This window comes from Kryptolebias marmoratus, linkage group LG4, assembly GCF_001649575.2.
Source record: "Kryptolebias marmoratus isolate JLee-2015 linkage group LG4, ASM164957v2, whole genome shotgun sequence".
NCBI classification, from domain to species: domain Eukaryota; kingdom Metazoa; phylum Chordata; class Actinopteri; order Cyprinodontiformes; family Rivulidae; genus Kryptolebias; species Kryptolebias marmoratus.
In genome coordinates, this window is record NC_051433.1 from 8,565,418 (window position 1) to 8,705,306 (window position 139,889).

The 139,889-nt window shown below is 38.1% G+C and overlaps 4 protein-coding genes across 7 annotated transcripts in view; 3 read left to right on the plus strand and 1 right to left on the minus strand.

Annotated features, from left to right (window-relative positions):
* The window catches only part of LOC108231702 (rho GTPase-activating protein 40), a 23,270-nt gene extending 15,252 nt beyond the window's left edge, over positions 1-8,018 (minus strand). The window contains exons 1-2 of one of the 3 annotated variants that reach the window (XM_017408946.3): positions 7,922-8,018; positions 4,864-5,001 (exon numbers count right to left, since the gene is read on the minus strand). In XM_017408946.3, coding sequence (XP_017264435.1) covers positions 4,864-4,970 — 107 coding nt within the window. In that variant the 5' untranslated portion in view covers positions 4,971-5,001; positions 7,922-8,018. Of the gene's footprint in view, positions 272-2,354; positions 2,541-4,863; positions 5,002-7,921 lie in introns of those variants that run through there. The other 2 variants (XM_017408947.3, XM_017408945.3) reach the window with 2 other exon arrangements.
* Positions 8,019-17,051: 9,033 nt separating this feature from the next.
* On the plus strand, positions 17,052-102,569 carry ppp1r16b (protein phosphatase 1, regulatory subunit 16B). Of its 2 annotated transcripts, none has more exons than XM_017408878.3 (12): positions 17,052-17,191; positions 43,699-44,115; positions 69,986-70,056; positions 78,921-79,066; positions 81,145-81,248; positions 86,839-86,963; positions 92,864-92,989; positions 93,080-93,155; positions 93,406-93,535; positions 93,725-93,872; positions 94,210-95,708; positions 102,557-102,569. In XM_017408878.3, exons 2-11 carry the CDS (start codon positions 43,848-43,850, stop codon positions 94,687-94,689), a joined length of 1,674 nt encoding a protein of 557 aa, XP_017264367.1. In that variant the 5' UTR covers positions 17,052-17,191; positions 43,699-43,847; the 3' UTR covers positions 94,690-95,708; positions 102,557-102,569. The 2 variants fall into 2 exon arrangements, with proteins under 2 accessions (XP_017264367.1, XP_037831299.1); XM_037975371.1 differs by having other exon boundaries at positions 93,725-93,863.
* fam210b (family with sequence similarity 210 member B) lies at positions 102,045-110,742 on the plus strand. The gene is made up of 3 exons (XM_017408555.3): positions 102,045-102,661; positions 107,051-107,250; positions 109,501-110,742. Exons 1-3 carry the CDS (start codon positions 102,230-102,232, stop codon positions 109,715-109,717), a joined length of 849 nt encoding a protein of 282 aa, XP_017264044.1. The 5' UTR covers positions 102,045-102,229; the 3' UTR covers positions 109,718-110,742.
* A 14,673-nt stretch (positions 110,743-125,415) lies between these two features.
* On the plus strand, positions 125,416-133,091 carry LOC108231576 (cytochrome c oxidase subunit NDUFA4). Its single transcript, XM_017408664.3, has 4 exons — positions 125,416-125,633; positions 128,995-129,080; positions 131,354-131,417; positions 132,357-133,091. The coding sequence occupies exons 1-4, from the start codon at positions 125,592-125,594 to the stop codon at positions 132,411-132,413; spliced, it is 249 nt and encodes an 82-aa protein (XP_017264153.1). The 5' UTR covers positions 125,416-125,591; the 3' UTR covers positions 132,414-133,091.
* Positions 133,092-139,889: the final 6,798 nt, after the last annotated feature.

Genomic DNA, 139,889 nt, shown 5'->3' on the forward strand with positions numbered 1-139,889 from the left:
AACTAGCTTTATCCAGTATCGGTGGCTCGACACCATGTGAGCGCGATCTAAATCTGTCACTTGTTCAAGTTCGTCTGAGCAGGCGTAGGAAGTGGAATGAACCTTTAGCGTGGCATCAGGCTGGTTGGGATGTTGAGTTGAGCTATGCCTGGAATCCAGGAGGGAGTGACATGTCTCTCACTATGAAAACATTCTCACCTGTCCCCTCCCTCAAACTTTGAGGTGACGCACCCTTCCCTACGTACATACCAGCCATCTAGTTCTTCTCTGGTCTAAACAAGACTCTGTTACCTGCCACTCAAAAATCTTCCATTCAAAATACTGTCTGAAGCACAACAAAAACAGTCTTTGTTTTAGGCTAAAAGAGGTGGACTTCGATGCACAGGTGAAAACTGACTAGCCTGATTTATATTATATAAATTTAGTAAAACTTCAGTTGCATGTAAGAGTGAGATAGATAACTTTTCACAAGCTCATTCATTAAGGGTACTTTGTTGGAACAATTTGTTAGGATACTGGATGTGTTGAACCGATCAAAGAGATCAAAAAATAAAGTCCTATTTTTTTAAACTTCTTTTTCTTTCAGCTGTTCCCTTTTCAGGTGTCGAGACAGAAAGTCATCCTCCTCCATCTAATTCTGTCTTCTGCCTCCTCTGTCCTCACTCCAACTACCTCCATATCTCTCCTCTTTGTCTTTTTTTCCTGGCAGCTGCACCTCTAACAGCCTTCTACCAATATACCCACTGTCCCTCCTCTGCACGTGTCCAAACATTCTTAGTCTAACCTCTCTAACTTTATTTCCCAGTCCTACAACCTGTGCTGTCGAACCCTGTTGCACATAATTAATTACATTTAAATAGCACATACTTATTAAATGGCATTTAAGGATGTGGTGTGTTGAATCAACTAATGCCTTAAATGTAGAAAAAAAAAAGCTCCTTGTTGCAACATTCATGACCTCATAGCATGAGCTCCTGGTCCAACCTCATACCTGAGTCTGGTTAAAATCTTGACAAATGACTCCCAGGTGGCTGGATGTGGAGGGGATGTATGAGAAAAGGTAGAAAGCATGAAAAGATCAATTTACAAAAAAAAAAGTGAAAGTTTTTCAAGTTTCACAAGTGTGACGGGTCTGTCAGCATCATCTGTGAGTGAGCCTGAAACCCCCAACCACCTCAAAATAACCACCCACTTTCACCTTTTTGTCCTTCTCCCCTCATTCTCTCATGTCACACTCATGACAGCAGATGATGTAAACTCACAAGACAAGACACGATTATAGGTGAATGTTAAAGAGTGAGGAAAATATTCTGGGGTTTTCAACACATTACATTATGTCTATAGTTTAGCACTATAGTTTAACATACATAAACACACTGTGTCAAATGTCTCATGATGCTATTATTTTGCCATGCATTTAAATTAAAAATCAGAACATTTCTATTGAAACTTGCTCTTCATAGTACACAGAAGAGCTCTGCCGTTTGTAAGACAACCCTACTTGGAATCTTCTTCTTTAAAAGGATCTAAAACACATGTGGCTGACCGAACAACTGAGATCATAACATCAAACTAAAGCTTCCTGGAGATAAATTACAAGTAAATAAAATATCCTTAAATTCCTTCTCTTGCCTTCTGTGTTTTGCCTTGCAAAAAAAAGGGAAACTAATTGTTCTCTTAGGTGTAACTTGCTAACTTGCCTGCAAAATAAACATAGGACCCGTCCACAAGACAAAGCACATAGTTCATGCTAATTTTAAAAAAGGACAGCTGAAAATGTCAGGCTGTTTGGGATTGTACCTTGTTGAATGGACCTTGGCGAAACACAAAGAATCAACAGGAAGCCATGTGCTCAGAGAAGAATAGACACATTTGAAGCTGTCTGCGTTCAAACTTGAAACTGTGTGAAACAACACCAGGCAGCCCCAACAAACACCTACATTCAGGGACTACAGTAATCAATCTGAAAAAGCAGCTTGCTGAACAGGATTTAATCTTTACGGCTGAATCGTGAAGAAAGCCTCTTAGTTTTCTGAGAATGCAACAATTAGCTCGAATGATACTGAAAACATGTTTCTTCTCAACCCGTCACCACAAGCACAATGAAATACAGAAAATCAAAGACGGAGAAAGTTATATTTTTAGATCACAGTAAATCTATGAAGCACCCAAACTTAAAAAAATTGTTCCAAACTCTAATATTATAATATTTACTTGGTTCACTAACCCCATTAGAAATATATACCTATTGGCAGTCAACCAAAGCTGCATCGGACAGAGTTAGGGCGACAGTGCTTGCTAATTTACATGAGTCTTAAACCTCACTGGAGCCTCTAGCAAAAGCCTAATCCTACCTGGCTTTGACCCGCCTGATGACTTTGCCCGAGAGCAGCAGCAGAGCTGCCGAGCCACTTTTCCCCCATGGCATCCTGCAGTTGTCCCCCCAGATTGCAGAAAACTGTAGGAAACAGCAGCCCTGCCTCTGGCAAGCTGTTTCCTTGTAATCTCCTCAACATGCGAGCACATTAGAACGGGGACAGTCTGCCTGCGCTGGCTGGGACGTCACCACGTCGCATCCTGGAGAAGGAAAGGTCTACAAAATGTGATGGAGAGGGAAAGGGAGAGAAGCTGAGTGGCTGAGCTGGTGGCAGGGGCTGGAACCGGCACAGGAAAAATATTACATGAATGATTGGTATTGCCACAGCTGAAGAAGAGGATTGAAAGGATGGAGCAGAAAACCCAACAACTGCAGGCCTGTTTGGGATGCTGACTCAGTGACTTGACTTCTTATGTTGCAACTTTATCCTTCCCTGGGACAAGGAGACGTGTGAAGCATCTTTTTATAGCAGCAGTATGCTTACTCGTGCATTTATTCAATAAAACACAAACATAGAAACAGTTTTTCAAAACTTGACCTCTGATCCTTAGTGTGTTGCTTTTCATCAGTAACTCATAGCTTTAATGTAACTTATTTAAAGATGAATAAAAAAAAACTATCAAAAGCAAAAACAAAGTATTTTGTTCAGTGGTATTCTGACAAAGATTTCAAAGGCAGGCATGAGACACGAGGTCCTTTAACTAAACTTTGAAACAAACCTTTTAAAAAGAAGGGCAGAAAAAAACCTGATGTTCAACAGAGAACATTCACAAACAGTAAATAACACAATCTGTGCCTTTTGTTACAATTTAAGAACCAAACCAAGACTGAACATTTTGTTTATACATTCTGATCTGAACAACTTTTATCTTTTTAACCTACAAAACAAAGCAAATAAACCTCAACCACAAAGACGTAGATCATATCTGATTTCATAAAGATCTGAGTCTTGATTTGACTAATTTAATTTCAGGCATGTTTTCTCTTGCATTTTCCTCAAAATAAGCAATTACTAAGAAAACAGAAAAACTAAATGTACTGATCAACAAAGTCTAGGGTAAATAAGTAACTTAATTTATTGATGTTTTTAAAATATCTCATTCCTAAAGGAATTGTTTTTTGACAGAAACACACATTCTTGCCTTATTTTATCCTAAGAAATGTTCTCTCTAAGATGAAAACCTCTTCTGTCAGTTCTACGTGTTGTTTAGGTCTATCTAATCAGTTCCTGGATGCATTTTTTGAATGAAACCATCCTTCTTTTAAAATGTTCCTAAAACAAATCCAGCAGTTTGTTAAATCAATATTTTATCTATGTTTGGCAGTAAACATGATATTTTCTTTGTTGGCCAGAGTGTAAGATATCATCCTGTCATTTCTGCACTTTAACACTTCTTACAATCATTTCACCACCAACCAGACAAACACAAACACTTGGAGCTTTGCCTTTCTCATCAGCTTTTTCCACCTAACCTAATTTATCATATAGTTAAACTCAAGGTTTAGTCCTAACGCCACGTTTTTCTTTTTCTGCTTGGTTTTTCAGACTTTGCATGCTGCCACAGAGTAAGATCTGTTCTGGCATTCAAGTTGTACTGGTCATCTTACCCACCAAGTAGCCTTCTGAATGGAGAGTTTTCAGATGCAGACTCCAAACTGAGTAGTCTTCTACTATCTATGCAAATATTTAAACCCTTTGGCTCTTGTTGGCTATTATCACAGTGCCAGATCCATTTAGCTAAGCTGAGGAAGTAGGTTCAATGAAACTTCCTTAACTCCTTCCCTGAACCATTAGGTCTATTTCATTTTCTCCTCTCCTTTAACTCATCTCTAGATATATTTTTTTCCGTTTAATTGATTTTTCTCTGACCGTCATTCCTGGCAAGGCGAGCCCTTTCTGTCTCGCCCTGACAAGCCTCCTTAGCTCACAAATACGCTCAAAGAAAAAGGAGAGTGCAGAATGTGAGGGCACTTCCTCATGTGACCTTGCAGATGGCACGTGATGGCCAGCTCAACCCGATCCCCGCTCATCCACCTTTTGGCAATCAGGGCACTGAGCCTTTGTGGACAGGAGGGGAAGGGAGGCGAGAACAGATAAGCGGAGGGATGTGCACGAGAGATAAAGACGAGGGAGGAGAGTTCAAACGATACAAGAGTGAGTTAAAATGTAGCTAATGTAGAAAAGAAGCCCACGCTTCTAACACCTCCAGATGGTCTAAGTAACAAGTCAGCGGTGACCAAATGTCCACAGAAAATCAGCAGATTGCATACATGCTCATTCACACAGACGGAAAAGCACAATGAAACAAAGAAGGCTAAAAAAAGATGCACAAGGTAATGAAGTGTATGCAGCTGACGCAAGTTTGTTTTTAATCTAATGAGCACAAAAAGGCAAATGTGGTGGATTGCTGAATTACGAGCACAAGACACCTGAGGCAATGAAAAAAATGTTCAGCAGGAGAAACCTTTAATATATATATACATACACAACTGCAAAAGTCAGCTGCTGGATTTCTTTTCCGTGTATCTGCCCACTGTAGCGTGCATGTGGCTTTGCATCATTATCTACGGCAGTAAAGTTTGGCACATTCATTCATCACATCAGGACGGTGGTTGAACTCGTTCTGGAAGAATGGAAGTGCATGTAAGGAAAGCTGCAATTATTTGACCAAGTAAACAAGTTAACTCGCAGCTTTATGACTGATTTTAATGCTTGAACCAAAAACAAAATCAGCACATTACGACATGCAAAAAGTTTCTTTTTGTCTGAGAAAAAAAACAAAAAACAAAACACAACAACATAAGATACAGTAATAAGTTAACCTCTAAATGTTTGCAGCTCAGCTGAGATGCCATGTCGATCAGACTATGATTAGGCTCAACGATAAACAGGTTTGTTCAGTTTAAAAGGATAATTACCACCTTTGGTCTGATGGCATCTTGGATCTTTTAATCGGACCATATGACTCATGAATTCTTTCCTTTTCATGCAGCACATTGTCGTAAAACTACGTTACGGACCTTCAGTCTGACTTAATTATCAAATAACTTTCTAATTTGACAATAAAAAGTAGGCAACAAAACAGAGCGAGGACATGTGCTCCTGAAACCTGACACCATTTCAGGATCTGCTGTGTGTAACCATATCTTTCTTAATGATCAGCACTAAATAAGTTCCTTGAACACATTGTGACAACTTATGTCGTAACTTTTTCCTTCACACTCACAGTTATTTTCCAACATGACCTACTGGAATAAACTAAATGACATAATGAACAAAATATGGACTTAATAGCATTTCTCTTTTTAGCCTTGTTTTAGTGTTCAACTGTTTTTCTTCATGTGTTTTATGTTACAAAAGCCTTATTTCTGTTTTATAATATCTAGCTTTCCTTTTAGATTTTACTTCCTGTTTTATTTTGTAGGGTGCTCTCCTTTGTAACGTTTGTTGGCTTTATTTTGTGATTTAACACGTGATAGTAATTTGCAAATTGCCACATCTGCATTGTGTTTGTTTACTCCCTTACTAATAATGAAAAAGCTTTCTTTACACAATTCATGTTTGTTGTTTGATTCTACATGCCACCTCTAACCACTGCAGCACATTTTGTTCTGTTTTGCAACACAATAATAGTTTTCCCTTTTATCCTTGTGTCAGTGACTCTGCATTTTTATCCTCATCTCTCAACACACTCGCCTAATGTACAGATGCAGGGAAATGTGTTATGCATTTTGGCTAATTCCTGTCTGCTTTTTTTGTGTTTTTCTGTCATTAATGGAGCCCTCCTGGGTCTTCATTAATAAAGATCATTATGATTCAAAATGCGATGGATGGTGCAATCAAAGTGACGTACCTTGACCTTAGAGTCTAGCTTGAATGATTATGGATGGTCTCCTTGGTTCTTTTTCTATCCTCCACACTATCCGTCTGATCAACCTGCGTTCACATCCTGGGAGGTTGGCTACAGCCTCGTGAACCTTATACTTTACTTTAACAATATTGGCAGCTGTGATCGGAGGAACGTGAAGTTGCTTGGAGTCAGTCTTGTAGCCTTTTACCTTTAACATGAATACCTATAATCTTCTTTCTGAGCTCACCTTTGATTTCTCTGCTCTACCAAACTACCCGGTGGCATGTTTGTTCCCTCATTTCACCATTGTTTCTGTTCACTTTATCACAAGGCACGCAGATATACATTACAACCACTTTTTAGGAGAAACAAAGCACGTTTCAATGAGCTGGAAGGGTACGAACCCATTTATCCACATCTGAATATTAACTTTGGTCGTATTACAGGCATTTCTGAATCCATGTGCCTTTTGGAAACAGACTGCTCTTTGCGTCAGTCAAAACATACAAGTGTCTCCAGATAAAGCCCTTTAAAGTATCACAGGAATTGACCGGCTTAAGCTACTCGCAGTGACAGCTGGAGAACCTTCTCCTCTCGTGCCATATGGACTTAAAGTGGATTACTACAATCACAGTGCTTTGGACTGACTCTTGTTGTTTAGATTTCAAAGAACACACCCTTTAGTCTAAGCCTTCAGCTATTATACTAGTTTACAATGAGGCACTTCATTGTCTGTATAATTTACCTGGACATTTTAGTCTGCCTGTGACTGTTTAGGTGCACCAGGCAGAGACCAGACAAATTCCACAGCAGTCCCTGCAAGCTTTACAAAACTAGTAGTAGTCTCTTTATAGCTACAGACGCCAAATTATAGTAAATAACACAGATATGCAAACAATTGTCAACACTGACACAAACAAGGTAATTCCCACAAATGGTGCTGTTGCTTTAGATGCTATTGTTAAAAATAAAACACGCAATTTTCTGCAACATTGGCAAAGATGCTTAGGAAAATTAGGGATAAATAATCTTTAAATTTACTTATTGTTATTTTAAACTTGCTATTGTTATTTAAACTTGCTATTGTTATTTAAAACTTATTTAAAACTAGATGATTGTGGAGACCACAGTAGGCTACAGCACACTGTTTCAATCAATTAAATACATTCATTAGTCAACATATTTTAGTAACCAGGTTAAAGATTAGTTTATAAAAGGGGCATTGCTTCAGGCCATACTTTTATTTTTTGTGTTTTATGAATTATCGCCCGCACAGTAAGCAGAGTTAAAAGCATCAGCTAAAGACAATTTAATTTGAATTTATTAGAAAAAAATCACGTTTCCTGACGCTTTCAGGTTAATGGGCAGCGGATCCCGCTCGCCCGAGCGAAGCTGCACGTGCAGGGCACAAGAACACGCCCATAGCAACGGGTCCTGACACCCATAGCAACCAGAAACGCTGGAGAGCAGCAGCACAAAGGCGAACGCAAAGATTAGGTATCGTACTAAGCACATAATTTTAAAATAAAACAAAAATATTTAACGCATTAAAAAAACAAAAAGAACACACATATACTTACATTTAAGAAAAAGGAAAATAAAAGCCTTAGGGTTCAAGTGTAAGTACAACAACTGAGTGACAGTTAATAAAAGACAAAAAAAAGAAAAAAAAAAGAAAAAAAGAGTGGCTTACCTGGAAAAACAGCATCGACGCCAGCGGTGTGTGACGGCTCGACTGAGCGCGAAGTGAAGTTTCTTCCATGTGTTTAAAAACAACAACAACCAGATGGAGAGCAGAGATGAGAAAGCCCAGTATGCTGCTGCTGCTGCTGCTGCTCTCCGCCGCCAACGTCTACGTTTATCCTTCTCACCTTGCGGCTTGACGTCATCACGTCGAACATCACGTATAGACTGCTTCTATATTAATTTATCCGGCCTGGTCATTTGTTGCTGTGGCTAAAATGATTGTTTAAGCCCAAAATAATACTTTTATTGATTACCCTCCTCAAATCAGAAATCAAAGGATAAAATTCTAAGACATTTGCATTTCTATCTTTAACAAACAAATGTTCATGTTCTAACAAGAGAGGTGAGTGTGATGGGAAGATGGATGGAGCTCTTTGAGGAGCTAATTAATGAAAAGCATGAAAAGGAAAGAAGAGTTTGAAATGTAGTTTATAGAAATAAAAGAAGCATTGTTCTGTTGAATTTATGTCAACCTGCATTGCAAATTTCCACAGACAAAATGTGTTTCCAGGTGGTTTCATTCCAACAATCTAAACATGTAGTCTTACCTTAGGGTGACAGCACCCTTTTTAATCTTTTCTTTTAATTCTTACAATTTGGTCCTTAGATTATGTGTTTGAGGTAAAATATGAGGAAGAACAAAATAAAAATGAATGGCAAGTGTTTTGATTATTACATGAAAAAGTTATACTGCATAATAAATCACATTAACACTTTTTTTTACATAGGCTAACACATATGACACATGACTGAAACTTACATTTAAACATTTTCTCTTGTTTATAATTTGATCCACATTACTTGATGTAGTGTTTAATTTAAATTCCTACTGATTATAAAACACAAAATCTGTTCAGGGGTTGGTTGTGTGTGTTACCTATGCAGTAGATGCAGGAGAATCAGAGAAAGAGATTCTTTTATATTAACCTCAAGGTTTTACATACATCTTCTGAAAATGTTATGTTTGTAGAGCATGCACAATACAGCCTAAGCAAATGCAGAAATGATAGTATTGTCCCTCCGTCTGATAGACCGGATCATTTTACTGTAAAATGAATCCATTTGCATGACCTTTGATGATAAAACAACTTGTAGGCAGGGAACAATCTGACCTAAATACATCAGGTTTGCATTAGTTCCTGCGTGCATGAGAATCTCATTAATAAAATAAAAGGAAAGCGGTGAGGACAAATGCAAACCATGTCTCAGTAAGGTACATCAAAGCATCGGCTTAGAGAAACCTTTTGCATTTTGGTTGTGTCACAGAAACAGTGGTTCTAACAAAATAATTTTAGAATTAGAGTTTTAGAATTATCTGAGAACGTTAACCACTGGGTGTCTTTATGCAACATCAATTTTCACTCAAAATTCGAAGCCCTCAAAAGAGAGAGAGAGAGACAGAGAGAGGCAAAGAAGCCCCTGTAACTTTGGGTCAATTTGACCCGAAGGCCACGGGAGGGTTAAATCTGTGTGTGTGTTTCAAAAACAAAATCGTGCGGGAAAAAGTCTCAGTCGAGATCTGCTGTCTGATAATTTCACGGTCATCAAACGCTGTTCCGTCCTCTGATGAAGGCCACGAGATGCAGCTCAGTTAATTTTATGTTCCAGCAACCAAAGCCTCTGCTAAAAATGTTGCTGTTTGCAAGGTCAGTAATGAAGAAACACACCAGAACAATGTAGCAGCGACTTCTCCGAACCAAGAGAAGCTATATCTGACTCACATCTGGCTTCCACTTCCCTAAAATGTTGTGACAAAAAGTTCTACTATTGTTTGTTTTCAGAATATCATCTGTCACAAATAGGTTCTGAACCATCTTTATTATACTCCATCCCAGAAAAATCTGTGGTAAAACTTATTTGTCACTTTTTCAATTATGCAAATCTACGGCTCCAGGGTTGTAGCTCTGTGTTGTCTGGCACATAACTTTCATCACTTGTCAGATGACCCAGAAACACATTTCTGAACATCCGTCTTTGTGTGTTGGAATGATGTTTTGAACAGGTAGACATGGTCCTCGGGGCAGATAAATGTTAGGTTTTTGCTCAGATCACTGAAAAACTAATGCTGCCCCCCACATGTCTGTTAGCAAACTGCCTAACAAAAGATGTCTGAGCTCCACTGGGCAGCTGAAACTCGTTCACTTCTGCTGCCTGACAGGTGTTGCGTTTCTAAGGAATAAATCACTCACCGCATAGACGCATTTATACATTAGCAGTAACAATTTGTACCGCTTACATCTCATTCCTTACATACTGCAACACTCAGAGTGACTCATTCGCTCCGCCTGCTGCGCCGTGTGTCTGCAGCTGCAAAGAGATTCCTCCTGGACAGATAAATTCCTTCTGACATCCTGTTTTTATTGTCACTGGCAGCTCAGCTTTCTTATAGTCAGCCTGGTGTGTGTGTGTGTGTGTGTGTGTGTGAGAGAGAGAGACAGAGCAGTCAAGATCACAGAGGGCCAGTAAGGCATCCCACTCTCTTCCTGCCATTGTTTCCTTTCAGGGACCCACAGAGCTGCTCCTCCTGGTCATCGGCTCACTCCCCCCTCCTCCTGCTGCTGCTGCTGGTCGTTACCATGGAGATGGAGAATCTGCCAGATGAAAGCATTTCCTACTGGAAGGCGCACTTGGAGGCAATAATAGACAACACAATCTATTATTGTAGCAGCTTTAAAAGCAGCAAAGAGGCAATGAATATGAGCAGAGAGATGTTTTTTTTTTAAATTCGCAGTGTTTTTGTTGATTGCTTTGAATAGATTCTCACATCGCCGTTACTCAGTGATAAGTTGTAGGTTTAGAGTTGCAGCCAAATGGTGTGTATTCGTGTGCACACTGTAATGTTTCAAATTGTGTCACTGCATAACATAGGTGGCATGGGGCTGGAACTCTAGCTGAAACTGGAAACTCAACATGTGCACAAGATCAGGTTAGCTTTTTTTAAAGCAACTATTCCACATACATGTTGGTACTTGCTTAAAGTCAAGACATGCAAATAAGGGCTTAATTGATTGCAAAGGAGTTTTGTTGGCTTAATATGTCTACTAAGGGCAGATTTTTTAAATTTCATAAGTGCCCCGCCTTTATAACAAACCTAGGAAAAGGGCCAGGAACCTGAAGTCTTGCTCACTTCGTGACACTTGATAATGGCATGTGAAACCTCCACTTTTTATGTGACGTATAAAGAACTTTTTTGGTCATACAAAACAATACAATTTGAACTTTTGCTTGTTGCCGTGATTTAACCCTTGCAGGACTTTTTATCAAACTAACAAAATCCCAAGAAGAAGCCTTGTGTTTGTGTCACACTTTTAAATTGCACATAGCAACTTCTTAAAATCTTTACTGAAACAATTTTTCACGGTGCATGTTTGTATTCTGATGAAATTTATCACAGCTTTTTATTTACTGCAAGCTTTTCTGCTGGTAGTTACAAGCAAAAGGGCAATTACATAAATTTGCACACAATAGACATCATTCAGCCGTAAATCGTTGCTATATTTAGCTAACTCTTTTTTCATTCACCGTATTATCCTGCTGTGGGATTAACCTTGATTTGAACTGAGCAACAAAGAGGCATTGGTGGGATGTGTGAGCTCAGCAGCACAGCTTATACTCACACCTGATAGGGTTGAGAAGGATTTAAGACAAAATAAAGCAATTATATAATTTAGAACAGATTTTACTTCAAAAGATTTTCAAAAGCTTTAAAGATCTAAAACAAAACAGACAAAATGAATCAGCTTCCCTTTAGGGGATAAATAATGTATTTTTTCTATTCTATAAACTCAAATGTAAAAATAAAATAAATGAAAAGTTGTTTTAAAACTGTATTTTTGTAGATATGTAAATTGTCAGTAAAGTTAATCTTATCATATATGAATCATTATGAACCACTAATTATTAAGGCCTGTCTGAAAACCCTATATTTTATTTGTGTCTATTTGTGAAAAGGCGACAATAATCACATTAAGTCTGCCTGGACCATTCAGACCTTCCGCTTCCCTGGTTTCTATCTACATGTTTGTATTTATTTGTTTATATTTACTGTAACTGACCTCAGTGGTGCAGTAACTGTAAAATATTAGTTTTATTAGCTGTTTTTATGTTAATGTGTTTGTATAAAGCCAGCATGCTGCAGTCTGATGCAGGGACATCTGATTTCAAGTCCACTCTCACATTCAGCAGCTAATAAAACCTGTGGTTTAATTGTCAGGGTAAGCAAAGACTGGACGAGACGACTTTGCCTCCTAGTGTCTTATTCAGATACTACAGATGAGTTTTCAATATTCTAAACTTTTTAATGTAATAAAATTTTAGAGTACATAATTGACTTGTAGAGATGCTCCTAAAAATCATGGGAAAACTCTTGTCTCATATTTTAGCAGAAATGTCTATTTTGTCATTTCTGTGGCAAAATCAGTCATTTTCATTTAATGCATGCAACGTCCTCGTTCTACCACTAGAGGGCACAATTGTTGTACTAAATTCAGAGGAAAGAATTGAAAATAACAGCGAATAAGAGTTGTTGAAATAAAAAATACTCAAAGTTTCAAACTGATTTATTTTACACAACCAGTGAAGCTGGTAACATCTATGTTTGGCTTTCTAATTTGAAGAAATTGCTCAGCAAAGATGTTCTAGTGCACTAAATAGAGCTTCTGGTTGATCCAGGAAAAAGTCAAAAAAGTTGGTTGGGCAGGAAGTAAAACAAACAAAAGTGTTTTTTTTTTTTTTTTTTAGCACACACTATTTTATCTTTAGTGTATTGTCAAGTGAGCTGTGCTCACAAGCGTTCCTCCATCAGAACCAAAGGAGGGTTTTCAAAGCTTTACAGAAGTGCACCGTCAGTCCCTGAACTCCAGCCAAAAGCCCTGATGAAACTCCCACAAATGATTCACTGCAGAGTCTTCCTCAGTTAGGGAGCAACTCGCTGCTCTGCTTTTATTGTTGGAAATGGTTTAAACGTTTGTGTCATCGTTTTGAACTCAGGAAACGTATATAAATAGCTGCAGTTTGGTTGCTTTTCCTGCGTCTGAATTACTGGTTGACATCTACAGCACATTTTAAGCATCAACAGTTGCACCATATGCTCTGAACGATGACAAGAGTCCCAAAACACGTGGAGCATATATATTTTTTTATTGTTACTGAAAAAGAACCACAGCCAAATCAGGTTTAGTGTCAAATTTTTGTAAAGAACTCTGAGACCTTTTCCCAGATGAAATGTACAATATTGCATCTCTCTCTCCAGAGGCGCAGTCGTGTTCCTCTCAGCAACGTGTGGAATAATAATCACTGATTGCTCAACAAGCTGTTTAAGTGGCAAAATTTAAATGAGAAAAACTCAAAATACAGCTTGCAGAGAGTAACTAATTCCCAAAAGTACTCACTTTAAGAGCTTCATGTATTTAAATATCAGGCTTTTGTACTTTATGATATAAAAAATCTACCTGCCTGATTTATCCCTCTATGAACCGCTTGAGTTTCTGCTGGACACGCTTAAACATGAAGAGATGTTTATTGGTCTCATAAATTCACTATGAATCTGATGATGACAACAAAGAGAGATGGTGTCAGAGTATATTACATACAAGGTAATAAATTCTTAGCAGACTTAGAGATAAAGAAAAAGTCATCAGACATGCCATTTAGAGGTTACTTGCTGCAGTCATTTTTCCTTCTAACATAAAAATGATAAATTGCATTCAGTAAAATCAGTGTAATGCCAGAGCTAAACAAGTTTGGTCAAATCTGGATCTGTCTCGTTGAAGTACAGAGAAACCTTCTGTAACTTTGACAACCAGGTGAGCATGAATTTAAGGAGGTAAGAAAACTGGTTATTACAGAGTCTGAATCTGAGTTGAAATCCAAAATGTAAACTGCAAACCATGTATGCCTTTTTGGATGTTTTATATTTTAGGAATTTGCAAATGTGATTTCAAAAGCAACAAACGCTGTTTCTGTTTCTGTTAGTGTTTAGGTCAGCTCGGTGAGGTAAAAAAACATAACGTTTCATATTTCTTATGTGCAACAGTAAGGATTTTATTTTAAACAGTCTTTGAATGTTTCTGATAACAAACAGTGGCCATAAATCAAACTGATCAAATCACGCAGTCCACTCGATCTAAAGAGGCTGTGTCGTATCAGTATGACTACAATGAACGAATTAAATGATTTTTCAAGATTTAAACCCACAGTGAATGACACAAGCTAAAAGAGCAAATCACTGGAGATGCAGTGGAAAGTCACCCAACAGAGGAATACTGATGGGGGAAACAAAGTAAGTTACACTTAACAACTGCTTTCTGTGATGTAAAAGAGAATTTAAACATGGATGTGATGAAATAAAACCCAATTCAGGCGGAAAACACAACTGTTCTAAATGTGAAGAAACAGATTATTTTAGTCTGCTTATAAATGAAATGTTGTCAGTGGAAAGCAGATTTTACACTCTGTGCTCTGCAAGACGCTAATATACAAGTTGTGACCCAAATACAAAGAACCGTAAATCAAACGATTACTGTATAACTGGGAAACGATTGTTCGTAAAACAGTGTTGGCACCTTTGTGTCTTAATGGTTTGCTGGAACTTATTTTTTCCTCTTCACAAACAGAGCAACAGGTCTGAAACAAAGGCCTAAAGGACGGTGTGAACAGAAACACAGGCTCTGATCTAATTTAGTTCCTGAGAACATCGCACAAAGAAAGACAATCTTTCCTGAAATGATCCTTCAAGAAGACTTTCTCTGGATGGTTTCTGTCTGTGCTCTTGTTTCAGTGATTATACAACAGTGCCTCGTTTTTTGACTGAATCCATGAAAATAACTTAAAACCTCGTTTTCCAAATTTGTGATTACAAATTTCCTTTCAGATCAGATCAGATCCAATTTTACAAGCAAGCAGGATGATTAGATCACGATTAGCTTTCTTTTATTAAAAAAAAAAACTGATGTCACTTTCATGTTTGTCCACTGAACATGGAGCTGGAGGCAGAAATGGATAAATGAAGAGTTAAATAATGACTGAAACCTGTCTGCGGGGAGCTGGTGTCAAAAGATTCACATTTTTGTCTAAAATTTGACTAATTGCTGTTTCACTTGCTCTTTCTCTTTGTTCAAACCAACAAAGTAGTTTTAATTTTAGAAAATCTATAATCTCCTCATTAAAACTGTGTTACACAATTACTCCCCTGCAGTAAGGAAAGATGAGAGGATTGGACACTAAAAAACGAATTTGGTGTCACATCCATGTGATCAGTGTTTTTCATTTTAAACAGGAGCTTTATATCTTCACATTTAATTCACAAAGATGTTAGTCTTACCATATCGTTCTGGTTTTGGTAAAAATAAATAAAAAAATAAAATAAAAAAGCATTTTCTAATATTATCTGAAATGACTGAATTTTTTCAAAACAATGGTTTCAGTGGGTTTTTTTTTTCATGCCAACATGAACAAAAGAACCAATTCTTTCTGCTCCTGGGAAGAAGTGGGACAAGTGCAAATCCATGAAATATTTAGGAAGTAAAGTCTTTAACCTGTCCACCCTGTCCTGCTGCAGGAGCCAGGAGGATTGAGGTTAGGAGGACAAAGGAGGATAAGTGTGAACAATTACTTTGCTCCATTGATTCTTGCTGCTGACCCAGATTCTTAGTTCGCAGAGAGAGAAGCTTTTATTTCCTTGTTGTTGTTGTTTTTTATTGTCAATTTGTCTACTGTTTTTTAGAGAAATTCTGATGATCATTTTATCTCTTAGTGTGAATACTTTGAAAAGCTTTCCAGACTTGTGCCTGTGTCATATTTGGAGATCACTTTGCACATGAACCTGTGGCTGTTGTTTGAGTCCCTAGAAGGCTACATGAGGAACAGTGTTTGTCTTCATGGGGAGTCGATAAATTAATAATAGTCAAGACAGAGAAACAAAGAAACTGCAGCTCAGCTAACCCCAGAGACGCTGTAAAAATTTCAGTTTCTGTACATAAAGGTGTCCAGATCTTACCCAAGCAATCGTGGGACAAAAAGTGCCTGTGGGATAATGTGGGACAAGTTTCCAAAACTGAAAAAATCACTAAGAAAATCTTAGACTTTCTAACTTACAAAACAATCCTTCTCTACTGATTATAGGTTTTTAACATTAAACCCTTTAGAAACTTTTGCTTAGAATTATTTTATTTGTATATTGTATGCTTTGCCATCTTACAAAGCCCCTGTGCACTTATGTGCAAACACACAATTAAATCAAAGTTGTTACTCCTCTGCTGAAAAACTATGTCACTTTAAAGGTAATTTGCTCTTAAAAGCCAAAAGGAAATAATATGGCTGACCTTTCCATGACTGATTGTGTGATGAATGACCAGATGAAGAAATGAGACAAGGTTTGAAGACAAGATGGTAAAGAAAGTAAAAAAAAGATATAAAAATAAAAAAGAAAGATCTGAGCAACGAGATGAAGAACTTGGAGACTGAGAATGCCGACATAACGCCCTGAGAAGAAATGATGAGCATAAATGTGTTCCTCTTTCTGTCAAAATATGATGTATATTTCCTAATGTGGGACAGCTCAGGATTCAATCTGGGACACTCATTATGAATCACTACTGAAAGGCCTAAAGATATATAAATTTGTGATAAAACAAAACAGTGCTCTTTAACAATCAGTGATAAAATAGTGTTTTTGAATCTCCCAGTAAGGTTTTCTTTTCCAGATTTTGACTTTCTTACTTCACTGCTGTTTGTTCAAACACTCTTAAAAAAAGCATTTAGATATAATTTATTATGTCATGCTTAAAATAAAAGTCAGGTAACACCACTATTAAAGCTCCACATCCTTCTGGTTCCAAAGATACAACATGGCTGCTCCCGCCTACAAAGTCAAACCTAAACCACTGAAAAATCGACATCTATCATGGCTTTAATTAGAGATTAAGATAATTTCCTCAGCCAATCCATTTATGGTGGACACTATGTTTCTGTGCGGGGGGCCCCTGACGGCCCACGGCCCCTCTGTGTACGGCCCTGCCTCCCCCTGTGGTCTCAGTCTCCTCCCCTCCCCTGCTAAGCCCCGCCCCCAAGGAATGACTTGGAGCGACGAGAGACGGAGACCCTGCAGACACACACACATACACACACACATGCTGTGTCTCCACTAACGGGACAAGTTGGAAGCTCTCGGATATCCTCGCCGTGTCTCCTCGGCGTGAACATCCCGACCCGGGCTGAGGTGAGTGCAGAGACACGGGGGTGGAGGTGGAGGTGGAGGTGGAGGGTGGGGGCACCGAGCTCTGGACCCGGTTGGAACTGAGGAGGAAGAAGGTTTTCTTCTTCTTCTTCCTCCTCCTCCTTCCCCTTCCCTCCCCTCTCTCGGAGGAGGAAACGCGGCTGCAGGGGGAGAAGAAGGGAGGCTTGCCCGGCTTGTTGGAGCAGTTTCAGGGAGCCGACTTTGGCACCGAGCGGTCCACCAACCTGTAGTGGAGCCGCTTCCGCTGCTGGCGCCGGGGGTCGTTTAGCCCTGAGCTTAGCAGCAGAGCAGCAGAGCAGCAGAGCAGCCTCCACAGCTCCTCATGTCGCCAGTGTAATGAGACACATGGCTTCACCTCCAGTCGCTGCTACAGGTCTGCTCTCGTGGATTTGCTGGGACAAAATGTTTGCAGCTCCAGAGAAAAACTTACTTTTTTTTGTTTTAAGTTGTTGGTCATAACAGAGCTGGATGTTTGCAAACTTTTACGCCTTCAAGGAAGTACATCCTCTAAACGTTTTTTGTCAGCAAGTGTAGCATCTCTGGTAGTTTTCTGTTTATGTTGCTTTTATTGATTTAGTTTCATTGTTTGGTACACGGTGTGGCACAAATATGAAGTTGCTTTGCTCAGACACAAAATAACTCAGAGCTAAAGTGTGAAGCTGAAAGTGTTGACGTATTTGATTGATTTAAAGTGTTTTGTTAACAGTGAAAATGCTCAGAGATGTAAAAAAACCACACTAGAGATGTACCTGAGTGTGTCCTGAGTTTTTAGTGCTGCTACATAGTTACAGTGAAACATTACATTGCAAGTATTGAACAATACGTTTCCTAAAAAGATAAAGATACAGGAGGGAAGTTACCAAAAATAATGAATAGTTATAGACCGATCAGACTGACGTCATCAGTAGGTGTTGACCTTATTTGTCCGCCATGTTGGAGGACAAACAGCACATTAATGAGAGGAATGACTTGGATTATTGTCGACTTTTGTCTAAGATATTTATTTAGTTCCTGAGTTTGATATATTGATATTGACAGAAATTGAAATTATTGACCAACTTTGACAGAAGACGTGCATGTGAGGAAATGGCCAAACGTTCCAAATCAACCGGCCTCGATTTCCTATCCAGACAGTGAAATGATTTGGTTTTCAACCAGAATCCGTTAACAAATAAGGACCTCGAGGCATTCAAAGTCTTTGAATTTTTACATGCGGGTGTAGTGAGTAATGCTTACAGCCAGGGTAAGGGTTGTGTGAATAGATAAACTACTGATAAAGTGATCTTTTTAAAATCTTTTTTCACAATATGCTACACAGCATTCTAGTTCTCAATATAAACAATGAGTGTAGATAAGTTGTTGTTGTCACGTATGTAGGGAGCAAGTTTACGGTTCAAAATATTTCCTGTTATCAGAAGAATCCATACAGCTGAGGCTGTTATATCATAAAGAAAATGCACAGGTGAATGTACCACCAACAAAATATATTGTGCAAATTCTACTACTGTTATAGGATAATGGTTGATTGGTCCGCCTGACCAAGATTCATCAGCTACTGGTACTGTTATCACTGGGACAACTCATGGCTTTAATCTCTGTGGTTAGTCCCGATTGCAGAGATTCTAAACTATGATTTCTTATCTGTCAGCCCTTTCAAGCAGCTGAAAATTGCACAAAAGTGTGTTTATCTGCTTGAGTTTGCCTTCCAACATGGTGACTATACTGTGCGTAAACAAACTGACACCATTATGGAGTGGTCTATAGTTTGGGTACAAGCACCGTCCTGCAACAACACAACCATCCATCTTCAGAATAAATGGTTTGCATGACAGTTTTTAGAAAAAAAACATGGTTAATACATTGGTTTCCCAAAATCACAGGTATACTCATCAGCCAACATATAGTTTCAGTTTGAGGTGTGACGGTAAACTTTTCAAAACTTCTTTGAAAAGTCCCATCTTTGTCATGCAGCATGGCTGTAACCCTAAACACACACTGAGGCGGTACAAAAATATCTGAAAGCAGAAGACGGGCTGTTAGTCACGTCATAGACACGTAAAGTCACCCCTTTTATAAGTTGTTAGGAATGAGCTTGAAAGAACGGTTCAGACGAGGCAGCCATCAAAAGCACATTTTCTAAGGTAGTAATTTGCACACACTTTTTTAACCAATGTGTTTCCCATTCACTCGTTCACACACCAACTCGTACAGGGCTTTTTACACTCTGGAGACATCTTTATACTGAATGAAGAGAAAATGCAGCAATCCATTTTGTACGTAATCATATTTTTTCCTGGCTGTAAATCTGAACCGTGCGCTGTTTGACCCAAGGCAATTAGCCCCAGTTAGTCCTACAGAAACTCATTTTTAGCGTCACTCAAAAGAGAGCATTATGAATAGATAATGTCTGATTTAGAACCCATCCATTATTCACATTTTCAAATCAGACCTTGAACATTGACAATCATAGGAAACTAAGGCCTCTAAACATATAAGTAACTCTTAAAGCATTACCTTCCAGAATATAGTATGTATGATGGATGCGCCTGCAGGTTTTTTTTCCATAATAATCTTAATCTTGATGCCTGCTGGCGCTAGTTTGTTTTGCTGTGAGTAAAAAAAGACCTACACCCTCTAAATTATTGGGATTTCTCTTTTTTTTTTTTTTTTTTAAATATGGTTTAAAAGTAAAATGTGCCCACAGTAATGCTGCGTTGTTTGTCTTTGCAATTAAGCCCATGATGTTGATGACAGTGTTTACAGATTGACATCCAGCCGGTCGAATATTAAAAGCTTAGCAGCTCGAGGTGAGAGGTCGATGGCGCTAATTCTGCTTTCAACCATGAAACCATTGCAGAAAATAAGCACGTTCTTATGAACGGTAATGCAAATCATCAGATAGCTGGGTTCAGTTTTGGAATAAGTTATATCAGGTCTTGTGATCGATCACAGCGTCTCTAAAATGTCATTGTTCTCATTCCCAGCTTAAAAAACAGAACAGGAAAAAGGGAACATTTTCAGAAGCTGCTTCATGTGTTCAAGCTTGACTCTAAAAACTGCTCCTTTTTGATAACATGCAAATGTATCAATAAAAAAAGGACAGACTCAGATTGTTTTGCTACCCTCGGTGCTATGGTAATATCAGAAGTCTTGTATTCAAATACTCAAAGTTCACCCTCCAGCATGCTTAAAGTGTCCTCACCTGTGTTGGTCTCACGTTGTAGCAGATGTGCACTTTGTTAAGACAGGTGGCTGCGATGCCTTATTAAATGTTGATTTGTGGAGTGGTTCTGAGTGTTTTGCGTGCCGTTTTTCCTTTTTAAGCATCTGCACTGACTGTCAGCTCATGTTGGAGGGAGGAAAAGCTACGCGTGCGCTTCTGCACACAAACATCTGAAAATAATGCTCTGCCAGATCCCATCACAACACAGGAATATTTATGATTACACGAAAGCATGTAGTGCTGTTATGCGGCTTGTTGTTTTATGCTCAAGGCTTTGGTTTTGTGCTGTGTATAGTTTGTGCTCAGTTGACATGTGTTAATATATGAAAATCTGAATTCAAAGACGCCAAAATGATTCATCAAACAGTCTAAACCCCAAGACGCTGTGCATGTAGTTAGCAGTACAAACTCACTGAAATGGGACATACAGTATGTATGGTGTAGGACACAGGATGTGTTTACAGCTCATATATGTTAGAATGTGCTCCAGAATGATAAAATGCATCCTATGGTACCATTAGCCATTATGTTAGGATCAGATGGGTGATATTAACCAAAGAAAAATAAATTGATTAACCAGGAAAACTGAAACTGACACAGTGCTCATGGTGACTTCCTTCCTTTAAAGTCCCTTTTTAATATAATTTAAATTACATACTTGTTGACATTATATACAACCAGAATCTCCATATTCCTTTTTAGTACTCGACTTATCAGACAGAAACACTCCTCTAGATTGCAACCATTAGTTGCTCTGGTATTTTTAAGCAATAAATCATTATGCTTCATAAACTGTCTTGTAATGGCCAAATTAGATTCCTGTGAGTGTCTGAGTGAGTCGTCTCTGATCTCTGAGGAGTCCCACTGCTCTCCTTCTCTACTCCCTCTTCACCAATAAGCTGCTTCCATAATATATTCTCTGTAGTTTTGTAGCCTAACTGATGTTTAATTATTCCAACAGTGATTTGGCTTTACCTCATACAATATTGAAACAGAAGTTACCCTGGAGACGGTGGAAGACACGGGCTTCGCTTTATGATTTGTTTACATCTGGAAATTGAACCTACCGTTAAAGCAAGAACACCACAAACACGGAGTGGATTTATTTTTTTCACTAATCCATGCTACGGTGCAAATGGGGAAAGAAAATCTATTTTTTGACTTCCTGCTGCTTAGGATGTCCTCATGAGCTGTCCCTGAAACCAACATGTTTGCTTACTATCAAAAAAAAGATTATACAGGCTCAGTGATCTGATTACAGCTACTGACCAGGCGCTATCTGCTAATCCGTGGTGTTAGCACGGGGACAGGCAAATCTCAGGGCAGCTATCAAGCCTCCTAATGGATCTTTAAAGTCCACATATTAGGATTTTTTTTTATGTCTACTTGTTGAGCTTGTTCATAACCTTAAAGCCTAAAATGTGCTTTTGGTTTGATAGTGACTTCATTTGTTCTGTGACTGAATCAGAATCATAGAAAGAATATGGTTAATATGATTTTAAAAACAATATATTTTTCTAAGTTTTACTTATTTATTGAGAAAACTTAAAGATTTTCATTTTAAGTCATCAGTTAGTTTATAAAATTTGATATGATTGTGAAAAATGTTTAATACAATTCTTCACATCCATCAGCGTTACAATTATGTCTTGTTTTTTTTTTTTTTTGGACCAACAGTCCAAAACCTAAAGATTGATAATTTGCAGTTCTACCACATGGCGACAAAGATAAATATTACAAAAAAAAACATAATTAAAAGATTTTCAGTCTTGCTATAAAGACGTGTTTCATGTTTATTGATTAATCCCTGTGTGTAGCTCTAGTATGACCTCAATAAGATTAATCCATCTGTCTTGCAACACACTCCGTTGTATAGTAGCAGTACCACTCAGCACAAATTATCATAATGACAAGACCGCCTCTGAACTGGTGGGTTTTAGTGGAGTAAATAAATAACTTGTAGACATGTTGGTGGATCTATCTTGCTGATTAATCTGTGATATAGGAACCCCTGATGTGACCACTCACTGATCTAAATTCACAGATACCAGCTTGTTTTTGTACCAAAGAGCTTTAGCCTTCTAAGCTAAGGCCCTGCGGTTTGAGTCAGTCAGTTTTGCATTTAAAGATTTTCCCTGCAAAGCTCTTTATGTATATGGTCACTACACGGCGTAATTGTTTTCACAGAAAATTAAACTCTGCAGCTGTGGAGAATTACGCCTCTCAATTATTGATGTGTGGGCATATTTGTACATTGTTTCCCAGAGGATGTATGTATCTGTGTCGCAATATAGGGTAAAATCACCATAATAGGAAGTAGTATACATGTATTAGTGTTGACGGATGCTAAACAGGTGCTCGTTACATGGCCAAAGTACATGTCAGTAAAAATTACGCAAACTTTCAATTTGAATAAGACACACAAGATGTGAAAATTGTGGAAAAACACAACCTTGCAAACAGACTAATATAGATAAAAGCCGTAAAACATTAATTTGCCAATAGGAGTGCCATCTTTGGAGGTCAGCGTAGTATTTAGGCTGAAGAACGGTAATGTTACCAGAATTACTGTAATCAGGAAGACTATGTTCGTGTTTTATCACTCCTCCACAGACAGACGGTAGGAGAGCTGTTAGTCTCCCTACAGCAAAATCTGCCATACAACAAGTCCCTAAAAGGGCCATAAATGTGTCCCTAGTGACTGTCAAAGCTCCCCGACTGTTCAGCTGAGAAAAGGAGTCTGGCAGTTGCTTCTAATTGGTGGTTATCTTTGACTTTCAGTTCTACATCTCTATCCAGGTTACACAGACTTATATTCATAGTTTCCTCTGCATATCTGTGTTGAACATCGTAAAGCCAAGAACCCTCACCTCCCACATCCTTTTTTTTGTTTCTTCTTCTTTTCTAAATGTGGACACAGACAGAGTTTTAGCTGATGTTGAAGGTGTAGTTGCTCCGCAAAAGCACCAACTCAGCAACTTTGGGGCGTAGCGATTTTTCTTTGGGGAACATTTCAACCCTAAGCACCTGCGTTTCTTGCATAGTGGCATCTATGCAGCAGTTGGTGGTGTCATTATTGAAGCAAAACATGCACATTGAGTCTCCTCCGGACTCCACGGTGTTGATGCATCTTTCTTTTTTTTTTTGAGCCGCTGGTGTTTGTTCAGCTCATTGCATGTTTCTGTGTTGATCATTGGTCACAGAAACAGAGCTGCCAGTCGCAGTCATTGAAGCGAATCGGTGCTGAGGAAGTGAGCTCATGGAGCTTGTGGTTGCACTCTTTGTTCAAGAAGGTGTTTCACTGAGGGGCGATAGAAAAAGTTTTTTCCTCAGATTGTGTAAAGCACAACAAGCCTCACACAGGTCCTTGTTATTATCATGAAATTTCAGCATTTTTAGTGTCTTTTTGGAAATATTTTTGTAATAAATACTGGATTCGATATAGCTTTTTTTCTCTGCAGCATTTAAAGCAAAGCTTACCAGCTGTTTTTATACAGTAAAAAGTAAATTGGCCCCATTTATGAAGCTTCTGTAGATTTTCTTATAAAGGCTCATGCTCTTATTTTGCTCTTCTGATGAAGAATATTTCTCTTACATTAGACAGACACAGCTGTTGAACTTCAAAGCTAAAATTCAGCCAGGACTAACAGTGCTATTGTTGTATGTGTGTGTGTGTGCATCCGTGCTTTTTTCATTGTGATGGGCCCTTTTAATGTTGCCTTGCCTCTCTCTCTGTGCCTTGCATCCACTGGTGTAAAACTGACCGCATCCTCTTGCGCTTGGTTGTGCCTGGCTGTGCCATGGCTGCAGTTGCTTTGTATTTGTGTGTATGTGTGTGTTCACACAAGCATTTTGTGGTTTGCACTGTTGAGATGTTACTTCTCCTTAAACCTTGATGTTGTGTGTGTGTGTGTGTGTGTGTGAGAGAGAGAGAGAGAAAAAAGTGCTTTTGCAAGTGTTGTTTTGCCCTATTTGTGAGCATGGCTGACTGCTCTAAAAAATTATATGCACACACACCCACACCCACACACACACGCACACCTTATTAACCATTAATGTTTTGCTCACTTGTATTTTATGTTTGTTGATGACTAGTGCTGCTCTGCTCAGTACTTTTAAACTCTACAAGTGTTTTGTATCTTTAAATATTGATAAGCTGATAAGCAAGGGCAACTTTATCTGAACATTTCTTGTTTAGTACCCGAAATCTCAAAACAGACCAAATGTAAAGCATATCGGTGTTGACACTTGGTTATTGTGGTGCTTCCTCCTTCACAGAAGTTGCAGCTTTATTTTAAAAAGGATGCAGACAGAGTAGATTTGCTACAAATACACAAATGTGGTCATTCCTCCAGTACTGTGGTTCACAGTAACTGCATAGTTTCCGTCCAGCTATTGAATTTATTTTTGTCCTGTTTGAAGGACTTCTGTAAAAAATATGATCTTTAAAAAAACTTTCAAAGTAAACAGCACTGGACTTCTGCTTTGTTGTTACAGCCACACTGTCAGTTTTGAAATGCTTTCTAGGTTTTGTAAACTAAGCTTTTTCCTAGTAACCAAAGAGACTGAATGATGTTCAGTTGGAAAAATAAAACGGCAGCAAGAGTGTGGACACCAAAAATGAAGAAAGTTACCACATGCGTCGTTCTCCCAGGAGTTCTTGTTGATGTTACCATGATATGTCTGTGCATTATTGATGGTGTATTGATTGTGACTGCACACAAATAATACAGGAGTTTAAATTAAACTTGTTTCTGTTTTCACTTGTGGATTTATTTATGTTAAAGTCACAAATGCAGTTAAGCTGAAAACCCTTCAACTACAGCTAAGTAGCTTTTGATTGACCGTGCATTTCTGAATAATAATTAGCATTATTTTTATGCAACTGACATTTTTTTTCCTATATTTTAAGATTTTGCTGGATGACTTTATCTGATGCAGTCAGAAAAATGGTTATAACTAATTCTGAGTTTCATTTTAGTCAGGCTCAAATGCAAGTAACAAAGGTGTGAAATTGGACAGATGCTTTGACTTTGGGCTTTTATGTCCAACATCAGTCACCTACATTATTAAAACCACTGACAGGTGAAATAAATAATATTTGTCATCTTGTTACAGCTCAGTGTTTTGGGTCGTGACATTCATGTGAATGAGTTTTACATGTGGTACCCAGAAAAAAAAATGCCAGCAGGAATTTTCACCTGATAATCAAACCTTTGGTGGGTCGTAGTGCCTGACCTCTGTTCCAGGACCATAGATAAAAATCGCAATAAAGCTGGGAATAATTATAAGCTGGTTGGTTCTTTCAGGGTTGGCTTGTGACTGAACATTTCTAAGTGGCCAAGCCAATTTCTATATCTCCCTCACATTTTTTATCATGGTCAATCTTAACCATGTAATGCTGTTTAAAAGTCTGACACTATTCCTCATTTTTAAAGGTTATGCTTCCAAGGAGCCAGACTTTATATATATATATATATATATATATATATTTTTTTTTTTTTTAATGAGAACAGGTTGTTGTTGAATTAGGTACTTTTTAATCCCCAAATGATTCACAGTCAGAGTTAAAGTACAACACTGTGGATAACCAAACACATTTCTTAAATACATAAATGGTGTAATACACAGTTTTGAAACACAACATTCAAACTTAGCTAATTGTTCCTTGTTCACACAGTAAGATAAAAGTTACGGAACACAACTAAACTCTGGTGTTCAGGTGGGCTTGAAACTAAAGAAGGAAACAAATAATACGTGAAAACAAATGCAGCCTTTAGAGACAAATAAAACCAAACCACCTCTGCAGAAAGATGTCCACTCGGACAGATTTTATATAAAAGTAGCTGAATGACTTCCACTTTTTCACTGTGGCTTTACTGCTCTGCTCTGTTAGCTCTGCTCCTCAGACAGATTTGTAACAGTGACTGAACCTGCTTTTTGTTTCTTGAAAACCTCAACAGAAGCAAAAGTACTAGGTCATTTTTTTAGTTGAAGTATTGCTTTAAAAAAAAAAAGGAAAACAAAAACTGAACAAAACGTCTGTGCAATGGCACTCCCACATGGTACCAGCCTCTGCAAAAAGCAGCTCCTCATGCACATAACGTGCAGCAACAAGTCTGATTAATGAACATCCTTCCTGATAGTTTTTAGAGCCAAAAAGCAAAATAGCTGCTGGTGACATCAGTCACATCAGTCACCATCGGTCTTGTGTTTGTGAAGATGGTGGCTGATTGTGTGTCTGACTTTTCTAATTCTCCACAGTTGAGTTTAAGAGTTCTGTGTTAGCATAATCCATAAACATGGGCTGAAATAAACCAGAATTATCTTTAACAACCCCCAAGTGACATATAAGCTCACTCAGCTTTTGCTCATTTATTAATCAGATTGGCCAGCAGCAGGAACAGATTGTAAAAGTCAACAGTGTACATTCATTCGTTTTGTTTGTCTTTGCTTCTCAAAATCTAACAAGAAGATGCTTGTTTTTCACAGAAGCAAAATGAGACGTCAGCAGCATTCGCAGTTCTTACTTTTGCTCTGTACATGCCTGCAGTTACTGGGACAGCAGTGCAGGCTGACTGCGCACCCGTCTTGGTTTAGTAGTGGATTAGAAGTGACACTTACTGCAGGCTGGCTGTGTTTAAGCCTTGTTTAGTCTGACTGGGTCTTAGCCGGGAACTCAAACCATCATTAGGCAGCGAAATGACTCAACACTGGGGCAGATCTCTAAACACACAGAGTGAGAAGTGGCTGCAGAGGGGAAAACACGAGTAGGAGGAACATTTCAGAGGAAAACGGCAAATATTTCCTGCAACAGCCCAAAGTGACCTGATTTACTGCAGCAGAGGGGTGGATGAATCCTCAAGACTATGGCATGTTGTGGTCAAACCTTCTTTCAAAATAAACAGACAGATAAATCTAACATAAACACAACTTGCTGGTTGGTGTAGAGCAGATTGATGAATGACCCCACCCAGGACAGAAAAAGGGCAGCAGGTCTTAGGTCAAGTTTTCCCTGCTTTGTGTGAGGCCTTTTGTAAAGACGCCTCCACACACACAAAGTATTGTCATGAAAAAAAAATCAGATGTGTATCCAATAAAAGTCAAGATAATGGAAAAAGGATCAGTATGATGTCTTCCAGTCTGTGGGTGGAGGATCTGGATCTCTATTTGAAAGCTTTAAGCTCGTCTTTTACTTTTATAATGTATCCTCACGCCGTTCCTCTGATGTAACAAAAAGCAATAGGCTCACATGCACAGATTAAATAAAACCTGTAGATTTATTTAAAAAAGGAAAGAAAGAGGAATATTGAGCCTACAAATTACAGCAGAGTGAGGACAACGATTAAATGGTTTTTGGACAAGGCTTTGCTGCAGAGGAGCTGAATTACAGTATATTCCTTCAGAGTTTGCCTAATGGACTATAAAACAGGAATACAGATGACTGGCTCCATTTGAGAGGATTTAAGCTTCTTATGGAAGGACTCTGCAATGGTAAATTAGCTATAGACAATTTCAGTATAAGTTTTGATTTTATATGGTAAAGGACATTGCCATGTTTTGACAAGTTCTTTCATCTGTGCTAAAAAGATTAACCATTATTGGTGCAAGTTTTAAAAAGTGTCTCTTGGGATTTATGTGGACAAGCAGTGCCAAGAAGTAGGGTTTTTTAAACATTTATGCTTAAATATTATCTTTAGCATTTTATGTATAATGCATATTACAAGGAAATCTCTTACTTAGAAAGCAGCTTTTAAAATGAAGCTGTTGTGGGTTTGCTGAGGTCTGTGAGGCGGTGAATGATGCTTTCACTGGAGTGGAAAAGAAATCAGACTTATGAGCTCCTGATCTGCCAGCTGCCAGTCAAGATGAAGATCACCTGATTTCTTTTGCAGGCTGATCAATCTTAACAGTAATAGCACTTATCAACAATAAGAACAGTACAAACACAACATATTACCAAAACATTAAAGACCACAACTATTGTTGTAGATGTTAAAGACAATTAAAAATTAAAGAAGAAAACAGGAAAGTTTTTCCATCGTAGACAATCTTTTGTGTAAACAGACTTGGACACTAGTAGACACACTGTTTTTATTTTACGCAAACTGTATGCAATGTTTGGCAATTTCTTCTCAAATCTTTTAATTTTTAGGTGTATATATAGTGTTTACAGTTACTGTCTTGTCCTTTAGATGCATGCAGATGATCTTTTATCAGTTACTTCTAATCTTTGTAGGCTAATGTGATACGATTTCTATCATTTCATCTCTTATAAGCCTATCAAAGTTTTCCTGTCATCTGTGTAACGCTGTTCTCTTTCCAGATTGGATGCTATACAGGAAAAAAAAGAGAGGATTAAAGGAAGCTGAAACAAAATTAACCAGCCTAAAATGGGGATTTGAAGTTATGGCGCAACAGTTGTGCATTTCTCTGTGGAATAATTAAAAAGTTATTTTTTTCTTTTTAAAATTAGCTTTAAATTGAAAGAAAGTTGGGGATGATGGTGCCTTACCATGGCATGTGTTTGGAGTCAAAAGACTGTTGTAATAATTACAATAATTTAAACCCATGCTGACAACTGCTCATCATTTATCATTTCAACTTTTTCTTTTTTGGCAAAGGACTTCAAGGCAGCAAACAGGAATGTAAACAAAGCAGGAAATGCTGGATTTAAATATGCTTTAGCAGATGTTTGAACTGGGCTTGTTAGGACTAGTTTAGGAACTTTATGTTGTCTGTTTTACTTGCTGGGAAATGATCCAGAACTCGTGACTTGTTTAAGGTATACCTCAGTTTCATGACTTGCAGGATTTCTAAAAAAAAGCACTAGAGGAAGACATGGAATTTAGTTATAAGGATTTAGTAACACTTTGTGCAAAAATAAACTAGAGGATTGCAAATCCCTGTGCACAGATGGGAAATGTTTATGCTTGTGTCATTAGAGACTTTGTTTTTGCTATAAAAAGGTTTTTGTGCTGAAGAGATTAGTCTATCAACAGTGTTGTTCAGATTCATCTTTTTAGCTCAGTGTCTCACATTTTTGAACAAATTTAAAACCGATCCTGTGTTTTTTTTTTACATAATCCAAAGCTTAAGTCATTTTGTTGTCACTACTGAAAACGTACTTTGAATAGCTTTGAAGTCTGTAATAACCTGTGGTTTGATCATCTTGAGTCACATTCATGCTTTCCTTAAGCAGAAACTGGTTTTATGCTGCAAACAAAATACAGTAGTTTATGATGAAACCGAGAACAAACAGAAAAACAACCCATAATGGGCTTTTTATTGCTGCATTTTTTCATGCCTGCTTGTAAAACTCATCAGTACTTTTGCACAGCTCATTGATGCAGTCTGGTAACTCATCCGTTGATTGTTGAAGCTGACGCTTTCTGGGTACCTGTTTACCCTCCATACTTCCAGTTTAACAAATCTCCTGTTATTGCACGACAGGAAAGCCTTAGTAAAGGGTGAATATGCTTTATCACATGATGATCTACCAACTGTTACTCTTTTATTCTGTTGTTACTTTTCTTTAAATTTATCCACCCTAAACAATATGTTTGTCTATACTGCAGAAAATTGGCTTTCACATAAAGGGATATGATATATAAAGCTGTTGTTTTAATGCAACTTCAGGGCACTACTGGATGCCCATTTGAGTTAATGACTGGTGCCACCTTCATGTGTCCAAAAGACAAGACTATTGAACCATCACAAGCGTTTTTATCACTGCCACCGAAAGGCGGATAATAACGTTTTTATCTGTGTGTGTTAAAGTGTCTGTCTGTTAGGAATACATTACATGAACCATTGGATGAATTTTCACAGAACTATCTCATAAATCACAACATAAATTTTAATCAAACTTTTAGAAGGTAATCATTAAATGTACTAATTGATTAACTTTTGGAGTCAATCCAATTCAAGACAGCTACCAAACTAATTTACATTTGCCAACACAAACTGGCAATAATTCAGTCATTTGTATAAATATTGAGTTGAAGAATCATATGGTAGAAGTAGTATTTTTACAACTTTTTCATTTCTCAACATAATTGATTCTAGTCTAAAGCTCTGGTGTTATGCATGAATTCACTGAATGCTAGGTCCTTAATTTATTTCTAAATTGGAATCAGCAGTATCATTTTTACCTAACTTACCATACCTAACTGTAGCCAGACTTCTTGCTTGATAAAGAGGATAATATTTATAGATTTACATTTTTTATGCTTTCTCACAAAGACAAAAGGAGTGGAACAAAGAGCTGAAGTGACTGATTCACTCTGAAACAGACGAGCATTTGACCTGCAAAACTAAATTAATATTGTTCTTTAAATAAATGGGTTGGGCATTTTGGACTTATTATATTAAACTTGATTTGGGAAATTGCATTTGCTAAGTAAGTTTACACAAACATTCCTCTTGCACCAGTTAAAATGTGTGTGACAAACTTGCATATGGACCCAGCTGTGCTGTGCTGACCAAAGTCCAATTATGATTTAACAGAACTGAAACTTTGCATGACTTTAGAGCCATAAGTGATTACTGCACTGATTAAAACGCTGGTCACTTACATGTTGGTCAGTAGGTCTTGTGGGATCAGTCCTGGTAGAGAAACAGATTTAGGCTGAGATTGCTGGCTTACAATTTTTAAGCATATAGTAAACAGCTTATGTAAGCTGATGTAATTCGAGGTATTATGGTTGAGTTGAGCTTATTCGTTCATATCATTAAAGATGGGCAGAAAAGCTAGAAAAGTGTGACTCCTTGCTCAGTTTCTAGTACAGCTGGTCAGTGAAGGCATCCTGTTAGCACCTCAACACCTTGCTTTTCTCAATATGCAGTGTGCTTTTTACCTCCGCCCTGGTTCGTTACGACAAGAGAGACGGCGACCCAGAATCAAGTTGACCTCAGTGCTTTAAATCAAGGCTCCACCAGAGGAAATAAATTCTCACCCCACCAGGACGCCCAGCGCCAAGTAGGACAAGTAATCCAGACAGAATAAAAATGTCCTCTTAGAGGATGCTGACAAAGATAGGGATGGAGTGTGTGAAATGAAAGTATGTTGAAATAAAAAACGAGTGAAATCATCAAAACTTTGGTATAAAATAGATTGAAAAGCACAATTTACTTTTTCAATGTCAAGACAGAGATATCAAATGCAGCAGTGATCCAAACTGTTCCTTTAAAAAGCATAAATTAAATTGCTCATACAGACTCTTTATGGAATAAACAAGCATAAAAAGGAGATTAGTGATGTTCAAAAATGAAAACTGCAGAGGTGTAAGTATTCTGATAAATAATTTGCAACATCATAATATACGTAAACTGTCACCCGGACGTTGCTGCCCTGTGTTGTGATTCTACCCCGTCTTTTCCCCTCACTAAACCTGACAACTCTCTGACTGCTTTAAAAAGAACGCTAACATTAAAGCATCTTAGAAACCTGTAAAAGCTAAGTGAAGTGCAGCAGCTCAATGCATAAACGTGCTGACGCAAAAAGATTTTGTGCCAACTGTAACATGGAAACAGAAAAAAGATGTATGTACTGCTTCAGCGCTAAATGTAGGACATTAATGTTATGTAATGTAAACCAAAATGCTAAGTGTAATACAATTTTACTGTTTATTTATTTTAAAAGTGAATCTTTGAATGTCAAGAATGTTGAAATAGATTGAAAACACAACTTCTAATAACACATTTTTAATCATTGGCGTGGTTTTTAGACCTGGACATGTTTTCAGTCACAGAAGAGCTCCCGTGTATGTACCAAAATATGGCTCTTGTGCTCTTGAAAGGGGTCGGAGATGCCTGCAAAAAACTTAAGAAGCGTTGGAGACACCCGCAACAACACTGTGATGATATTGAGAGAAAATTTGTCACACAAGTCTTTTGGACATCCCTGTGAACGTCCGGGAGATATCCTGGAGACTGTCTTGCGTTTTGTTCACCAATTAGTTGCCATCAGTTGCATCTCAGTGAGATACTACCTTTAATGGTATAACTAATGTTCTCATGGTGACCAGACCCCAGTTTGTGCTGCCTAGTGTCATGGATAGATTGAGGGTGTGATGCAGTTTGGTGTTGAGTTTTAGGGTAGAAATGCAGTGAAAAGCAATGCAGTATCCTCATGAGGATACCTATCATGTGTGTGTGTGAAGGCTGCTCATTTTTTCCACTTCTGAGCTGTTGCTGCGAGAGATGGTTTCCTCTCTTCTGTTTTTACTGAAAAGAAGAAACTGTGGCTGCTGTTGCTTAAGAAACCTAAACAGGTGTTAAGAACATGATATGGTTTAAGACAAAGATAAACATCCATTTGTGCGCTGTCTTTGTTACAAAAAGGATCCATCCTTTCTGTAGTACAAAAATGCACAAATGAGAAAAGCAAACCAAAAAATGGCACTTTTGTAAAGCTAATATAAACTAATAATAAAACAAATGAAGAAGTAGCTCTTATTTCACAGCATTTCATCAAAATAAATTAGTGCTGCGTGCGAGATGAAGGTACAGCGTTTGACATTGTGTTCAAGGTGTGATATTGTGCGCATGTGTGTTCTCTGCTCTCCGAACAGAGACCTGCGTTATTTCAGCTCGACTTCAGTGGCTTCAGTTTGACATGTCCAGACGTCGTTCTTTGGCTAATGAACATGACTGTTCGAAAGTTCACGTGTCAAACCTAAGGGTAACTGTTAAAACCAAATTCTTCCTGTTTTAATGGCCGTGTGTCGTGTCTGCAGTCATGCTTCTTTAACAGTAATTGGTTGTGAGTGATAATGAGGCCTTTGGGGTAAAGCTAAAGGTTTAAAACGATTTTAAGTTAAAGAGATGCTGTCAAACTCCAACAGAGAATAATAACTTTCTCCATAGTTTTGGCCATAATTACTGCCACTTATAAAACCGATTTACTGACCATGTTACTGTAACATAATTAAAAGATAGGCAGCCTCTAAACACTCAGATGAGTTTTTCTAATTTTGTTAGGAAAACAAAATTGACTTGCAGAGGTTTAATTCATTAAACAAACACAGCATCAGTCAAGTATTCAGACTGGAAGGCACCAACAAACCAAGGCAGCCAGAATCCACAATTTGCATCTTGAAAACCTTGGGCTCTTCTGTTCAGAAATTTTATAGTGAGTTGACTCAGTTGCACAGATTTTATTGCATGACGAATGTACCACACAGTAATTCAAACCGAAGAAGAACACAGAAGTGTTACTTTTAATAAGAAAAAAAGAGAAATAATACAAAGAGTGTCATGTAAATACACCAGCTATAATTTTATCTGATGAAACAATGTACATGGAAAAAAATAAGCCTAAAACCTTTAGATAAATGATCTTGAAGGGAGTTAGGTTATGAAATCTGAGAAGTGTTAACTTCTTTCTCTTTGGGTATTTCTGCAGCTTTGCGAGGAGGACAAATACCCGTTTATAAAAGGCACTGTCTCTGCATCTAGATAAGGATTTGTATCAAACACTGCCTGGTCTAATTTTAACTCGCCACATTGACCGCATTTCTTGATTGTTTCCAGGAATATGGTGATGTTTTAGCAACATTTAGTATGAATTTGTCAATAACTAGTTCCCACAAGTCTCGTTTGGAAGAGCGCATGGTAAAAAATGTTTTTACCATGTTGGTAGGTAAGGGTTCGTGACCAATGTGCGAGATTGATCGGGATTGATTTGTAGGAGGTGGAAAAAGAGGAAATGTCAGACGAGTCCGACAATTTGCCGCCCATCTCGAACTTCGACATTGTCAATTATTTAGTGTATTTAGTGCCTACACCATGGAGGAGCTACGTGTGTTCTCATATCCTAAGTGATACTGAAAACATTATAGAATGCTTGAAAAAATAAAATTACAGTGTCATATTATGGATGTTTACTTCTGTTTGAAACCCTTAAAACTTTCTAAAGGCTCAATAAAACCAGAACTTGAGCATTGTTTAAAACAAAGTCATGAAAAGGTGGAAAATGAATCTAATTTCATTGTGTGGCCATCTTGCCCATTTAAAACATGAAACTGGATTATTCTTTTTCAGTTCAAAAGAATTCCTGAAATGATCCTATTGTTGTTTTCTGAGAAGCTGTAAAGTGGATATAGACTGAAAAAGAGTTTTAAACCACCGTGCTCCATCTTTCATTTCACATTGAGGTCTTCCTCTTATAGACTTTCTATTTTCTCCTCTCATTGGAGGTGAAATTGTCTCCCTAGCTCCAAGGTCCAGAAACCAAGTTGGTTCATTGATTGAGTCTTTTGGAGTAACGCAGAGAATATACAAAAAGTGAAATGCTTGTGTCAGTGCAATTACACAAGCGTCACTTGTGTGGCAGCCGTGACTCCTTCTGGTTTTCTGAATGGTTTCGGTGGGATTTTTAATCAGCCTGGCCTGTATGTGGTATTAAGTGGTGATTAAATGAATTAGTACAGTTGGAACAAGTGGTCTAGCAAAGTGCTGAACAATATATTGAGAACATCCAATATATCAGGACTTTTCCTATGTACAATATCAAAAATGACTATATTAGAAGCATTGAGTAAAATGGCTATTTTTACCTTCTGCATATAAATCACTATGGGTTTACTTTTTCCCAGGCATTTCTAATGAATCACAACTTCCCTTTTCCCATCCTAAAAACCCCAGCACACAGTAAATTAGTTAGAGAACGAGGCTCAGAAAATTAAGGCCTGAGAGTCACAATTCACCACTGCATTAGGTTAAAGTGTTGAACTAAACATTTATGTGTGAATAAAAGACCATTTAAAATACTGATATGCATTGAATATTGCAACAAAGTTAAAGAAATCACAATATTAATTTGTAGTCATATCACCCAGCCTCTGTCTGCAGTTTCAGAGGTCTTCATGCTAACACAGTTTACACACATTGTGTAATGACACTGATGAGCTTGTAGTACTCTGATGAATGCATACACATGTAAATCAAACAAACACACGTCATATTCTATCAGACACACTGGGTCTTTGTCTGTGACAATAGAGACTTTTGTTACCTCGTGTGGAGCGTCCTGACACAGCACTCGCTCCTCTCTGCTAAATGTCAGGCTATGTTACAGACAATATTGTTTATGCAAAGTGCTGCGAGTGTATGCTTAGATTTCCCTGCTTCTTGGTGTATATTGGTGTATAAAGTTGAAAAGTACTTTTTAAATTAAGACTTGTCAAGAAAAGATTATTATTAAATGATTTTGTCACTTCATTGCCACAAATGTAATGTCTTTGGATATTTTATGATAGTTTGGTAAGCCAGCACACTGCCAGTTGTATTATTTATTTATTTTTTTTACACTTTGAATCCATTTTTTAGATGCTCCTAATTGATTAGTCAATAAAATAATTTCCACTCTGGTGAAAAAAAGTGGCAGACTAACTGCGCTGATTTATTTCAGAGGCTGCAAGTGATCATAAATTTTAACATTTTTCTAGTAAATGACTCGAAATTGAAAATCAAATTACAGGTTATTATCTGCCTTCAGGGTTTATCATTTAACTAATCTATTGTCCTTTCATTCTGTTCTGTTCAAAGCTAAAATGAGTAATTAGATAATAGATTTGGTATATAAAAGTGTAGTTGAGCAAATTCGAAGCAGACAAGAATTTATAGTTTAGGTAAAATGAGAAAAGTATAGTGGATATGAAACTGGCCCCAGTTGGGCTCAGCTGGTTCCAGCAGTTGGCAGCTTTATGGCTGAAAGCCATTTCACCATGTTTGGTTTGAACTCTCCAGACCTGAGCAAGCTTCCAGGCTTGTACTCTGTAAGCACATCTGATATTTTAGATAACTGGTATTTCAGGCTTGCATTGTGCTGTAAAAAGACCTTGAGCTCGACCATGTTACTAAAAACTGTGTGAAAATCAAAGAATGAAGCAATATGCGGTGTGTGTTGATGTTCTTGCAGGATTTTTAAGGAGTTGCAAACACTCAGTGACACTGAGATGAAATGAAATGGAAAAACCTTCTTTATGCCTCCTGTAGTTTAGCTTTTAAAATGCCAGAATGATGCACAGACTGACGAGGAGAATCTTTACAGGACTTATATCTTATATAGTAAAAAGAAATGTCAGAAATGCTCATGAGCACACAGTACATGGTGTTAGGCAGTTGTGTTGAATACAGTTATCTTAAAGGAATATCAGCAAAAATGTTTTTTTTTCCCTGAAGAAATGTTAAAATTTAAACTTCAGTCCTTTTTGTAATGAAACTGTGTAGGACCAGTTGTTGAGCCAAGTGAGGAAAGATTCTCTGTTTGCATTTTCTTTCAAATATTGTAAATAGTTTTTATTTAATGTTGTCACTTGCTGGTAATTGACCATTGCCACATACACTGAAACTAGTAAATCTGTTCAACCCCTAAACACGGTAATTAAAGCACCTTAAAACTTTACTCCCTGCCGTCTTTGAAGACATGTCGAAGACATGTTAGCCTCCTGGTTGCCTGCTGTATCTCTTCCTGCAGCTTTAGACCCTTTCATCTGCCTGCACCAGTCAGAGAGACGCATCAGCTTGTCGTTTTGTAAGAACAGAAGACGGTGAACATATCGCAGACACATGCACCTCTTTGTGCTCAGCCTTCTTGATGACCAGCCGCTGACTGACGGGGTCACTGCCACTGTGGGTGGGGTCTTCTTATTTTGGCAGCAGCTTGTCCTTGCTGTTCTTAGCAGAGAGGGCAGCTTTTCAACTTTGTCTCTTTATTGCAGTCAGGAGATAACGGGCAGAGAAATCATTTTGAAGTGTCTTTGTAGTGTATTATACGGGCATTTAGAAGGATATTAGACATTCATAATGGAATGGGAGTGACAGAATGGATAAGGCTGGGAATAGATATAGTCTCCATTAAAGTCTTCTGAATAAAGTGGTGTCTGTAATTCAAATAATAAAGGATGCTGTGCTGACTTCCACTGTGTTTCAGTCGGCCTTGTATTGTCCTTTAAAATTGATGGTGTCTTTGAATTGTCATTTCGTTTTCTTCCTAAATGAATATGACAGACGTGATGTTATGCCTTCTTCACATAATGTCTTCATTTAGATGTTAAGGAGGACAACGAGCGATTTCCACTTTTTGACAATGGCTCATATAGAAATATCCCCCTGGTGTCGTTGACTTTTTGAAACTTCAAAAAGGCAGTTTGTAAAGAGATGTGTAGCCCCACTGCTTATACTTTGCACTGCCTTTTTTCAGGGAGATTAGTTTTCTGTTGACTTCTTCAACTCTTCATGAACCTCCCTCACATAACCATACAATCACTATGCATGGTATGTATATACATAGTTGTTGGAAGGTTTTTGTACAATTAAAGGACTTGCAGGGTTTTAATTATAGATAATATATTCAGTGGATTCTGCTTGCATCATCTGCTGTGTTGAGGTTTCTGATTATATAGCCCTAATTTTCTGAGTACTGCTGCAGTATTGAGAACTTAATTTGTCCTAAATTTTGATAAATATAAAATATATGTTAAGGTGTAATCCTTACAATTTGTGTAGACATTAGGTGTAAATAAATATGACTGTAAATACTCTGTACAGCCCAACAAAGTAGTGGATTTCATTGGAGAAGAAGACAAGAAGCTGAGGGGATTATGTTGCAGTGAAGTTAGAGGTGCAGCAAATAATTGCAGCTGTATTTTATGTTTGATGTATGTTTTTCTTCTTCTCCTCACTGGGCTATGCAGGTGCTGGATGAAGTTAAAGGAAACACTTCACTGTATGTAAAATTAGAGGTGACAGAATCTGTTTTAAGAATAAATGAGGTTTAGCTTCAGCTTTTTGTGGTCATTATTTTCCACATCACACTGTCTAAGTTAAGAGTTGACCAATTGGGACAATAGCTGATCATTAAAAATGAAATCAGTTGATCGCTGATTTATGGAGTTGACTTGTTTGTTTCTGATCAATCAATATAGCTTATAACTTAACTTAATATTCCTATGCAACATAAATGGGGAAAATACTGAGTTTGTTTTTTCCCTCTAAGCCCAGTGTGGATTAGTACATTTTCTTAACTCTGCTTCAAGTTCTTAAAGGCTTGCTTTGAATGCAGTTCCAAGTGTAAAGTTATTCATATTTTCTCTCTAAAAGTAACTTTGTTCCTCTCTAGCCAATTAAACATTTTCTAATATATATATATATTTATTTAATTTTGAAACATTTTTCTTGGTAAATATATTGTCTTTGAAACATTAGCACAATGTTCTGGTCTAGTCTTTATTGGAAATATTTTCATTATTTGCTGTGGAAATTGATTATTTGTACTTTTAGTTTTTCAGGTTTTACCTGCTGAGCCCTAAGTAAATCATCAGACTCTTATCAATAATCCCTGTACAATCTCTTTGTGCTGCTGACTCAGCCCACGCTGGATTTTTGTGGTCAATCCGTCGAAGGCCAATACTGGCCATTAATGTCTATCGACCTACATACTAGTTGGGCTAAGGTGCACATATTCAATGACGACTCTAAACTAACTGGCCAATAAGCCAGGTTTTTATAAATGTTGATTCTCTTGAACATTATAATTGTCACTGAGACATAAACTGATAATAATGGCATGGTTTCTAACCCATAGAACCTCCTTAAAATGCCTTATCCTAGTTTTGTCACTTAGCTCAGATGCAGTAAATGGATTTAAACATGCAAGAAAAGGTTACTTTAGAGAATGTGCCCTGCTTAGGCAGCATGTTGGATATTTAAAGGCTGTTCCTGCCGCCTTTAAAGTTTTAGTCTTGCAGTATAAAATTTATACAGGAGGTAAATTATAGTTGCAATAAAGTGAGGAGGCAGCTTGGGAAAGAATCCTGTGTGCTGTCTGTTTCATCAAAGAAGACCTTTTTTCACTCTAAATCCAAATGACTTTTCTATTATTCAGTAGTGTCTGTGGCATTGTTTGTGTTCTGGTGACCTTGTATGCGCAACAAAGGCTGTTGCGAAGTTACCAATTTATGAAACTCTTAATAACTGAAAAAAACAAAAACCTGAAAAAGAAAAACAATTGTTTCTTTTTTTTTTTTGTTTTGTCTCATTTTGGAGGTTGCTTTGGGCATAAACAGTTTACTGATAGCAGCTTTGTTCTCACTGTCTGACCTCCTTTTTGTGGATAATCAGCATAAAATTGAGGTTTTTCCTTTTACGTAATAATGTGAAATACAAAGTGGGAGTGCAGGACAGCGTTCATATCTGCAGCCAGGGAGCTGAATGAGGTCAATCTGTGATTTTTTGCCTTGGCCCCGGCTGTGATGTTACTGCAGGGCTTACAGTTCTACCTCCAGCTCTCTGTGTGTTTTACATAACATCAAAAAGCTCGTCTTCGCCTCCTGCCAGGACATCATGTCAAGCACGAGATTTGGCATTGTTTGAATTTTAAATCTTGCTGAAGTGCTAACAGGCAAAACAATCTGCTTTTGAGAATACAAATGATATCACACAATAAACAAGACGACACATCAGTATTTTGGCCTCTCTGTTGAGTTGTCGAATGGAAATTTATTTTTACTCTCGGTGTCATTGCAGGCAAAAAAAAAAAAGTGTGACAATGTAGTCAGCATATGAACTTGTGTGGTTTTGAAATGTTTGGTATGTAGGTTAGAAGGAAAATTGATATGATTAAATCAACTTGTTTTAATTCCAAACACTTATACTCAAACAATCAAAATTATGAAATAAAGTGGAGGAGCAGCTACATTTCAGTCACCTCAGTGGGTGTATAATACAAGAACACTCATTATTAAGGACAGAAGTTTATCTTGTGTTACCCAAAGGACTATATGTCTGAATTGGTCAGAAAATAAAAACCAAAACAATGATTATAATTTATGCATTCATCTGTTTAATTTCTTCTCAGTTAGCCTCTTTTGTAATTTTAGTGATGAGAGGACACTGAAAATCCATTTTGACTTCATTGAGCACAAAGTCATGGCTTGTATCTGAACAACAGTCTGAATCTGGAAAATCTGCAGCAAAATGATTCGACAACCAAAGAAAACTGCAAATAGTAACAATCTGAAAAATGACCTTTTGTAAATAAAATGGACAAAAGTTAAATACATGATTACTAGTATGGTTAATGATTAGAAAACATTAAATGCCTAGCATTTCTTGAAGAAATGCCTGTCACCTATCACCTTTCAAGACAGAGTTTTTCAGTAAAATTGTCTCATGTGATGAAATGACATATTTCCCATTTTGTGTTAGCTAATGTTTATGAACTGTGGCAGCTATTTTGAGTTGGATTGACGCCACAATATGAATTATAATTGTCTTTATTTACTTGCATTACATTGATCTTTGTGTATTATCCCTTAATTTAAGCTTTTTTTACACAGTGTGTTTTGGAAACTGAGACATGAATATTATCGAGTATCAGGGTTTGATAGGTACAGACGTTGTGTGTGTGTCTGTGCATGTGTGTGAGCACTTGAGTAACATGATTACATCTGCTTTGATTCCACTGATTTGATCAGCAGCAGCCCCAGGGTTTTATATTCCCAGATCTAATGCTGCTGGCCATCAAAGACAGTTGAAGAAAACTGGACGTTCCCTGTTCGTCACACATCCTGTCTGAAGTTGGATCACGCCGCCTGCTGTACTCACATCTGAGCGCACACAAGGAAATCCTAACCTCCCAAAATAAATTCAAGTGTAAATTTTTATGCAGATGTCAGCAGTGTTGGGCTCATAATAGCTCTTATACTCGATGTATTTGTCTGCATTTTCCTGGACCTGCTTCTCTCTGAGGCCTTTTTTGAAGTTATGAACAAATTTATTTTCATTAGGGTGAAGTCTGCAGTGTATTCTGAATTCTCTAAAACTAAAAGTAAAAGGTACCACAGGTGAGCTCCGGCACAGAGGCTGTGTGTGACATTGTTTCTAACCTTTCTGTACCCTGAACATCCTCTAACAGTCTCTCTCTCTCTGTGTCTGTCTTTTTCCACTCGGCATGGTGCATTTCCTGTGTTAGCTGTTGTGGTGCATTAAGATGAGCTGAAGAGTCTGTTTCATGTTGTTGAATGGATGTGTCAGGAACACATGAAACAAAATCACTGTATTTATCAGCTCTGGCGCTGAAACATCTTTTTGGATACAGTGAATGAGGCTTTCAGAGCATATTTTCATGCAAGATGTTTGAAGAAGTGTATTTATTACATGCGCTACAGTGACTGTATGTAAACAGTTATTTATTTAAACATGGTGCTGTTTTTATTTAGGGTTTTAAGGGAAGATAAAAGCATCTATAGAACTGTATCTCACAGAATATCAAATTACCAAATTAGCTACAGTTCCATCCCTTTTCATAATAAAATGATTTAGTTTAAATTTCCGACATATAAGTTGGCGGGCGATGTGAATTCCTTCAAGAAATACTTGGCCTTTCATTCTTTGTCAGTAATAAACATCTTCAGGAAGACGCCAATAAATAAAGGCTGTCTAAAAAGCTAAAGGAGCACATTTTGTATATAAGAATTTTTCTTTAACTAATGCAGAACCAGTTTTTGTTTTCAGTTTCTACTAGAAAGTAACGCCTGTGAAACAGCAGAAACAGACAGACTGATGTCTGAGGCAGTTTCACACGTCTACCCAGAAAGTCTTAGATGTAAAAAACGAAACAAAAAACCAAATCCTGACAGATTAAATTTGAAATTCAAGCAGAATAATTCGAGTCCGCTGCTAATCCTCCAGCGATCAACCTTTGTGTCGTGACCCAGCCTTTATAAATCATTTGCTGTACTACACACGTATACACACTCCTTTCCAGGTCGTTATTTCATTTACATCATCAATTTTGATGCTAAACAACATTTTGGAAGAACTATCTTTTTCCTTTTGACTTTTTTGGTGTAAAACCGGTTAACTTCAACACAAATTGTATCCCCCGGTAAACTGATGAGGGAAGGTGGTGATACTGTAGGAAGTGATTGTTCTGCTTGTTTCCTGTCCATGTTTTTCAGCAGTTAGGTATGAGCTGCGGAGGAAACGTAGCGTGAGGTTGATGGCAGACTGGAGGCGACAACACGCTGCTCTGTGAAGCATTTCATCAGACTGTGCTGCAGGACAGAGGGGGGGTTTCAGTAGTGAACGGCTGCACACATGAGGAAATACTTATCAGCTTTGGTGAAACGGTGTTTAAGGCACAGATAGTTTTAAAGCAGTTCCAAGTGTTTGTAGGACTTGTGACAGGTGACGGTTGCTGTTTAAAGGAAGGTTTCAGATCTTATTCAAGCTGTTTGCTGCCACGTGTGCCTTCTTTCTGTTTCACCTGTTCCAATTGTGTTTTGGACATGCTTTTAATTGCTCTTAAAGAACCCCTTGGGTGATGTTTTCAATTGTCAGAGAGGTGAAAGGAAACTTTTTTTTTTGATGGTGCTCAAAAGGATGCAAAAATCTTGTGCAGAAATGGAAAAAAAATTCCCCTCTTCAGCTCACTGGCCTCGCACTTTTACCCGCCTTATCAGTTTTTGCTTTGCTTGCAGCTTTAAGGAAGCGGTTAACCTTGATGGAGGATGGTAGACAGATCTATAGCAGCTCACAAAGCAAGGAGAAAACTGCGACTGCATGTGATCAGTCAACTAGATAAAATATTTACCTTAATTTATGCTAAGTTCATTTTCCCAAATACATTTAATGTATGGTTGTAAATGTTCAAAGTAATGAAAACAAAACGTAACTAAGAACCTGTGAGGAAAAATCACAAAAAAGTCAAACTAGAGGAAAGTAGCCGTTTGAGTTTTGCCTTTTTTCTAACTTGAATTTTTTCCCCCTAAATAGGCCACTAAAAGTTATTTATACCCTTTACTCCTGTGTGTCAGACCAGTCAGAGCTGTTTAAAGTAGCAGCGTTTTCTGAGAGATTTTAGTTGAAGTCTTCTGCTGTTTCAGTAGAAATAACAATGGATTAGGACATCTGAGCTATATTATTTTGATATGAACACAGTTCAGAGCCATTTGAGTCCCATTTTTGTTAAGTGATTTCATATTAAGCTTAATTACATAACTCTGGGTCAAAGCAAAGTTGTTGTCCTCTGATTGTCCTGAGCATTGAGGCACTTCAGACCTGTATTTGGCACCATCTGAATGTAGTCAGATAGCTAAAGATGCATTAAATAAAAAAGCAGGTGTGAACAGCCTGCTAGTGTTCGTATGTTATTTCCCAAAATAACGTTTGAACACATAACATAGTAAAGTTTGATTTGATGAAAGTTTTTGTGGGTTACTTTTTCCAAACAGCTTCTCTCTTTGTCCTTTCTCAGGCTGTTCACTAGTGCTGAAAGAATGATGGTGAAGATAACGGGAGGAGGCCGCAGCCGACGGTGCAGACCTCGCTAGGAGTCACACACTGTCCACCACCTCACCCATCCGTCATCATCGCCCACCACCGCTATCCGTCCCTCCCAGCGCCATGGCCAACCACCTGGAGCTGATCCAGGAGCTGCAGCAGCTGGACAAGGTGCCCAGTTTGGAGAGGCTGCGGGCGGCTCAGAAGCGCCGGACCCAGCAGCTGAAGAGGTGGGCTGTGTATGAGAAGGAGATGCAGAACAAGAAGCGGAAGGCGGATAAGAAGGGACGATGCGCTAACAGCCTGCACCAGTCAGAAGCCAGGAGGCGAGTGTCGTTCGCTGCCAGCGTGGCGCTTCTGGAAGCATCGGCAAGGAATGACCCTGATGAAGGTAACTCCTTCATTTATATATTTGAAAAGGAAAAAAAACATACAAAACAAAACAAAAAAACAAACAAACGCACAAAACTTGAGATAAACAGAGAAAATACTTGTGTTTAGGATTTATTCTAAAGGCAGGACATGAAAAATGTGTTTCTATGTTTTCTTCCTTAGCTCAAAGTAAAAGCTGGCATAAAGGCTTGACACAACATATGAATAATTGCTTTAATTTCAGCCTCAATGTCATTCTTCTCTCAGATATCAAAATGTCAAGGTCGGGGTAACGATTAGCTTGGCCTTCCTCTTTAAACAGCCTGTGGAAGTCACTTCATTCAAACCAAATTTGTTCTGCTACAAGAACATTTTATCGTCAGGAAATAATGGAGTTGTCACACTGAGATGAAACTCTGCCAGTCTTTTAATTAAAAATTCTGCACATAGTGCTTCCCTGTTTGCAGATAATAATTGTTTTCCTCCAGTAAAGATGGTCCCATGATGCTGTGGCTGTGTTTCTGTGATGCTTGGATGATAACACACGGCTATCTTTCAGATATGGCATCTAATTTAGCATCACTTTAACCTGAAATTGGTTTGTACTCTTTTTATCAGAAGAAAAACAGCCCACAGCAGCACTACTATACTTTCTGATTGCAAGCTGCCTTTGCAGACACAAAAAACACGTCAAAGCTGCTGCAATTTCATAATAATATAAAAAAAAACAGAACTGAATGCTTCATATTTACACGTACAAACATGTGATCTGTGGCCTGAAACATACACAATTTGCTTGAGATATGGTTGGTGCAGATTTTGATCTTTCAAATTCAAATGATTTGGTATTTTTTTATTTTTAGAAAATATTGGAACAACATTTGAAGATGGTTATTTGGCTGCTGTGCTGCATGTAATCCAGCAGAAAGTCTGAAGCACTCCAACGATCAGACAGGGCTTCCCATCTCAGCTGGAGCCTGGAAAAACCACATGAGTCGACCAGAAACATGCCGCGGTTACTCATTAATAATATATCTTAGCACTTAAAAGATGTCGTAGCAAGAAAACATTTATGTTTATTCACAGCTGCTGTAAGAAAATGTTAGCGGTGCACATGTGCAAGGTTGAGTAAAAAAACTGTGAAGCCAGTTAAGGCAACCTTTTGAGCATTTTATCCAATTTTAACAAAGTACACAAAATATTTATTTTCTTTGCTGCCTGAAATTTAACTTTTTTTTTTTGCTTTTTCAACAAAAGATAAATCCTTTCTCCACATTTTAAAGCCCATCTGGCCTTGAGTTTAAATCTTTTGGCAGATTATATAATAAAAATATTTGTAGGAATTCACAAGTGCTTTAACCTTTGTTCAGTCTGCAGCGTCGGGCAAATAGACAATTACTTTTCTTTTGCAGAAAAGGATTTTATATCAGATAAATAGAAGTAAACCTAACTTGATTTGTATCGGTTTGTTTTCACAGATTGTACTTTGGGTGTTCTAGCAACATTTGTTCCTAATAAATCTTGTGTCAACAAAAAAAAAAGATTTTAGAAAATAAAACTTGATGAGTTCAGTGATCTGAGATTTTCTGAGATTAAATATCAGAACAGTAGTTGAAAAACAAGTCTCTACATGTATGAGCTTTTATCGCCGGGCACCGAAGGCGAAGACACGGTGATGATGTTTTTGATCGTCTCCACCATTAGAAATGATTCCCTGAACCAGTGGACGAATTTGAAAAAAAAAATCGGAAAATAATCATTGGATGAACATCTACAACTAATTGACTTTCAGAGTCAATTCCATCCAAGATGAGTGCCAAAAATGGTGACGTCTCAGCCAGTGTTACAGATATTAAGCTCAGATTTGGCGTGGTAGTTGCTGAGAGTTATCCCCAACACTCTGTACCAACTGATTGAGCGAGATCTGTTTCTAAAACTTTGCTAATAAAATATTTCATGAATGACTGGAGAGATTTTAATAAAACCTTCAGAAAATAATCATTGTGTGTACATCTATTGATGAGATTTTGGAGTCAAGGTGGCTGTCATAACTAATTAACCATAGCCAAATCTAAAGTGGGTAGTGACAGTTTTACAGATATTAAACTGAAATTATGTGTGGTAGTAGCTGAGAGTAATCCTCAACACATACTTGGAGCATTAACACATCTCACAAGATGTGGCCGGGCGTCCATCTTAATTAAAAGCTCTGTCATGGAAGGATTATGTAACGATTCTTTAACTTTTAAGGAGCTACATTTCTTGCTTTGTTTCATCTACTTAAAACATCTTAAAGTTCATCTGAAGTTATTTTTAGTCCTTATTTTTGAAGCCTGTTTATGTGACAAATTATAACATAAAAGTGACTTTTCAACGTGGGTATGTTCAGACTTTTCACACTTTTAGATGTGCCGTTTAGTGTCTTTCAGTGATGAACACTGGCCACGCTGAGAGCAGATTTCTTTGCTTTGTGTTGAGCACGTCTGATGTGCAGAAGGTTTGGCTCCCTACCGCTGGCAGTGCCTGGGCATAAAAACGTCTATCACTGCTGTTTAATGAGGGTGACCATGAAAGAGGCAGAGAGATAAAAAGGAGAAGGAGACAGGATGTAGTGTTGCCCACACAGCTCCAGTGGCAGCTGGCTGCTCCAGGATTCTGATAATCTTCCCCCTCGTTCCCTCTGGTTCCCAAATGCTCGATCAGGCGTCATGGCTTTACACGCTGTGCTGTTCCAGCAGACTGTGCACGAATTCTCAACCTATTTTACAAAAATACAGAATTATGGCTTCACTTTTTGGGCTTTCAGAAAGGGTTCCATGAAAAAGAAAAAAAAACAAGTTCCGTCAGACTTTGATAGCAAGGAGTTTGAACGTGCTTGGCAAGTATAAAAAACTAAAAGCTGTCTTTGTTTGACAGAAGCTGAATATCTAATCTGACTAAACAGGGAAGCTAAACTCAGCAGCGGAGAGTGCTGGAAATGAAAGGAGCCACCATCTTCTAGGAGCAGAAAGAAATAAAAAGAACAAAACATAAAAAATTGAGATAAAGGCTTTCAACCAAAGTGCCTTATAAAGTTCAAATGTCTTGAGCATGTCCTAAATGGAAAGTTAATATGAACCCATGTGTAGAACTTACTTCAGGGCAAAAGAGAGGTTGAAATGAACGCTGACCTAAAGCTGACTGTACTTCGGCCATAATCAGATGAAAAACTGGAAGGGCTCCAATTTAATCTGTGATTTGTAGGAGCAAACTGCCTGCTTCCTGTAATCCTCTCCCCCCCTCTGTTTGGTCTCTGTGTGTTAGGCCATGCTGACAAATATATGAAAGCTTTTAAAAATGGATCATTTGCTTTTCGCTGTGTGCTTTGCATAGTATTTAGAACTGTAGAAAGTGCTAAAAGTCAGATCTGTCGTTGTTTATCTTCAGCCCCCTTACAGGAGCGTTTGTTCTTTATTCCCTTTTCTCTCTGAACTGCAGTGTTCCTGTCATTATAAACTTCTTTTCTGGAAGCTTTGGACGCAAACTCATCAGACAGTAAATATAGTGAAACTGCAGCAAAAACACTGTGTACTGACACAGAAGTGGTTTTTGAGTCTTTGACAGTGTGTTTGTGACAGAATTAGAGGAAAAAGCAAGGCAGAGATCATTTTACAAAAAATCTCTTTTCAGAGCTGAGATAACAATAATGGCTCCATCAGTCTAAGAAAGTGAAGGCAGTCATTTATTTAAATGTTGTCTTTTCTCCTGATGTTTTCACGTTTTGTTCAGACATGCTTGTGAAAGTGAATAATGCGTCTATAATGTGTGTGGGATATTTATCATTCATGTGAGATTCAACAGTAAATCAAGTGAGGCACCGTCTATAACTATAGTCAGTCTCTTCATCTCAACATGTCACGTGTTCCTAAGAGTTTATATTAGCACATGGATCACACAGAGGTTATAAAACCATAGAGGCAGAGGATGGAATAGTTTTCCATCCATCCATCCATCCATCCATCCATCCATCCATCCATCCATCCATCCATCCATCCATCCATCCATCCATCCATTTTCTTTATCTGCTTCTCCTTTCCAGGTTGCGAGGAGCTGGTGCTTATCTCCAGCTATCTCTGTGCGAGAGGCTGGAATAGTTTTCTATACGTCTAATCTTACTTATCATTTGTTTGTATTTTTGTTTAAATACAGTTTGTGTTATTTAGGAGATGTGTTTGTGTATGGTTGTCAAAGGCAAACAGAAACGACTTGACGGGGAGGACATGTGCGGTCATTTCCTCGCTCTCAGGCAGCCTCCGTCCTGAACTCTGTGTCTTCTCACTGCAATGAGAGTTGATGGCTGTGAAATTACTGTGAAGCACCTGAGTGTCTGAGTCTGATAGGATTTCTTCTTCTGCACGCAGTCAGTATCCTGCAGGATTGCTGCCAACGCGGGTCAGAAAAGACGACCAACACACACAGCATGGACTTTTCTGAGAAAAGAGCTGTTTACTTACGAGTTTGTCTGCTGAAGTCTTCAAAATAAACATGCATAGTTAAAAAAAAAGAGAAAACAAACGCTAATTAGTGTGACTTGCCATGCCATTTGGTATTTATGATTAAGACAACATCCGGAGGTGATGTAAACAATTGGATGCAACTGACTCCAAGTGGTGATTAGCTGGCTTTTAGTGGGTGGTGAAAGTAGCATTTACGAACGGCACTTTCAGTAACTGCGCTTCAAAGTGTTCATTAATGAAGCTGTGTCTTAAAATGCTACAGGGTTTTGTTTTATTTCTGTGTGAATCTGGGCTGATTTGAAGCACAGAAGCCTAATTGCTGCACTTAAAGGTGGAGTAAAAAGCAGATGGTTGGAGAGGGCTAATAGCAGCCGTTGTGCATGAATGAAATAAAGAGAGTCTGTGTGTTTAAATGCAATTTTTCCAGCCTTTATAATCCTTGGCTTGTGATGGGGTTAAAATGATTGTAAAGCTGTTATTGGGAAGTTGCAGAATTTATTTTTGGATGCAACTCCTTTTCTATTTATTTGCAAATGAGGGGAAGGCCTGAGTCAGGTTATTGAGTTGTGTGGGTTTTTTTTTAAAGTGTATTTCTGCAGAATGAAATGTCAAAAACAAGTTCCTTCTCACTGTGGCTAAAAACTTGGCTAAAGACCTAAAAGTAACTGGAGAAACTGCATTTTCTGTAAAAACGTGGTGTGAATGCTTAGTGCTGTTTTGCTAAAATCAGCAAAACAGTGCATAAAAGCTAAATTAGCTGAATTGTGGCCAAGTGCTACAATGAGCCAAACAGTAGCTAAAAGCTACAATAAGCATTACAGGAAAAAGCTAAATGTAGCAAAACTGGAGTTAAAGCTAAAGTTTCAAGACAGTAGCTAAAACCTATGAGCTAAAAGGAGCATTAAAAAGCCGAAAACCTTCAATAAACAATTAGGAACACAGCTGGAAAGAAAGAAATGTATTTATGTGGTCTTTAAATGTGTAAAACACAAGCACAGCTGTGGACCAAATCATTCTGTTTAACTTGGGAAGCAGGGATTATTGGGATATTTGACGTGTCCTTGTTGTCATGTGATTTCAGAGATCTACGAGACGTGCCCGGCGTTGAACCCAGTCTTTGTTTTGCAGTTCTGTCTGCTTCACACCCTTGAACTCTATTTATTCACCCACTCACATGGCAACACCCAGTGCACTAATTACCACTTATCCACCCACTGAAACTTCATGGCTCCTAGCTTTCAGTCTGAGAAGCCACCCTTTAAAATCCACATTCCATTTTTAGGCGCGTGGCTTTTGCTTTTGGTTCACTGTCTTTTCTTCTGCCATATCATCATCATAAAAACTGAGTCTAGATTTCAGGATAGGAAAATACTCCATGAAAGTTTCACCTCCTGGAAGACAAATACACTTGCGGTTTTATCTCTTCTCTTCCCTTCTCTAGTTATTTGTGTGCAAATAGATCTCAGAGGAGCTTTTGTCTTCTTCTGCCATCTTATTAGAGTAGTAAGGCCCTCTCATCAGAGGCCTAAAATAGGATAGCTGCTCCCAGGCATATGGCAGCAACAGAATGACATAAAAAAACCCTCGAGAGTGAATGGAAGACAGAAACAAGTACACGGAGTAATAATCTTTACTTCTTTTTTGAAATGTGAGTGAAAAGATGTCCCAAACACCTTTCATCAAGAGAAATCGGAATGAAAAGCCGAGACATTTAATTAGACCTTTATGTTGGATCGTTAATGTCTGCGACCTTTTCTCTGAGAGAGAAGCCTCCTTTTGAAGGAGGACATTACAGTTGCCCATTGATCAAATGAAAGAATGAAACTTACTCAGAGTTTTCGTGTGATTGATATCTCTGTTAGGCAGGGTGCAGTTTCATTAAACATAGAAAGTTCTGCTGGAGGTTGTACTCACAGTTTCACTTTTAGATTTGATGAAGTTTCATGATAGAAACACAAAAAAACATGTCAGATTTTGGCCTTTTAAATCCGTTGTTTGGTTTTTAATGGATCTGTTTAAACCTATTTAATGCTTTAATGTTAAGAGATTTTTCTTTCTCTATAAATTGCTGTCTTTCTTCTTCATTTTAGATCAAATGCATCAACAGAAATAAAGATGGATGAAGTGACTATTAACTTCCATTATCCAAAACTGAAGCCAAAATGTCTCTTTGTTTCAGTGCTGCCATGCTGTATTTTCAGAGCACTAAGTATGTGAGGCTGTACCTCTGATAGTCCCGCCTACACACCATCCCAGCTCTGTAATAGGCTGCCACACTGTCAATCACAGTGTAACGTGACACTTTTTAAAGCCTTAAATACCTAAGTGAAACTAAACATATATTAAAAAAGCATATTTGAACATTCCGAAGCAAAGTAAGAAGCACATTAATCAACAAAAATCAACACCTAAAAAACATCTGAAATGAATTTTAACTTTTTAAATGGGAAACTGTCCAATTTGTTTACACAGAAAGGTGGGACTTAAAATTTGTACTGCAGCCAGCTACTAGGAGGTGTTCAACTTTTGTGGCTTCAACTTCTAGCTTTCTTTCCTGTGTCTAGTTATAATATATGTCATTTTTGTTCAGTACAAATAGATTACATTTAGTTGGGTTTAGTTCAGTTCAATTTATATTGAGCCAATTCACAATGAAAGTCATGTTAGGGTATTGTAAAAAGAAAAAAAAAGGAAGCAAACTGGTCTACTTCATTCTAAATTACATGCATTTCATTTCAGTACAAAAACATCCAGATTCAAACCCAGTAACATGCAGTTCAAATCAGCCCCAGTAATTATAAAATGCTAATCAGTAAGAAGTTGTCTGACGAAGGAAGCCAGCAGATTGCATCAAATCTTGACTTTGGTTCAGTCTCCCCCCCCCATGTATTGTGGGCGACGGTGGAGCGGAACGACTCCCTTTTAACTGGAAGAACCACAGCCCTCTGCCTCCACTGGCTGTAGTGTGTTATAAGATAAAATTAGTCACAAGACAGATTATACAGTATGTAACAACATTTTGATGTTTCTGAAGGTTCAGCAAAAATGATGTTTCAGGCAGTTTAGAAGCATTTTTGTTAAAGTGAAAAACCCTTCAGTGGACTTTTTCCATTAACGTTTGTACAGCACTGAAATTGATGCATGTTTCATCCTCATTTAAAATTACCCACATATGAATCTGCTTATAGCTTGGCATTCTTTCTTATTCTTGTTTTAAAGCTCTTTCAGTGTACTCTTGTATTTTTTTACTTGCTGCTAGTAGCTTTGGAAATGATCTGTTCAATAGGTGCAGCACTGCATAATAAAATAATCTTTAAACTAGCCAGGCTTGTCTAACTTTAATGAAGATCTCCACTTTGTTCTTCAGATGGTGTCATTATCATGTCACGATGAAAGACTAATGAGCATATCACATGAAACGGAGCTACCCAGAGGTCTTGCAATGAAAAAATAAACAGCGCTGTGCCGCGGTGATGTCGGTCATTCTGTAACATCTGTGTCACTGCTCTGTGTCTGATTGCAGTGCTGATGCTGGACTGAGACCGGAGAAAATTTGCAAACTTCAGATGATTTTCACTCACAGACATAAAAGGATGGACTTTTGCACCTGATTTATCAGCCAGTTAAAGCTGCCTAAGCTTGTCATTCATCCCTTTCTTTTGAAATGGTTTCAAACAGTAAACTCTGGAGTTCGATGGAAAGACCGATCTGACAAGGGGTATGGAGGCTTATTTCCCACAAGCAGAAAAATACATGACAGTGACTATAGTTTGGTCCTTGACGCTGATAATTTTCAAAGGAATTCAATTGATTAAGTGTATGAAATATCATTCAAGTATAAAAAGAGACCCAATTCAAAGGATGAACCATTGTTGGGGTTATACAATACGAACAGCTGAACAAAAGCACCAATTTATCTGTAAATGGTGAGAGACAGTTTCTCTGTGTTGATCTGAAATATCGTTAGAGAATCAGAGAAGCTCTTGCTTAATAAACTCTCGTTCTTTAGGAGTAAAATTTGAAGAATGAAGAAGTGGTTCAGGTTTTTTTTTTTTTACTGTATCTTTACTGGAGCTCCCTGTTGTTTTCCTTGGATGCATTTGTAAGGCTTTACATAGTAAAATATTACTATAAATGAAACTCAGGTTTGATTTGCGTTACGTTTGAACTGTCACCTTTTTGCATATCTACACACACAAAAGCCCATAAGCAACCTTTGCTAAACCTAAGTTCCTTCAAACAGCGACGGCTTTCTAAAGCCTGTAAAGAGATCTCGGCTCTCTGCTTAGAATTAACTTCTGAGCCGTGACATGAGGTTGTTTGCTCACATGTTCAACTAAGCTGATGTGACCTCAGACAGCTGTAGTGTAAGCTGGCAAGTGTCTGTTGTGGGTCATGTGTTGTAACATAGATAACAATAAGGAGCAGCAATTTGTTTGCATCCGAGTCTGTACGTACTGTAACCGCGACACTTTGTTTTTCATCGGAGCTGAAGACTTTAGAATATTTCTTGGATAAGGGATCTAGTTAAAATGGCAAAATGCAAGGATCTAATGTGACCTTCACAATCTTTTTTTTTAACATTGACACTTATTAGTAACACGCCAAGTGCTGTTTTCATCACAACGCGTACCACCCACCCCACGTCCTGATGAACAACTTGGAGCTTCCCAGTTTCTGGTTCTGCTACTGGAGTTTATTTTTAAAGGATTATGAAGTGGAAACTATGGTGAGCTCAGCCAGAATATGATCATCCCCCTCCACGCTGATCCATTGTAATGTTGAAAATGATGGATTATAAAGATCCCTAGCTAGAAGGTTTAGTGGCAGCACATGTCCGCACCCCAAGCCACTAGTTAATTATAGGGTTTAGGGTTGAGTAAACTTTATTTCGCTTCAAGTGCCAACCACATGGACACAGACATTTTTTAAAGCAACAACATGAGACATGATTAGTGCATGTTAAGACTGCTTTCTTTGCTTTAAATGGTTTGTTGATTGCTGACACTTGTTGTGCTACTGTGTATTAATTAGCCTTGCATGAGTAAAGGACTAAATAAGCATGTCTTGTGAGCAACATGAATCACTCCAAGCTGGTCTAAAGATGAATGTGGGATCAAAAATGGCTTTTCCAATGATTTTCAGTTGGACATCTGGCAAATTTGAGAAAGAAATGAACTGCACAAAGTGTTCCTAGGATCTCTTAAAGGTTAAGTTTGGAGTGATGAATGGGTGAGTTGGGGATACTGTTGAAAATTGAAATAATTTCAGATGAATTCAAAGAGTGTCTTTGCTTAAAATGCCCATTTTTGCTGACTTTTAAAAATGGGATTCTTGTTAGCTGCAGCCCAAACATGTAGCTTGCCTCTTGATACTTGTTTAAAGCTGCTCACCAACAGATGGCTGCTTGATTCCTGAATTAATTCATGTGGACGAGTTCCTGCATTTTTTTTCCTTGCAACAAAATTAAGTCACTCCACTTAAAGCCAAATCAAGACTCCTTCACCACTGCCTCTTTGCAGCTTCTTTACCATATTTTCCCATCTTCATCAACATCCTCTTCATTGATTTTTTGCAACAATCTAAGAGCTTGATTACTTAAGTGGGATTTTGCATTTTCAGGAGCAACAACGACACATAAACTCGTGCAGGTTATGAGAAGCTGCTGTATTTTCACTGTCCCCTCTCCTATAAGATATTTTGGGGTCATATTTCTCAGTCCTGTGTGAAAAAAGAAGCTTTCTTTGCGTCTCAGTCAGCTTTGGGGTCAACAAAACTCAGTTTCCTTTCTTTTTGTTGATCTTTTTGTGCAGCTCCACTCTTTCTCGAGCCCCTCAGGTCCTCTGGGTGTTGCTGCTTTGCCCGACACACTCCGGCACTGCTGTCTCCTCTTCACCTCCTGCCTGTTTTATGAGCAGAAAATGACTCATCTTGGTTGTAATTTGGACTGAACAATGCTGGAAACAGTGAAGACATAAAAATAAATGATCGATTGAATGAATATCCTGTGTGGAAGTTAGATGTTTGGGGCATGGTGTAATCAATTAGAAGGGCAGGATGCACTGGAGCGAGGAATTATCAGAATTTTGGCTTATTTAGTCTCATCTTCAAACACGTGTCAGCCATCAACTGTATCAAAGCAACAAAGAGTCATTTGTTGAGCTCGAGCATGTCACTGCCTGTCCTTTATTGTGTTCTTTCTTTCACTACACTTTCTTTTCAAACTGCTTACGCAAAAGTCATTTTATCATTATCATAATTATCCTTTTTTGATTTATGCGCCTCTTTAGTGAACCATTCCCGCTTAAGTGCAGACCAGCTTGCTTAGATCTCCATCTCATCCTCTCTTTCACATCAATTATATCTCCTGGGAGAACCCAGACTCTTAAGTTAACTCCCATTTCCATGGTAACTGTGGCAGACAGAGAGAGGTTCATGCAGCCACGGCCCTAAGCTACTCAGCTGGAAAGGCACACATTTTGCACCATCACTGCTTCTGGTTGGGATATTATGTTGGAAACTGTTGGAAGGGGTTGTTGCTGCTGGGTGGGCTGGGTGGTGTAATCCCACTTAGAGTCAACAATGTTCTGTCCAGAATCGACATTCCTAACTGTTAGGCACTGAATTTCAAAGTTATATACTTTATAAAAAGGGCCTCGTGGTTTCTTGAGATAGCATTGTCTGAAGCCACTCATGCAGATGTTTTTATATGGAAAAAAAAAACAATTAAAACTTTGTTGCAGTAATGAAAAAAATGACCAAAATAACCCAGCAGGATGACCTACATATCTGCTTTCTGATTGGGCAGTATAAAAAATGAAGCTTGAAATGTTGCTACATTAAGAGTCGGGAAAACAGTTTTACCAACAAATATTTTTTTTTTTTTGCAAACGTATTTCTTGGTGTGAAAGGTAAAGGGTTAATAAGAGTTAAAAATGAGGACACTGGAACTGAGCTGCAGATAAATCCATCAGCGGGACTCCATCTTATAAGTGACTGTGATTGAAGCCCTCCCGCCTGTTTGTGGCCTGCTGAAGGCATGTCAGCGTGAGTCGGGGGTTGATCCCCTGCTGCCAATCCCCTGAATGCTTGTTCAGCACCCTGCTGCTCCCCCACTCCTTTTAAAGTGCCTCATAACATTTTCAGAAGTCTGTCCACCTGCTCCGAGTAGTTGAACAGCCCTTGACTGTAAATCCTGCTAAAGGATTCTGGATTATCCAACAAGAAATAAATCTCAACATACCAAAGTGAAGTAGACACACATTTTAAAATAATAATGCTAACCCCCCCCCCCCGAAAACTGTGAGTAAACTTTAATTGCAGCAGCACTTGTCAAACCAAGAAAATGGGGTACAGGTTTGATCCATCAACTCAAATCAGAGCTGGAAAGCAAATTAGGTACAAATTTCATGAACATAGACTCATGAACTTCCTGCTACCTTTATCAGCTGTGTCAAAGCCACAAATCTACACAGGAATAATGTGGAGAGGGGCTGAGCTGTGATGAGCAAATGGCAGCTACCACAGCTGCTTACAGCCTGAGGAGCTGTCAATCAACCCAAACAACAAATCCCAAAATACATCCCTCTTAAAGTTGACGTTATTCTCAGTGGAGCAATAATCGACACCTGTGAGAATGAGAAGAAATGCCTTCTATCTTAGGAAAGTTGCTAATTTTGTTACTAAGCAAAACACTGATTCCAGTACATTTCTAGGTTATGAATACACCTCTGATTTGGTCTCCTTCTTGAATTAACATTGAGTAAGACATTACTACAAAACATTAAAGTTTGTTTGTTCGATTGCAATAAACTATTTAGTCATAAGCAAGTAGGCTTTAAAAACCTTTTAGCATAATTTTTTATGCTGTTGGACAGATGATAAAAATTCACCTCCTAAAGCTGGTCATATAAAGATGTTTCCACTTTGCTAATACTTCTGTTTACTGTAGGTAAACAGAAGCTACTTATAAATATTTCACAGAAACCCAATTAAAAAAAAGAAGGTTCCCTTTAACAAGCAGAAACCGTCTCTGGCCTTTTTACCACCAAGAGTATGGTTTTTAGGATTCGTCTGTGGGTCGACCCAAAGCTTTCCCCTGTTGTGTACATAATTTATAACGTCATCTCTTTTTAAATCAAAACCTGAAGTATCTTTTGTTTTCCATTTTTCCAGCGTTAATTTGTGACCATGAGAACACCTGTTGCTTTGTTCAGCGGAGCATTCAGTTCCCTCATCCTGTTGCTCTGCCTAGCTACATTTTTTAAGGGTGCATAATATACAATTAAAGTCTCCTAATGGCTCGTCACGTGGGTGATAATTATAACAACATACTAATTATATCAAAGCTCTTCTCTCCTAACGTCCTACTAAAGCCAATGTCATTAAGCTCCTACTTTCTGCTCGTTCGTGCAGAGTGGCCTACTTTCTGCACAGCTGACAGGAATGCAGAAAAGGCTACCTTGGCTGAAGAGCACTTGGGACGTTAACAATGCTGGTTTGTGGCAAATGCTACACTGACACTGTTTAGGGCCATTTATTTTAGGGTAAAAGTGTCTCATTTGTAGGAACTAATGTGTTCTGATAATTATGTGCTCTAAACCCTTTTTTCTGTTTGCAGTGATTTGGCAGAAATGACAGCCGGTAATTTTTATCAGTTAGCAAAGTAATGTGAGCTAAATCTTAGCTATATAAGACACATGATGGCCTCCTAGGTTTGGCAAAGAAAACTTGGAAATGTTTTGGTAAAATTATCCAACCCAATATTATAGCCTTTTAGAAAGTATATTTATATTAACAGTGAATATGAAGAAACTATAATTTTCAGAGGTGCATTATTACTTCAGAATATTTGGTACATATCTGAACTTTAATGATTTTCTCAAATAGCTGTTGACTTTGCACATCTGTTGTTTGGTTACAAGCAGATAAAGTGGAGTTTTTCTTCCCACTAAATCAGTCACCTGCTGCTGCTGGAAGTGATTGTATTTGATTGAATCAAAACACTACAGGTTTGGAGACGGCTACAACGCTAAATATGATCATTTTTTATATTTCTTTCATCACATAAATTTGTCACTAAAATTGGAGTAACAATGTTAAATGATAAGAAACAGAAATGTGCTATAAAAAGATAAAATAAAACATTTTATTGCATCATAAGAAACAATGAATGTGTATCAAATGAAAGGGTTCTTATGACTTTAAATTAAATAGCAGGAAATTCCTGAATGTGGTAGTTACCCTTTGAAGGATTGTCTCCTAAAGTGAGGAACAACCAGCAACCTTTTTCATATAGACAGCTATATGTGCATGGCTGTGACCTTGAGGACAGAAACGCTGAACAACAGTCTGAATTTGATTCAAAACCATGCAACATCTACACTGGTCTGAAAAGAAACCTTTAAAGCAGTAGATGCAGCATTTTGTACCACCTGTACATTACAGAGGGTCAGTGGGATAAAATAAACCGAGGAAAAAAATGTCAGGGACACAGTGACATGAAGATTAGCAATGATTGCCATGTTTGAAGAAAAGGACTGTCCTGAATAATTTAGATGGTCAAGAGTCAAAGCTTGATCCTGGCAGAGGATATGCAGAAAAACTTAAAAGCTGACTTCTAGAGTCATTGTTGTCTTTGTCCTATCTGAGCTACGGTAGTGATGTCACATTTCAACATTAGACAGGGGGTGTTTAAGGTGGATATAAATGATTTGTTTTAAATTAATGGGGAAAAATGTCTTAGTCTTAGTATATTATCATGCATTTTTGTCAATTTATCCCCCTAAATGTTAGCTAATGGAGCTTCAAATCCGTCTTTGTATGCTCAATATTAAGCTGTGAGTTAGAATCTGAACCTATGGCATCTCACTGTTTTACACAAACCATAAACCACTATGACGTTTTAGGTATGTATTACATCTTTCTCTAATCAGTATCCTGTGGCACCTATTATTAGAGCACAACAAATATAGACCTGTTCAACACAACTAAGAGATTGTCCAGACAGAAAATCAATTCTCCTCTTGGTCTGTACTTCACCTGAGTTCACACAGCCCAGCTCTCATATCACATTCTTTACTTGATCCTAAATTCTTCCTTATCAGTGATCAATGAGTGTGAGTTATGAGCCTTCAGGGGCATCCTTTTAAATCGGAGTCCTGGGCTAAATCCTGACGATATCGACATCTGTGCGGTTATCTTCACTGTACACTCGGCTTACAAAGAACCTCTAATTAAAGCAATGGTGCATTTAAAGTGTGAGGCCACTCATCAGTGGTAGGTTAACAAATGCTAATCTGTGTCAATTTTAAAAATGGAATATTGCACAAGATGTTTCAATGTCGTCTATAAACTCTGACAGATAATAAACTCCAGGTGAGTAGAGTTGTAAATTTTACATTCAACCTCTAAATTTGTAACAGTGATTAAAATTTTGTTCATCTAAACATTTAGTTAAAGCAGTAAATCATAACAAGCTAAAAGCACATTTCTTAGTTTCTATAATTAAATTAGTTCCTCATCTGTGGACCCACTAATGCATAAAAACAGATTATTTCTGAGCTGAAAAACAAATTTAAACTTTTAGTGCTGATCCAGACCTTCGATGGATGAAGTGTGGTGATGCCATGTTTGATCTTTGTGCATCATGCAAAGTTTAGATGTAGCTGGGTGGACTTTGTACAACTATTATAACAGTCAAAAGCCACACTGGAAGCTCTTTTAATTTGCTGTTTTGACATAGATCTTGATAAATGATAATTTCAAGTCACTTTTCTCACAATGACAGTGTTTACACACTGATATTTAGGAGGTGTAACTGCCTGCCTCCTTTTTCTGACCTTTTTCATTTTTGGAGTGAAACTTTGTGCCAAGTACTTCTAAACAGCATTGCAAAAGTGCTCTGAAACACTCTGCACTCTCAGACATCGCCATCAATCAAGTGAAAATTGCCACGTTGCCAAAAAAAAAAGTTGTTTCTACGAGTTTTGAATAACATCCTGGTTGAACCGTTATAAAGTAATGACATCACTTAGAGTGTAGATGATCCTGATTAGTAAAGTAGAAGGGTCAAAGGGTCAAAGAGGGGTTCCTGTTTCTGTAAACATGGTGCTGGAGGAAATGATGGCTTTTGTTTCCCTGCTTCAAAATTATACCTTAGCTTGTCAGCATGGTCATTACAGCGATGTGCACAGAGAGACTCGAGGGGATGTTCTGTTCGGTTTCTAGATATTTGAGCAGAAACCAAAGTCTGGACCTGGACTTAATGACAGTCCATCTGATAACCATCGCTGTGGAGTCAGTGGATCAGCAAGTTCATCTGAGACATCTGAGAACAAGTTCATGACTCCATCATTCAATATTTCTGTATTCATGTTAAATAGCTGCTTAAAGCAATAGTTCAGATCTTTTAAAGTTCGGTTTTCTACATAGGACATGAACAAATGTTATTTCAGAGGTTGCACTCGGGCTCACCATTAGGTTAATTCAGTCAGAGATCTATATCCACCTGGTAAGATATTAACTGTTCATAACTATTCCACTTCATAAGATATAACCTGTCCCTTTAAGTTAGTACTAAAAGGACAAAATGATAAACCAACTAAGAATGATGTTACAATCATTAGCATCTTCCTGCTACACATCCAACTTTTCTGCTCTGAATATTTGATAATATATTAAAGTAAGTGAGGATTACAGCAACCCGAGACCTGGAGGTGGCTCAAATTCAGACAAAACCAGCATCTGTTTTCATTATCTAAATATATTAGTCTGTCAGGTTGTCCTAAATAGAAAAAAAACATACTTCAAATTAGTTTTTAAGCACTTGTTTTCTGTAAAAACTACAGATATTTAGTGGATTTTTATGAAAAAAAGCAGCAAAAACTTGATATCAGTAACCATGTATCTTATTCTAATTCAGAGCTAACTGTACTGTTTATATTAATAACTTCTTATCAATAATCAGTGTTCAGGAAAGTCGTGACCTAAATAACAGTTTTGTTTCCATTTTCAGCACACACACACACACACACACACAGAGTAGTGTGGAGGCTCTGTAAGATAACAGGAAGGAAGGGTGGGTTTCTCTTCCTGAGCTGTTATTTGTTGATCAATCTTTTATCTTTTGGGAAGCATCTCGTCCAGATCTATCTCCTCCCTTGATAAGAATTTACGGACCTGCCCAGGAAGGCGTGCGTGACATTTCTGCAGCGTTGTGGGGATGTAGATAATCACCATGGTGCCCCATGGTCGGAATGGATCACATTTGAAAGGTTTTTGTTGTTTGTGTGTTTTCTCAGTCCCACTGGGTGTTGGACCAGACAGATAGGAATCACTTTCATGCCGATTCTGTTTTACTCTCTGTGGAAAGTTTAAAGTCTTCCACAGATGCTTTAAACCGTGTGCAGAGTTTTGGTGCCAGCCAGTTGTTTGTTTGTAGGTTTTAGTTGATTTTGAAGTGATGATGATTTTGTGCTGTAATATTATTTTTCTTGAATCAAGCTTTTAAAAAAAGCAAAAGTGGAATAATTGAGTATGAATATTTGAACAGTTTACACAAGAGTAGAAAAATGGCAGATGTGTTAGCGTCACTCTAAAGGTATCACATCAGTGTCAAAGCAGATTTTTTTCTGTGTACGTTATATTGCTTGCAATGTAGCAAAAATAATAAAAAATTCTCAAAGAAATGTGGAGTGCACTGTAGCAGCAAATCATAATACAGAAGTAAAATTAATGTTTCCCAAAATTATGATGAAAGCACAAGTAATTAGGTATTATTTTCTGTCACAGCAGTATGAACTAAAATTAAGCTAAAATTTCCATTTAACATCTAACTCCTGCTGACAATCACTGTGACCCTGCAGCTCACTTTAACACTGCAAGCTGAAGTTATTTAGTTGTTTTGGAAATCTGTAGCCAAGCGCTGCATTAGAAAATGTCAGCTGAAATCTGTGTTTAAATCATATGCTGTAAACTATTTATGCTCACACATTTATACCACACAGCTAAAGACGCAGCAGTCTGTCTGTTAACAAAATATCTCATAATTCACTGACTGCAATGAGACTTTAAGGATATAAACACTGCATACAACTAAATAATATTTGGAGTCAGTCTTATTCAAAATGGCCACCAACATTAGCCAACATTAAAATGGCAATAACTCGGTGAATTTTAAAAATACTGACATAAAATTTGGTGTGGTAGTAGTACACATTACCAACACATACTTTGAATGTGACATGTCACGATATAACATTAAATTGTGCACAATATTACTTTTAAGGTTTGACCAAAATGTAATTTTTCAACATAGAAAGATGTTAATCTAAAACTCTGACCTGAAAGGCAGCTGGCGATATGCATTCCTTCAGTGTCTGTTAATTACCGATAACCTAATGAATGTTAGGTTTTATTTTAAGACTGTTGTTGTTTAGGATTTATTGTCACATCTCTGCTGAAGCTCACTAAAACTGTTAATTGCAATTATAGAGACAGATCCCAGTTATGAAGTGTCGCCATTATTTTTTATCCCCTTCTACTTTTACAGAACTGTAATTAATATTTGCAGCTCAACTGCTGCGTGAATTAATGAAGCGTTTTGTTTGTGTTGTTGTTTTCATGTAAATGTTTTTTTTGATTGATCTTTCAGTAATGAGGGATCATGTTGAAGAGTTTGTACGAAACATTGCACCTTTTAAAGGGTTGTACACGCAGACATTATTGACAAATTTTGATGTCATAGAAGATTTGTCACCTCAGCACACAGACTCTTGGTGAAATGAAGACTCTTTATATCGTTTTAATTCAGTGTTCTTGTTGTGTAGCTTTCAGTTCTGGCTTTGACACAGATGTTATCTTGACTCACCCAAACATTTGTTGCAGTCCGAGCTCCTCATTTTCTGCCCAAAGCATCAGCTCTCCCTGACAGCAGGGAAATGAGCACCTTAAGATGACAAAAACTGTGACAAAAAGCACGACACAGAGCCCAGCCCAACCTCCTGTGCTTCATACGCCTCAAGATTAATACATTTTTATCTGTTTACATGAAACCGAAGCCTGATATCCTTCTGCACATTCTCCCAGTTAGAAGCACATCTTTTATGGTTTTCTCCTCCATAATTTAACCTGAGTTTGTCATTAACATTCGGTTCCACAACAAATCACTCAAGTAGACAAAAAAATTATGTTTCTGCTAAACAAACAGGAAAAACAACATAAAATATGCATCAAAACAGTTATGAAAATATTTATGATGCTTAATCACAAACAGAACTGTATGAAAGTATATTTGCCAAGTTCTCCCTCCCCCCGGCTGTTTACTCTCATCTTTGTCTTATTTTCACATCACCCCCCGCTGTCAGACACAAAGCACAATCATAACTCAGATTCATTTCAGTTTAACCACTGCATCAGTGGCCCACAGGAAGAGCAATCCAGCAGCAGTGCAGGTATTTTAGTGCGAGCCAATCCCATACACTGCTGAGCTGTTTGGTGGGGCCGTCTCACACACACATATATATATATATATATATATATATATATATCTTGCATGTTACGAAATTAATTTTCATCCTGGAGCCGATGAAAATCTGCAGAAAATCTGCATCTGAAAAACACAGTCGATCACCAACTGTCTCGTCTCTGATTGCTTTTCGAGACTCCCAGCAGTGAAGAGGCACAAGTGTTTATACATCATTGTGGCAATGTTCAGAACGCTCTCGCTGTGAAAAATCTTCATGAATGAGAAGTTACCCGCACACATTATCTTTTAAGAACTTCTATTTAAGTGTGATTGTGTGTTCACAAAAGAAAACCTGCCTGATTTAATTGCTGCATAATACAGAGTAATCACAGGGGAAGTGAGCAGCTATAAAGCTTGTTTTATGTAACACCTTTTTTACTTTTTCTGATTTGATTTTATTCTCTCAACATGATGTCTACTTTAAATCACTTAGAAAGAATTGAAAACACTCCAAACTATGGCACTTTTGTGGGGTTTTGTAAAATGGAAGTAATGTCAGCTTTTAGTTGGGTGGATTGAATTAAAAAGGCAGCTTTATTGATGTATTTTTTATATGTTGAAAATGAAATCTGTCGAAGTCCAGACTCTGTATCGACTTTGAAACCTTTGATTTAGCTTCTCAAATAATCGCAGTTAGCAAAATCAGCCAGTTAGTAGCCACAGCTTTGCTACTATAAATAGCTGAATTCAGACTCCAAGTCCAATTTATTCAAACACCAGAGTCTCACTGGTCTGAGGTCAGATATCCTGTGAAGGATTTGTGTCTCTTTACCTCAATGGAAACAAATTCATTTGCTAATGCCCTGTCCACATGGGAATGGTGCTTTGTGAATACACAAATGTTTTTTTTTTCACTCTTTCAGCCTTGCATTCACATTGAAAAGGGTGTTTTAGGAAGTCCAAAACTGTGTTTTTGAAAACTGGTTCCAGACTGAGAAAATCTTGAAACGCCACCTTTGTGTTTTCATGTAGACAGCCAAAGTGCAACCTTTTAAAAACAATAGTGTCGTACTCCTACGGCCTGCCTAACCTACAACCCCAAGCATGACAAACATAACAATAACGATTATGTTAATAATGGCAGATTACATGCAGGAGTTTGTGTTGCAGATGTTGCTTAAGTTCATGAAAACCTTCAAATAGCATTCCCCTGAATAGAGCAGAGCAAAACCCTCTTATTATTACACTAAATATTCTCAGGCTAAAAAAGGTTTTTATGACTTTATTGAACAAATTCCTTGTCAAAGATACAAAAAGTTGCAAAAAAAATCTAAAATATACGTCAAGGATAGATTAGAAAAATGTCAGAAATGAGAATAGTTTTAAAAAAAGGACAAGTGTATAAAAAATTTAGCTTGATGTGTTTTGAACATTGTGAGGAAAATCCTTCCCTCCGGCCATCCCTCCGTAAATTCTGGGCCTGGAAAATGTTCATTACGTTCGCATATTTGGACACGACTCCCAGTCGGTACTGTCCTGATCTTTTGTGGTTTTGTAGTTTAATATAACATGAAGTAAAAGTTCCACTTTGTTGTCATTTCACAAAAAGGATTCAAGTTTTGCTTTGTTTTTAAAAATGTTTTTTTTTTTTACATTTTTGTATTTTTCTTCTTGTTGAGTTTACAGTTCATATCAAAGACTATATAATATACGGTATACACCAAAGGTGTCAAACTCCAGGCCTTGAGGGCCCTGTCCTGGTAGTTTTAGGTTTTTCTTCTCCAACACACCTGATTTAAATGGTTTTATGACCTCCTCACCAAATCAGCAAGTTCTCCAGAAGACTGTCCACAAGTCATTCACTTAAACCAGGGGTTTTAAACCAAGAACACATCTAAAACATGCAGGAGAGCAGCCCCCGAGGAATGGAGTTTGACACCTGTGGTAAACACAATTTATGGTTTCTCCCCAGTGTGTGCATTCTTTATGTCCTGTTTCCTGCTTTTGGTGTATTTTTGCAGCAGTGTTCTTCGCCACATACAGGCCTGGCATTGGTACTTCAACATTTTTAGTCATTTTTCCACATTTCTTTGTGAATAAAAACATTTCTAGAACCAGTTCTGTGTTTCCAAAGATATTTTTAGCAGCTACGAATAAAAAGACTGTTTTGGACAAGGCCTCAGAAGCATGAGCTAGGGATTCGTAATTAGCTAACTGTTAAATAAGCCAGAGTTTTCAGTGAAAATGTTTAAACTGCAAGCAGATGATAATAATTATTGCCTCATTGCGTTATCACGGTTTTCCACTGTTTCCAGGTTTGTTTGGCTTCATGGTTACAGACAGATTTCTGTCCAGTGTCACATCGTAGAAGGAAATTTATGGCTCCCTCTTGGAAACATTCAAGTCATTTCACTCAGAAAACTTCCTCAACAGAAAAGACCATTACGACAGAACCCTCCGAGCCTGCGACCTTGTTTGTTTGTTTGTTTGTTTGTTTGTTGTTGCGGTGGGGAAATTGCTGGTTGACATGAGGGAGGCTGTATAAATCTGAGCGGACATAAAATGTAGATATGTCTTTGCAACAGAGAGCTTGATGTGACCTTTAAATGTATTTATTCAACATTACACAAATTAATGAAGGCTGAAGCATTCAATCTTAGTCAGAGAATAGGTTTGTATGCCCAAAGTGACCATGTTAAACCCAAAGGTTAAACTAATTCAGTTTTATTTTCCTGCTTTTGCAGAAAAATTCTTCACTCTGAGTCTAATCAGCTGTTGCTGAACTCTGTTCAGTGAGAGAAGAAAAAGGTGAATATTAACGTTTGAAAGAAGAACAAATAATTTCATTCCTTTTTGACAGCTTTGAATTTGTCACACCAAGACGGTAACTCATAGGAGCAGTGAATAATAAATGCTCTCGTAGCGTCTTTTTATTTTTCAGGATTTCAAATATTAAACAGTTTCTTGATGGAAGACAGTCTTTTCTACACTTGATATCATTATGTCAACAGGAGGAGAACAGGACTGAACCTCTTAATTTTGCATTTAGTAGAAAACCTGAATCCAAGCTAATTAAATAAATGAGTAAATTAAGGGCTGTTGACATTGTTGGTGATGATTTAATCGTCTCACATGGTCTTCTTATTTTTCTTTTTTGGCTGTTCCCTTCTCAGGGATTACTACAGCGAGTCATCCTCCTCCATCTAACTCTGTCCTCTATCCTCACTCCAACTACCTCCCAACTGCATCCATATATCTCCTCTTTTTCCTGGCAGCTGCATCTCTAACATCCTTCTACCAATATACCCACTGTCCCTCCTCTGCACATGTCCAAACCATCTCAGTCTGGCCTCTCTAACTTTATCTCCCAGTCCTTCAACCTGTGCTGTACCTCTGATGACCTCATTCCTGATCCTGTCCATCCTTGTCCCTCCCAAGGAGAACCTCAACATCTTCAGCTCTGCCACTTCCAGTTCTGTCTCCTGTCTTTTTGTCTGTCCCATTGTCTCCAAACCATACAACATAGCTGCCCTCACCTCTGTCCTGTAAACCTTTGACCTTTGCTGCCACCCTTTTGTCACAAATCACAAACTTTTCTTCATCCACTCCATCCTGCCTGGACTCTTTTCTTCACCTCTTTTCCCTGTGATTGGGCCTAATATGAATGCTGAATACATTTATGACCAGATAAGACAATTTTCTCTTTATTTTAACAGATTTTTCTTTAAAAAATGGTGTCACTCTGGCCTGTCTGGTTTAATTTTAATTTTAATCCTAAAATATTAATTTTCACAGATCAACTATGACTGCCTTGAATGAAACTGCAGCAAAACAACAAACCCAGATTATTTTTATCTGCCTCAGCATTTAGAGCATGTCAGCATCCATCCATCAATTCATTTGTTTCTTAATAAGCATGTTTGTCTCGTTATTTATCTACCTAATTATGTTGTTGACCTGTAGAAATGATTTGAATAAATAAGATTAGACTTTTTTTTCCAGTAGCTTTCAATCTTTCACCACTTATTGGATGTAGATAAAAGCCATAATTCAGTTCGAAGGACATTTATTATCTTGTAAATGAAGCATATCCCTATGCAAGTCAAACTGAGTTTGTCTGAATCAATGTTTTCAAACTAATTGAAATGTGGGTATTATTCTCCAAGGGCAGCTAACCGTGACGTTCAGAGAAAACAACCCTAAAGGCAGTGAAGTCACTGTGGCAGTGCCAGCTGCAGAGGTGATGTTAGCACTTTAGATCCTCTGAGATTTGGACACTTTTCTTCCCAACAGCTCTGCAGAGATGGTGTGTGAAGCTTATTTGCTGCAGCCAGACTGAATTTGCACTGCATCCGTTTCTCTCAGCACTCTCTGTAATCGTTCACCTTTTCCTCCTTAGATCAACGTGAGTGCATGAAGCTGCAGATGGCGGCTTGTCTAGTTTAGTTTGGGCTTTAGATTTAAGACTGCTGCTTCACAGGTGGTTTGGTGAAAATATGCGGAAATTGTTCAGATGAAGTGAAAAATCACACGACGACACTTCTGACAGTGACGTGCTTTAAAAGCCTTGTGGAGGTCTAACAGGTGCGGGTTTCAGGAAGTTCTCTAAGTTGATAATAGTTGCTCTTCCATCACTCTGCTTTTCTGTTGAAGCACTTCCTCCTCCATATTTTCCAAAGTGAACAGTGTACTTCCATAATGACCCGTTGTCATTGGTGTCAAACAGTGCATCATTTAACCCTCTATTAAAGGAGACGTGCCCCCTTTTCACAAGTATTCATTATTTCCTGAGATTTTAATGAAAGGTCATTAAATAGGAGATCCGTACAGGGAGACAGGATAATTCTGTCCTGAGCTGGGGGAGCCGTGTAGAAACTGAATGACACAAGTTGGCAAAGCTTGCATGTGGGGTTTTTTTCCCCCCTGATTTTCTTTTTCTTATTTAGTAGATTGTTTAGGATCACACATACGGAGGGAATTAAAGGTATAGCATTACTTGAAGAAATGCATATCACCCGCTGCCTTCCATGCCACCAGAGTTTTAGATTAGATTGACTCTCAGCATTTTAGCTCAATAATTGTATAATTGACTGAGTTATAACTATTTTTGTGTTGGTTAATATGGACTATCAATGGTGGCCATTTTAAATTGGATTGAATCCAAAAGTTAATCAGCTGTAGATTACTTCTAATGATTACTTTCTTCAAGTTTTGTTCATATTTATTCATCATTCATGAGGTATATTTTGTTAACAGACTGGCAGTAAAAAAAAGGAAAAATCCCCACACTATTTTCAATTTAAAAAGCACTTTTTCATTATTCCAGTTTCATTCGTATTTATCTTGTTGTCATGACCCCCTTCTACAACACTCCTTACCTCCCTTTTCTTCATTAGCTGTCACAAAAACATGCAATTTATATTATAGGCACTCTTCTGGCAAGGCAACCTGCTCTTAAAGTTCTGTTTGAAAGATTTCAGTGAAAAAGAAAAAAAAACCTTCCAGGTGCAGCTTCTCTTGAAGAATCTGCTTCTCATCTTCTTGATTTAATTATCATACAAAAGCTGCTTGGAGTTCTTGAGACAGCTGAAAGATGCACTGATTAGGAATGAGCAGCCAAGAACTGCAGATGGATAATCAAGTATCTAATCTCTGCAAAAATAAATAAATAACAAAATACAGAGAACAGAATCTGATCAAATTTAAATACATTTCACTGGGTTGGCTTCAGCTAAGAATTAAATGTTACTATCAGGGGTTTAAAAGACTTTATTTTTCCTTTTTAAGGCTTCTTTTCTCTCGAGGCTGTTGTTTCCTATTGATTAAGCAGTTTTCAGCATGAACCACAAACCACTTCTGTTTTTGTCTGCTTCTTATATCGAACTAAAAGTAGTGCTTATGCTGTAAAAAACAGCTTGAATCCAACATTTTCTATCATAAAGTAATACATCAGGTGGTTTGCTGACCACTGATATCTCTGTTTCAGCTGAACAGAAATGACTTCTTCCACTTCTCTCCTGAAGTGCCTCTCTTCTCTGAGAAATTTAAGATGCAGGTTTAAACATTTCCACTGAAAGACTCTCAAGGTGTGAAAGAGCAGGAACTCATCAGTCCACAAAGAGTCTTATTGGATAAAACATGTTCAAGACGCAAAAAGAAACCAGTTTCCAGTTTTCTATAAGCACTTTGATTTGTCATCAGACTGAAAATCTACACTGATGTATATAAAGAACTCTGCATATACTGTATGTGAATTATTGCTCAGCTCATTTTAAAGTTAAGAGTTTATAAGAAGTCTGTTGATATTCAGAACGATTGTGTCAAAAAAACAAACCTAAGCAGAACATCTGTAGGACAGTACAGCTACTATAGCAGAAATGATAAAGTGCCTGATGTTGTAGCTAATGTGTATTAGAGGAGTTTTCTGCCATGTCGACAGAGGAATGTGACAAATATCCCCCCTGCTCATTTATTTTCAGTTTCCAGTGCTACAAACTCATTCTTCCACTCACTGTTTACTTGTAACTAAAGGCAGATGTCATCTCTGCCAAACAGGGGATAATAGTGAAAAAAGAGCCTGAACATCACTTCCTGCTCAGGTTGGCAGGTTTAACATTCAGGCTGCTCTCATATGCACAGAAAACATGTTTTGGGATTTGAGGGTCCGGACTGAAGAGTTGATCTGTTTGGAGGGGGACGCAGACAGTTGGTGTGATCTTCAGCATCATTACATCATCCTGCGTCACCACCCCCTCCACACACACTCACACACACACACATTTCCAGGCTCATTTAGGTAATCTCCCTGCAGACATGATATGATTAATGGATTGCAGATTGATTGGTAACGTTACCAGGTAGCAAAAGGTTGACTTCAGGCCTTTCAGTGAGTATTTACCTGTTTCTTTGTCTGTGTTTTTTGTCAGTTCGTTACCTGCTGAGAAACAACGTGAGTCCAGACCTTTGCAACGAGGACGGCCTCACCGCTCTGCATCAGGTGAGATGATCTATAAATCCCTCTTCATGTCTTTATGAGTATATTAATCCCCATTTAAAGGAAACTCATTTAAACATCTTATTTTCAGCTGAAATTGACAAACTCAAGTGGTACAATGAAGTGACTGGTATCTGTTTTTGTCTGTGGGCTCATAGGAGTCTGATTATGTTGTGAAATGTTTGAGCAAAGGTGGGAGGACACATATTTGGCACGTGGGTCAGGACTTCCTCCCCCAGAAAAATTCTGTAATTTAAATCAAATATCCTGCATTTTAAAACCATCTGACCTCGAGCTTCATGAAAAGTTTAGCAAACATTATAAGTTTAGATTAGTTTGAAAAAAGATTGAATTAAAACCTAGAATGCAAATAGAAAAACAAATAATAAATAGAGCATAAAATATGTAAACAAGTGTTTTTCTTAGACATAATCTAATGTTTTTACAGCGTATGCGTTTTTATGGCTGTATGCTGCTGCACTACTTTAAATTCAAACAGAAGTGATTTATACAAATAAATACATATTACAGCATATCACAACATGATCTGGACTTTTAAATCAAATTAAACAAAGTTAAACTGAAAAGTTATCATTAAAGTCTGTAAAATCCAGCAAAAAGCAGCTCTGACTCAAACCCAAGACTTATAACAAATATTGAATTCCTTTTTTTCTCTAAAGCACCAAAATATACATTTTAATGCACAACCAAGAATGTGTCTTTTTCTCTCTAAGACATAGAGAATATTTTTTTAAAGAACTGGAGTGTATTATAAAACCAAACAGTATGAGGCAAGAAGAGAAAATTATGATCATTTTGTTTTCATCTTATTGGATAGAAGAGAGCAGAAATCCTCTTAATACCAATATAAAATAAGAATATTTTAAGTGAGAATGCTTAAAAGTGTTTATTTGTTGAACTCAGTTTTGCCATCATAAGGCTGCTTTGAAATTTGCCCATAAAGTTCAGCTAATCAGAACTTCCTGTCACTTTTATTATTTATTCCTATTTTCCAGCTTTGCTTCCTGTGGTTTGTTGATTTCTTGAAGATATATGTTGATTTGCAGAGATGCTTTGAATGTGTTTTAATTTAAATATTTCACCTGAACATAAATACCAACAGCGCATAGTGGAATAATAGAGGACTTGTGTAGTAAAAAGTGTTGAGGTTTTCTGATGTTTAAAATGTTTTTTGTATGACGGTGAAGAAACGAGCTCAGTTCTGACGGGGGAATTACGGTAGTTAATTTTGATTTATGACACAGATAGAGAATAGCAGGGCTATTTTCTCTGCTAATTAGAATAAATACTGACATTATAATCAGAGCTTTCATCTCCTCCAAATCAATTAATTTTGCCAGGAAACAAACGCTTGTTTTGGGATATTGCGACTGTATGGAATGGCTATTACTCAGATCCTGCAGCAAGAAAAGAACATTTGATTTTATATGACAGTGTGTCTCAGCTGTGTGTTTCACCTAAACTGAAATGTCAAAGGTGGAAGAGTAAACTCAAAGTCTGTCTTTAAGCTTTCTGAAGGATATCGGCCCATTTATGACTTTGGTTCCTTTGCCCTCCATCCTTTCCTCCCATTTCCCCTCATTTTGAGTCTCTACCTCTCTGCCCTCCCCCCTTTCTCCCCTTTCTCCCCTTTCCTTCCATCTTTTCACTCTGCCTCGGCTAACACAGCCATATCTCTTCCCCTCTCGGCTGTTCAAAGCCTAATATTCACACTCCAGCTGGGAGGCAGTGAAATGAACAGAGGAAGAGAAAATTGAAGTCCATCAGTCACCAGTGGTGTGGCTGGTGTTTCAAACACAGCCAAGGGATCAGAATGACCTTTCGGCTTTGAATGTGTGTGTTCTTGATTATATGGTGTTTGGACAGACCCGTCTGTACAGTTGGCTTGAGAAGAGATGCTTTTATTGTTGTAATTTTACACGAAAAGCTATTATACAGATATGGGTCGTATAATCAAAGACATTTAGATTCATTTTCCTAAAATTTACTCCTACAGGAGTTTTTGACCCCGCAATCTTCTTGTGTAAACAGTCCCAACATGAGTTATATTTTGAGCACACAGACACAACTCAGAGCAGAAAGGGACACAAATGAAGAAATGTGCTGGTGGTGTTTCTGTAAATGAGATGTCATATCTGCCCAGGCCGGGTCTCACCTCTCTGATATGAGACATTAATCAGCAAATGGCTTCCAGGGTCACTGAATGTGCCACGACACATTCAGACAATCACAAACACATAAGAAGATTATTGATGTCAGATGAGTGTAAGAATGGATTTTTTTTTTGGAAGCCCACCTGAAATGTGGGATTAGTGCTGCTGAAACAATCACCCCAACACACACAATCAAGACAAACCCAAACGAAAGGTCGAACATTAAATGAAATTTATACATTCAAGGAAGTTTCAGACTCATTTCTTTTAGTTTCTTATGGTTCATTTTCATTTTGAAAAAAAGATTTGTTCATTAGTTCTCCATCATTTATGCCCAGATTTCTAAAACAGAGCATCTTGAACATAAAAAATACAAAAATATTCAAAGTGTTTGAGAGTTTGTTACCTTTAAAAGAGATAAAAAAAAACATGAGCGTGATGCAGCTACCATGTTTGATTGTAGGAAAGATGTTTGTAAAAAGATGCTCAATGGCAAGTTTCAAATTTTGACCAAGTTGTTCTGCTTTTGTTTCATATTTGTGGTTTTTGGTTGGTCCTTTTAACTTTTTGGAAAACTTCCACCAGGTAGTGAAGAGTGTTTTTTGTTTGTTTGTCATTAGACTTATATCTATTCTCTATTTTATATACAGCAGAATCCCCACATTGGTTAAATCCTGTCATAGACTCAGAAATGCATTATGATGAAAGTTCAGCTGTAGTGACATAAACTACAGTATGTCTAAATATACAAAACATTTATGCACTTTTTAGTATACTTTAAAAGCATATTTTTGGGTTGGAATTGCAGAAAATTGAGTGTGGATTGATAGAAAAAAAAAGTCTTAAATATTGTCATAAGAATAATTAAATTTGTTGCGGACATCCTGAAATTACCTTAAAAACATTTTCATACAAAAACTCACAAAAACAAACAAATATTATATTAAGTCTTGTCAGGAGAAGGATACTGTCATTGTTTTTGTTTTTCTATTCATTCATGGTGAGTTAATTTATAAAATGCTAATCCTCTGCAAAAGTCATATCAGGGCATTTGACAAAGAAAGTAAACAAGGTCATATCCAATTAAATACCGTTTATTATAATCACTCAGTCAAATCAAAACCACTCTAAGGCAGTCCAGTTCCATCTATTAAACTGCATTTTCACATTTAAGTTAAGAGTAATTTTAGTCACAGAAATATTTTACGTACACAAATATATTTCAGGCTTTATAGCAGTTATTATTGTCTTCTAAACACACTTGTCTCATGTTGTCCCATATTTTGTGGATGCACAGCTGCTGTCTGTATTTTGCTGCGTGTGTTTGACCTCGGTGAGGCTGGATGTGCACGATGACCCACATCACATTTAAAAACATTTACTTCTTAAATATTGATGCAGAGGTGACAGATGCTGTGGCTGTAGTGATCATCTGCAGCGTTTGATCATGTTGTGCTGTAAGGTTTTCACTCTGTGTTCCTGTTTGGTTCCAGTCTTTTTCTCATAAGTTTTTCAGCTCTTCATTACTTCAACTTTTGAGGACTCAGACCCACCCGACTTGCAGCATCATGTTTGTATACTTAGCTTAAAAAACTCAGCACTTTCAGCACTTTATTCTACTCTTTTTATGGGCTTTTATTTGTTCTTAATGTACAGTTTGGTATTGATGCCCTGACAAAAGCAAAAAAATCCAAAATAAAAATGAAGAAAACAACATCAAGCATGGTTGAAGTTGTGCTGAAGGCCAGTTGTGTTTCACAGATTTTCCAGCTCCTTGCTGAAGTCTACATTCACTTCCTTTGATTCTCTGAGGTCTCACCTCCAGCAGCTAAACTTCAGATTCCTATGATTCATGATTATTTGCATAAGTTTGTTCAGCTCTGGTAAAATTTAAAGCCCATTTAGGCTTCTATTTCTGGCAGCCTCAGCTGTACACTCATTCACCTGGCCCTGCTCTCGCTCACTTATCGCCTCCGTATTTCAGTTTTAGTGCCATCTTTGTTGCCAGCGGCCCCCTTGGCATTAGCCTTGATCGAATTTCAGCCATTTAAAATTCCAAATGTCAGCCTTATTTCCTTGTCATTCTGCTCCTCGGCTCGAACCACAGTCCTCTCTGCCCACTGATGGCTCCCGGCAAGTTTGCTGCTGTTGTTTTGCAGCTTCGTAAGAATAATCCGGGCTTTTGTTTGTGCCACACTCCCATCCTTTGTGTGAATGCTTCTCATGAATTAGACATTATTTCCTTGCCTTCATTCTCTTCACTTTAGTGTCAGGTTAGATTGTGGGTAAAAGTCTGTGAGGTTTGTTTTCTGTCTTTCCAGGAAAAAAAAAAGAAGCGAAAAGATAAGTTAGCATTTAGCAAGCAGGTGGGCTGAAATGTGTGGGTTTATTCAAAAGGAGATTAGTTGGAGCTTTAACTAGAATGTGGGTTAGAACTTTAGGGGTTTTTAATGGTATCTTTTACAAATGTTGCAGACTGGAGCTTTGTAAGCAATTTAATCTATTGGCATTTTTTGACAAGTCGATCGTTAGTCTTGTTTTTGTCAATTTTATGATGTTTTTGTTTTAGACGTTTTCGTGCTTTAAAGCTTGCCAGTAACCCTGCGTTCAGACTGAAAATGGAATCTCCTTTTATTTCCCCAACATGCTGATTTGACACCTTCATACATGCAAACACAGAAGCTGAATAAAGGAAGCGGGTGACTCATTCCCTTCCATCTTCTGCTCTGAATCTGTTTTTTTTTTTTTTTAACCAATAAGACTGGAAACAGTTGACACATTTAAAGCACCGCTTCTGGTTCTAAATGGTTTGTACAAATACCATAAAGACACTTGGGGGTTATTAAGATTGGTTAAAAATCCATTTCAGGTGATTTGATTGCAAGCGGTCAGTTCTGATCACACTTAGTGGTAAATTGTGGACCTCCAAACATTTTGTGATCAAATGCCAATCACCTGCTCTGTAATTTGTTTTGCATTTTTTATTTACACATAAGCTTTATCACCTAACATACACAGTATAAGAGTAATAAGGCCACATATACTGTTTACTGATTGGTGGCTTCACAGAGCTTTGTGCCAGAGCAAAGGCAGAAGATTTGAACCTGTAAAAATCCACAGAGTGCGAACAGCCTTTAGTTGTTCTCTGCACAGCTTCACTGTGACTGGAATATCAGGACTGTATCTAATTATCTGTATCTGTATCTAATGTGACGTAACGGTGCTCGGACTGTAATCTTGTGATTGACAAAGCACAGTGTAGTATAAAGTGACCACAGCGGATCCTAAAACAATCAGGACAAACAAAATGAACATATACTGTGAAGACTTTTGTTAAAGAGTTCATAAAACCTTCGACTTCCTAAAAAACTCAAAACAAAACAAAAAAAAAGCTTAATCTTTAAAATGTTCTCCAGGATCACTGTTTCATTCATCAGTCAGCAGCTGAGCAGGTTTTTTTTTTTACTTGTAGACATCCACTCTGCTGCTTGTGTGTGGTCGTGTTAGTTCAGAAAGAGGTCCTTGAATTGTATTCAGACTATCAAACATATGCAGATAAAAGCATCCAGATCACCTCTGAAGATAGTTTGAGTGAAAACGTGAATTTTCAGTGCACACTGTATTTACCTTGTGTTTACAGACACAAGCACTGTCCGATTGCAGTCTGCCTAAAGAGTGAATTTAGCAACAAATCTGAACAGCCTCGTAGTGTCTTTGTTCTCTTTCTCACCATAACCAAACTGTCTGAGGATCGCCAATATATTTGGTATTTTTCCCACTGAGTAGCCAGGATGCAGTTTGAAATCGTGTTTCGGCAGGTGAGCGAATGAAAAGATGACCTTCAAAAGTCCTGAAGTTTAAACCTAAACATTCTTTTAAACATTTAAAACAAGAAAAATGTCTTTTTCTTCAAGTTTTCAGATTTTAAATTCCTCCCAGCTTTTGTTAGTAAAACCAATTTACTTAAAATACGTTTTGGTAATTGATTAGATTTTGTCCTAATGATCAGCAGCAGTAAACTCCTTGGAGCGGCTTTAAGCTCCTGCTCCACTCGGCAGGCCTACTGTGCTGCTACAACTGCACAAACCAGAAACTTTCCTTCATTCTCACATCAAAATGCATCCACGGAAGGCTACAGCTGAACTTCTAAATAAGAAATAGTTATGTTAGACCCAGGACCTGTCAGCTGAATTTAAAATAAGCACTTTTCAATTATTTTCAGCTAAAGGTGGATTGATCCTGTTTACTTTATTGACAGATTCTTGAAGCAAACGTCCCACTGATTATAAAGTAGCTCCAGACAGAAAAAAGGTGGTTTTTACTGTAAGATAAACAGCATCCTAAATAAATCTTAAAATCCATAATGGGCTACCTCTAGAGACAAGAGATAAAGGATTTTCCATTGGCTTCAGTCACTGACCTAATGATTGTAGAAAGGTTTTTTTGAACATTTCAGTTGACATCATTTGTTTCTGTGTAATAATTTCCTCCTACGCTGGGGTTATCTATGTGATCTTCTACCTTACAACCATGTCTGAGCCTCCTTTTTAAAGTAACTTTGTAAAGCCAAGCCACAAAAACTAAAAAAAAAAGCTTCCTGCAGAAATCTTTGTAATCTGTCACAGATGTAGTCCCGGGTGAGAAATATCAGAGGTGAAGTTTTAGTTTTATAGTTAGAGGAGTCACGTAGGAGAATAGTGCACATGGGTTGAGCTACCTTTACTGGCTGGATTTGAAACAGATAAATGAATGCATTTTGTATTCTGCTGTGTTAAATAATGAATAAGGACAAGTTTCTAGCCCTCGGTGCCGGCCCCGAAGTCACTGAAAAGCAGGAACTTGTGACACAGAATGCTGTAGAATACAGACTGCAGTTGTTTGCATTCCCCAGAGTGACATCTGTCTGCTTCTTTATATTCATGTTTGTTCCTCTCTCTGTGTTATCCTCTGCCCTTTTCTCACGTGTCAAAGACTAGAACACTCTAGAGAGTTCATTTTAGCTCATACTCTTGGAAAATGGAAGGAAAATATCTTATCTGTGCACTAAAAGACTTGGAGGTTTTTATGATGAGCATCGTTAGAGTTCATTTAAACAGCTGCTTGAACAGGAACAGCAGTAAAACTACATTAGTTGGGTTAAAGTTTGAATGCTGTTGTTTTCTTCTTGATTATATAATCCACCAATTACTTTCTTAAGTACTCAACTAGTAAAGTGTAAAAACGAGACACTCCACTTGCAATTACAGCTTTCTAATTAGTTATGGCTTCCTTTGTTAAACTAGTGGGTGGGAAACTCAGATACTTAAAGGAGTAGGAGATTTTTTTTGTGGTGTTGGTTTGTGTAAAGGTTATGAATAATGTTTTATCTGTTGTATATAGCTCTATAGATGACCTCTCTTTGGAAGAAATGTAGATTAATACACACTGGTCCTTTTTCCTTGAAACCTGATCAGTTTGTGAACAGGATGTACATATGTAGTTTGTGATCTGAATTTCCTTTTTAACTACTATCATCACATTTTTATTTTCGTCTCCTGGAATCCTTTTATTCATCAGTGAAGAACACTCGTGTTTTAGAGCAGGATTATCTGCGTTTTCTCAGAAGAGATTTTGCATTTCATCGCGTTTCTCTCATTTCATCTCAACACAGAAAATGGGGAAAAATCCCATCCCTGGGGTTGATTGAAAATGTCTTGAACAAGATTCATGCACAGAATTTAAACATCACAGATGTCAGTGGAGGACTTTGGAAACGAGACTTTTTCTCTGAATCCTTCAGTTTTCTCATCATATCTGATCCTCCCACTGTGACAAAGTAATCTTATCCTTCATCACTCCACTTTTCAGTCTCTTGTTTTTCTACCGCAGTCCTTGTTCAGTGGTGCAGCAGTGCCACGCAAATTTAAACCTGCTCTGGCGGAAAAAAAGCGCCGCTGCTGGTATCAGTCAGATTGGAGGATGGTCTTCATGGAAAAATCTCTCCACCCTCATGCCCACACTCTCTGGCATTCAGTTTACCAAGGAAAATACTTTCTCTGCCTTCATACAGTTTGTCTGTCTGCTTCTGTGAGTTGTGGGTGCGTTTCCAGTTTAGCCTCAGATCCAGGAAGCAGTCCACACAATGGGTAATGTGTCAACACACAGTCTCCAAATTGGCCTAATGTGTTCTCAGATTTGCTCCCCACAATATGCCATTAAAACTCCTTTTAAAGAGACGTGGCGTGACTTCTTTATGAACTCTGCGCTCTTCTGTTCTGTTGAAGACAAATGAGTTTCTTTTTCGTTGCTTTCTTGGACTCGTTAAAGGTGCAGAAGCGTGCAGCTCGAGTGCTGCGCAGATGACTACTCACAGTGGGGACTAGACAAAAGAAACTTCTCTTCAAACAGGAGGAAACCTCATAAATTTTCACAAATTCTGTTCACATTGTTATGGCTGCATTAAAAACTTCAGCTTCAAACACCTCTCAATTTTTACCGCCTTGCTGTTCTCTCTTTTTTCCCAAGCTGACATACAACTTTAAAATGTTAGATTTTAATTTTTAACTGAAATAACTGATTTTCAGATTTATTGCAGTAATTTCTATGCTGCTATTAGAGATATAAGCAATTATTATGACAGGGGTATCTTAAATAACCGTGATCGGATGATTAATAGCTTATTGTGACAAGCCGACTTTGTGTTTCTCCACACAGTGTTGTATAGACAACTACGAGGAGATGGTGAAGATCCTGCTGGACCGAGGAGCCAATGTTAACGCTCAGGACAATGAACTATGGACGCCCCTGCACGCTGCTGCTACCTGTGGCCACGCAGGACTCGTCAAAATACTCATCGCACAGTAAGTCCCAGAAACAACCTGAGCTGCTGCCAGCATTGCAGAACACGCTGCACACCAGTCACCAGCATCCACATAAATAAAGGTGAACGAAGCAACACAGTTTGCTTCTGTTGCTCAAAATTGAAGCCAAAAAGTGTGTTTTGTTTTTAAGCACTGCTGTGCTGTATTTTTGGATTCTGCGTACGAGGGATGTGGGGCTGCACCATCGACAGTCCTGCCTACACTCCCTCCCAACTTGCTACGAGGCTGTCATATTGTCAATAACATGACACTGTTTTTAAAGCCTCAAAGATCTAATTGCAAATAAATGCATTTTTAAAAATCTATATTTGAACACACAGCAGCAAGGTAGTATCTCCACAAAATCAACACCTGAAGAGGTTTTTCTGCAGTGTATTTTTATCTTTTAGTTAGCAAATGTCTCATTTGTTTAGAGGAGCAGGACTTAAAATGGTATTTAAGCCAACCATTAAGGGGTGTTTGTCCTGCTGTGGCTTTTGCTCCAGTGTCTAGTTATATATCTCAATAGTCACAATACTTTCATTTGTGTTCAAGGCCCAATTTTCTATCTTGTATAGACTGTAAATTATTGTTTAAGACCATAAACTCATGAGTAAAATGTTTACATGATCTAACAAAACTTGCCTGAAATTGGGAATTTATTTCTATATTGCTATCAACCAAAGGAATTCAGTGCAGATGAAACACACTTGCAATAATATCTGTTTTTTAATTATTATAGTTTTTATTAGTAGATACAGTATCTTTGATTTCAACGCTGACTCATAAGAATTAAATTTTAACTAACTGAATTAGAAATAGGAGTGTCGTTTGATAATATGTTGCAATGGCGTGATGTAGTGAATGCAGTGGTGAATACTAACAATATCAAGCTGAGGTGCATCGGGTTTCTGTTTGATTTTGGCCAGGAGGTCATTGATTGAACAATTGATCTTACTATTGATCAGATCAGCACATCACAGTTTTCACAGACGTTCTAATTAATCAAACAGAACTCGAGTTTTGTAAACAACAGATTCTGCATGAAGTCAACTTTATAAATGGAGCAGACAAGCTCTTAGAATTGATCATGGCTGTAAGCAGATGGAGGGGTGGGCAGGGTTAACCGCCTCTACCAACTTAGACAACACCCTGAAATTAACCAGCAAGTTATTATTCTGACAAAAATGAATACATAGTCTCTGTTATAATAAAGTTTCAATCATTTTGTTTGAGTTTTTGGTAGGAGAAATGAAAATTTTGTATTCCAAGAACATCAGTGGATGCCACCTGAAGTAAAAATTGATGGTAATGATCCTGGCAGGAGAGGAAATTGCGAGTTCACTTTAATGGTGAGAGGAAGAAAACATTCAAGACTAATGATTTTTTTCAAAAGGGACAAAAACAAGGAAAATAGGCTGAAGCCACCATACTTCTGCCTTCCTCTTGTCCAGCTGTAAGAAATTAAAGTGACAAATATAGATTAATTATGACCAAATAATGTCACAGAGTGACTTATTGCCCATCTTTCTAATAACTCACTAACCCTGACACAATCTCCAGTCTCCATTATATAAATTACTTCTAATAGTTGGGCTAAGTCTGACTCACACATTGACATTTTTAATAATGGTTCAGTGAAATTGGTTTTATTATGTTTTAATTACCTCTTAATGAAGATATAATGTAAAATCTCACATGCACACAAAAAAACCCCTGAGGACAAATGAAGTTGTGTAATTTAACAGGGTATAATTATGGCTTATGCTAAGACAAACTAAATGTTTGGATTTATTGTTTGTTTTATTTAACTTTGAGATTTATTTTGTTATTCCTGTCTAAAACGGTTTGCTATGGTGGTTCTTTTGTTTCACAAGTGCTCAGACCAGTTCAAATGTAATTAGGTTTTTTTTTTCTTCCCTTTTGTGTGCATTTATTGCAGATTGAGCAGTCTGTAATATATTTAACACTTGTTTCTCATGTAGCTAACTCATTACCAATAATATACAATCAAATTTATTAACCTCTGAAAATGAATTTTATGTGTTTGTTTAATTATTCATCTCTTCATCTCCCAGTGGTGCAGATCTGCTGGCCGTTAACTCTGATGGGAACATGCCCTATGACCTGTGTGAGGACGACCCAACACTGGACATCATTGAGACGGCCATGGCCAACAGAGGTAGAGCATAAATATTTAAAGAGATGGCAAACCAGCTGCAGAATGGGGTTTGCGGAATGAGTCATTAGGCTGTAACTCTTAGTTAAGATAAACATTTTTGTGTTTTTATTAAGCTGAATAACCTAAAATCCTCAGTTTTTGCAGCAAGGTTGATTTTTAAGGAGTCACATCTAATCAAACATTGTAAATACACGACTGTCACTCCTGACCAGAGAAAAACATACATTTTTTGTCCACATATAGAAAGATTTGAGCAAGGACTGCTGCTGGAAATCAAAAGCAACCTCTAACAGTCAGGAAAAATTTTAGATTTCATGTTCTGAAGGAGGACTTATTCTGCAAACTACCTTGGAGGTAGCCAGCTGACCGAATGAGGACTCACAGGAAAATATGTGATAGGAAATGAAAATGAGGCCAAAGAGCCGGTAGCCCTTTAGCATCCCACTAAATCCCAAATGCTAATCTGCATGAACCAGTTGGTTGATTTTTTACTACCAATGTCTGTTCCCTGGACAACAAAACCAGATTGATTAATTACAGGTGCGGTTACACATGCAGTAAGAAACCAGACTGTTATGTTTTTGACTCTATAAAAGCATCTCTGACTCAGTAATTCAGCAGAATGATCCAATGTTTTTATATGCGGACAGAAAGTTAGAACTCTGCTGCATAAGCTGAATGTCCTCAATCTGCAGCACGTCTTTGAGATCAACTGCAGGACAGTGATAGAAGTAATTAGGAAATATTATAAACTCATCTGCTTTAGCCTCTGTTTCAGTTAACAGCCAGTGCAGCAGTACCATAGAAACTGTTGATGCAGGCTGGTGTAAAGACATCACAGACCAAAGAGCCACACAGATCCGCTCAAAGCAGCAAGTCCCTCTGCTGCTTGGTCCTCGTAAAAGATTCTTGTCTCCACATCTCAAAGATTTGCTGACTGATGTAATTTATTCAGCTCCTTTTTGTTTGGTTGAGCTTTTGGAAAGTCTGATCACAACTTTTCCTGCTCGCATGATTTTACTTCCGCGTTATAAACTATAACCCGAGCAGGGCACATTCAGCAGATAGTGAATCCTTATATCATCCTTAACCTTGCAGCTTAAGGCTTTTGGCACTTTTCCTACACTGGTCGCTACAGGAACAGATTGCAGAAGAAGACTGCAGCAGAGATGTGACCTCAGACTGCTTAGTGTCCCGCATAGATTTAGGATCGGCACTCCGGGTAGCTCTGAAATATTCACAGTTCAGCGTCTCCCCCAGTGGGATGCAGATTAGGGTAGTGTATATTCATGCTGCGTCATAGTAAACAGCCGCAGTCTGTCTGTGTGATGTTACTGAGGGAGTTCAAGGAGACCAGCGCTGGTGAACAAACTGCCCATCTGAGGTGAGGGAGTGAATCCTGTGCTGTGTTTTAAAAGTGAGTCGGAGTGGCACAGCTTTACTTACCTTGGATTGAAAAAAAACAGAGGGCCGGTCAATGTTTTCTTGTCGTTTTCTGGTAAATGGTTTCATTTACAAACAGGCGTGTGTGCACAGAGCTTCCAACAAATCAAGAAAATTAGTCTCTTCTCTTTACCAGAGCTGCAGCAGTGTTCTTGTGTTGGATAGAATTTCAGTTTTACAGGTCTGCTTTGAGAAAGTTTAAAATGCTTTTGAATTTCAGCAGGAAGTTTTATGAAAAAAACAACAACAATAGTTTATGGCACTGACTATTTGCTGGACTTCATCAGACACAGTATTACTCCAGCCAAGAAATGATTTGGCACATAACTCAGAGAAAACACTGACTTAAAAAAAAAAAAACTTGTGCTAATTAGTGTTGCTTTCGAGTTTCTGTAAACAGGATGCAACCTTGTCATATTTACTGCAGAGTCTGGGCATGTGCAAAACCATTTCCTCCCCAAAGAGAGTTTGTTATTTTTTCATCTTGGGCAAAAAAATCTCTTGTCAGTGAAATGTTTATGAAAAAAAAATCATATAAATCTTTAAAAACTGTTCATCTGTGGAAAAAAATAGGATTTGCATATTTTATTCTTCACAGTGAGTAAAAATAATTATCAATAGGGAATTTTAGTGTTTTAAGGGCACACTAGGAAGGCACAACAACAGCATTATTACACAAATGTGTGCTGTATATCATGTTTCTGGTGCTGAGAGGCTAGTGAATGTATTGGCCCACCTGATCAACTCGTCTTGTCAGTCAAAGGTTTACTCAATTCTTAGCAGACTGTTACATTCAGCCGCGTCAGGACGATGTTTACATGTCTAAGCTCAGCAGAGATACTAAATTTGCTCAGTAACAGACGTTGTTCGCTTGAGAAAACTAGCTAAAAAAATGCTAAAGTGTCATGTGAAAGTGTAGAAGTTTATTATTAGCCAAAGTAGCATTCTTTCACACCAGTAAATTTTTGAGGAAGAATTGTTTCATAAGCTTGAAAAGTGTATAAAAGAAGCCTTTGTTTGGCTAGCCATTAGCATCTCCTGGAGGAAGACTTCTGTTCTTTTCTTCATACTCCATGTTGTGTGTCTGCTGTCACAGCTGATAAGGGGCTACTAACTGTTAACTATTTGACAAAACATCACTTCAAAATGACCAGACTATCCATTTAATATAAACAAGGCAAAAAGCCAAAGTTTGTGCCCTTTAACATCCAGCAGAATCCAAGATGCATCAATGAGCTGCTTGGTTGTGAACAGAACTGATTACCCAAGATGTTGGATCATCCTAAAGGTCAGAAAACCCTGTTATGAGAAACACTATATTGTAGACAAGTGTAGGGTTAATGAATTAGATTTTATTTAAACCACACAAAAAGGCCACATTATACCACATTGTTTTGGCAGCATCTTGGTTGTGAGCCAATGTTGGAAGCACATACACAATGGGGGCTTGAAGAGGGAAAACACACACTCAAAAATGAGGTTTCCAGCCGACAATGGGTTTGCTCGAGCTCCAGAATGCAGATAGCGGTACAGTAGGTGAGAAGAATGATTATTAAGCTGATCAAAGGGAGCGCAGCATTGCTAATTGCTCTGCTAATGTTCTCAGCACTGTGGCGGGGGATAAGACTTCGATCTCCAGAGACATTGCGGGGACGAGCACACAGGCAGGCTGTCCCCTTCTTTCTCTCTCAAACACACACACACACACAGAGCATTTATTATGCACCATCGACTGATCTGACTCTGCCTTGATCCTCTCCTGTAGAGCCAGGTGGATCTGCGATGAGCTGCAGTGATAAGGAGGATATCCATCCACCTGGAACTGAAGGGTGAAATAGTCCAGTCAAACTACAGACACAAACAATACATTGTCCTTGGTTAAATTTAAACTGACACTGATAGAAAAATTATAAACCGTATAAACCCATAACTCTTTTTTTGTAATTTTACAAAAAAACAAAAGCAGCAAAGTGTTATATTTCTTTCCCTTACACAGACATCATTTGAATCACTGTTTCAGGCAGCATTTTTAAATGAAAGACACTGATGTACTCTTACTAAGTTCTCGTTAAGGCACTGAAAATGGAAGTTGGTGATGGCGCCGATGATGACCTTTTATCCCTTTTATTAAGCTCTAATTTGATGCTGAAATCATAGTTGAACAGGCAAGAAATTGGCATTGATGACTGTATTAGGTTATTGTTCGAGTCATTTAAGTTGGTAAACATGTTTATTGTGCAAGCAATTTTCCCAGCTTTTTATTTTACTTACAAGCGTATTAATTCATTGAAGATTTAGATCTATAAGACGACCTTGTGACCAAGTTGATCCAAACCACAGATTGCTCATGAACAGAACTTCATTTGAAAGTTGTTTTTTTTTGTCATATATAATGACAGCATTAGAAAATTGGACTGGTTTTTGTGTTCTGGTCTGCTTTATGTGATACATTTAATTATATGGTAGTTTCAATGATGACCTTATAATTTTAATTGCAGTATGCAGTGTATTGGACTGCATCTGTAACTATTCTTGTATGTTCACTTGATTCAGGTTTCTCTTGAAAATGGGACCTTGTGTCCATGAGATTACTTGTATAAAAAGGTGAAATAAAAATAAAAACTTACAAAATGGGACCATTTTAAGTAAAAGGCCAAAATAATCCCCAAATTAATTAGGAATGAAGACACTAATTAGTTAAAATCCCAGTCTTATTTACCACACAGCTATTGGATCTTTGTGATCTGAAATAATCAGAGAGGCGAATGCTCAATAACAGGCTGAAAGAACTGGTAAACTTCTATTTAACTTATTTTAATCCTTAAAATAATGAGAATTTAGTGATCAAGTCAAAAAGATTCAGATAAACAGAAACACATTCAGTTGAGCAGTCACAACTAATATCAGTGAGTTTGTGTTTTTAAATGTTTTATTGTAATAAATAAATTTATTTGAAGCTACATTCAAAAGTGAAGAATCTGCAGATCAGACCTGGAGTTTAATGAGACAAATTGCACTTTTCCCCCCCAACATATTAGGTGAGTAATGTTCATTTATTTTCAAGCTGAACCTTTAATGCAGAATCACAGAAAGAAGCAGGTAACATTTCTGACATTTTTGCTTTTCTAACTGGTGCAGGAGAAATCATAAAATGCTAAATTTGATATAGGGATAACTTCAAACGACAAAAGGCCTTGATTCCTGTGCTCTCCCCCATCAAACACTCTCCGGCTAAAGCCCTGATTGCAAATTCAGTTCCCCCTTCATCGCAATCACCGACTGACACTCATGTGGGCTCCTGCTTTATTCGAGAGTGGAGCTTTAACTTAAAAAATGTTAAAGCTCGAAGGTGGAGGACTGGATGAGTGGACAGATTTAGAAGTTCATGTCACGAGAAAGGTTGTAGAGCTGAATTCCTGAGGCTAAAAAATGCACGCTCAGGTGAAACTTGTCTGCCCACTCCATTTATTCTAAGAATGAGTGCCAGTTTCAGGGGATTCTCTTCTGCACAACATTAAAAAGATGTGATTTGTTTTAAAATACAGTCATATATAAATTCAAGTGCTGAGCTTTTATTTCCAATCATCTACATTTTAGGTTCTTGGACAAAGATTAAAATAAAACTTCTTATTTGAGGCATTAGACCTCCATATAATATGTAAATATTTTTGTCTATTTGAATGAAAAGAGGAATTTAGAGAGCTGGTGATTCATAAAATCAGCTACTATAAGTAAACTTACTTTACCACTCAAGGACATTAGTCATTTTATATTTATTGTAGAGATTCAGATGCAAATATTGATGTTGTAGAGTTTTGTAATATTTCCCTATCAGTTTTAAGGTTTCCCTCAACAAACTGTCTGAAAGTTAACTTATTTTACATCTTCATGAGCATTGTTATTTTATTTAAACTATTATACAAATGTCACTGCAACACATTGGGGGGGGAAAAAAAAGTCTCCTGCTTTCACTTCAACATATTCCTTTTGCTTATAGAGAACATCCAGTGTAACCTAAATAAAAAAAAGAAAACATTGTGTCGCAGCCTCATCAAACCCCATCAAACCTTGCTGTCAAAACAACAAAAATAAATAAATAAAACTTTCTGTGGGTGATTAATAACTGTTGTGCTTGCGTGTTTGTCAGGCATCACCCAGGAGATGATCAACGAGACGCGGGCGTCCACGGAGAGGAGGATGATAGAAGACATACAGGAGCTGCTGAGACAAGGAGAGGAAGTCAACCAGCAGGACTCTCAGGGTACCACGCTGGTAAAAAGCTGCTCAAATTAGGCTAAATGTTTTTTTAAAGTTCAAACCTCTTCCTCATAGCTTCATATGAAAATAGTGCTGACATAGAATTCGTTGACTGCAGGATAGAATGTGGAAACAAATGATAAATTAGTTCTATAAATATTTACAGTACAGACGCAGAGTATGAGGGTTCATGGCTCAGGCGACGAGCGGAGCAAACATTGTGTGATGTGAATCAGTATTTAATGCAAGTTCTTTCTTATTGCTGCCTGTTAGTCTAAGATGGGTTATAAGGCCAACTTGAATCAATTTGGAACCCATCCTTGCACAGAGAGAAAGATTAATCCCAAATTAATCACAATTCTTCCCAGGAGTGGCGATCCCAGCAAGTTCAACCAGTGGTCAGACTTTGGGAATATCAGAGGATTTGGAAACAAAAATAACCACAGACTCAACAGACCCCTGACAAAATCAAAGTGAAGATATTTGGTCATAATCTAGTCCTTCTTGGGGAAGAATAAACCCAGATTATCAGGACAAACGTCTCATAAATGCCAAGCACGGTGGTGGAGGACTGACTATTTGGGCTGGTCTTACAGCCACAGGACCTGAGCACCTTTTAGCCATCAAATCAAGTATCAGTTCCTTTGTTTACTGAAGTATTTTTAAAGTCTGATATAAACCTCGTCTGATTTAGTAAAACTCTTTGTTGTCACTCAGTAAGTTTATGCTTTTAAACTCGGGGGATTGAAAATATGATTCAAATTTGTGTCTTTAGTTTTGAAACAGATTTTTTTTGCATTAAAGTCCAGTAATAATTTCATTACTTCATCTTCACTGAGAAGATTCTGTTTGATGTGATTCAGACACAAACACACTTCTCCATACACACGTGTCTTAAGAAAAACATGTTTTAAAAAAAAATGTATTGGATGATCTTAATTAGGAATTCAGTCTTTAAAGTTTATATTCTCTGCAGCCGTGTCTCATCAGGCCTTTTGAACTAATCAGACTTTAGAGACTTATTTTAAATCTTAAAGCAAATCAGCTGTTTGATTCAAATGTTCTGCAGATGCACAAGTTACGGGATTGTTACTAACTTAAGTTTATTTCAGTAAACTTGTAATAAAAAATATGCAGTAAGGAGAAATAAGAATTATTATTGCACAATTTTACCATAAGAAATAAATAATTGATTGCAGTTTTAGAACATAACTAAAGCTCAAAAAACCAAGCATCAAACCCAAATCCTTTCTAAGGTTTAACATGACTCAATCCCTGATGCTGCTCCATCAGATGACATCTTTAAATACAACAGAACAGCAGCGTTATTAAATATTGATGAGGCAGTGTTTTCTTCTGTTTAGGCAAATGTTAGAAATAACTCGAGCTTATCTGAGAATAAAAACTAAGACTTTTATTCACTAAATACTCAGTGTTGATGTCAGCTCTTTGTCTGTTAATTAATTTAATGAATAAACTGGTCCTTAAACTTGTTTAGTTCTGCATCGTGATGCATTGAAATATTCAAGCAGGGCACAAAAGAACCATTTGCATTTAATTTTCTGATGACGGCGTATAATTTCAGAGACCTAAAGGAAGTCTTTATGTTGTAGCAGGGATTTAGCTACAATCTAGAAACAGACAGATCACTGGATAGAAATATCGACAGGATGATCGTATCCCAAAATAACCCCGTTAAGCCTGAAATTCTTACAACAGATTGTCTGTTTGAGCTGCTTGTCTCTTTGCTTTATGCTTCCGGTTAATCTTCGTTTGAGAATGATGAAGCAAACCGGAGCAGGCCTTATTAAAATCACTGGCAGAGAAGAAAAGACCTGCAACTGTCTGGAAGTTATGCAAGATTCATTATGTCCTCATTTTGATGTGCAGGAGCATGATAAATGCAACTTTTGGCTGCATGAAGAATAAAAGTCTGTTAGAAGACATGGACAATTGAGAGCAGCCAAAAAACAAAATAAAACATTTAAAGCATTTTAAAAGGAATGTTTAGCTCTGTTAAGTTGCTGATATCATTTTAGAACATTTGAACTTGAAGCAGAGTCGTTTAGCCATGTTTTGACACCAGAACCCATCTGTGTCAGGCTGTGATTGACAGGGAGAAACAGGATGAAGCAGGACAGGTTACCAGGGAGACTACCGAGGGACCAAAGTGGTGCTTTGTTGGTCCACCACTCTTGTCCAGACTTTAAATTGTGCACAAACTTTCCCTTGGATTTTCTTTTTTATTCTGGCAAAAGGTCAACTGTTAGTTTCTTTTTTTTTTCTTTTGGGTTTGTTTGTTTTGAGTCCAGTATGTGGGAAAGTTAAATCTGCTGAATCCGGTTCTGTTGTTCATGTTCTCCTCCAGTTGAGGAGTAATTTTAGGATATTTTTCCATTAAGGGCCAATGTATTTATTTTTTTTAACAATAAGGACATTGGCAGCAGCTTTAACGATTTGCTGGCCTGCCGATCTAAAATGGTTTCACGTGGATTCATGCCAGGTTAACTGTGCTTGTTGGTGTTTGTATAAAGCTCACAGTGACTTCACACTTTCTACACTTCATTCCACACAGACCAACTTCAGATAGTTTCAGATTTTTCACAGCTCCCTGTGGAGCCACAAAAGCTTTATGAAGGTATTTCATACGACTAGCAGGGCTCCCTGAGACTTGTAAACAGACTATCATGTGCAAAAAAAAAAAAAAAAAAGCAGCTCACACCCAGTAAATCAGTGAAAGTGAAATAGGCATTTATAAATTTACAGGGACTGGGACATCTTTGTCTGCAAAATTAAAACTATAGGGGCAGGGAGTCACTTTACAATTATAGTTCTGCATGTTATCTTAGCTGTTTACGATTCATTAAATGATAGAATTTTAGATTAATTTCAGCTGTAATGTTGATTAATAAAAACTTAGGGCTAATTAATTATAAGTGACTGGACTTCAAGTGAAAAAGTGCCAGTTTTAAAGTTGTCTCTCCTGTTATTTTAGGATCAAAACATTCACATTTCTGGCTCCACTTCATAAAGATTTAGTCTCTTATACATTTGTCACCACAATAAGTCTCTTTTTCATGTAATATGACGTAACACAAAAAGAACAAAGGTTCAACAAATTAATAAATCTAAATAAATATTCTTAACCTGAAATGTCTGTTTGCCAGATTAGAGTTCAGTAATTTGGTCCTCAAGATTAAAACCCAAATTAGACCACAATTTTGCAGAAAATCACCCTGCTCATTTTTTTCCAATGATTTCCATTAAAATAATAAACATTCCCAGAACCTCGTTCCTAAAAACATGGCTCTGCCTCGGAGGCTTTTCGTTTCTCGCTGCGCCGCTCGGTAAGCCTAAACGCAGACAGGGATCAGCTCTCTGTAACCTGACTGACCCCGACATTCCTCACATTCTTCTCTTGACCCTTTCCACTAGCTGCTAGTGCTCTACTTTTTTTCTTCTTCTACATTTTCTGTTTTAGGTGCCACCTGGTACCAGGTACTTTAAAAAAAATATTTTTATAAACATCAGTCCAGGTTTAAAATGAACTGAAACTAAACAGTTAAAATATGCTGACAGCTAATCGCTCAGAGAAAAAAAAAGTATCATCAGCAGTTCAGAAGTCTTGCAGTCCTTCAGGAAAGAAGTCATTTGGAAATTACAGTTTACAGCACTGCATAGCAATGTGAAAAGAAAGACCATCCCATCTTATTGCACAGACAGTACATTAATGTGTGGATTACAAATCAAAGGGCTTAATTCATGAAGCAAGAGTCCAAATTTATTCTTTCCTCCGCTGAGCAGCGGTGAGCTCTGTTGTGCTGTTGTGTTCGCTCTGTAAAGATGTCAAATACTTTCATACACAGACTTACTTGGAAACTCAAACAGACCCGTGACCTCTTCACATTTCTGTCAGCCCAGCTTCACGTAGCCTTTAATCCTGTTCACATAAAGGTGAAGCCACCTGCACTGAAAAATAAGAGAGGAGTTGAATTGGAGCTAAACTTACAAGATAATGCAACTGACAATTAACACAGAAGTAGTTTATATTTCAGAGGGCGTCTGTGTTCAGCCCGACAGATAAGGGTGAGGAGTCCAAACATTCAGGAGGAGTTCGATGTGAAGCTGTTACTCCACATCAAAAGGAGTCAGCCGAGGTGGTTCAGACATCTGATCAGGATGCCTCCGGGCTGCCTCCCTGTAGAGCTGTTCCAAGCATATCTCACTGGGAGGACACCCCCAAGCATACCCAGAACTTGATTATATCCCACAACAAAAAAAAAAAAAAACATAATTAGGAGGAGGACTGATAAAGAATGGCTTGTTAGGAAAGAAAAGGAGCCAGACAGAGCAGCTGAGGCTTGCAAAGTTGCATCAAAACAAACCACGAGATCGCTAATAAGCTGAAGATCGTCTTCTCCCGTAGATGAGTAATGAACATTGTTTTGGTGTAATTCGTTAGAATTTAGCTTTGCATTTTCTGCACAGCCTCAGAAACAGAACAACTACATACCCCCTCCTCCCCTCCTCCACGCTGGCAGGAGTAATTTTCCTCCTCCTCTTGTTCAGAGACGGACATCAGCAGATGCTTCAACTCCCTGGATGCAAACAGAGAAAAATACAAGCTGTTTGTTGTTTTGATGAGTTGTATTTATCCTAACAGAATTTGTTAGAAACATCACACCCAAAAATCCTTCTAAGTAACTGAAGAGTCGGTGCTACTTTTTTTTAATCATGTTGGTTATTTTTTTATTTTTTACAGATTCAGTGAAACAAGAACTACAATCATCCTAATGACATTTTCCTACTTTCTGACGTCATGAAACGTAGCACACGTGAAGGATTCTGCAACCTTTTTGAATCAAATATATGATGCATGAGTGGAAAAGTTAATTTGATATTTTGTTCTCTGAAGCAAAATTTAACTAATGTTTTAGTTTTTCATGCCTCATCTGAAAGAAACCTTTTGGCTTCTGAAACTTCAGGCCTAACATGACTTGAGTGACTAAGTATCTACAAAAAGGAAGAATTGATCAGCAGCTGTTTTATTCATGTGTAAACACTAAAAGCCAAATTTTCAACCAAGAGCTCCTTAAAAGAAAAAAATCCTTTTTGTCAGTCAGCAGATGAAACATTGTTGAACTTTGTAAAATGTCACATGTCGCCTGTGGACCTAGAATCAATATTTTCCAACATTTTATTGAAATGAGTTAATCATCATTAGCCATTAATGATCATTTAAGTGCCAGGAACAGTTTTGAGGTCTTACATGGACCGACTCAGTTTTTGAGTTTCAATTCCAATTTTTATTTATTTATTTTAAATCTTAGCTTTAATTAATTTGTTAATGTACAAATATTCTGGATGTTGGCACAAAGCAGACCAATCCAGTGTCTTCAAAAACATCAGGACCGTTTAAATTCAAATAAAAACAGTGGGTCTGGACAACCTGTGACTGAATAAAAAGGTCTTCCTCCGAGTGGGTTGATGGCATGTCAGAAGGGTTTAGAACACTTGGACTAGAAATAAGATCTTATTATTATACAAGTAATGAAATTCACTCTTCACGTCTCTCTGTCCTCTGGAAGAGTCTCCTGGTAGAATTTGCAGAGTAGATTAAATCAAAACTTCAAGATCAGCTTCAAAGTTTGACCGTTTGAATGAATTATTTCACAACATCAACCTGAACTAAAACTCAATTCTTTTTTTGCCTTGTTTTCCAATCTAACATGATAAGTTTAATGGTTCTCAGTGATCCAGATCTGTAAAACAGTCAGACACCAGATTGTTTTATTGATAGTTACCAAAGTGACGTTCTTATTGCGTCAAGCCACAACCACAACAAAATGGATGCCATAGCAAGTCTACAGTAAATCCTGTTCACTTGAATCCATTTTCTTTCCCCATCCTCACAGCTCCACATTGCAGCAGCAAATGGCTATGTGCAGGCTGCAGAGCTGCTGCTGGAGGGGGGAGCTCGCATGGACCTCAGAGACTCGGATGGATGGCAGCCTCTTCACGCTGCAGCGTGCTGGGGTCAGGTAGGGTAAACAACAGGAAACATGAAAGATAAGCATGCACACAAAGGTTTCTGTCACCATCAGTGTAATTTGCTGCTGATTTTGTTTCAGATGCACGTGGCGGAGCTGCTGGCGTCACACGGAGCCAGTCTCAATGCCAAGACCTTCCTTGAGGAGACTCCCATAGGTAAAACGCAAAACAACTCAGCACTCTCTTATACAGACACCTGGTGGGATGTTTAGGAGGCAAATCATCTCAGTAGGGTCTGATTTCCAGGTTATTAAAGTTCACCATCAAGGGTTCAGTCCTACAGCAAGCAGGGGAAAAAATTAAAATCTGTATTAATATTTAAAAAGGTTGCAACACCAGTCAATCTCTGAGGTCATAAAATTTCCTGCTTTTAAAGCTAAGATGTCCTTCATTCGTGTCCCTTCAGATTTATGTGAGGATGAGGAGTTCAGGGCCATCCTGCTGGACCTGAAACATAAACACGACACGATCATGAAGTCCCAACTCAAACACAAGACCTCCTTGTGCAGGCGAACGTCCAGCGCAGGCAGCCGTGGGTGAGTGCTGACATCTGCTGGCCGAACTGAAGCTACTTTAGAGTTTGGTTTTTAACTTTAAAATAGATGGAAAATAAGTATATACAACAAAATGTCCTTCTAGAGTCAATAAAAAAAAAATCTTCCCCTGAAAGGCAGTTTCTACTGTAAGTATTTGTCTTTTTGCTTCATCTCTGCTTGTGTTCACAGAAAAGTGGTGCGGCGAGCTAGTTTGTCCGACAGACACAACTTGTGTCGAAAAGAATACGAGACTGAGGCCATCGTGTGGAGGGGAGGAAGGGAGGAGGAAGAGGAGAAAGAGAAGGAATCGGATCAGGAGAATAATCAGGTTATTAATGTAGGTGTTCTGATTGTCATGTTTCATTTTTGCTGCTCATTTTGAAGAAGGAGAAGCTGATTTTGTGGGGTATTTTCTCCTTGCACGTAAATTATCACATGACATGAGGTTAAAAGGCAACAAGGATAATCTGTAAACTCAGCACAAATATCAGGTTGGGTATAGGAGTGTTTGAACCAAAGCTTCCTCCAACACAACAACCACCACGGAGGAGGAGGAAACAGCTGCCTAAATTTACTCACTACAACCAGCTCCCAAATCTAATGTTAATAGAACACAGTGAGATTTTTTCTTTAGATAGAGAGAGATCAAAGAAATCTTTATTGGTGTCCTGCAGGTGAAGCCTGTTGTAGCTGTGGAGCTGCCAGACAAGTCCAAGTTGCCAACCATTCTCAAAGATGGCAGCAACAAACAGAACGGCCTCATCACCACAACAACATCCGTGCCACCTCAGTCGCCCTCCAATGGCAGCGCGCTGTCGTCCAACAAGGGCGGGGTTGTCACCACCCAGCCCTCCCACCAGGAGGAGCCTGCTCCCAGGGAGCGTGCTCAGACTTTGTCGGAGCTGAAGAAGCAGAGGGCTGCAGCCAAACTTCTAAATCACCCATTGTTCAACGGTCACCTTGGTAACGGATCTACAGACTCTTTCAGCGATGCCAAAATCAACTCTGACGACCCTCGGATGCCGCTGGTGTCCTCCAACGGGAGCGCAGTTTACTTCACTCCAGCCAGCGGGGAGCCGCCCCTCCTCAAGTTTAAACAGCCTGCGGAGGACGAGCAGCAGCCGAAGGCGCGGACCTGCTGCTGCGTCTCATAGCATCTTCATCATCATCTCCATCACGTGACTGCTGATGGAACAGGAAGACCGAGCAGTAGGAGGGGAAGAGAGGAAGGAAGGAAACGAGGAGCTTTCCTGACTTTAACATCCTGCTCCTCCCCCAACTTTAAACTTTGTCCAGAGTAGCTGAGAGGACTGATGGAAGTCTGAGAACTTCTTGCATCTCCAGAGAGCAGGAGTCCTGCTGCAGGAGACACCTTCCCCCAAAATGCAGGCATGTTTTAAGTGTAGCAGACTGCAGGAAAAGAACTGTTAGTTCTGACAGACAACTCTTTACAAGCTTAGAAAGCACACCAAACGGTCAGAAAAAGGAGCTGCTTCTGTGGCCCTGGTCTGTTGTTTTTAAGAATCAAGAAGTCTGAGCAGTTATTCTGGAAATGTTTCACTTTTTCAAACAGTCACACCTTAAAACATCACAATGCACTGCATGTTCTCACAGATGGATCATTTTCAGGTCATTAAACATTTCCTCCAGGACAAACACACTGATGGTTAAATACAGCATTCTGCATTTTAACCTTTTCTCATGAGCAGTGAGGCCATTAGGAGTGGTCTAAAACGCACTATGCTGCAGCACAACATAAACGGAACAGCAAAAAGTAGCATGATGAGCTCTGTGACATCTCTTTACAATTAAAAACTGTCAGGAAACAGTGTTAAACTAACCAGGAAGTGTTTTTTTGCAGTGGATAAGATGGATAACAGGAAAGAGTGAAATACCTGCACCTGTGTTTGAAACTCTCACTAAAGTTGCCAGCTGTACTTCATCATCCTCTCTTAATGAACGTAAACTGACAGTTCATGCTTTGTATTTTCTATAATCCACTTTGTGTTCACTCGTATAGATAATTTAAGCCAACGTGGCTGAACGTTGCTGTACATTTCTTTTATTTATGAGATTATTGTAATGTGTAAAAACATCCTGGTTCTTAAAGTTGAGTGTATTTATTAGTTGGATGCTGTGTTGAGAGCGTGAATGCAGTATGAGATGAGCTGGGGTAATGTNATAGCAAAGCACCTTCTGGACATGAAAAAAACAAAAAAAAATCAGAAAATAAAAGTTATTGTTTGATGTCTGTGCGTTTTGTTAAATACAAGCCATCTCACTGGGATGGGCTCATTTGTGTCACTACAAATAACAGTGTTATTTGTTTTTATATTTGTTTTTTTTTGGTGGCCATTGTGTGGCTTTAGCTTTTTTCAGTCACTGTGTTTGTAGTATTAATAGAAATTGTAAATGTTACGTTATAATTTACTGTAAGTTTGTTCAAAATTGTCCAAATATGCACACAAACTTATTGTTTATTGTTTAATGCCTTTTTTGTTTTTTTTTAAAAAAAGATAAACATGCATACATGCTGTGTCCTGTGATACCTCATGTCTCCAGTGCAAAATATAAACTTGTCAGTAATTATGATTCAATTTAAGGAATAGTTTGGCATTTTTGGAAACTTATCTGTGGCGGACTTATGATCTGTCCAGGGTGTCACACACTGACTGCTGGAGATGGACACCAGCTCCCCTGTGACTTGGAAAGTAATGACGGGTTTAAAAAAAAATATATAAATTATGCATGGACGGATGGAAACTCTTATTTTGTTTAAATTAAAGCCACATCTTCAGAAGGCCATAATTCTTTAATAAAACACTTCATTCTCCAATTAAGTTTTCGTGGCCCTACCACCCAAAAACTATGCTAAAGAAGAAACTCAAACCTGACCTCACAGTAACTGCTGTCCATTTATGCAAGGGTGAGGGATATAGGGGTGTGTAGCGTGCTGCAGCACCCCCTGATGGATGCCAGAGGGCATGCATGTCTAAATGAATGAACAATTGAAAAAAAATGAATAAAAACAGATCTGACTCATGCTGCATATGTTTAAATGTCAGCAGATAAACCAGTAGTGTCGTACATCTGAGTGCAAAATTTTACAGCTGCTTAAAACAAACAAAATAAAAAAAGTGGACAGATTAGCATTGAATCATGATAGCACTTATAAAGATTGGCTGTCCAAAATGTAAAAGCATATTTATATATGATTTTTATTGCATATTTTGTTTGTTTATTTTTGGTGTGTCTCTGAATTTTCACAAATTCGTACATCTGTATTATTTCTCCATCAGCACAGCTGGCTCAAGCTGACATTACCAACTGAATTTTAACTACAAGAAAATTAGCAACATCAAAATCTAACAAATCTGAACGCATTAACCAAAGACTTTTAGAGGCATCTTCTTGCACAAACAACTAAATGTAGAAAAACAGGGAATAATTTTACTCTTCCTCTAACTAATCTGAAAACTCCCAAATCCCTTCACCAGATTAAAGATTTGATTCAAGTCTTATGTTTTGTTATTTAGCACAGATTTCTTCCAAAAATATTGAACTAATTCTTTATCTCAACCACAACTCCTCTGATCTTTAAGTGCCAAAAGAGTCTTCCAGGAGTTGAAAACAACATGTGTGAACATTTGTATGGTTATTACTTTTTAAAAACCCATAATTCTGTTCTGCTGTCCCAGCCACATTAAGTGTACAGTGTCAAATATTTGTATAGGCGAGTTTGTAAATACGTTTGCATCAGTAGTTCCTTGTCTGTTTGCACTTACATGTCTGTGTTGTTACTGTCGAAGCGCTAACAGGTAAAGACAGTCACCTGGTCAGTATTAGGAAGTTAATGGATGTGATGGAGGAAGCTGAGAATATGTTGCCCCTTCATATTAATATCACAATTCCAATTCTGTCTCATAAACCCAGATGTCATTTTTAAAAATGAACCTTGTTTTATCCATTTAAATTTGAGCATTTATAGAAGACAGAGAGTTCTTGCTCTTAAAGTAACCATTTTCTGATTTATTAAAGCTTTGTTTTAATTTAATTTTTTTTTTACAGAGGGTTTTATTATGTTCCGTTTGTAATCTGTGTAGACTGAACTTTTTTTTTTTTTGCATAAGTTTTGGATTATTTGTTGTAAAGAGGAGTCTGCTGACGTCCATTGAACTCTGAGCTGCTGCAAAGTTTCAACTTTTTAAAAGAAATTTAAAAGGTTAGATGTGAGATGTAATTTTGGATGACTAATATGAGTCAGAAAGGGACAGTGAGCTGTTATTAACTGTACACAGATCAATGTGTGTGCTTCACTGCAAGTCTTGTCATCTGTAGTGATAAAATTGCAAAGAACAAAAACTACTGATTTTTTGTAATTACTAGAATATATTGATGGTTGCATTAACATATTTGAAATAAATTGTATATTTTGAGACTTATATGGTGTTTGAATTGGTGAGGTTCATGCTTTTAGTCTTATTTTTTCCTCTTTTTCCTGTTTTAAACAGGTTTTTTTTACAGCCTGTGAATCAGCAGGGATCAATATTTCTACAGGATGGACATACTGTAGCTGGTTGCTCAGAAACATGGCAACTGGGCTGCAAAGGCAAAAACAGAAAAAAGGAGAAGCATTTGAATACCTCATGTTTCACAGGTTCTTTGGGTACCTTGCTGTTGCTGCCATTTGCAGTTTTGGCATAGTTTTTTTTCAAAAGAGAACAGCATCTAGTTTCAGGGCACCGTAACAGCACCTATTGATCTTTATGTCAAATCAAGAATGAGATAAAACAAGCAAAACGCACAACCAGTGTATCCAAAGCATATAGACCAGGAGGAGGACAATGATGCTGAAAGCACACGATGAGGACTGCATTAACCTCTTTAGTGTTGCTCGTCTTTGCTTTTGTGCCTCAGCTATTCTGAGAGCAGGCCAGCTGGCTCCGGTCCCAGTCCTTCAGTCCTCTTCACTGAAGAGCAATGCAGATTGAGTCCAGAATTAGCATAAGGACATGTACCAACCAACCAATCAGGTGGTTGTATAAAAAGAGGGGTGCTAAAAAAAACAAAGAAGGCACAGAAATGGTTGAGAGTGTGTTGGATGAAATAGGAAAAGGAGCCACTACAGAAGTTGATAAGCGGGTCATGCAGCAACATAAAGTTGTTTTGTGTTAAGAAAAAACCCAAAGTCATGCAAATGAAGGGAGGAGGCCTCAGGCTGTCCTGCCAGATTGTCAAAAGACTTAAAGAGATGCACAAAAACAAAACCGATGAATAGATTCATGGGTGTATGGCTGAGATTTTCCTGAGAATCTGTTTGACATAATAAAGCTTCTGTAATTTTTGGGTGTTTCAATCAACATCCTGTCCATCTACTTGTTGACAAAAAGCTCCTGACAGAGATTAAAACCAGTTAATCACACAAAGTCATGATCCAGGGTTAAAATATAGTGAAGATGTCTTATAACTATATTAACAGATTTTCTCCTTTTACACCACTGCACTTAGCTTTTTGTGTAACTTTGTCAAACAACTGAAACATCTTCATAATTCCTGCTTTAACTGACTGACATAATTATGTAGCTTACAGAATGATAATATTAGCCCTTTGACATTTTCTGGGACATCTGTGCACAGCTATTAAATAGGTTTTTAATAACCCAAAGATCTTTAAACTAACTCCGACACACTTCTGTGGATGTTCACACTGAAGAAATATGGATTGGGAAGAAATAGAAAAAAAGCGAAAAAATGAGTAAAAACGTAACTTGACAGCGTCATTGTGTTAGTTTTTGTCACTTTGGTTTAGTGGGGGAAAACAAGCAGCTAAGGAGTTATGAGTTTTCACAGATGAACAAAAATACTAAACCGCATCACGCGTTCAGCAGGAAATAAAGAGGAAGTTGATCATGAAGGTAAAACTGGAGCACAGCTGAACAAGGTTTCAGACAAAACAACCAGAAAGTCACAGAAAAAGCCGTGCATTTGTGTCAGAAGCAGATAAGACTCATGCACCACTATCAGGGTGATTCCTCTCAACAGGAAGCGTATTTATTAACCATAATTACTCTTAATTCAAAACTGCTAAATTATTAAAGCAATAAAAGTTACACTATTACATTTTTAAAAAGTCAAGGTTTCATGCAGGTCTTTGATTATGAGTCAATCTTTGTCTCAACTTTTGACCTAAAAAGAAATAAATGTTTTCATAATCAGAGTCTTTTAATCAGAGTCAGGCTTTAGTGTCACGTCTGTGTAAACAGGTCGGTGTAAGGTCACACACAGTAAGGTGTTTTCCAAAGAAATGTTCCTCGATGTGCAAAAATAGATATTCATTTCTGCTCTTATGCAGGAGGAAGTTTTCCCTGCTGTCATCGTTTCTGCGTGGGAGGCAGCAGAAAGCGCACATCAGATACGTATACGTCTGTCCCTTTCCAACGTTCGCTGCTGTTCTCATAATGACAACCTAACGTTTGATTTTTACCCACTAGAAGCCACAAATGAAAAAATACTAGCAGTTTAAAATCATCCCACATACTGAATTTGTGGCTTTGTCGACAGAATGTCAGACGCTCCGCAACCGTGAGCCGTTTCTCTTGACTTCCTGCCAGCAACCCACCCTTTTTTATCTTACCTCCTACTCACTATCACGGTTTTTCCCCCCCTAACTGACTTTTACATAGAGGACATGCAGCTTAAAATAATACAAATGTTGCAGAAGAAGCAAGTTTATCACATAAGTAGTTGGATAAGAAAGTGTTTTTTTTTTTTCAAATTAAAGCAGTTGTGGAGCTGAATTTGTTTTGTTTTTTTGTCACCACTTCCTCAACTTTTGTTGACACTTCTGTTTGTTTGCATAGGTCTGCAAACTTGCATGACAAAGTGGAAAATATGCTGAAAAAAAAAAAAAGCATCTGGTTTTCTTTATCTCAGCATGTTGAAGCAGTTTCCTCTTATTGGTTTTGGGCTTACGGTCTTATCTCTCCTGGCCATGACATCCAAAAGCTCAGATAAGTGCAAACAAGGACGACTCCTGAAGCCTTGTGGGGACAGGCGATCAGACAACACTTCTGACAGGGATAACACCCAAACAGTGTGATGTAATGAAATCTATTTATGTTTACAGTCTTTACAATTCATTATAACCATGCGTTTTTATTTTACTGGGTAGTAACATTGTCACTCATCTCACACATTATTCAAGAATGCACTTTAGGTCAAATAAAAAGAGAAAGTGAGATTTAAAGGAAAACAAAAAAAGAAGAGCTGTTTAAAAGTTGCCACCAATTAAAGACTATAGCTAAAACTTTCATTTTTCACACATCAAGGCTGGATTAACCGAAAACAGGCACGACTGCTTTCTCATTTTCCTCTTAAATGTCACTGTAGTCAGCTGAAAATAGGAATTAGATTAAATAAAAAAATAAGCCTCAAGTCGCAGCCTCTAACAGGCTTTCCTCCAGGAGTATCTTGAATGTAGCTCCGTCCATCTTGCTGACCAGCTATCCTGTCCCTGCAGCATGATGCTGCCACCACCATGTTTTACAGTGGGATTGCTGTATGCTCATAGCCTATAAAGTTCAACTCTGGTCTCGTCTGAGCAGAGCTCCTTCTTCCATGTTTGGCATGTCCCTACATGGCTTGTGGCAAACTGCAAGCAGGACTTGTTGTGGCTTTCTTCCTGCCTCTCTTCCATAAAGGCCAGATTTATGGAGTGCACATCTAATAAGTGTCCTGTGGACAGATCGTCCCACCTGGCCCGTGGATCTCTGCAGCTCCTCCCGGTCTTCTCAGCTGCTTCTCGGATTAACGCCCTCTTTGACCTGCCTGTCAGTGGTGGCGTGTCTTCCTAGTTTTTGCAGATTGAATTTTGTAATTTTCGAATGATGCGTTGAACAGTGCTCCATCAGATGCTCAAAGCTTGGAGGATTGCTTTATAACCTAACCCTGCGTCTTAACCTAACTTCTCAATGTGTTTCTCTCTGACCTGCCAGGTGTGTTCCTTTGTCTTCATGATGCTGTTTGATCACTAATGTTGTTAGAGGCCTTTACAGAGCAGCTGTTTTCTCAGAGCTTAAATTACACAAAGCAGGATTAGTTAGGTGACTTCTGAATGCATTTGCTCTGGATTTTAGTACAAATGGACGCTACATTTTTCAATTTTTTAAAAATTAAATCCATGCAGGTGTCAGTTTTCTTCCATTTCACTAATATACTTTGGAGTTTGTGATTGTTTTATGAGGTGTGTGAATACTTTTTCAGGCCAGTCTTCTAACTATCCCGCATTATTTGTCAGGAAAGATCATTGTTGACATTCTGCTCTTAGTGTTTTGTTTCAGTTGTAAACTAGACCTAAAAGTCGATTTCTTCCCATTTAATTGACTCAGGTGAACTTTCTCCTCGTCCACTGTGATGTAAGGCAACGAGATGAATCAGCACTGTTGTAGCTTTAAACACCCCCTCCCTTCGCTCCGGCTTTTACTATCTGCGCGTCAGCTCCGATTGGCTGACGGTGATAATCGGTGAAACAACCGGAGGGCCGGTGGAGGTGGAGGGGGGAGACCGCGGAGGGCTCAGGGCAGCATGTTTACCTCCACTCACATCCACAAGTAGCAGCTCCTCGCCTTATTTTGTTTTTTTCTTTCCGCGGGACACCATCAAGGCTTGCCCACGGGGGGAGGAGGCGCATGCACGATGCTTTTGTGTCGCTCGGCGAGGCCGTCAGCGGCGGCGTTCAGGGCTCCGGGCTCGTTTCTGCTGCGGGTCGGACCGAGCGGACCGGGCGGACCGGGGAGGGACGCGGCTCTGACGCTCCGGCGGCACCGCGCCTCTTGCGGCCCAAAACAGCGAGCGCACCCGGGCGCACAGAACCCGGAGCCCCCGGGAGTCCCCCACCGGCACCCGGCCGGGACTGGCCTTGTAACCGCGCGGTGGGGACACTTGAATCGGGTGTCCGCCGTGGCCGCGAGGCTGGCTGACTTTGACGCCACGCGCCCCGGCAGCAGAGGAGGCACGAAGAAGAAGAGCGTCATGTTGACAGGTAACACCTCCAGCATGCAGACCAGAGCCGTTTCCACGAAGACGGCCACGAAGAAGAGCGAGGAGCAGGCTGACGGCGACAAAGGGGTAAATAAAATAAAATAAACCAGCTAACTTCAACGCAAGTGTTTGTTTAACCTGCGGGGTCCGGGTCTGAGCCAGAGGCCGCCATGACAGGAGTCTAACCTTTCCTGTCAGATATTCAGAGGCTGGAGAGTTTCCAGCCCTCATGTCATGAAACAGGCTGGTTGGCTGTGCAGCTTCTCTGCAGCTTCTCTGCAGCTCATGTGGAAATAATCTGCCTCCACAACAACAAAAACACACCCGACTGAAACCAAACAAAACCCTGGCTGCTGGAGAGGAGGTTACAGCAGGTGAGCACATGTCTGAAGAGTCAACAGAAGTGCTGTAAAAAGACTTAATAAAGTGTGTTTAAAGATCTCAACAAACACTGATGTTACTTAAGTGTTTGCATGTGATTTATTTAACTTTTTTTCTCCATTTGAAAATAAAACTCCATGTCCACAGTTCGTTGACAACATTCATCATATTTAATGTCACTTCCTCAGGTTTAATTAAGGATTACTTGCTCCCATGCTGACTTCAGTGGTTGGAATAATGGGAATTTGCATTGATTATAAAATAGGGAAAGTACCCAGAATTCAGGTTTTTATCCTGTTGTTTACTTCCTGTTTGAGAGAGTTATGACACTCAGTAATTTTGAACTTTTGCTCCAACAAAAGCTGCCTGATTTTCCTGAAGGTGCACAAAAAGGGTCTTTCAACAACGCAGCAGACTTTATAGTTATATCCCAAAAATCAGCACATTACCCCCCTCCTGCAGGAAATGCTAATGACAATATAATTGCAGTAAGAAACTCAGTTTTTGGGGAAGTTGTTCAGGAAATGATCTTTGGATGTGCATCTGTGACTGATTAACTTTTGAGGTCATCCTGATTCAAGATGGCCGCCACAGCCAACTGACCTAAAAAACAAACAACAAAAAAGATTTTATAGAAACACAAAAACGACTATATCTCAAGTCAGTTTTACAGCTGCTGAGCTAAAATTTGTTATGGTTGTAGCTGAGAGTAATTTCTAAAGTTGCAGATATTATTTTCAGTGTGTCAGAAATGGCAAGAAGTCCATTTTTAAACCTAATCTGATCTTAGTTTAAAACTCTGGCATGAAAGGTGGTGGGCGATGTGCATTCTTTTAACGAATGTAAGCCCTTTATTTTACAGTTTTTTCCACCGCAGTAGTTTTATCAGTTTGAAAACAAAAGCACGCAGCCCGGGCTTTGGACTGATGTTGAACGAGACACGACAATAAACTGCATGACTGAAGTGTCAAGGGTGCGTCTGAGATAAGGCTCTGCCCCTTCCCTCCACAGCTGCAAATCCAAGTGTTATCTTTAAAAACGTCAAGTATCAAAAGTTAAGGTATTTATGTTTATGATACTTCCATTTCATGCACATTCTGGACGAATGGTAAAACATTTGAACAATTTTTTTTTCCTTATGTTATGAAATCTTGAAAAATTCATCTACCTCAAATGTGTAATCAGATACAGTACTTAACCAAATGTACTTTTACATTTTATCAGTACTTTGTAACAAAGAGCACAGTAGAATAGTACAGTATTAGTATTCAGTATCCCCCAGAGCTGAAATCTTGTGTAAAAATCAACAAAGTACCATGTAAATAAAACAATAAATAAGAACCCTGCTGCAGGAGTTTAATCTAACTTTGTCTTTGAAGACTCTCAGCAGTCACTGTCTTCACGGGGAGAATCCCCACTTTCCGTTTTCCTCCTGCTCTGTGTGGGTTTGCTCAGTGCATGAGTGGATCTTTGTCTGTGTTTTCATGCCTCTGTGACTTTGCATGTGTTTTCATGGCTCTGAAAAGCTGTTATCAGACACAGCAGTCCCACTGTTCCCCCTCCCATACAGCCTCCCTGGCACAGCTCCCTGTCGCTGCTCGCTCACATGACCCTCCCGCCATGGTGCGCGCCTTTACTTTTAGCTTGGCCTGTCTGTCCTCTGAAAAGCTGAGGCCTGCTCCCTCGCCCTCCCTGGACTCCTTCTATTGTCTATTGATGGCAGCCCGGTGGAGATGTGGCCGAGGCTGTGGCTTCATCCAGGAAGCTTGGGCCAAAACGCAGGAAGACCAACTGTAGCTGAGAGAGAAGATCAGCTAGAGGCTTTGTTTTTGTTCTTCTTTTCCCCGAGTCAAATAAATTATTTCGTTTAGTCAAAGTAAAATTGTCAACAGCAGAAGAGAGAGAAAAAAAAGCTCAAATGAGGATGACAGTTTTTTTTTTTACAGTCCAGATTTTACTTGCAAAATATTTTCCGTTTTTAAAGATGTCTAAAACTCATTAAAGGCCTACCATTCCTTAAAGGAATACATTTCGAGTTGGAGCCATTTTTGTGTTTATTAGCTGTGGCAGCCATCTTGAATTGGGCTGACTCCAATGGTTAGTCAGTGTCTGATGTACACCCAATGGTTACTTTCTGTAAGAACTATTTTGCTGACAGACAGACATGAACACGTGCGCTCACACACACGGGCAAAGCATCAAATCCCCTGTTTTTGCAGGTTGTAACTAATTCTTTAAATTAAACCCATTAAGGGACTAAAACTGGTAATTTTAAACACCTGTGAATTTCAAAGACGTGTGCTCTTGGGATGAACTATAATAATGCTGACAATCCTCTTACTTTTCAAAAAACACCAGCAATAAATTAAATAAAACCTAAAAACTCTTGGTGTACTGTTTATGACATCACAGCTTCCATTTGAAAATCGAAAACAAAGAAGGTTAAGTGCTGGGCCAAAATGTAGATAAAAGACAAACAGTTTCCACACTTTTAGGGCTCTACTATTTGTATTGCGCCAGTTGGACCTTTTGTGTTAAATTGTAGCTTTGTCAAAAAAATAAATATCTAGCACACAAAGCTCTTGTCTGAGATTTCAGTCACTTGACATGATCATGTGATTCAAATTCTACAAAACAGTGCATACATATTTGAGAAATAAAGCATTTTGTATTCTTATAATCCAGCAATGTGCACATGCAAATAAGAATTTAATAACTCAAGTTTACTAATCTGCACCTATTATTACATGTTTATAGCCAATATCTGCAATAAACATATGTATAATAAACAGGGGTATACATATTGTAAAAACACCTATCACAAAATGTAACCCTATTAGGTGGACGACACCAAGTGTTGGTGATGAACAGCATGTCTGTGTTTTCTGACCACTCGGAGCAGTGGAGCAGTCCCAGCTCTGTGAGCACAGAGTCAATATTTGGCCTGAAAACAAGACAAAGGGTATTTCCTGTTTTCGCAGAGAAATGGACAGGATCTTTTAATAACACCCCAGGTCTGATTTTTACCCTGGTGAACCAAAGTAAAGTGAAAATACTGCAGAATAGGCCATAAAAGGTGCAACTGAAAAAACTCAAAGCAAATCGTTTACCTGCAGCAGGGCGAACACGAGAACTGGTGTTAGTAAAATATTGGGTTTACAAGTGGTTGTATGTACTGAACATCAAACGTTGGGTCAAGCTGCTGGTTGGGTGTGCGCAGACATTTCTTGATGTGAAACAGGTTTGACCCTGATTCACATCTGATCGAGTCCCTCAGCTGTGGTACCTTATTTGTACAAGTACGCGACACATTTAGACTAAAACCAAACGACCTGAACAGAAGTATTCGGTCTGTTATAATTTATAAAATCAACCCAGAAATCCGTCTTCACCTCGTCCCACCATCACATGCGGCAGGTTGTAAACGAGTTGTGCAGGCTCTGTTGCTCTAAACATGACTCCACCTGCAAACTGCAGCTCCTGTGGCTTTCGTCAGCCCAAAGATCAGGATTATTTACATAGTCCATCTCACGTCCTCACCGTTAATGCTTTTGTTGCTGTCTGCTGTTTGCTGTAGGCCTGATGTGCAGTGTTTGTTCACCGATCTTCTTCACACACACACACACACACACACACACACACACACACACAGAGTGACCTGCCTTCTCCCTGCTATGCTGTCAGCCAGCTGCTGAGCGTGTGGTGCAAAGTGGAGTGTCACAGAGGTCACAAGCAGAGTGATCTGTGCGTTTGTGCACTTATGAGAGGCTCTTTGTGTGTGTAGGAGACAGTGACTGACATCTTTAATGAATGTGTGAAAGGGGAAGTGATGTGAATTACCTAAAGCACACAGCAGCAGCCCGTCTGTGTTTAATCAGCTGACTCAGCTGCTGCACGAACAGTGGGAGCTCATAAAACGCATGACCCACAATCACAGCACTGTTTATGCATTTTATAAAGCTATGTGTGTTTCTGCAACTGAACTACTACTAATAAAACACCTCTAAAACAAACTTTTCACTTCATATCCTTCCAGCTACATCAAGTACCCTGCTCCCTTTTTGTTCTCAGATTATTTCACTTTTTATTTTCCAGTTTGCTCCGGATCTCCAGGAGGCCTCGACTACCTCAACCACAGAAAAGAGCCTGGGGGACAAACCGGAGCCAGAGGAAAGAAAACTCAACAAAACCCAGCAGCTAAAGAAAGTCTTCAAAGAGTACGGCGCTGTGGGAGTTTCCTTTCACATTGGGATCTCTCTCATGTCTCTGGGAATGTTCTACGTTCTTATATCCAGGTAAGAAAAACAAAGAACTCTCAGGTGTCTTACATAACTTCAGGTACTGTATTTACTCATTTCCATAAATCCTCAGTGGCTGAGGTTATGGATCGGTACAGTAAATCTCATGCTGAGACATATTCCCTCAGTGGCGTCATTGCAAAACAGTTTCGTTTTTGAATACTTTTAAAATTTACACAATGTTCTTTGTTAAGAGTAAAAACCAAAAAAAAACAAAACTGCCCTATTACACAAACATTTGATCAGATCTTTCTTTCTCATGGCGTAGTGTGGTTACTTTAATTTTCTGGATTTCCTAAAATTCTTGAGAAAGTAACCAAAGCTCAAAAAAGGGCAGCACAATAAAAAGGAGGAGGAGGAAATGACGTCTGTGAGAACTCTGGAATTTGGCAAACATTTCTTACGGATGTTATCAAGCAGTGTCAGAACACGCAGTTTTTCCTCATCTGCTTCAGACTCTGAAGAAGAAATGACTGAACTGCAGGCAGAGTAATACAACCCCCCCCCCCCAGTGCAATAAACATGACCCGTTCTCTGACTGGGAGCAAAGTACACGTCACTAATGACTTCCTCTTCGTTTTGAAATACTACAACCAAGTGAATCTTCCTAACTTGAAGTGTTTGAGTGGTTCAGGATGCGGAGAGTTTAAAGTTACTTCTATTCCATGAATTTTGTTGTCATGATAACAATGAAAAGTCAAAGCAACACGGCACACCCTGCTTTTGGCTAGAGTTTAAGTCGGGCCGTGTGTGTGTGTTTGTGTGTGTGGCCACATGCCAACATACCAGAGAGGTTTTGTAGCTGTTATCTGACAGCTTGGAGATTTCCTCCTTAGCTAATGATGACATTTGAAATGAAAGCTGACTGTCGGCGTCAGTCTCTGAGCATTATCACTGTGAGCCCTCCGAGTCCTGGCATGTGGCCTGCTAACGCGCTGTGTGCTGAGGAAACAGTTGTCAGTGTGCAGACGGATCTTAATGTTTAACAGGTTTAAGTTAGCAGAATCCTCTGTGGCTGTTGATGCGTGAAGAAGTCTGCAGTGGCAGAAGCAGCTTGAAGCCACATTCCTTACATGTTTGCTTCTTTAAATAGCTCAGATGTGAACGCCGTGACTGTGCAAAAACAAAAGCCTGTTTCATGAAGGCTGTGAAGCACAAAGCCTAAAAAGATTCCTGAAATGAGTCATTTAGTGTAAGGTCAGAGTTAATTGTTAAAACAGGAATGTGAAGTGAAGTTGCCACTTCCTAATGAGCACATCTCCCTCTGGTGGAGACAGACATGAACTACATCAGTGCTGAATGAGGTGAGAGTTCAGGAGTTTTACTCTGTGAGACCATTTTTTAGTTTGTTTTCTGCATATAGTGGAAACTTAACTTTATTTTCAGTTTTTTGCAGCGTGCAGTAATCCCACTTACTGCCTACTTTGATTAACATGAGTTGTACTGGAATTTTGCTCGAGCTGCAAAATGCTAAAATATTTTGGTTTGGCATATTTTCATTATACAACAAACAGTGGGATGCTAAAATGCATATTTTAGAAAAGACTGGAGTTTTTAATTTAGAACTTAATTTTATTTGAAAGAAAGAATAAAATGATAAATGTTTTGAGGAATAAGTGAACTATTCTCATTTAGGAATTAATTTATTATAAATTATCTGCACATTTTGAATTTCATTCCAGTAATATGTCAGGTCATGTTAACCTCCGTTTTGTGACGCCTCTTTAGAAGCTTTAATCTGATAGATTATTTATTTAACTTTACAGTATATTAATATACACCATAGATCAGTTTAGGGAACCATGGAAACCAAACCTGTCATTATAAATGTTGTTTTCTGCAAGTTTATCTTATTGTGGCAAAGTCTCAACTGTTTTTTTGTTAAACAATCTGTCACAATTAAATGCAGAAAAGATGTGTTCTTACTATTATTATAATAAGAAAATAATATGAAAACAGAAAATAAAAATTGCAAATTACATATTTTACTCAGTCTTGCAGCATTTTTAACAATTTTTTTGTGTTTTAATGAATTAATTTTAAAATTGTTTACTTTTACACGTTTGATGTTATAGTTTCTTTATAAAATAAACTTATAAACAACCTAAAAGTTGTTTGTTGTAGCTTTCAGAAGATGTTTTTCTTTTTGACTGTATGATTTAAAAACCAAGTAAAGAAGAAAAGCTTTCATTAACATGTTAATTCTGGGAACCTCTAACTGGGTTTCTGTGTCTCTCGGCTCCACAGTGGGATCGACATGGCGGCCATCCTGTGCAAACTGGGCTTCAGCGAGGCCGTGGTTCAGTCCAAAATGGCAGCGGGAACCAGCACGTTCGTCCTGGCCTACGCCATCCACAAGCTCTTCGCTCCTGTTCGCATCAGCATCACGCTGGTGTCAGTTCCGCTCATCGTTCGCTACTTCAGAAAGACTGGACTCTTTAAGCCGCCCACGCCTGAACCCTGACGACTCTGCTGCCGCCTCATCAAACAAACACGTCTTAATAAAAAACGTCTGATTAGAATCAGATATTACGAATTTGTTGTTTGCCTTCTGTTCGACGCAGCTCACGTTTACTCTTTGCGTTTGTGACTTCAGGTGAAATATTCTCAGTTCTAATTCCTGCTGTAACAGAATCAGAAGCTGTTTTCCTTTGTATTAAAGTTGGAGAGGCAGTTCAGTCATGACCTAATATACACACATACCGAAAAATAACAGGAAAAGTGAATTTGAAGATTTTCTTTCTGAACTTTTTCACCAGGTAATGGTTTTTCTTCACACCTCTTACTCTTGACCGTTTGGTGTTGTCAGAAGTAAAAAAAACAGATGTTCTGTTTGGGTCTTCGTGGGTTAATGCTGTGAGAGTTTCCAGTGGAATTAAAGAGGAGAAAGCTGATCTTTTCTGCTCTCTTCTCTAGCTGACTCTGCCATGTTCGGGTGTTACGAGTCAGCAGGTTCTTCGTTTTATACCCCTCTCCTCTCCTCCCACATTCTCCTCTTTTCTGCCATTTTCCCTTTTCAATATTCCCATTTTCAAAAAGGTTACAACTCAATTATCAATCTCTTATTAAAGCGAAGCAGCTTCAGTGTAATTTTTAGATAAAGTTTAGAAGTTTGACTTTGTTTATTTTGTTAAACTATTAAACATTTTTGGTGTAAAATACAGCCGATATTACAAAATCATGCAATACTTGGTTTATTTTTGTCTTGATTTTGTAACAAAATAAAAAATAAATTATTAGAACATCAAATTACTCTGTGTCGTTAACTATCACCTAGACTCTGTATGATCTAGAGCTTTTTTTCCTCCTTTTGTTTAGATTTTATTGACTATTCTGGTTCACTCCTGCTGTTGTCACTGATGTTGCTTCCAGCTTTATCAGGCTGATATATCACTGTCATCTGCCTCCCTGGAATTAAAACAACAAAACCAGCTTTTTTTCAGAGCCCTGAAGTACCGACTTATACAGAAAAGGAAAAAAAAAAAAAAAGGTCCTCTAGTGTTGTTCAGTTTGTTCAAATAAAAATAAATCCTTGTTGGTGCAAAGTTGAAGCAAAGAAAACTATTTATTAGCAACTCTTGTTTTTTGTTATTGCCTGCCGCTGAAGGTGAAAATGTTTTTGCCCGTGTGTGTGTGTGTGTTTGTCTTTATGTTTATCGTTTTTAAGAGTAATCACATAAACTACAGGGGGAATTTTAATGAATTTTTTTTTGGAAAGAAATCATTGATGTACATCTACGACTGATCAATGTTTGAATCGACAAATTCCATGTGGCCACCACAGCTCATGAACATTATCTAACACAAAACAGCCAATTTTAAAGACACTGAACAAAAACTGTGTGTGGTAGTAGCTGAGAGTCATCTCCAACACACACACACACACACACCATATTGTGCAACATTTTTTGCTTAAAACCTTGACACTAGCTGCTGGGGCCACACTGTTAGCAAAATATCTCATGAACCACTGCACAGATTTGAGTGAAACTCAGAAAATAATTAATGAATGTAAGTCTACAAGTCATTAACTCATTTCAAGATGGCTGCAGCCAAGACAAAAAATGGCTCCAACTCAGTGAATTTTAAAATTTCATTTATAAAATTTAAACAAAGCTGCTGTAACTCTTCCCTTCTCATCAGAAGAGGATCTTAGTTTAAAACTCTGGCATGAAAGCCTGCGAGCGATATGCTTTTCTTCAGGCCTTTCATTTTTTTAAATTAATCTGAAGCACCTCAAACTCTGCTCAGTAAATTGTCTTGAGACGGAGCTGCTTTGTGACCTTTTTTTCCTCCCCACTGGAATCAAAACACCAGCAGAGATCAGATAAACCTGAATGAATCTGAGCTGCAACCCAAAACCTGAAAAACTGTCACTGTGGCAAATAACAGTCTTTTTAACCTAACGTAAACAGATTTAATTGTGTTTTTAGAAGATTTGCAATGTGTGTAAAGTTAAATATTTTTTGTTTTCTGGTCATATCTCATTTTAACTGATTTTAATTTAAATAGAAGATTAAAAAAAAGTTGAAAAGAACATCTTAAGAGAGCTCTCATCGAAGCTTACACACCAAGTAACATTTTAATTTGCTGACAGGTGTGTTTGAAATAAAGTGTGTCGTCAGCTCAACATATCGGTATTACAGCATCAGAAACAGCTTCATGCATATTCAGACCTACTCATCTTACATTCTGGAAAAAATAAAATAAAATAAAAAAAAGTGTTGAAATTTTTGTGACCAGCTCCACTAACATATACAGAGCAGATTGCTTTAAAATACATTTAAAGCAGAAAAACAAGGAAGAAATCTAGTTTTCTTCGGTAATTATTTTGACACTGATTTTCTTTAAATGCATTACAAAAGATGAAAAATATTTATCACTTCTTAAATCAGAAAAGAGGTTGCAATTCTCTCTTCTGAGCACACTGGGGAGCTCCTGACATACAAAAACAGGTTTGTTTATCCTCCGCTCTTCTGGTGCCACAGCTCTCATTTAATTACATGACTTTATCCTCTTAATAGCCTTCACAAGTATACAGTCATTCATGCATCTCACGTAGTTATTAGACTAAAATGTGTCGGGGTAGCGTTGTGTAGATGGGATAAAGTCAACGATATCGTCTGTACAAACAGATACCTGAACACAACGCCATCCTGACAGTGAGCTGATTGTTTCTGAAGGTTTTGGGTCATCACACACTGAAAGATTCATTAGGAATCATTAATCTTGTCTGTAATTATCACAGCGGGGGCTTGTCTGTGCTTCAGTCCTCCTCCTTTGAGCATTTGTTGGGTGAACCAGGAACAGGAACAAAGTCTCAGCTGTTGTATTGGATGGTAGCTGCCTTGAACAAGACCTGAGTTTTCTCTTTGTGTGCGTGTGTGTCTTGATCAGGTAAATTATTCAGCTAGGAGACTTGGATATAAGCGTAGACGGTGGTCTGTGTCAGATATCCCCCCTAGTTTTTATGAGAAATAGGAGCTTTGGCAGCACACTGACACAAACTTTTACAAACTGCCGTCAGACACACACACAAAGGAGGAAGGAGAAGCCGAGGCCTCATTAGCCATGATGAGGACAGGAAGCTGCCACTGTCTCTCCATCCCCTGCATGTCCCCCATGGCTAGGAACAAATTGGTGACAGCGCTCCGAGCCACTCTGTCGGGGCTACCTGAGATGCACCGGGCTCAGTTAGGCTCCTCTCCTTTCTCACTGCTGGGCATTTGTGAGTGTGTGTGTGTGTACATCAGAAAAGCGTGGACACACACGAGAGAACGGGGGGCTGTAAGATCAGCTCCTTGGTTATACACTCACTGTCAACTTTTGCTCAGCCTCCAAAAACCCAGTCGTGATGCAAGCGAACACTTCATCTGTGCTTGGCCCCTGCTTTGATGAAGGGTTCAAACCCCTGCCTCAGCTCCTGACGGCTGCACCTTTTATTAAAGTCAGAGAGAACGTGAGCGTCACCACTGTCACAGCAGCACACACACACACACACACTGAATCCACTGAGGCTGCACACTCACACCCAGCCTGCTTTTTTTGACAAGAGTTGGAAGGCATAGCTGCAAAGTGCTGATGCAGGCAGTAATATATAAACATATGGCAAAGTGCCTATCCTCTGCCACACACACAGTTCACACACGCACAAACTTCTTGACAAGCTGCCTTTTTTTCCCCCCCCTCGCACCTTTTATTTAATTTTATTCTGCCCCGTTCTTATTTGCTTTACCAAACCCTCTCGATCCTTTTCTGCACACACTCATTATCTCTCCTTATTACCTTTCCTCGACAGCCTCCTCGTCTCCTGACCTGCTCAGTAAACTTGTTAGCCCTTCATGGTGTCACTGTCTAGACACACAGGAACCCATTCCGTCAGCCTCACAGGTTGAAAGGGATCCTGTGAATTTCTTTACACCGGGTGTTGGCATAAAGTTTCAAGGCACACACAAACATTCTTCCTCCCTTGCCGCTTACCTTTTATACTCTCTCTGCTCTTTATATTATTATTATTAATATAAAAAAAAGAGCGCTTGTGCTTTCCTCTTTCCCCCCCACCCTCCTTTACTGTTTTTTCTTTCCCTTCTCCGTCTCCCTGTCTCTAAGTTTAGCAGATGCACCTGATGGCAGCGCCATCCTGGAGCACCTGTCAGCTGTCTGCCTTCATCACCGTTCCTCTGCTGCCACAGAGGCCACAGGGAAGTAAACCTAGAGACAGTCACTACGATCAGCAGCTGCATCTTATTATTTTAAACATCGGTGCCAGTCGGCATCTTCCAAAAGATGCGTGCATTTATTATTATTCTACATATTTACGTCTCTCAGTATGCGTGTGCTCTGCTTCCACTTATTCGCTCCGCTTCAGAGAATTTGGAGGATCAGCTGTTAAATGTTAGTAATTATAGAGTTTATTTAGGCTGTGACAGACAGTGTAAGTTTCCAGTGTATTTTTTTATACCCCCCCCCCCTCCTTCTTGCAGTTGTGGATTGTTACCAACTTTAAATGAAACCCACTGCCTGTCACTTGTCAAACAGACAGCTGGGTCATTCAGCCTGAGCTTTGTTAATGACTGACTCCAGAACAGCAGAAGAAGAATACCGAGGCGCAAACGATGCTCTGATTCCCCAGCCTTTCTCAAGTCCTGTTAATTCCACAGAGCGCCTTTTTCTCTCCCCCCCCCTCTTTTCTTTCCGTCAAACTGTGGCCTTCAATTTGTGGGTTTGTGTTGGATTCACAAAAACATCTTAACAAGCACATGCTGTTGACATATTTGTGCGAAAACATTGATTTGGCTGAGGAGCTGCTGGGATTTGTTCTCTTAAAAAGATTTTTAAAGAATGCTCTCAAAGCAAACATAAAGCAGAGTTAGACACCAGACAGAATGTAAAATAAAAACAATGAGATTTTCCATTTGGTTATACAGTAGTATGTGATATGGTTTGGCAGTTTTCTTATTAGGCGTTCCTTCTATTGTCACTTGTCTGACTATTCTCCATAACTAGCTGTGTGTTTGTGTGTGACCACCTGACCTGCTGCTGCAATGATTATTCTGCATACTTCAAATTCTGAAAGTCTGAATTCTTCTCTGCTTCACACCTAAACATACTCTCAATTCCAAGATCAATCACATTTACTCTCCCCCCCNCCCTCAACCTAAACTTGTGGAATTATTCTGCTGATAGGGTTTAATTTTTTAAAATGGGGTTCTTGAGCATTCAGTCAGTGTCTCACCTGCAGTAGACAGAAGTCAGAGTAATCTCAGTTTGGAGAATCAGGCAGAAGTTCTCAAGGGGGAGATGGAAGTTAAAGCTCCTCATCTGATGTCTAAAAGTGAGCTTGGCCACCCTTCAGAAGCTCATTTCAGCTGCTTGTGTCTGGGATCTTATTTGACCATGATCCACACCTAATGACCATAGGTGAGGGTCGGAATGTCGACTGACCAGTAAAAAAAAAAATATATATATTATATATAAATAAATTGAGCTCTGACTTCAGCTCAGCTCCTTTCTCACCAGGACAGACCAGAGTGGTGCCCTTATTATTGCAGATGAAGCCTCAATCTGTAAATCCATCTCCCACTCCACCCTACCATCACTCAGACACCCAAACTACTCCGCTTGAGGCAGAGACTCACTGCTCGTTTGTTAAACATACGATATTCACATTTCAAGACAAACCTTCACTTCAAAATCTCAGACAGAGTTGATGATAAGCATGACCAAATCAAATGACAAAGCCAGCCATAATCCCAAATTACCTACCAATATTTCAGAATCAGAAGGCCAGGATAATCTATCATGATCACAGTCTGTGCTCTGGGATAAGAGCGAACCAAAACTACAGCAAGTGCAAACTCAAAGACCTAAAACCATTACTGAACCGCCATTATCAATCGAAGTCTGTTTACCTCAAAACACTTTGTTACGAATTCATCTCATAAATCCTCGCTAAACAATTCCTCGTTGAATCATTCCCGCAGCTCAGACTGTCTGCTCAGTGGAGGGCGCTCATGGATCAAACCATTACCAGAAAACCAGGCCAGGGTGATGAGCACAGGGCAACAAGCTCAGGCCCCAAATTATCAAACCGCCCCAACCCACCACCACCTATAAACCTAATGGAAGGCAAACAGACAGACAATTTCTTTCAATTAGTTCAAACTGGCCAGCCCAATAAATTTTAGTTTGTTCTTTAAGACATGAGGGCCCTGTTACATGTCCCACTGAAAATGAAGACTAATGGAGTATTGTGGAGCTGCTGAGTGCCTGATTTCTTGCTGCTTCTCAGCCCCCCTTCGCTCCTTTCTTCAGCTAAGTGGAATCAGTGCTGACCAGGCACAACACAAATACTCAAAACATTTATTCACGACTTGGGTTCATTTTCTGTTTTAAACATTATTCCGGAGTAGTTAGGCAGAGCCATTCATCTCGTGTTGACAACAACTGTGAACAAGCCCATCATTCAGTCTCAGTGTCAGCTGGAGGGGGACGCTTGCAAGTACTTAAATATTTCTCAGATTTCCTTTTTCTACAGCCAGAACAACAAGAACAACAGAAGTTACACACCAATATTAGTTTGGACCAATTTTATCATTGAATTTGGCATATTTCCAAGGTTAAAGCGTTCACAGAAAACGGTCAAGGAATGAAAGTCCAAACCTTGTGCAAAATCTTCTTTAGAACATAAAAAATAAATAAATAAATAAAGGTCAGCATTTTTTGAAGGAATGCATATCACCCATTGCCTTTCATGCCTTATGCTGAGAAGGGATGAGTTTTAAAATTGTGTAAATTTATGCTGTAATTGTGCAATCTCATGCAATATTGTGAGATTTTGAGAGACGTGTAAGCGCTCAGAATGTGTTGGGAATGACTCCGCTACTACCACAGTAACACAAACTCAATACCTGTAAAACTGACCGAGTTGGAGACCTTTCTGTGCTGGCAAATATCAGTTAGCTGCAGAAATCAATTTGAATATGGATGGAGATGCAGATGTACAGCCAAGGATTGCTGTCTTGGAATTTTATCAAAATTTGTCCTCTGGTTCAATAAATATTTTGCCAACAGACAGACACAGTTGCCTCCAAAAGCTTTTGGCAAAGTAAAAAACAACAAACAAAAAAGAGATCTCGCTCTCAACTACTACCACACCAAGTTTTAGTTATAACCCGTTTTGTGTTTGCTAAACTTTGTTAACTGTGCGGATCAGTTTGAGTTGGGTTGACTCCAAAGGTTAATCAGTTGGAGACGTACATCCAGTGATGACTTTCTGAGAGTTTCATTCAAATTAGTTTACTGGTTCATGAGCTATTTTGCTAACATTACAAACAAACACATGGAAATGGGCAAACATATTATCGCTGCTTCATTTTGAGTGGAGGAAGATTAAAAAAAAAAAAATCTCAATAGAAAAAGTTGGTCAATAGTTAGAATGTGAAATTATGTTTTATCTCAACATACTTTACTACACATTTGGTTTTGGTTTTCCTTCACCTGTATCCGAGGCTGCCACAAATAATCAAATTAGCCAATAGAAAACTGAAAAACTCTGAAAAAGTCACTTTCACAGATACTGGATTTGGTTTGGTAGTAGATGAGAGTCATCCTCAGCAGATACTTTGGGCATTAAAGAGTCTTGCAAGATGTAGCAGCCATTGTGGTTTTAAACTGTTCATTAAAAGCAACAGGTGATATGCATTCCTTCAAAAGGAATGCTAGATCTTTAATTTTTCTTTGTTTGAAAAATATTCTGATACAATCTCACTTCCCTGTGAAGGTAAATTACTTTTAAATTTATCTCAATAATTGCAATGCTGATGGCAACAGTATAGATGGATTTTAGGTTTGTTTGCCATCAGAAGCTGATATATTGCAGATCCTCCAAGCCACAACTAGGCGATGAGAAGAAACAAAGTTGCTTTGTCATACAAAGAAATATCAACCAGAAGTGAGCAGGAGGCAAGAAGGCATTGATTTTACAATTCAGGATTCAATCAAAAAGAATTATGGATGAGAATACTGCTGTGATTTGGCTGTGCTGCTCATTAAACTTTACGTCCATACAGCGTACGTCTTCCCCTCTGGCAAAGTAGGAAAAGGATTTACAGGGCAGGTTAACCACAGTTCAATACTGAGCGGGATGAAGTAACATGACTGTTAATAAAAAGTAGATGAGCTTGAGGAGGTGCAGAGAAAAGGAAAGGAAGAGCAAAGAGGCCGAAGGAGGAAGAGGAACAGATAAAAAGGAGGAGGATGCACACAACTAGAGGGGAAGAGAAGAACAGAAAAACTTCATTAGCTTGAACAGATAAACTATGCATCAAAGAGGAGCGTTTAGTAAAAAATATATATACACGTGTTTTGAGGGCATGAAAATGAGATCTCTGTGTTGAGACACATCAATAAAACCCAGCAGCAGCCAATGCCCCCCCCAATATTCCCAATCAGATCTTGTGACTCCCTGCAGGCTTTTTATGCCACAAATGCTGCGACTGCCAGCCTGACAAACACGCAATCAGTCAGAGTGGAGTGGAGGGGGGAAAAAAAAGCCCCTCACACTCTGCCTCCAATCATAAAGGTTCTTTTAATAAGCCTGTGAAAAAGAGCAAGTAATCCTTTGTAATGATTTCATTAAATGCCCTCCTCACACCTGGAGATAATTCCATTATGATTGTGGCAATAAAATTAGGTTTTCATCAAGACCCGCAGACAGAAGGAGGAAAAGCTATTATTCCTCTCACATTCAGATATGACGTTGCCTATAATATTATGATATTAGACCATTTGGCAGAATTTATGACGCTTTAGTCGATCCATAAGGCTGGTGGAAAACTGCCCCACTGACAAAAAGCCAGACAGTCTCATATGCAGAATGTGGCGGAGATATTTCTGCAGCATTGGAATCACATAAAAGTCTTTGCTGGATTTGCTGGTACCACATGATGGCATTTAGGGAGAGGAAAGATTCCCGAGGACTATGTAAGGCACAGACAAAGCAAAGTTTATTTTGTCTTCTCACCATCTCACCTTTCATTAATGTTTTTGCTTTGCTTTAATTCACCCAAAGCATGTGTTAATCACATGCTGGAGCTGAAATTGCAAACAAACCCAAAGGGTGTTAATTTCTCCTCTTTCAAAGTGTGAATGCATTAACAACTTTTCCTTTTTAGCCATATTTTTACATTTAATATGGGTAAGATGTTGGCTTATATCAACGTTTGGCAAACATTAACTAATTATTGTCAATATTTACACATTTCAGGCTCAATTTTTATATTGCTGAAAGATGCAACACCATTAGAAATAATTTTTTATATATGCTTTTTGTTCAGAAGAGTTTAAGCAATGTCACAGTGATAAAAAAAAAAGGAGGAAAATCCCCAATTTGAAGCCTCATTCTAATTCCAAATGTTTGACCGAACAAAAAAATAGATGCAAGACACTAAAGCTGGGATTATGTTTAACACAAACATTTCACTAACAATCAGAAAAAATGTCTCCATTAAAAGAGGCGACCTGTTCTAGTCTAAACCTGACATCTCATTCAGCACATTTGTTGCATGAGACGGTAAAACACGGTGATGCAATAAGATTCAAAGAGCATCAGAAGCATAAAAACCTCACAGCCCTACATTAACATACAGCTTCACCTTTTAAAAAAAAATAAAAAACAGAAGCTGGGACATCAATATTGATCAAAGTAAATGTTCTTTATGATGATGTAATATTTTTCCAAACTTTCCTTACATTAATAATTTTGAAGAACTCAAACATGTATTCAATTTTGTTTTAAAGACAGTTCAGCAGCTTTTGTTCGGCTGAGATAAAGACATATTTAAAAATTGTTTCAGCAAAATGAGCTTTGTTACCTCATAATAAGATCCATGTTTTAAAAAAAAAAAAAATTCAGAATAAGAGTAAAATGTTTTTTATTGAGTTTCTTCGGCTCAGCACTATGAACAAATCTCAGAGCTGAAGTTTTATAGAAGTTAAAAAAAAAGATCACCTATACCAAGTTTACTGCTTCTACAGAAACAGCAATAGTACAAGAGACAAAATGATGTGTAAACATATTGATAATTTTTGCAACGATTCTGCTGAAAAGTATAAAAAAAAAAAAAAGTCATGCGTTTCTAGTTTACCACACAGAACTAATGAAGAAATGTGATGTTAAAGATTTCATTCTGATGAAAACATAATTAACGTCATTTAAATGAGTGATTACACTGAAATCTTTATTTAGGATTATCGACATGTCCATGGAACCACATCTAGTGTAAGGAAAAAACATTTATTGTTACAGGACGGAGTTATACTGGAGTTCACACTGACCACCATCTGTGTATGTTTTATTTAAGAAAAAAACCTAATAATAATCTAAAATGATCTGTTTAAATACACTTAATACCTCAGGATTATCATCTTTGAAACACAATCCAGTTTTAACCCAGATCATCAAACTTCACATCAATAAGTTAACAAAATCCATGAGTACTGTTTTTTTTTTTTCTTCTTTAAATTTGAGAAACACTAAATTAGAGAAATCTGGTGTAACTACAAAAAAAGAGGAGAAAGTGGAAGAAAGAGTTCTAATAGAAACGGGACCAAACAGACCTGCAGCACCTCAGTTCTGTTGGCTGAACTATGTAGACCTTCGAGCTCTCTACAAAACTTAGAAGACGAGTTATTGTTACAACGTTTTGTCCACAGCAAAGAAAGTGTAACAAAAAGGAGAAATGGTGAGGATACTGTGTGCAATCCGGAGGATCGGGAGCCTGTGTGTTTTTGGCATTCATGTCACAGCCTTTTTAAAAAATGCATCAAAGCAATCCTAGAACTCATGCGACCCGGTTTGGGCACACAAAGTCGTGACCATCATCCAAACCTCAGCGGTGAGGATAGAACAGAGCTGCTGCTTACAGTGCCGGGATTCAGAATGCACTAGTTTTCCACTCAATAATAAAAACGAGCCCTCCACCGAACAACGGAAAACACAGATTTGTTATTTCAGTGGGTGCGCCTGCCTGTTGAAATGTAAAAGCTGGTGTTTGTGTGCACATGCTCGCTGTGATACTGTGCACTGAAACAATTTGTCAGGAGTGGTGGCTGCTATTTCTTTTCATGCCATTTGGAAACAGATTGTGTTTTTCATGCTTAAATTCGTACATGGCCATTAACTGAAATGCATTCTGCATAAAAAAAGAAGAAAAAGAGAAACCACTCTCTCCTCCACCTTCTGCTCAGAGAAATGGCAAATGACGGTGGTCACAGTCTAACTATGACTTTCCTACACGTGCACGGACTGCTGGAAACTGAAATGAGATGGCTTGCAGATGGATAATTCCCAGCAGATGTTGTACTCGCCACACATCTTCTGCTCGGCCAAGACTTTTATAAAAAGGAAGAAACGATGTTAAACCACACAGAGTTTAAGAATCAAAGCTCATGCTGTTCCTGCTCCAGCCACCATCATCTCCTTTCTTGTTCTGATTTGTCAGACTATGGGGAGGGGGGAACATGGGATCAAATATAGAAACTGGCATCAGACTGAAAGATTTTAGAAATAGATAATCAGGGAAAAGTCTCTCTAATGTGATGCATATCAGGCCCTAATGATGGACAAAGGTTTATTATTCAGTTTAATTCTAAAAATCTTTTTTTTTTTTTTTTAAATGTGGGATGTCTATTTTGTTGGATTTAAATGAAATTCTGTTTAATATCAATTGAGAGCATTCTTGCAAAAGGTCTAGAAATTCTTCATAGGAGCATTCATTGTATCAACTATGTTCAACTATTTAATATAAACAGCACTTCTGCTGCCCCCTATAATCACACTCCCTCCTCCGTGCTTCACTCAGAACTATGATTTACCTCTTTTCCTGCCCAGCTCCACACCAAGAACAAACAAAAAAGGACCAACAAGCATGTTGAATAAAGATTCTTTCAGTTTTGTTGTCAACACATTGTGAAGATAGCATGTAGTAGCAGGAGCATCTTAAAGCCAAATATTGTATCTGTGAAAAAAACAACAACAAAAAAACAAAAAAACATTTGCTCTTTTAAACTGCAATCCTACACTGCAAAAGGACTGAGCTCAGCAAAGTAAAATCCAAATAGTTACACAGGAATATACAAACCGAATGGTTTTACAAATAATAAAAAATAGCTGTAACTCACGATTCTAAACCAAAAAACTATTGAATACTTTAAAAAAGGATTTACAAAAAACCACATGCCTTTTTTTAGTAGATAAAACAAAACTGGTAAAACATACTGATATAAACGTCTTAAAATTTGCTTTTAGATGGTAAAAATTTGCTCCCATTTAGCCCCTGTTCTGAGAAGCTGCTATATCCCAAAGAAAATACATCACTGTACATTAAATCTCACTGCAGACTGTGCTCTTAAGTTACTGGGTTTCATGAATTAGAAGATTTGTTCTAAATGAATGCAGATGGCAGCTTACTAACTGAAAATGGCAAGTTAAACTCCATTTCATTTGTGAAGGATAATTATACAAAGTTGGTGTAAACTAAATGATTACACAATCTTATCTTTTAATAATACACCATAATTACTTCTACTCCGTCCAGTAACTGATCTGGAAATAAAAACATAGCTGAAGTTGATCTCATATCGTATATAGCCAATATACTGCATTATTCAGAAGCTATCCTGGTGGGGTCACATGTCGGGGTCACTGCTTATTTGAGCCTGTGTGCAGACTGAGTTTGGATAAGGTTCCTGCAAACCTCAGCTGCGTGATTTTAACTCCTCGGTTCTTTGATAATAAAAGGAAAACTTGTTGGAAATTCATAAAGCTTCTGTGTCAAGTCATGAGGAGATTCCAGGAATGGGTTCTGCACAAGTTACCAGTGGTCAGTTGTGTGTTTAGTCATGTTGGTGCAAAGCTGTAGGAAGGAGAAAGTGCAAAATATTGCATATTTAAATATGTTTAAACATTTGCTTTGTAGGAGACAAAATATAAACCTGCCTAAATACTGACTACTTTTAGATCAGATTTTAGGATGACATTATCTCATCAGTCCCATCACACAATCCGGGTAAAGTGTCTACTTAAATAAATGTTCAGCTATTTGATTGCATTTAGATTATGCAGTAATTTCACAAACGCCTCTTTGTTTATCCTCAATTAGTTTTTTTTTTTAAATTCCTTTTCCGCAATTATTTCCTTTTAAAATGGCTTTACATCATATGAAGTCTTTCCTTTGACTCAACATTGTGTGCTTGATTCAAATACTGTACCTTTATTAATTAAAATTTTAATTCTTTGGTGCATTTAGTTCTTTAGCAGATAATTTTATTCAAAGTGAGGTAGAAGATTTTGCCGTTTTAGCCAATAATGCAGTTTACAGTGTGCCGGGGGGATATAGCCGAGTCTATAATCTAGTCCAATCTTTTAAGTGACGCCTACATCTGTAGGAGCAGTATTTACTGTACCAAAACATTTTCTGAAACAAGTAAGAGAGGTTACTGTGAACTCACTAAATGCAGCAATTTCACATCAATACTTATTCAAGACACACAAATATATGTATAGGTCAGGACTCAAAGGCCCACCTTGCTGTAATAAATCTTACCAAAAAACCCTTATTAACGCCACTCTTCCTCTTAGCTGAATCACCAGCAGAAAACACATTTAAACTTGCATTCTGTGTCTTTTAAACACTCAGTTTGGCGTCTGTTCAGGAGAACAATGGAGAATGAAGGAAACGGGGGAGTGCATATCGACTTTTTTCTTTCACCTTTCTCGTCTTAATGCATCTCATTTTCCTTCAAACCTCTTTTGTTGAGCACCTTTCCTTCCCCATCAACCCTCATCAATCTCCCTATCCTTGCTGGGTGAAAAATTACACCCATTACCTTTGACATGTAGTATACAGAAATAGCATTCTTTCTACTGACAAGCATCAGGTAAAACAACTTTGGGTGACTCATAAGGTAGCAGTACGAAGGCAGTGCAGCATAAATCACAAACCATTAGACAACTGTGATACACTAAACACAAGTTAAGAGTTGAGGAAATGGGTTTACATCTCAAATCACACAGGCAGTGCAAAGGAAACCATGACATATAGAAACAGGTTGGTTTATATTGGAGGGGGCTTCAGAATAAAAGGCTTATAGAAAAACAACTGATCCATCAGTGTGGCACATGCCACTACCATATTTAATGATCACCACCTGCTGATATTGTTAACACCTTCTGTTATTCTGTGGTTAAAATAAATAAATAAATAAATAGATAAATCTTTTCCAGACCAGTTCAGAGCATTTAAAGGATTCTCAATAGAAACGTCATATTTTCTAAAATGCTCAGAGTTTGGAGTAAAGGAGTTCAGGTATTTTGGTGTCTTTTTCATGAGTGATGGTTGTTTAGGCCAAAGGATGGACGGTAAGATTCAGCTGCAAGAAGAGCTGAACAGGAAGGCAAAGCTCTTGATTTACAGGTCCATATTCAAACTTGGGTAATGACCAAAGGAACAAGATCAAGACAAGTGGCTGAAATGGATTTCCTTCAAATGGTCTCCAGGCCCAACCTTAGTTTTGGGGTGAAAAGCTTGGACATGTGGAAGGTGCTAGAGCTACTGCTCCTCTGCTTCAAAAGAAGATGGTGGATTTGGTTCGGGCATCTGATGCCTCTTGGTTGTTTCCCTTTAGGTTTGTTGGACAAGTTTCACTGGGAGGAAAAAAAGGGTAGCATTTTGCTGGAAAAATAAATGGTTGGGTTTCCCTTCTACAATAGATCTTGTGCCTGAAACCTGATCTTAGGAAAAGGAATACATTTTTATTTGTAGCAGAAAATAAATCTTTCAACTGGACCAGGAAAGGGTGCAATCCTTTGTTAATTATAAACCAATGTAAGAAATTTAAAGTTTAAAAAAGGTACACCTACTTTTAGGCCAACACACTTTAAATAGAACCCTTAGACTGGGCTACTACTTTGCAAGTCTTTTCTTTCACAAACACAAAAGGCTAACATTTTAGTCTACTTTCTGTTTATAGTAACAATTCATATACTGAAGCTGACACAAGTGCAACTACAAGAAAAATGGCACCCAGTTTGATGCATATACTTAGGCTTTATAAATGCTTGGAACACAACAAATAACTTGTGCAATTTATCCAGCAAAGCATTTTGGTATTAATTACATTAGGTTCATTAGGTTGCAGAGTGCGGTTAAGGAACATGAAAGGTCTGCAGGTGCAGCATCAGCGGCTAATCAATCGCCATTATCCTGCTCACGACAAAGGTCTCGACCCAAGGGAAATGTTAGATGTTGCTATTACTTCTTGTTAGATTTGGCAGGATGCCTTAAAGATAAAAAAAGCTACATTTAATGACTGCTGAGAGGAGATCCAAAAGTCTTTAAGTAATGGCTACTCACAAAAAAAGTGACTCATTTTGAAAACTACTGAAATTGTTCAGCACAGCAGCTGCGCTTCAGTTCCTGCAGTTTTCTTGTTGAATAACAAAAACAGTTTAGGACACAGAGTACTCTGTGAGCCTCAGTGGAAACGTACAGTGTCCTGAACAGATGTGATTATGAGGATTAGGACAGACTACATCTCTGCTCCCAACTCTCCCTTCGCCTCTGACCCTGCCATTTATTCAGTGGGAGGGAGGCAGAGAGAAGAGACGGGTAACAGGTCTTGTTGTACTGTACAAACTGTACATCAACTAACAAACAGCTCTTTCAGTAAATCTGCACAGAGACATCTTACAGAGACACAGTCAGACCTTAACGGCCATTTTCTTTCTTCTTAGGTGCTTTTCTTTGCAAGGATTCTTTTTTGGAAGAATAATAAAGATGATTAGGACCATGATTCAGCATGCAAGGAAGCATCCAGGGGTAGGTCGCATTATATTTATACAAGTAATAAGGATTTATTTCCATGACTATTTAGAACATAATGGTCCTCCAGTGTTACTTTTTCTTGGGTATATTTTAGTTTAGTTAGGAACTTTCAAAATTAGAAGCATTTTATAGTCAAGTCAACTGATAAAACATTAAAAATATGCAATATAATCTGTATGAATGTAAAAATGTCTTTAAGGTTAAAAACAGGAACCTGAACATGATTTCGAAACCAATTTTTAAAAGAAACAAAAGTTTTAAAAAGATACAAGAAAAACTGCTGCATTAGTTCACGGTTTTAAAACAATTCTGTAACAAAAATTTGATTAACAAAATGGAAGAGAAAAAAAAAAAATTCTAAACTAGATCACAGCAAAAAGTGAACAATTCTGCTGAAGGTTTTAAAGTTAAAAAGTGGAACTTTGAGCACGACTTAAAACACATTTGAAACAAACACGGTGACTTCTCTGATTTTTTTTTTGCCACATTAATTTGCTTTTGAATCATATTATATAAAGAAAAAGACAAGCTCTCTGTGCTTGTTTTTCAGCCCTTCTGTTGCCTCAGAGCTGTACTCAGGGTGACCCAAATTCATGGACTGACAGGGTTGGCTTGGCAGTGCACCAGAAAAGTAATAAGGGCAGCATCAGTATCGAACCCCTGCGAGTATAAAACACTTCCTATATCGGTCAGGCTGAATGGTGAAAGGTGAACCGCTTGGCTTGTGTCACACAGTATGAAGACATCATCGCTACGGAGAGGACAGTTTTCAACAGACAGGAATTTCTTCATATTTTTTTGCTTCGTGCGTTTCCTCCGTGTGTATGTGTCAGATCAAAGCTGACCTGCTTCTGTGTCTGTTTGTGTGTTGTTGTTTGTGTTTACTCCAGTGATGACAAGAGGCGATGCCTCTGCAGCAGTCAGTGTTCGGTGGATACGCTCCCTGAACCAATTTCCAAGGTTATAAGAAGTTTAAAAAGAAGCTGCACAGAATATACTGTAGATAGGGCTGATACGGTCAAGGACATTTAATTGACAATTATCAAACAAACGAATATCAATTACATGTTGCTTTTTAAAACTGAAGTGTCTTTAAAATTCTATTGGGGGGGGAAAGATTAAACTATAGTAGAAATAAAGAAAAACAATGTCATTACATCAGCAACAGTCAAACCACAAACAGAGGGAAATAAATCAGGATATTAACAAATTTGTTTTTTTCCCCCTGATAGTTTTATCCTGATGTTTTTAATTTGGTTGGGATAATTAAATTAAAAAAAGGACAGAAATGCATATCACCCACCACCTTTCATACCAGAGTTTTAATCTGAGATAATATTTTCTTTTATTAGAACGTTATGTGAAATCTTAGGTGACGTTGTGAACTCTCATGTTCAGAGTATGTGTTGTGAATGCCTTTCAGTAACTGCGTTAAATTTTAACTCAATATCTGTAAAATTGACTGAATTTGACACTTTTTGTGTTTCTGAAACTCTGTTGGCTGTGGCAGCCATCTTGAATCAAGTTGACTCCAAACATTAATCAGTTGTAGATGAACATCCAACGACTTACTTTGAGTTTCATTAAAATCTAGCTTGTTGTTCATGAAATATTTTGCTAACAAAGACAGTCGATTCCAGTAGTTAGTAACACAATATTAAAACAAAAACAAATCCCTCCATGTTTCTGCCTACTTTGATTAAACTCATAAGTCAGTAAAAGGCTTGTGTAGAACTTGGTGAGGAGCTGTTACCCAAACTTATTTCTTTGAATCAGGTGTGGTGGAACCACACACACACACACCTTGCCACAATGATCAGTATAACCACACATCTATGGTTGCATCCACAAATGTGAACACAAAAGGACAACATCCGCTGTGCACAGAAATATCAAAGCTGATGTCAGCTGGACAGTGAGATATTGGACATGGATTGTGAGGTCAGATCAGTCCACACTTCAGCTTGGATCTGTGAAAAATGAGCATCATGTTTTACACTCATGAGGCTCTTCAGGGAAAGTTGCAAAAGCATCAGTTCCCCTCCATGGACTTGAATATGTGCAAAGATGACATTGATCAGAATTTTGGGGGGGACAGATGCTACAAACACAGCCACACCTAAAGTCTATGACTGTTTTAGCAGGATAATGTCAGACCTCGTTCAGCACTGTTGCATGGACTGTAGTGGTCTTTCAATTGAATCTTCCATTCAGTTGGAATGCATAAAGATTCATTTTGCAATTTTATCCTCGTCTCCAAAATGAATTCAAACCCAAATAAAAAAAAAGGGCTTTAATTCAATTATTATTATTTTTTATAATTCAGGGATGTTGATTAATTAAACTCCAGATGCGTGCATTTTAAAAAAAAATAAAAGCTCAAACAAATAAACAACCAAGAGATTAAAGCCTTTATTTATTTTTCCTCAAGCATTTCTGGAAATAGGGTGTGGAGATGTACAGTCCTGAGAGGGTTCTGCGTGTGTAGTTGAGGGAAAGAGGATTTAGTTACAGCAACTCAATGTGGTGGATCTCAAAACTTTTATCAGCAGACAGTCTTCTAATCAGCAACAAGGCGAGTGTAACGCATTTAGCAGAGGACAGATGTCTAGATACAGCTGAGTAGAGACATCCTTCAGTTCAACCTGATCAAACTGTCAGCTTGCTGCAGCTCGACTAGATCTGTGTGAGCTGAGAACAGCTGTTCACCAGCAGTGTGACTGTCTAAAACACAGTATCACACAGTAAAAATACACAGGGAGTATGTGGACGTGCAGCATCAACAAATAGGAGCAGTGCGGTTTTAAGTTTCTCCCACCAAAGCACAGCTGTTTAAGATGGCATATCACACTATCCCCATGTCTCCTAAACTGTTCCTTTTTTTTTAAAATTCCTGTCATTGTCAAATCTCAAAACATCAAGTTAAGGACCCCCCCCCCCACCACACACACACGTATGTGTTGACTGTAAAAAAAATAAAAAAAATGGAGAAACAGGCTTATATTGAATACATGTACTGTTTCTGTCTGACAGGTACAGTGTTATATAAAGAGGTTAACTTGACACACACACACACACAGAGGCTCTCGGTGTCCTTGCCCTCTCAAACCAAGCTGACAGTGAGCAGCCTCACACATGGCCTAGACCTCAGGCATATGCAGCAGGGCAGAGAGGAGAAACAAGAATAATAACCATCTGTGTATGTGTGTGTGTGTTTGTGTGTGTGTTTTCCACACAGATATACTTTCATGGTACATATCACAGCCAACTACTTGATGGAATATGTTTTTTTCTCCCCCTTAAGATCATAACTTTGTGGTTTGAGACTAAACCATTGCTCTTCTTCTGTCCTCAGCTGATCCCTCAGTTTTTCTTTATTACTTTGGGCACCACAGGGGCTGCGCTCTACCTGATCCGACTGGCAAGAGGGCCTCATGTCATGTAAGTCTGTCTGCCGGTTCTCTTTGCTTTTACAAGCATGTTTAAAATGGGCACATAAAGTGTTCGTTGGCATTACCTGTCCCAAACATTGGCAACTAAAGATGGCTATTATTAGGATCATTTTAATAACTGATAGTTGATTTGACAAGAAACCAGAGTGATATTCAAATGTGTCATTTTGTTCCTGTAAAAAGTGCTCATCACCTCTCTTGAAATCCTTCTAGATTTGATTTGAATTTATTAACAAATTCAGATTTAATGAAAAGTCATCTCCTGTTTTACTGCCATCCATAATCTAGTCATTTTGATTTGTGAACCTCAGCCATTCCTCAAACAGGTACAGTACTCCTGCTGAAGTATCCTGTAAATGGTGTTCAGATTTGCCAGTAACACTGTAATTCTTGAACTGAAACATTTTCCCTCTACAACAGCTGGCTAAGAGCAAAGTTAAACACTTAAAAAAAAAGTAGTAATTTTTGCATTACGAACAGAAAAGCAGCTGGTTGAGGATTTCGGGACAAACAAAGCAACAGCAGCTCTGCAGTCCTGATGCTCAAATATTTAACATTAAATAATCACTAGAGAAAAGTGTGACCAGAAACTTTCTTATAAATGTGAAGTGTGCAGAAAAAAAAAAACATCTGGATAGCTTAGAGTGGCATCTTGTAGCTCTTTGGCCAACATTATAAGTGATAATATGAGGGGGGTAGTAATTTTCTGTTTTGATATTGTGAGCAACACCAGAAGAAACATTAAGCAGAGAAAGAATAGAGTCCATCAGTATTAGAAAATAATTAAAGAAAATTATTTTCATTCATTTAAAGAAAGATTCACTGCTTTGCAAAACAATGACCCAAAGCTGAGCTCCTATCCTGAGCTACAAAGTTTATGTCTCCCCCTTTTGGCTGCAAGAGAAATTGCACAAACACTGTTCATGCTTGGATACAGTGAAAAAGATCACATCTGTTCAGTCACTGTAAAAATACTATCCTTCCTTTGAATTCAAATCGAGGAATTTTTACTCCACCTATCTGGACTTTTCTTGAACCTTTCCTGTGTTTTCATGCTTCACCACTCGAGTATTTTCTTCTCCGTCCCTTGATGATTCAGCTTTGGTAAATCCTGAAGGTTCTTGGTGTGTCATTGTAAAAGATATTACTCCAGATGCTGGATTCAAATGGTATAAATATGTCAAGATTTATCTGGCACCAGACTATATAGGAAGTAGAAAAAAAAAACTAAAAACATTTCAGCTGCTTGGATTTGTGAGCAGTGCTAAAAAAGGTGGGTTAAAACTCTAATCAGAGTCAACTAACTGCGGCAGTGGTTGCATTTTTCCCAGTTCTTACTTTAAAAACCAACTTTAGTTTGTTTAGTGGTGCCAAACAAACTATAAATGCATTTAATACAAGCCGTAAGTTAAACAGCTGTTGAATTCCTTTATATAAAACTACATGATATACTCCAATTGTGGTGTTTTTCTGTCCCCCCCAAAGTCCGTAAAATATTGTTAGTTTAAAAGTGAGACCCACATTAGGCTAAAAGAGTAACTATGATGAGGCTAACAAACAAAGTAAATATGCTTGTATTTGCAAATAGGTGTACTTTTAAGTGTTAGACAAGAGGAACGACAACAAATAACAAAGGGCTAGGTAAAAGAAAAAAACTTTAAAATTTACACATTTTAGAACGGCACCAACCAGCCTGAACTCTGTGACCACACGTACAGTAAATGTGGATGGATTATGTCCCATTTCAGGCCTGTTTTTCTGAGGGTCAGCCATAAAGCCTGACCTCATCACCAGCTGCTGATGAGTGCCATGGTCTGTGGCTGCTTCCCTCTCAGGCTGCTGAGTGTTTGTTGTAATGGACACAGGAGGAGGAGGACAGACGCACTCCTTCTGCTATCTCTGTCTTTTTGTTTGTGCTTTGGCAACATAATGTGCTGCCGGAGGGGGAAGTGAAGGGATGGACAGTCGCAGTGGAGAGCTGTGAAATCCAGACTTTGGTTAATGAACAGGGGAGAACTGCCAATTCACTGGGCTGAGTTCATCTCATAATCACTCCCCCCCTTCCCTCTCCATCCAACATGTGTGTAAGAGTCTCATTTTGTGTGTCCGTCCTTCTGCTACTTTTCATAGTTCCATCATCTGTTATTTTTTCAGTCTGCACTCAATCGTAATGCCGCTCTTTGCCTCCCACTTTCTTTTAAGCATATTTATTTTCTTCTTTTCACACTGTCCAACACGCTGTGAATCTTTTCACATTTGCAGCCTCTGGGACAAAAAGAACAACCCTGAGCCCTGGAACAAGCTTGATCCAACCTATCAATACAAGGTGACAACTCCCATCACACGCTGTACGACTGCCTTCCTGCTCGCACGAACCGCGCTCGCCAGAGAACTAATCCAGACGAGAATGGCATCATTTCTCTCAGAATCCCACACAATCATTATCAGCTTGAAAACTCACCAAAATAGGGAGTTAAACAAATCAGTGCTGGCAAAAAAACCAAAAACTAAAAATCTAACCATTACGACTGCTTCCAGCCTTCTTCAAACAAAGAAACATAGAAGCGGTTTTCAAAAACAATTGGAGACAGATACAAGCTGAAGCTTTTTGCAGTGTAATAAAAGCCAAAGCCCTTGATAAAGTCATGAGCACGTTAACACCACATACTGAATAAAGGAGCCGAAAACAACAATTTGTAAGAATTCTAGGACATGTAAATGTTATACGTTTTTTTTCCAGAGAAATGAGAATGCTCTGAGGTTTTCAAGGCTCGGGTACTTGCCAGTGGAATTGAAGTTGCTGCAGACAAAAGGGCAGGACTCGACATGTTTAATTCTCCATAGCAAGGCAAAGGTCTCGCATCAAAATTCCACTGACGTCCAAACAATCATAATGAGAAGGGGGGAGATATAAGACAGAAGAAAGGGTGAAGCTTTTAATGGCAGATCAATCAAGAAATATACAAAATATACGCAAGGAGAAAAAATAAAATCACTGCCAAAATATATACAAATACCTATGCTTTACATCAGCTGTGATTTATGTAGTCTATAAGATTTAAGGGCACTTTAAAAAAAAATCTAGAGGAGAAACAGAATAAGATGGCAAAAATCATGTTAAATTATGTTTGGAAGAGTGCTTGCTGGAGAAAAAAGGGCAACGTTTTAAGTCTTGCTTCACTTTTTACATGCCCTCTTGAAGACAGCGCTGTTAAATTTAATTTAGGCAAAACAGATTTAAATGTATTCCACCTTCCCTCCACAGTTTGTGGCCGTCAACACGGACTACAAGAGCCTGAAGAAAGAGAGACCCGACTTCTAAAAAAGGTCCTTCAGACGACTCCAGGGGCACAGAGTTTGACCGGACCCCCTCTCCAGCTCTCACCTCCCTGATCCAGAACTCCTCGCCTCACCTTGTGCAAAATAAACAAATATCGTAAAAAAGATCACATGGAGACAGTTTTAGAGGATGATCAGCATTGTACAGTAGATGTTTGTGGGGTAAGATTTTTTGCTGCTTTATTAGACCTTTCTAATTGGGGTAAAAATGTTGACAGTTTTGTTACGAGTTTTCTATTTATGACTGTTAACCCACAAAGCATTGTTACTAAAATATGACACACTCTTCATTCAGCTCGAATTAGCTACTTTTATGTGACATTAAGGAGAGTAAATCTCTTTAGTTCCTGAGCTTTGTGACAGCTCTGCATGTAGCTGCAGGTGCCTTCTGCTTATAATTAAAGGCCTTGCATATCTTGAGGGAATAATCGCCCACCACCTTCCTTGAACGATCATCTCCTGTTGCAAAATGACGGGAGTTATAGCCATTTTTATTCGACCTTGAAAACAAAATTATGCACAATTTCATGCAATATTGAGCTATCTCACTTGATCTGTGCTTAGAGTGTGTGTTGTAAACGACTGTCAGCTACTACCACAGACTTTAGCTCAATATTTGTGAAATTCACTGAGGTATAGCCATTTTGTGCTGACTAAGATTGATTAGCTGAGACAGTCATCTTGATTTGGGTTGTCAACAAAAGGTAATCAGTTGTAGCTGTACACCCAATGAATCCTTTTTTTTAAAAAAGGTTTAAAGCATTTGTTCAGTGATTCACGAGATATTTTGCTAATGTTACAGAAAAATAAACACGCACATAAAACTCACTCTTCCTTCACCTTCAGTAGCAGGTGATAAAAAGATGCCTTTATGAGGACATCTGAACTTTGTTTACATAAAGTAGCTGCAACGTTTTCTAAAAAAGGCAAAGAATAAAAAAATGTTTCAAAATTTATTGTTTTCAATAATTCTGAGCTTTGTAACGTTTTGAATTAGGGAATTGTAATTACTAAAGGAATCAAATTTTCCCCATCCTCCAAGTTATACTGCAGTATATTTATATATTAACGTAGCTTACAGAGAGATAACATCACATCATGTTTTATAGTCCATTTTGTTTCATTGTTTTCTGCAGTGAAGCTTGTGGCTAAAATGACGAGCGAGTGCAAAAACAGGCAAAAATAATTGCTATGAGTAGAAAAGTATTAATTTTGCTGTGTTTGAAGACTAAAAGCATTTAAATCGTATGTGATTTAAGTCAGTTTTATTAAACAACCCATTATATTAGAGGTCAGCTGATCATGGTTTTTCCTCTCACCAACATCAATCTTTAGAAATCTGAGCAGTCAGTAACTGATGTATGAAGCTGATGTTTTTGAAATTCCATGTCTTTGACCAATAAATGTAACAGTTCAGTGTTAGTACATTATTATACCAGAGTTTGAAAAATAATAAAAACCTCAGTTTGAGTCAATGCAACATTTGTGTCTGCTTGGTATGCTCAGATGTGGCCGGTGGGATCAATTTAAAAAGAGCAATAAAAAAAGAGCTGACTAATAAGTTAACCTCTACTTTATACACATTTGGTTCTCTGAAACTATCTGCCCTCATGTACTTCAATCAAATTCCTAATAAAATCTACACATTTTCTCTTTCAACATAACAGTGACTGAAGCTCGACTTGTACCAACATAATTTATAATAGCAACAGAGAAAAATGTTTTCCACTTTTATTTTAACCCATATTTATTCTGACAACACGCGAGTTCACAAAACCAAATAACAAGTAATTCAAGAAAGCTGTGAATTTGCATCTCACTTGATTAGTTTTGAGGAGAAAACTACATATGATTTCAATTATATTCATCGTGAGTTTTGTGATTACTTACAAAAAAAGAACGATATAATAACTTAGATAATCTGAGCTGCCAGTGATCAGCAACAAAAATATATGTCCCCATTTCTCCATTTGTATTTTAATAAACATTCTAACACACTGAAATGACGAGAAAGAAATGAAACAAATAAATTGGACACATTTTGTTTGAAGAGAAAAAAAGTTCAATAGCTAATATTTCTAGGTACTAATCTTACGTCTAATGATTGTGTAAAATTAAATTAACTGAGAGCAAATAGCTAAAATGTTACATTTATCCCAAACCAAGTATAAAACTGAATAACATTGCTACACTTTCAGGTTTTGAATTGTTTAAAAAAAAAAAAAAAGCTTTGAACATAATTCCCTCAAAAGACGGGTTTAATTAACCATACTTCCTATTTAAACTGAATTGTTCCCTTTTATTTCTGATTTCAATGCTCAAAATGGAAAAATGTATATATATTTTGGCGAATCTTGTCCATTTCGACAGCTCTAATCAGCAAAGAATCTAAGTTTTGTAAGTTAGCTAAGTGAGTAATCAACCACTTATGATAATTGTTTTATTTAAATTGTGCACAAGTTGAGAAGCTTTCAACCATAATCCCATTTCCACAGTTAAAATCTAAAACATGTATAACCCTGAACTGTCACTATCTGTGGCTGGCTAATATTGAACTCATGCCTGGTCTACAAAACGCAGACTCTTGCTTTTAATTTCCACAGAAAAACATTATTTACTGAGCTAATCACTTCACAAATTCCGCACCGCTGGGATAAGTAAGTCACGCATGCACACATGCTGAGATATGAAGTTGCAGATAAAAAGGACCAAAATAGAAAATCATGAGGAGAATGTTTGTGTGGGTCAGAGAGACCATTTTCAACCCCAGAAACATTGAGTCCATCAAAAAGAGAGTAGTTTTTTTTTTAAACTCTCTAAATCAGAACCTTCTAATATCCCCCTCCTGCTGGCATATGCTTCCCTCCTGTTAGAGGGATTAGCAAATGATGCATGTTTGTTTGTGCACCTTCAGTCAGCATCATCAGACGGCATAAAATCCTGCTTTAATGCCACACAAACTGTCTCAATGTCAGGCCCCGAGCTCTCCTAACACACTGCCCAATAGACAATCTGTGTTCCAGCCACTGCACGGACCCATTTATGACTCCGAGTCTGTCTGTGGACATTTTTAACACAATGTGCTTCATCAACACCGTGGTGACCTGCCCAGTGGGTACTGTCTGTCGTTGGCCAGTGATTCTTTGTGTGTATATGTACACACACACACACACACACACAAACCTGCTGACAGGTAATCAGCCATGCCAAAGCATCACACTGGGGCATAATTGCAAGGTCACTCTCACACACAGAAACAAACACACACACACACACCAGGCTGAGCAGCATCACAGGTCAGTGTGATCATGTTGCCTCTGCCAATATAAAATTAAAGGCCTAGCATCCCTTGAAGGAACCCACAGACTTTCATGCCAGGGTTTGAGACTAAATTTATTTTATGTTGAGGAATGACCAAGTCAGCTGTTTTTGATCAAACCTTGAACAAAACAATTTACAATGTGAGATCTCACGGCGTGTTAGCACTCAGAATGTGTTGGGAATAACTCAATTACTACAGCATTAAAATTAGCTCAATATCTGTAAAACTGCCTGAGTTGGAGCCTTTTTTAAAAAAAAAGTTGGCTGAGGTTAATTAGCTGTGGCAGCCATCTTTAGTTGTGCTAACTAAATGTAAATGAGTTCTAGTAGAATCATGAATAACTTTGAGTTTTATTAAAATCCATTTAATGGTTCATGAGGTATTTTGCTAATGCTACAGATAAACAGACACATGAACCAATGGGCAAACATGATTTTCACTTTGCCTTTGGTAGATGATGATAAAAAGTTTTATACCTTAAGATCAATACCAGATTTTAGAGATATTAACCTTTGAAATTTTCATTATTCATCCAGCGATAAATGATGCTAAATGACTTTGTCCATCATTTTTGTCAACATTTTTTCCTTATATCCCTTTGAATCCAGTTTAGATTGGAAACAAATGTATTCTGGTTCTGTTATGAATCTTCTTACCCCATTTATATCTTATTTTGCCACATTTCTTTCCCCCAAATAAAGCAGTTCTCTAAATACCATCCAAAAATTTGTAAAACTTCATACAGATTAACATATTTCTTTTTGCTTAATTTCCAATTATTTTTTGTCCAGCTTATGAATTTCACATACTTACCGTCTCTCCAAAGCCTTAAACTACTTTTTCCAAACACTAATATAAAAACATGCATTTGGAATCAAGTTCCAGTGTGTGAATACGATTATTATTATTTCAGTGACAAAGACAGTATTTTCTTCTCCTCACAGTTTGATGTGACAACATTTGAACTCTTGTGAGAGATGCAGACGGAAGGCGGCTAAGAAAGACCATCTCCTTCGCAGCCACGTCCTCTCTGAAGAACAAGAGTAGATATTTTTAGATGAGAATTAATTTTAATGGGCGAGATAAGAAGTGAAGTAGTGAGTGGAAGATGGAGGGTGGACGAATAAATAAGTAAATAGGACATGCTGCATAACAGGAGGCAGTGGTGGCAGCGTTGGTGCCTTGTTGTTTGGAGGCCCTGGGCAGATCCACTGATATGTCTGAGATAGTGAAGCTTTTTATCTTTTTAAAAGGTTTCCTCCCAAAGCTGGAGCATCAAAATCAAAGAGCAAATGTTTGTTCAGGACTTCATGCCGTAACGTTTCAGGGACAGGTTGTTAGGCTGACAGGTTTTGACCATCAGGTTTGTCTTTTCCTGATTAAAATAACAATTTTCAAAAACAGTTTGTCATTTGAATCTTATTTTGGAGAGTAAAAATATTTAAATGACATTTTTCAAATTAAATGCCTAGTATCCTGTGAAGAAACACACATTCCCCATCAGCTTTGATGCCAGTGTTAAAATCAGAAAAATAAGATCTGCTTTCGTCAAACCTTGTAATGTTTCATTTACAATTTCATGTGATAATGCCAGATCTGTTAGCACTCAGAATATGTGTTGAAGATGACATCACATCAAACTTGAGCTCATTGTCTGTATATTTGAGTTAAAGATATTAGCTGTGTCAGCCATTTTGAATCAGGTTGACTCAAATCAACCCATTAAGTTGTAGACTTATATACAATGATTACTTGCTGAGTTTTATTAAATTTGATCAGTTTTTCATGAGCTATTTTGCTAATGACAGAAATTAAATTAATTAATGTCAAATATTTATAACAGAGATCACAAAGCAATCTGGAAAAGCATTAATCCAGTTGCCTAAGATAACAGATCCCATCAAAAATGTAACACGCAGGTAACATGAAGTCCCCAAAATATCACTGGCATGTTTATAAAAATATAGAATGAAAATAGTTTGCAGCTCGTGAAAAGCAGGACAAAGGTTTATGCCGAACAGTCAGTTTTGTTCCTAGATTTCCTCATTGCTTCAGGAGCAAGAAGAGTTTCTTTTGGATGTAAAAAAAGTAAAAAAAAATATAAATAATAAAAAAGCAAGTTTCCTGTTATTAGATCTCTACTGCAGGTGTAAAAAAAAAAAAACAAACAAACAAAAAAAAAAAAAACACTGTTTGCCTGAAGTCCAGGTGCAAAGAAGAAAATCTGTGTGTAAATTAGAACTAACCGTCTCTTATAGACATGCACAGAAACACACACACACAGAGTTGGGTTTCATTTGCATCAAAATATATTTTACCTGGAGCTTAAACTCTTTTTTTGACTCAAGAATTGTCTCCAAATACCCTAAACATGACCTGAAGCTTAACTTGATTCAGACTTATCCAGCTTTTTGTTTAACATGTTTACCAATCCCAAAAAAAGGGTGTGTATTTTTCTTTTTCCTGGCTCCACGTGTAAAATGTATCATTTTCTTTTGCAGATGTAGGATGCAGAGCAACTTCCGCTTCTGAAAAATAAATACAGGAGTGCTTGCTGTCTAATGGCAGGCAGGGGGTGACTTTTGTGGTTGGAAAAATAAGTTTATTTATACATCTGGGGGGGAAAAAAAATATAAAAAAAAAAAATCTCATATCAGCCGAGTTTTGATTGACAGGCTGCAACCCAGTGGGAGGTCCAACTTTCCACAGTTCTTTGTCAGATTCAGCGCCGCTCAGAGCTTCTGGTTTTAAAGACAGTGACGGCTAAAATGCCGAACTGGAGGTTTGTTTCAAAAACGATTCAGTGCTCACAAACTAATAGATGACGTCACATTTGATTGGTCTAATTCATGTTCCTCATCAGTTATGATTTCTCTTGTGGGAATCCTATTTATTCAGATCCCAGAGATGGAAACATTTAGTTAATATTGATAAATTTAAGTATTTTATTATAGCGCTCAACTAAAGCAACAGTAGGTGTATTGCAGAAGGATTAAGATTATTGAACAACATCCACATGCACTGAAGTGATGCCTATTATAGGAGTACTTGTCTTTCATTATTGAATAACTGCAGCGCATTAGTGTGACTTGAATGTATAAATAAGACTTGGAACATGGTTACATCTGAGCAGACGGCTCATCCTGTTTATATTTAGATTGTTTTTTGTAAATGTGGTCATATCAACTACTGCCAGGTTTAATTATGACAGGTAATGAAGTGACAGAGATACATCTGAGTGTACTGTTTCGACACAAACGTAATCCCACACAGACATGACAGGCTGAAGACACTTTTCTAATTAATTGCTGACAGTGTCATTTATCCCCCTCCTCATTAAACAGACATGATTTATAGTCAGATCAGCTACCAAGGGAGTTTAATTTTATCATCTTTTCATTTGGAACTGTGTGTTTTCTGTTATGGCAGAGGGCAGATCTGAGAGTTTTAAGGCTTTGATAGATGACAAACATTACAGGAAAACGCACCAGATTGGTTATCCTGTGTACAATTATGACAATTACAAGTCAGGAGTACTTTTTCACTGCACCTTTTTCTTGCTTATGAATCTATTTATTTTACAGAACTGTTTAATAACCCTCTGCTGCTAAACTGAAACAACAGATAAATGATTTAAAGAAATGGATCAACTTCTGCGCAGGATTAACATAGAAATCTGCTGTAGTACATAAACTGCAAACAAAACTAAGCAACGAGGCTCTCTAACCAACTGCATTTTGATCCAATACCAAAAATATCAAGTTGGAAATTTAAGACAGCAAAGATGTAGTCACAGGTCAGTAACATGCAGGACATTCTAACTAATCAAAGAATGAATACAGCAGCTTAAAGCAGGCTTCCAACATGACATAGGTTAGAAAAATCTAATGTAATGTGAGTAAGAAGTGTTTAGGAAAGCTATAACATTTTCTGGAGTCTAGGCTTCATCTGATCACTGTCAACAAGCTCAAATTCTCCAAATCTCACAGGGCACATGCAAAAAACTTGTAAAGTTGTGTGTATTAGTCGTTCAATTTTAAAACAAGACATTTTCTATTAAAAACCAAAGGTTCATCTCCTTTAATGCCAGTTTTAACCTAAGCTCATCATGAGAAGGAACAGAGTTGCAGCCACTCT

Coding starts and splice junctions, on each gene's coding strand:
- LOC108231576 (XM_017408664.3), top strand. CDS start 125,592: ATGATTAGGACCATGATTCAGCATGCAAGGAAGCATCCAGGG. Junction 125,634..128,994: donor ATGCAAGGAAGCATCCAGGG/GTAGGTCGCATT, acceptor TTCTGTCCTCAG/CTGATCCCTCAGTTTTTCTT. Junction 129,081..131,353: donor GCAAGAGGGCCTCATGTCAT/GTAAGTCTGTCT, acceptor TCACATTTGCAG/CCTCTGGGACAAAAAGAACA.
- fam210b (XM_017408555.3), top strand. CDS start 102,230: ATGCTTTTGTGTCGCTCGGCGAGGCCGTCAGCGGCGGCGTTCAGGGCT. Junction 102,662..107,050: donor AGGCTGACGGCGACAAAGGG/GTAAATAAAATA, acceptor TTTATTTTCCAG/TTTGCTCCGGATCTCCAGGA. Junction 107,251..109,500: donor TTCTACGTTCTTATATCCAG/GTAAGAAAAACA, acceptor TCGGCTCCACAG/TGGGATCGACATGGCGGCCA.
- ppp1r16b (XM_017408878.3), top strand. CDS start 43,848: ATGGCCAACCACCTGGAGCTGATCCAGGAGCTGCAGCAGCTGGACAAG. Junction 44,116..69,985: donor AAGGAATGACCCTGATGAAG/GTAACTCCTTCA, acceptor GTTTTTTGTCAG/TTCGTTACCTGCTGAGAAAC. Junction 81,249..86,838: donor GACGGCCATGGCCAACAGAG/GTAGAGCATAAA, acceptor CGTGTTTGTCAG/GCATCACCCAGGAGATGATC.